The sequence below is a fragment of the Hemitrygon akajei genome, chromosome 8, assembly GCF_048418815.1.
Source record: "Hemitrygon akajei chromosome 8, sHemAka1.3, whole genome shotgun sequence".
Classification (NCBI taxonomy): Eukaryota; Metazoa; Chordata; class Chondrichthyes; order Myliobatiformes; family Dasyatidae; genus Hemitrygon; species Hemitrygon akajei.
In genome coordinates this window covers 30,426,557-30,570,735 of record NC_133131.1, presented here as the reverse complement: position 1 = coordinate 30,570,735, position 144,179 = coordinate 30,426,557, and positions in this window count along the sequence as shown.

Below are 144,179 nucleotides of genomic sequence, written 5' to 3'. Positions count from 1 at the left end.
GTGAAGTTATCTACTCTGGTTCAAGAGCCCTGACAGTTGAGGAGAAATAATCTGGGTCCTGAGGCTCCTGTACCTCCTTCTTGATGGCAGCAGTGAGAAGAAAGCAGGGCCAGGATGGTGGGGACACTTGATGAAGGATACTACTTTCCTGCAACAGCACTTTTTATAGATGTGCTCAGTCTTGGGGAAGGCTCTACCCGTGATGGACTGGGCTGTATCCATTACTTTTTGTAGGATTTTCCACTCCTGGGAATTGGTATTTCCATATCAGGCAACCAGTCAGGATACATTCTACCATTTGTCAAAGTTCTAGATGACATGCCAAATCTTCGTAAACTTCTAAGAAAGGAAAAGCTGCTGACTTTCTTGCCTGATCCCCATGTGTAAATATATATATATATTTATTTATTTGTTTGTTTGTTTCCATGGGATCCAAATATCTGTTGATCTCAACCTCAAATATACTAAGTGACTGAGCTATCACAGAATTTTGAGATTAAGAATTCCTAAGACTTACAGTGTTCTGCATAAAGAAATTTCTCCTCAAGTCAATCAAAATTATGGAGATAAGAGTTACAGACAGAACTTCAGTTGTCTGGGACATTATCAGAAATGTGTGTAACCTAAATAAGTCTTCCTTGCTTTTACATTCCACTACATTTCATCTTATCTCCTCCCCTATCCCCATTACAAGTTTGCATGCTGCTTGCCTTCCTAATAGTTTGTGGACCTAATATTTTACTGTAATTATGTATACTCTTTGGATGAAGGATTAACTTCAGCTGAAGCAGAGGGGCCCAGCATCAACAGTGAGGAGAAGGCCAAGGTTTGACCGATTTAAGTGCTGAGCCAAATTGGAAAGATTGGCTCTGGGCCTGAACTAGGTAATGGGTCCCAGGACCAAAAGCACATCAAAGGGGCAGGGCCGAGCCCAAGAGAAAGGAACAACCCACAGTTTGACCAATTTAAGCACCAGGCCAGATTGAAAAAGTCAGGGTGTCAGGACCGTAGGCAAGGGACGGGCTGGTTCAGCTCACTGATCCGTGAGGTTTCCTCAACCCTGTGCTGAACTGAGGCTGCAGCCTGCAAGTAATGAGCTCCTGGATTGGCTGTAGTGATAACTGGCTTTGTGGCTGTGGATCCAACTTCAGTCCTCAATGGTATTTGCTTACTTTTATCGGGTACATGACTTGTTTTTTTTTTCTGGCTATTGAGAGTTTGATGGTCTCCTTTTTTAAATGAGTTCTATTGGATTTCTTTGTTTTGTGGCTGCTTGTAAGGAGATGAATCTCAAAGTTGTATATAGTGTACTTTGATAGTAAATGCACCTTGAACTCTTTTTCATTATTTTTCCCTGACCTGCTGAGTGTTTATAACATTTGCTGGTTTTATTGCCGAATTTCAATTGGCGATTCCTTTATTTTCATGTATAATTGTATTTCTTGCTTTTGACTGAACCAACTTACCCAGATCCATTTGTGCACCAGCATTTACTAGTCTCTCACTGTTTAAAATATAAGGATTTTTTTATTCTTCTTACCAAAGTTCATAACTTCAGATGTCTGCGCCCTCCCCTCCCCCAGCTGATCTCCATCTGCCATTTTCTTTCCCACTTACTTAACTCAAATCAATCTTCTTTTTGCAAACTCTTTGCATTCTTCTCACAACTCATTTTCCCACCTTACGTGACACCATTAGCAAACCTGGATTTGTGATACTGCCTGTTCATGCAAGCCATTGGTATAATCTGTGAATATCTGAAGACCCACTAGAGATCCCTAATGGTAAAGCTTTAGTCCTGAGGCATACACACTCATTCAGACTCACCTTTCTATTCATTAACCAACCCTACTATTTTCACAAATCCTCACTGAATAACAGTTCCCTGTGCAACAATATGAAAGTCCTGTTGAAAATCCATATACAATCTCCCTACTGGTTCCCCGTCATCTGCCCGATTAATTACACCTTTAAAAAGCTTTTAGATTTGTCAGGCATGATCTTTCCTTCATCAAATCACATTTCCTCTACTTAATAATATTGTGATTTTCTCAAGTATGATGTTGCTACATCCTTAATGATGGACTTCATTTTTTCAGCAACTACAGACATCAGGCTAACTGGTCTATAGCTTTTTTTTCTCTCTCTCCATCCTAAGTGATGCAATACATTTACTATCTTTCAATCTGCTGGAACTGCTTTAGAATTGAATGACATATAGAATGGCTCAAAGTAGAAGCCAAACTATATTGAGCAGAATGAACAAACACGAGGAAATCCGCAGATGCTGGAAATTCAAACAACACACACAAAATGCTGGTGGAACACAGCAGGCCAGGCAGCATCTATAAGGAGAAGCACTGTCGACGTTTTGGGCCGAGACCCTTCATCAGGACTAACTGAAAGGAGAGATACTAAGAGATTTGAAAGTAGTGGGGGGAGGGGGAAATGTGAAATGATAGGAGAAGACCGGAGGGGGTGGGATGAAGCTAAGAGCTGGAAAGGTGATTGGCGAAAATGATACAGAGCTGGAGAAGGGAAAGGATCATGGGATGGGAGAAAGAAAGGGGGAGGGGGGAGCACCAGAGGGAGATGGAGAACAGGCAGAGTGATGGGCAGAGAGAGAGAGAAAAAACAAACAACTAAATATGTCAGGGATGGGGTAAGAAGGGGCATTAACGGAAGTTAGAGAAGTCAATGTTTATGCCATCAGGTTGGAGGCTACCCAGCCGGTATATAAGGTGTTGTTCCTCCAACCTGAGTTTGGATTCATTTTGACAGTAGAGGAGGCCATGGATAGGCATATCAGAATGGGAATGGGACGTGGAATTAAAATGTGTGGCAGAATGAAGTTGTTTTTAGACATGGGTGATCCACTAGGCCTCATTTGGAGAAATGAGCATGACTGGGGAATGAAGATTCATCATCTTGAGCAAGAAGTTTTGCTCACTTGTAGAGATGAACAAAGATTTGGCATTCAGCAGAAGAAGTCCATGAGTATAAAGAAGCAGGGTTTAGTACAAACAGGAGAAAATCTGCAGATGCCGGAAATGAAGATAACACACACAAAATGCTGGAGGAACTCAGCAGGCCAGGTAGCATCTATAGAAAGGAGTAAACAGTCGATGTTTCAGGCAGAGACCTTCATTAGGATTGGAAAAAAGAGATAAGAAGATGGGGGGAGGGGGAGGAGGAAGTACAAGGTGGTGGGTGATAGGTGGAATGGGAGGGGGGAAGGGTGAAGTAAAGAGCTGGGAAGTTGATTGGTGAAAGAGATAAAAAGCTGCAGAAGGAGGAATCTGATAGGAGAGGACAGAAGGCCAAAGAAGAAAAAGAGGTGGAGGAGCGCCAGAGGGAGTTGGCAGGCAGGTAAGGAGATAGGGTGAGAGGGGGAAATGGGAATGGGGAGTGGTGAAGGAGAAGGAGGTCAATTACCAGAAGTTCAAGGAATCGATGTTCATGCCATCAGGTTGGAGGCCACCCAGATGAAACATAAGGTGTTGTTCCTCCAACCTGAGTGTGGCCTCGTCACGACAGTAGAGGAGGCCATGGACTGACATGTTGGAATAGGAATGCGAAGTGGAATTAAAATGGCTGGCCACTAGGAAATCCTCTGTTCCTGGGGGATGGAGCGTAGGTGCTCAGCAAAGTGTTCTCCCGATCTATGTCGAGTCTCACCGATATACAGGAGGCCACACCGGGAGCACCGGACACAGTAACTGACCCCAACAGACTCGCAGGTGAAGTGTCGTCTCACCTGCAAGGACTGTTTGGAGCCCTGAATGGTAGTGAGGGAGGAGGTGCAGGGGCAGGTGTGGCATTTGTTCCACTTGCAAAGTTAAATACCAGGAGGCAGATCAGTGGGGAGGGACGAGTGGACAAGGGAGTCACATAGGGAGTGATCCCTGTGGAAAGTGGGAAGGGGGGGCGGGAGAGAAAGATGTATTTTGGGGTGGGATCCCATCAGAAATGGTGTAAGTTACACAAATCAGAGCTTGTCCACAGTTACATTGTGGGAGCCAACAGGTGATGATTACATTGCTGGAGCAGTGTTCTGAAATCACAAATCACCAACAGCCATTTGGCACAGTGAAGGACATCCACATAATTTGAGTTGTCAGCTCACCGCTGTGGTTTCAGCATCCAACCAGCATCAACCGTGCTGTTGTCACATCACCACCAGGCCCAATACGGTGAGCAACTGGGTCAATTCAAAGCGTCAAAGTGCATTTATTGTCAAAGAATGTATAAATTACACAGCCTTGAGAGTTGTTTGCTTACAGGCAGTCGCAAAGCAGGGAATCCGAAAGAACCCAATCTAAAAAAAATAAGACCAACCCCCAGTGCCCACATAGAAAGAGAAAGGAAACACAAAACAATCATATATACAATAGAAGCGAGCAAGAACAACAGCATTCCGAACCGAATTGAGTCCTGAGATCCAAATTCCCAGAGTAGATAAAACGCTCAGTATTCAGCTCATCATGTTAGCAAGGCAACTCGCCGCAAAGTTCGCAGAGGTGAAGCACAGCAGCCGGGGCCGTCTCACAACCATAGCATCATGGTGAGGGAAGCCATGACTACCTGGGCCGGCATTTAAATTGCCTGAACCTCGCACTAGGACCCAGGGCCTCTCGCCAGTGAATCGCTCCGGGCCTAGATTTCACCGCCGAAGGAGCCGTTCTCGACCGCTCCAAATCGGCTCAGCGCCCAGACTGATTCAGACTCGCCCGACTCTTGACACCCTGCCTTTCCAGTCCGTATGGGCTGGCATTTAGGTTCTCCAACAGTGGATAGTACCTCACGTTAGGACCCAGGCCTCGCTGCTGAGAGTTGCTCTGGGCCTTAAACACACTGTCCATCAATTCGCCTCAAACCTGGACTTAGCTGCCAAAGAAGCCATTCTTGACCTCTCCAATTCGGCTCGACATTTAGAGTGATCCACCCTCGTACCCAGGTTAGTTGGTCAGGCATCGGAAGTCCTCCGTCCTGCCTTTTCCCCTCTGAGTCGTTCACTCCAACCAGCATGGCTCCAACTCCAAGTGCATCAGTTTTGCAGTGCACCAACAGGGCACATCCCAGGCAATCTGGGGCCAGGTAATGCTGGCCATCTCCATGCCTCATCTAGGGCAGATGTTATGATGCTAGAAATGGTTATGGTAAAAAAAAAACAGAGATCTTTGCAGCTTGCTGGTGGAACATGGGCGGGAACAAGAATGGGAACAAGGGCCCAGGTTCTATGAAATAACATAGGTGACCTGAACATATATGACACCAAGAAGGAGGAAGATGGAAGGGACCTCAGAAGTGATAGAACTGTATTGATCAATGCCAGGAGTGCAGTGCCTGAGGAGGTAGATGCAGCATCTTAAAAAGTTCAAAGTACAATCAAAGTCAGTATACAAACCTTCAGATCAAATCTCCTTCCCCACTAATGGTGAACTAGCATCACACATTCTACCATGCGCCTTCCCCACCCAACTACTCCCTCCACATCAAAAGGGGGGTTCCATGGCAACAATTGCTTAGCCACTCAAATCCCTCTCTCAGTAAGGGAGAGGCTACATATGACAATGTGTGGCCTGTTATAGAAAAAGTATGATTAAATATGATCACGTACTCAATCCTAATCAGAGACCGCACAATGAATGATTCAGAAACAGCTTCTTCCCCTGCACCATCAGATTTCTGAAAGGTCCAGAATCTCATTGTTCCTTACAATTCATTTTCATAAATTAGAGTAATTTTAAGTATTTACACTGTACTGCTACCACAAAATAAACTCATCAGAAAGACTGGATCCGTCCTTGGCTACAACCCCGACTCTTTTGAGTTAGTGGTGGAGAGAAGGTCACTAAACAAACTGTTATCCATCATGGACAATCAGGCACATCCTCTCCATGACCTACTGAATAAACAGCGGAGCTCCCATTCGAACAGGCTCACTCAGCACCACTATCACAGGATTGTTACAGAAAATCTTTCACATCATAGTACAACAGTCTCTGTTTAATTATTTCATACATTATTATTGCAGATTGGTAAATTATTGTGTATATTGTTATTCTGTACTTTATTATTAGTTATTATTATTAATTATTATTATTGCTAAGTGTTTTTTGAATGTTGCTGCTGTTACAAAATAACTTCCCTCAAAATTGATCCCACTCGAGATCAATAAAGTACTTATTATTTTCATTATAACAATAAATTTCACATAATTTAAATCAGTATAATAAATCAGATTATCAAAGTGATTATGAATCCTTTTCTAACTCATCCTATAATTTCTTATGATTTACGAACCATGGATTATGTAGCTCCTTACCTCTCATGTCCCACCCTCTCTCCCCAGTTCTACCCTTGTGCATTCCTGCTTTCAGATACCCTGGAAGGCTGAGTGTAAAGATGAGACTGAATCTGAATCTGAATTTGCAACCACTCGCTCCAAGAGGTGAGGTTGGCATGTTGCAAGAGTCCTCTACTACCTCAGGAGGGCAAGAAGATATTCAAGAGGGCAGCCCACAGGAGGAAGCTAATAAATGTGCACAATTAGGTTCTTGATGTATTGCTACACCAGCAAACAGCATGAATCTCATTTCAAAGGGTATAGAGGCATTCAGATCCAAACCCACACAGCCTTTGCATAGAGCTTGAAAGTTAGCCCTTCCAATGTGAAACTAATGACCTGTTCCATTTTAATACTTGCATTTTGTTCTAACTTATTACTGACAACTTATTCATCCTTTCAATCAAGTAATGCTTCCTTTGCCCTGTAGGGTCCTAGTGAGACGTATTTTAAGATGCCTTTTTTATTTTTCACGCACCTATAATGTAACAATACTTCATTTTGGCAAACTTCTGAACCCCAACCCTGAAATGTTTGATGTGCTAATTCTCTTACCATCATGCAGAATTTGATGGCCAAAATCTCAGGTGCTAACAAACAGTGCTGCGGAAGTTTAGGTGTCCATCGTGCAAGCTCCCACTGTTGCCGTCATCCTCCAACAAGTCACTGGGATTGCTGGCCCAGATGAGTGGCCGTAGCTCCATTGTGCGTGAATCCGCTGTCCTCACCATTGCTATTCTTGTCAGCCAGCTCAGCTTGCTGGCTTCCTGACCTGAGCACTCTAATTCAGTGGAGTCCAGAGGAGGCAACAGCCTGGAAGTGATGTGCAAAAATAGCAGGGCTGGAACAATGGAAGAGGAATGATATAAATGAGAGAAGAACATCTTCAATATTAGATTTTTTACCTTGGCTTCAAACAAAGTGTAGAAGTGGTGCATCAGTATGATCAAACAAGGAAGCATTCATTGAAGGGGCTGGAGTCAGGTCCTGTAAAAAATATATATTTCTGTCAAGGTCATGTTAATTGTAACACGTGGTTTACTGTTACCAGACCCCCCCAGGAATAGACTGACCGACAGTACTCAAGTATTTTGTTTCCTGAATCAGCTGAAAATGTTTAACCTTGTCAAGTTTTTTTCCAAAGGTGTGTAGATATGTAAGCACTGTTGTCTGCGAATGTTAGAAATATTATCTGAGAGACTGCATCAAATTACACCGGCCCAGACAATTTATAAATGTCAACTCAAACATTGTAGGAATGCATTATTAAGTCAATCTCAAAGCATATCGGAACTGCAGCAGCAAAAATGTGTCCTGCTGCTGGAACAACCAAATGGTGTATGTGTTACGGACGTTACTCGATTACTCAAATAGCACAAGTCATGCCTTTCAGGGATTTTTAACAATGCAAACATATACAGTGCATAGAAGATTGATTCATTAAAAGTAAGCTGCCTTATCCAAGTAACTACTGAATTAAACATCTTCTCATCTTTGATTGTACCGGTTAATTTGTGTTAATAGATTTTTTGGCAAAATAATGTCAAGTTTTATTTGAATGTCATTATTTTTGTACAATAAAACCTCAACAATATAATACAAAGAGGAGATACCCCATGAGCTGCGGACCAACAGTGTTGCTGAAGGAGTTGCTTCATTACCTGCCTCTTGTAAACTCACCTGCTGATTCCCTGTCAGCAGTTTTGCACGGTAACAAGTTGTACTTCTGGACATCCATTAGCACAGCAAAACATTCCAAGGTATCTCATGGAGAGGTAGCTAAGTGAATATAGCTCTGAGTTCAGAGGATGTTATCTAACAAAAATTAGCACTGGGACACACAAGGAGATATTAGGACGGAGAGATGGGTATTAAGGAGAGTCTTATATAATGTTAGAGTCATGTAGGTTTACTGGGGAGTTCCAAAGTTTGTGGATTTGGAAGATGAAGGCATGGCTGCCAGTGTTGCATCTGAAACTGGAGGTTTAGAAAGGGGTAGATATTGTCAAGGTAGACACAGTGGAGTGAATCCATGTAGAGATTTGAAAATAAAAAGGATGAGAATTTTAAAATGGGGACATATTTCAACCCTGGTAACCAATGGATGTCAGTCAGCCCAGGGAGACAGGTAAATGAGTAAAGTGTGTCCCAATGCAGGGTCTCATTCCCAAAATGTCAACACATCCTTTTGCCTCCGCAGATGCTGCTTAACTCACTGACCTCTTCTAGAGGTTTACGTTGTGCTTCAAATTCCAGTATCTGCCATCTCTTGTCTTTCCAGACAGATGAATGAGAGCTGGTACAAGTTAGGATACAGACGCCAGAGGTATGGATGGCCTCGAACTTACAGAGTGTGAGAGAGAAGGGGGAGTGCAGTCAAAAGGATATTAGAATAGTCAAGTCTGGTGTTAAACAAGGCAGTGATTGAAGGAAATATCAATAGATCGCGAAAAAAGTTCAACAAGCAATGAACAGTCTCGTATTTAGGGTGATAGTAGTAAGTTAAAATGGAATGGAACTCATTCCCCATATTGGTCTGCTGACAAATGTACATCTGACTTCACTTTTCTGAATTTACTGTTGCTGAATCCCAATCCTAAATGGTGCGTGTGTGTGTGTGTGTGTGTGTGTGTGTGTGTGTGTGTGTGTGTGTGTGTGTGTGTGTGTGTGTGTGTGTGTGTGTGTGTGTGTGTGTGTGTGTGTGCGTGTGTGTGTGTGTGCGTGCGCGTGCGCACGCGCGCGCAGGCATGCACGCATCTATGGACCTCACATAACATAATGTATCAAATGAGGTGGTGTGGAGAAGCCCCACTTACAAAATAGCTTTAAAACATAGACAACTGACTAAGTCAAAACAAAGTTTTAACCCGCTGTGTAAACTGAATTCTTCAAAAAGACACAGATACTCATAAACATGTAAAGACAATAAGCAATCAAAATAAATGAAATACTTCAAACAAATTAGAAAAATAAAATCATTTACAACATGTTGTAAACTATTAAGACCATAGAAACACTCAATTAATGCAGAAGAATATAAATTATTTTAACTTTATCCTTGTCCCTCTTTGTCAATATTCAGCACCCAGATAAAAGAGCTCACTGTTCATGAGGTAGGTCTCACATAGAACAGTCTAGCATAGGAATAGGTCCTACAGCCTACAATGTGATACTGAACTAATTAATCGAGCAATTAAATTCCTAACTAAGCTAATCTCTTATGCCTATACAATGTCCTTATCCCTCTATTCAATGCATATCTATATGCCCATCTAAGAAACTCCCGAATACCTCAATCATATTTGTCTCCACTACCACTGTTGGCAAGACCAGCTCAGTGCTCACAATCCCCCATGCAACCACCAGGAAAGTGCTACAAATTACTATCTGCAATATTAAGACCATAAGGCATAAGAGTAGAATTAGGTCTGCTCAACCACTCAAACATAGCTGATTTATTATTCCTCTCAATCCCATTCTCCTGCCTTTTCCCCATAACCTTTGACAACCTTACTAATAAAGAACCAATCAACCTCTAAATATACCCAATGACTTGGCCTCCACAGCCATCCACAGCAATGAATTCCACAGATTCACCATCCTCTGGCTAAAGAAATTAGTCCTCATCTCTGTTCTAAAAGGACATCTTTGTATTCTGAATCTGTGCCCTCTGGTCCTAGACTCACACATCCTCTCCATTTCCAATTTCCACTCTATCTCGGGCTACATCCACACTAGATCGGATAATTTTGAAAACACCAGTTTCGTGTAAAAACGATAGGCGTCCACACTATGCGTTTTTGAAAATATCTCTATCCACACTGAAACGGAGATTTCAGCAAATCTCCTCCTCCTGCGCATGCACAGGACACATCTACCGAAAACAAGCAATATGTTTGCTGTCAAATTTTGCCGTAAAAGTGCTCATTTGTGTAGTTACAGACTAGAAAAACTTAAAAAACGACAGACAGCTGTTGGCTTTCATGCAGGAGAACTTAAAACACAAATACTAGAGCGTACGGAGGTAACCGACAGGGAATTCACGGACTGTATGACCCAGCTGACGACGAACATTGAAAAACTGACTAACTCTGTTGCATTAATAAAGCACCTTGTTAAATGTATAAAACATGTCTGCATCAGTGTTATCTTGTATTTCCATACAATGTTACATTAGGCTGTTATACATCTATTGTCAGAGAAGTACTTGCATAAATAGGTAAACCACCTTCATACGAGAAAGGACAGAAAACAGGGCAAAGTGAGTATACTTATTTATTCAGTAAGTTATGGGTCAAAGTATTTGGTGAGTACATTTCTAACTCTTCTGGCTTCAGTCTCTTTGCCATCTGTTCTGAAATTGTTAGGTTGCGTTCAAGAAAACAATGAAAAAGCGCGCTGCCGTCTGACAGCGTTTTCAGATTTCTCCGGTTACCCTGTCCACACTGATCTGCACGAGCAGCATTTTCAAAAATACCCACCCTGGAAAGCATTTCTGAAAAGCTCCAGTTTCGGGGGATGAAAATACCGTTTTAGTGTGGACAGAGGGTAAAAACGAAGAGAAAAAGCTTCGGCTACGGATTTATCCGGCGTAGTGTGGACGTAGCCTAGGTCTCTCAATATTCAGAAGGTTTCAATTAGGTCACACCCCATTACAATGCAATCTGAGAATTATCACCCAATAGCAATAAAGTTAGGCTACGTCCACACTACACTGGATAAATCCGTAACCGAAGCTTTTTCTCTTCATTTTTACCCTTCATCCACACTAAAACAACGTTTTCATCCCCGAAACTGGAGCTTTTCAGAAACGCTCTCCAAAGTGTGTATTTTTGAAAACGCCGGATTGGCCGGATCAGTGTGGACGGGGTAACCGGAGAAATCTGAAAACGCTGTCAGATGGCAGCACGCCATTTCATTGTTTTCTTGAACGCAACTTAACAATTTCAGAACAGACAGCAACAAAACTGACGCCAGAAGAGTTAGAAATGTACTCACCAAATACTTTGACCCATAACTTACTGAATAAATAAGTATACTCACTTTGCCGTTTTCTGTCCTTGCTCGTATGAAGGTGGTTTACCTATTTATGCAAGTACTTCTCTGACAATAGATGTGCAACAGCCTAATGTAACATTGTATGGAAATACAAGGTAACACTGATGCAGACATGTTTTATACATTTAACAAAGTGCTTTATTAATGTAACAGAGTTAGTCAGTTTTTCAATGTTCGTCGTCAGCCAGGTCAATCTGTCCGTGAACTCCCTGTCTCCCTGCCTCTGTATGCTCCAGTATTTGTTTTTTTTAGTTTTAAGTTCTCCTGCGTGAGAGCCAACAGCTGTCCGTCATTTTAACTTTTTCTAATCTGTAACTACACAAACGTGCACTTTCACGGCGAAATTCGCTAGTGGCTTGTTTTCGGTAGATGTGTCCTGCGCATGCGCAGTAGGAGGGGATTCGCCGAAATCTCTGTTTCAATGTGGATAGAGATATCTTTAAAAACACATAGTGTGGACACCTATTGTTTTTACATGAAACCGGCGTTTTCAAAATTACCCGGTCTAGTGTGGACGTAGCCTTAGGGACTTCTGTGCTTCAGTACAATTGACACATTTCTCAGTAAGGCTACGTCCACACTAGAGCAGATAATTTTGAAAATGCCGGTTTTGTGTAAAAACAATAGGTGTCCACACTATGCGTTTTTAAAAGTATCTCTGTCCACATTGAAACGGAGATTTCGGCGAATTTACTCCTCCTGCGCATGCACAGGACACATCTACCGAAAACAAGCGACATGTTTGGTGTCGAATCTCGCCATAAAAGTGTGTGTTTGTGTAGTTACAGACTAGAAAAACTTAAAATGATGGACAGCTGTTGGCTTTCGTGCAGGAGAACTTAAAAGTAAAATAAAAACAAATACTGGAGCGTACGGAGGCAACCGACAGGGAGTTCACGGGCAGTATGACCCGACTGACGACGAACATTGAAATACTGACTAACTCTGTTGCATTAATAAAGCACCTTGTTAAATGTATAAAACATGTCTGCATCAGTGTTATCTTGTATTTCCATACAATGTTACATTAGGCTGTTATACATCTATTGTCAGAGAAGTACTTGCATAAATAGGTAAACCACCTTCATACGAGAAAGGACAGAAAACAGGGCAAAGTGAGTATACTTATTTATTCAGTAAGTTATGGGTCAAAGTATTTGGTGAGTACATTTCTAACTCTTCTGGCTTCAGTCTCTTTGCCATCTGTTCTGAAATTGTTAGGTTGCATTCAAGAAAACAATGAAATTCCGTGCTGCTGTCACCACCTGTTCCGGCACGTCATGACAGCTTTTTTCAGATTTCTCCCGTTATCCCATCCACACTGCTCCGACCAAGCAGCGTTTTCAAAATTACACACTCTGGAGGGCGTTTCAGAAAATTTCCATTTTTGGGGACATTTTATTGTGGACAGAGGGTAAAAACGAAGAGAAAAAGCTTCAGTTACAGATTTATCCAGTGTAGTGTGGATGTAGCCTAAGATTTAGTCAAAGTTTCAACATGGGGCAAATACAGGAACCTCAATAGCTCAGAGGGTTAATATATTTTCCATTAATATTGCCATGAGTGGAAATCTTAAAGGTGTGATGCATCAGTATCACATAACTGATCTCAATCTGACAATACATATGAAGTAGACAAGAAAAAAAAGTATTCTGTTAATGTTGGGAATACTGGATGTACTATTGCTGATTTTATCTTGATATAGGACTGATATCCCCAAGAGCGAGTTCTGGCAGGAGTCCTGGCTTAGTTGCTAGGATGAGTGCAGCATTTTGAGTGAATTGGACTCAGTCAGTGTGGTGGTCAGTAAGGAAGAGAAAGGCCAACGTTCCTACTGTGTGTTAATCATTAATAAATCAGAGTCGTTCATTTTACTAAGCCCAATCAAGCCCTGCTCCTCCTTGTTGTCAGAGTTCACTGGTTACCTGAATTAATGTATTCCTGCAGATTCCATCACGTAACCTCTTTCCTCCGACAGACCACCTACCAGTCAGCATGATTTACAACAAATAAAGCCTTCAGAGATAAGTAGATGAAGCTTCTGAATGTCCTGTGGATTTCTCCCAGGTAGTCCCTCCTGCATCCATGATATAATGTTATAATTCTTGGATGCTCTGGGACAACGCACCAACAATTGGGAGCTAAAATCACACTGGGCCGCAGCCTACAGACTGTTTATGTCACCTGACACCCATCACCTTCTGGCTATCCTTCCCCTCCCCTGACCTTTTTGTTCTGGTGCCCTCCCCCTTCCCTTTCAGTCCTGAAGAAGGGTCTCAGCCCGAAACGTCAACTGTTTATTCATTTCCACAGACGCTGCCTGACCTGCTGGGTTCCTCCAGCATTTTGTGAGTGTTGCTCTGGATTCCCAGCGGAATTTTTCATGTTTATGAGACCGATTTTGTTGTTAGTTACTGCGAAGCAGGTTGTAAAAAGGCACATAAAGACTGATCTCTTCTGTCGCGCAGTTTACAGAACATTTTCAGCAGGTTTTCCCATTGAACTCATACATGCTCAGGTTCAAGCTTCAGTTTATTGTACGTATCCAAGATAGAAGCACCATGAAAATTTGTTTTAAGCAGCAGCACAGTACATCATAAACATGATTAACATAAGTCAACATGAACAAATTAGCATAAATTATACATAACTTGCACAACAAAATCCTCATAGCAACATTAGTAAAATTTGAGAGAAGAAAGAAATGCAGTTTAGTTGCTGCAATGTAACACGGTAGGTGCTGTCTCTGAAAGGGATGTTTCACTCCCCCAGTCACAAAGAGGTATACCAGTCATTGAATGGAAACAGGGTGGGAGGCTGCTCCAGTGGGGTTTGTACAGGCCAGAGAAGACTAATGCATGCTATTTGTGCATGGCTGGAGAGGAGCAGTAGTAATGTGGTCACTCGAGTCGAGTATGATGTTCTCCTAAGGAGTTGAGGGAAGGAGTCCCCTCATGGAGTTCGCCCGTGTGCACAGGCAGCCACCTCATGGTCCATGACAGATCAGGTCAATGAGATTGCGAGCAAGGAGAGGCTGATGATAGGGCAAATTTGCAGCCAGTGGGATGAGCTGCAATGTAAAAAGGGGGACGAAATCGAAAAGGGTGATGAATACAGGACTCAAGGTGTGTGTTTGAATGCACACAGTATACAGAATAAGGTAGATGAACTTATAGCACAGTTACATATTGACATGTATGATATTGTGGGCATCACACAATCGTGGCTGAAAGAAGATTACAGCTGGGAGCTTGATGTCCAAGGATACACATTGTATTAAAAGGATGGGCAGGTAGGCAGAGGGAGAGGGGTGGCCCTGTTTATGAAATGAAATCAAATCATTAGAAATCTATCTAAATGGAGTCAAGTTAGGAAAAGGGGAAGTACAACGAGATCTAGGTGTTCTTGTATATCAGTCAATGAAAGCAAGCAGGCAGTGAAGAAAGCTAATGGCATGCCGGCCTTTATAACAAGAGGAATTGAGTATAGGAGTAAAGAGGTCCTTCTGCAGCTGTACAGGGCCCTGGTGAGACCCCACCTGGAGTATTGTGTGCAGTTTTGGTCTCCAAATTTGAGGAAGGACATTCTTGCTATTGAGGGAGTGCAGCGTAGGTTCACAAGGTTAATTCCCGGAATGGCGGGACTGTCATATGTTGAAAGATTGGAGCGACTGGGCTTGTATACACTGGAATTTAGAAGGATGAGAGGGGATCTGATTGAAACATATAAGATTATTAAGGGATTGGACACACTGGAGGTAGGAAGCATGTTCCCGCTGATGGGTGAGTCCAGAACTAGAGGCCACAGTTTAAGAATAAGGGGTAGGCCATTTAGAACAGAGATGCGGAAAAACTTTTTCACCCAGAGAGTGGTGGATATGTGGAATGCTCTGCCCCAGAAGGCAGTGGAGGACAAGTCTCTGGATGCATTCAAGAGAGAGTTAGATACAGCTCTTATAGATAGCGGGGTCAAGGGATATGGGGAGAGGGCAGGAACGGGGTACTGATTGTGTATGATCAGACATGATCACAGTGAATGGCCGTGCTGGCTAGAAGGGCCGAATGGCCTACTCCTGCACCTACTGTCTATTGTCTATTGAAAGAGGTGACTTAGGATTGGAAGGTGTAGAATCGTTGTGGGTGGAGCTAAGAAACTGCAAGTGTAAAAAGACCCTGATGAGAGTTATATTCAAACTGCCGAACAATAGCCTGAGTAGATATCAGAGCACTGGAAAATGATGTCAGAGCGGTAGTAATGGGGAACAAGGAAGTGACGGATGAACTTAGGAAGCATCTTGCATCAGTCTTTGCTGTGGAAGACACCAGCAGTATGCCAGAAGTTTGACAGCGTCGGGGGCAGAAGTGAGTGAAGTTGCCGTTACTAGGGAGAAAGTGCTGGGGAAATTGAAAGGGCTGAAGGTAGATAAGTCCAGATGGTATACATCCCAGGGTTCTGAAAGAGGTAGCTGAGAGGATTGTGGAGGTAACTAACTTTCAAGAATCAATAGATTGCGGCATGGTTCTGAAGGATGGGAAAATTTCAAATGTCACCTCACTCTTCTAGAAGGGAGAGAGAGACAGAAGAAAGGGAATTATAGGCCTATTAGTCTGACTTCAGTGGTTGGGAAGATGTTGGGGTTGATTGTTAAAGATGTGGATGTGGGATACTTGGAAGCTAATGATAAAATAGGCCAAAGTCAGCATGGTTTCCTAAAGGAAATATCTCTCCTTACAAAGCTGTTGGAATTCTTCGAAGGAATAACAAGAAGCAGAGATAAAGGATAATCAGTGGATGTTGTGTACTTGGATTTTCAGAAGACTTTGACTGGGGTCACCAACCTTTTTTGCACCGCGGAGCGGTTTAATATTGACAATATTCTTGTGGACCAGCCGGTGGGGGCGGTGGGGGGTGAGGATGTTAATTATGACCGGAATATAGGTGATAAGTCAACTATAAGTCACTTATAAGTGCCTAATACACTCAATTTCTTTTCTAAAAGGGTTTATCTAACGAATTTAATATTAAACACACAGCACATATCTTCCTCACATGAATATAGTGATAAGTCAATTATAACTCACTTATAAGTAAATAGCATCATAACATTTTAAGTAACGTTTGGATATTAAACACACAGCGCATATTTTCCTCGTATGAACATATAAAATCATTGCAACACACCAGTGAGAGGACAAGGTAAGGGCCGGAGGTCCCCGTACCGGGGCCGCGGTGGTCGCAGTCCGGAGAGAGCGACCGACCGACCGAGGAGTGCGACAGGATGCATGCCCGCCCCCTTGTAGGTAGGTAGGATCTATCGACTGACAAAAGTTTGGCTCGAGGGATGACTTTCAGTAGATCGCAGCGAGGCAGCTGCTCTGCTACTTACGAAACCCTGAGCCCGAATTAGGTAGTCTGCGAATATTTTAGCACCAGGTTCCCCACGAACACTTGGTGTGCTAAACAGGTTCAGAGGCAGCACCCATCTGTCCGCACTCCAGGCCAGTAGCATCGGCACTTCCCGCCGGCCATGTGAGGCGGCCGGTTACCCGAGGCCAACCTGTGATCCCTGTGGCGAGGGTATCACTGCATTTAGGCGACTGAGGACCTCACATGGGTAATGACTTTGCGTGCGTAATGACCTCGCGTGCGTTCAAATTCAACAGTGGGCATGACAGGGAATGAGGAAAGGTGCATCTGACTCATATCATTTCATATTGCCAAATCATATTATTCCCTCGCAGCCTGGTAGCACATGCTTTATGGCCCGGTACTGGTCCACGGCCCGGTGGTTGGGGACCTCTGGCTTTGACAAGGGGCCACACATGAGATTGTTTAACAAGTTAAGAGCCCATGGTATTACAGGAAAGATTCTAGCATGGATAGAGTGTTGGCTGATCAGCAAGAGACAAAGATTGGGAAGAAAAGAGCCTTTACTGGTTGGCTGCCAGTGTTGGGATCACTTTTTAAGTTAACTGTCAATGATCTGGATGACAGAATTGATGGTTTTGTGGCCAGGTTTGCAGACTGTACAAAGATAGGTAGAGAAACAAGTAGCATTAAGGAAGTAGAGAGGCTACAGAAGGTCAAAGGAGACTGGACAAAAAATGGCAGATGGAATACAGTGTCGGGAACTGTATGGTCATGCACTTTAGAAGAAATGAAAGTGCAGACTATTTTCAAAATATTTGAGGTGCAAAGGGACTTTGGAGTCCTGGTGCAGGATTCCCTAAAGGTTAATTTGCAGGTTGAGTCGGTGGTGGGAAATGCAAGTGTGATGTTAGCATTTATTTTGAGAGGACTAGAATATAAAAGCAATGTTGTAACATTGAGGCTTTAAAAGGAACTGCTGAGGCCTCACTTGGAGTATAGTGAGCAGTTTTGGGACCCTTATCGAAGAAAAGATGGATGAAGAGGGTTCAAATAAGGTTCATGAAAATGATTCTAGCATTACATGGCTTATCATATGAGGAGTGTTTGATGGCTCAGGGCCTGTACTCACTGGAATTTTGAAGGAGGTGGGACCTCATTGAAACCTATCTAATGTTGAAAGGCCTCTATAGAATAGATGTGGAGAGGATGTTTCCTATAGTGGGGAGTCTTAGACTAGAGGGACATCGATTTCGAAAGGCAACGAGGAGGAATTTCTTCAGTCAGAGAATGGTGAGTCTGTGGAATTTGTAGTCACAGATGGCTCTGGAGGCCAAGTCATCGGGTATATTTAAGGTAGAGGTTGATTAGTCAGGGCATGAAGTGATATGGGGAGGAGATTGGGGCTAAGAGGGAAGTGGATCTGTCATGATGAAATGGCAGAGCAGACTCAATGGGCCAAATAGCCTAATTCTGGTCCTATATCTTATCATCTCAAGGTCCAGTGACATAGAACGTAAGATATCTGGGACCCTTCACTCCTGCAGTGCTCCATCCCCTTCACTGCTGTTGAGATGTGCCATCCTCTTCTACCAGCTCCACCATTGAGGTTTTGGTTGGATTGCTGTTTGTGGTGGACCTGAGGAGGGCTAAGGCATCGGTGACCCCTGTTTCCATCCAAGGGGTTAGTGTGGACATGGTGGAGGATGACAAATACCTGGGGATACGAATTGACAATAAACTGGACTGGTCAAAGAACACTGACCACAAGAAGGATCTACAAGAGCCGTCTCTACTTCCTGAGGAGACTGAGGTCCTTTAACATCTTCCGGAGGATGCTGAGGATGTTCTACGAGTCTGTGGTGGCCAGTGCTGTCATGTTTGCTGTTGTGTGCTGGGGCAGCAGGCTGAGGGTAGCCGACACCAACTGAATCAACAAACTCATTCATAAGGCCAGTGATGTTGTGGGGGTGGAACTGGACTCTCTGACAGTGGTGTCTGAAAAGAGGATGCTGTCCAAGTTGCATGACATCTTGGACAATGACTCCCATCCACTCCATAATGTACAGGTTAGGCACAGGAGTACGTTCAGCCAGAGACTCATTCCAACGAGATGCAACACTGAGCGTCATAGGAAGTCATTCCTGCCTGTGGCCATCAAACTTTACAACTCCTCCCTTGGAGTGTCAGACACCCTAAGCCAATAGGCTGGTCCTGGACTTATTTCCACTTGGAATAATTTACTTATTATTATTTAATTATTTATGGTTTTCTATTTCTATATTTCTACACTATTCTTGGTTGGTGCGACTGTAACAAAACCCAATTTCCCTCGGGATCAATAAAGTACGTCTGTCTGTATCTGCTACCTCCAACTTGACCTTACCACATGGGTGACCCTACCAGGGGCTAAATGCCAGATGGCTAAAGTCTAGACAGCATCGCTCATTGGATATCAGGAACTCACAAAAGCCTCTCCACACAAGGTGATGGTCCTCGGAGAAGGAAGAGTCATGAGACCTGACATGTCTCCTGCTTGGAGGTTGCTAGAGTTGCAGTCTATCTATACAGTTCTGAGCTTGGGGGAGCTGGTAAGCAAGAACAACCTGCGCTGACCCTGACCACTCCAATAAAATGTCAGATGAAGCCTCCTTCAGAATGGAGTTTGGATGAGAAGTAAACCTTGAGATGAGGCAGAGATCAGCAGCTGGCTGGAATGATTCTGAGGGCAGGAAGCTAACAGAGGCCATGACCATGAGCACAGTAGTCAAGGCACATGGTTAAGGCTGGATACCGCAGAGATGTAAAAGAATGTGCCTGGAGAGCCAGCACTTTACATATTGTGGTTTTTGGTGGGTTAGAGTTAGAGAAACCTGGATGTTGTGTGATGAAATAAGAACTGTCATTTTCAGACCAGTGAGATTGACTGTCTTATTTCAGATGAACTTTGCTTATTGCACAACTGTTAACATCGTTTGAGGGAGTTTTACACCTAAAGAAGTTGCTGGAGAGAATGAAAGCCCTTTCGAAAAGTTAGGATTGAAATTACACCATGGGTGATAAGGCACTGCTTTTATCGGAGTTGTGTGAATGAACGTTTAACCTTTCGGTTTTCAATGCCCACTGCCTACAATTACCATCTCCGAAGCTGCAGGTAAACAGCTTATTAACAGCAAACAACAGCAAATCCTTCGGGTCCTGAGGGATGGGTAAATGGCAACGGTGAAAATAAGTCAGCACTAGTACAGTGTATGGGCAATCAGTACAAATGTGTTAAATTATGAATGTTAGCAATACAATAATGATAAGAACATTGTGTTTGTGCCAGACATTTTTTGGACACCGTTGCTTGAGATTGGACGAGTTAAATCAGGACGTTTTAGTCTACACAAGGCCCAGTCACAGTGAAAGAAAAAAACATTCTTAAACACTGTTTGCCACTTCATACAGCATGATGAGAAACAGGGTCAAAATTTTTGTAAGATTAGCGCATTTTAGCAGGGATGAATAAAATATTTGACTTATAAATAATGAAAACTGGTGCTGGAATGTTATTTAAAGGCTGAATATTTTATTGAAGTATATATACTAAACTGTCGGAGAATTTTTTTTAGACACCAACCATCCACAAAATCAACCTATTAATAAAACATTTACATTCAAATCTATTCATTAATTATTAAATACCTCTAAAAACAAACATGTGTGGGATATAAATTAAGCACATGAATTGGGAATTGTGACTTATCTAAAGTAACACTTTGACATTGGGCTGTGTAAGTCACTGGTGGACGGGCTGCATGCTTCTGAAGTGCCGCAGTGATTTCGCTTTCAGTAACCTGACGCTACTTGTAGCTGTATGAGAAAGTCTAATTATGTTTGTTTGCTTTGTTTTGCACTCCACACGGCACATTGCTGCCCTGAAATGCTCCCACACAGCTTCTTCTTTTTTATAATTGCTCGAGGTAAATCTTTATTCAGTCGGATGATCATTCTGTGCTCAGATCTCCCATGTCTATCACACCTCTTTATTTATCATTAATTTCCGGTTGCATTCCTCAAGACATCAGCTCCTAAACGCACCACGTATGCCTTTATTACTCTCAACCTGAATATTCCAGTGCATTCTATGCCATAGAACAGAAAACAGTACAGAACAGGAACAGACCCTAATCCCACAACATCTGTGCCAAGCTTGATGCCAAATTAAGCTAATTCCCTCTGCCAGAACATGATCCATATCTTCCGTCCCTGTATATTTAATGCCTATACAAAAGCCTCTTGAATGCTACTATTGTGTCTGCTTCCTCTACCACCCCAGCAGCAAGTTTCAGGCATCTACCTTCAGTGTAAAACACTTGCTCCGCATATTCCCTTTAAACTTGCCCCTTCTCACATTTCTACCCTGGGAAAAAATATTCTGGATGAAGATCTCTATGCTTCTCATAACTTTGTAAACTCCTATCAGTTCTCTCCAAAGCCTCCAATGCTCCAGGGGAAACAGCCCAATTTTGTCCAATCTCAATGTTAAATCAAGCTCGATTTCAATATTTCAGAGGAATTTAGACAGCTACATAGGTAGGGGTATGGAAGGTCATGGTCCGAGTGCAGGTCCATGGGAGTAGGCAGTTTAAATGGCTCAGAATGGACTAGATGGGCCAAAGGGCCTGTTTCTCCACTGTGCTTTTCTATGATCCCTTATAGCTAATATCTTCTAATCCAGGCAGCATCTGGTAAACTTCTGAACCCACTACAAAGCCTAGCAACCTTCCCGTCATTGGGCAATCAGATCTGCACTCAATACTCAAGCGCAGCCTAAGCAAAGTTTTATGCAACTGTAACATAATTTCTTAACATTTATAGTCTTTGTCCCTAATGATGAAGGCAAGCATGTCATATGCCTTCTTCATCGCTCTACCTACTTTCACTGCCATTTTCAGGGAGATATTGAAACCCAAGGTCTGTAAATTGATGTTGTAGAGGTGCTGCTATTAACTATCAGTACATTCCCCTTACATTTCATTGCAGAGGGTTGTCGATTCAACCAGCTCCATTATAGACACAAGCCTTCCCACCATCGAGGACATCTTTAAAAGGTGGTGCCTCCAGAAGACAGTAATGACCCTCACCACCCAGGTACTCTTCTCATTACTATCATCAGGTATTAGATCCTAAAGATCATAACTCAATGTTTTCGGAACTGCTTCTTCCCCTCCATCATCAGATTTCTTAAAGGTCCGTGAACCCCTTACACTACTTCAGTATCCCTCTTTGGCACTATTTATTTATTATATTCTTACTGTAACATAGAGTATTTTTTATGTCTTATATTGTACTGTTGCCACAAAACAACAAATTTCATAACATACTGTATGTGACTAATAATAAATTCTGATTCTGTTTCTGATTCAGATTCAAATTGCCACACATCACACTTCCCTGGATTAAACTCTGTCTACCATTTCTCCACCTTTTTTTGCAACTGATCTATATCCTGTTGTATCCTTTGAAGACCTTGTTCACTGAACATAATTCCACCAATATATTTATCATCTGCAAGCTTCCTAACCAATCCATCTACATTTCTGTCTGAATCAGTCACATATATCATAGCACTGATCCTTGTAGAACTTGTCACAGATCTCCAAACAGAATTACATGCTGCCTACTTTCCAGATTCTTCAAACTTAAGCTTACTTAAAACCCTCCTGCTTGTATTCCAATCTGTGACAAGTATCATTCATCTATCCCCACTGTTTATCTAGCAACTATCCAGTATCAAAACTCTCATCCTTGCTCTTAAACATTTCCTTGGAGCTCTTGAAAGAGATCAAACCTGTTGGGATACTCGAAGAGAAAACTGTCCTCAGTAGATATTTGAATGCAGTACTAAGTCAGTAATAGGTTCAGTTAATATCCAAGTCTTCTCACTGTCTCTTTGACATCTCTGACTTGGTCTGTACCTGAAACACTCCTCTATTCTTTGAAATCTCCCAGAATGGAATCTCACTGACCTCCGTTCTGAAACCCTATAACACCATTCTGACCTTGTATGAAGCTCAATTTTAATTATTCCACCATTGACTGGACTGTTTTCACTACCCAAATCCTAAAGACCACAACATTCCTCTATACTACTCTTTTCTCTCCAGTTTTGGTCAAGGTTTTGATCATAATACAAAATTACCTTAAAGCAGGGGTGTCAAACTCATTTTAGGTCACGGGCCGGATTGAGCAAAATGCAGCTTCAAGCGGGCCGGATCAGTCCGACGCGTGCGAACGCAGCTTTCGTTGCCTCCGTTTTTTCAGCCTGCTCTCATGTGTCTCAGTCTCTGCTATAACTACAAAGTGTTTCACTTTACAAATTCTGTTTCTTATGAAGAAGACTGCCAAATAAACACTAAAAACCCTGAAAACCTGGTACCTGAATAAACTCAGCATTAGCCATATCATACGCCATAGGTGCTTCGATTACTGGGGCCAGCTTTAATAGTAATTAGATATTATCTCGCGGGCCAAAGATAATTCCACCGTGGGCCGGATTTGGCCCGCGGGCCTTGAGTTTGACATATATGCCTTAAGGCATAGGAACAGAATTATGCCATTTGGCCTGTTGAGTTTGCTCCACCATTTCATCTTGGTTGATTGATTTTCCCTCTCAGCCCCAGCCTCTGCCTTTTCCCCTTTCCCTTCATGCCCTGACTAATCAAGAATCTATGAACCTCTGGCTTAAATATACCCATTCACTTGGGCAATGATTTCCACAGATTCACTGTTCTCTGGCTAAATAAATTCCTCCTTATCTCCATTCTAAAAGGACACCACTCTATTCTGAGGCTGTGTCCTCTGGTCATAGAATGCCCCATCATAGGAAATATCTGATCACCATGATAATTATATGGTTCAATGAGAAATTTTGTTTGTGAAAATGCAGTGAAGTACCTTGAATCATTTTATTTGGTATGAAGTGAAGTTGTGGTTGTTTATTTATTGTGACTACAGGAAATATTCCTTATGTTGATCTTCCATCTCTTTCTCTCCCTGTGTAGCCATATTTCACCTCTTTTACAGAACTGCTCTTCGCCTAATCCCTTCCTCTTATTGACTCATTTCTCTTCTGTAAGCTATCACGTTTTTGTCTATGAATGTGAACACTGACCCTGTAACCAGCCCATTACACTTCTTGCATTCAGAGAAGCTCCTCAGAGCACTTCAAAGGATCAGAGAAATGTGGTGCAGAGAGGAACTCAGTGGGTCAAGCAGCATCTATCGAGAGAAATGGCCAGTCGACGTTTTGGGTTGATGCCCTTCAGATATTCAGAAGAAGGTGAAAACTGAGCAGAGAGAGAGAGCAGAGCATATTCGAGGGGCTCATGGAGGGTATAGATGAGGTGCTATTGTTTAGAGAGGTAGTTTAGAGAGCTCCTCCTGAAGCTAACAAAGAGAAGACAGATTACAGGTCAGTCCAATCTAAGACTGGAGAATTTCAAAAGTAAAACAGAAAGTCAAACTTAAGAACACAAATCTTTTACATGATTTGTTTGTACCTGAAGACCTCTGGTGACTAATGGAGGATATTCTACCATTGCTGTTCTTTGTATTTTTAAACTGGCAAAAGATCACAGACTGATGCCTGATGTAATGAACATTTCCAGTTATATTATACTTAGCAGAATCTCTAAGCAATTCCATTTGCTGTATAGTGATTTCATCGCACGGGATTGCCTGATTCTTCTAGGATATCAATGTATTTTCTGATGACACAACATCTGGAGGGTTGTCAGTGATTACAGCTGGACATCAATAGGATGCATAACTGGGCTGAGAAGTGGCAGATGGACTTCAACCCAGGTAGGTGTGAAATGGTTCAGTTTGGTAGGTCAAATTTGAAGACAGGATATAATATTAATGGTATGATTCTCAGCAGAGTGGAGGATCTGAGAAATCTTGGGGTCCGTGTCGATAGAACATCTGAAGTTGACAGTGGTGTTAAGAAAGCATATGATATGTTGGCACTCATCAACCGTGAGATTGAGTTCAAGAGCCATGAGGTAATGTTGCAGCTATATAAAGACCTTGGTTAGACCCCACTTGGAGTATTGTGCTGAGTTCTGGTCACCTCACTACAGGAAGGATGTGGAGAGAGTGCAGAGGAGATGTACAAGGATGTTGCCTTGATTGGAGGGCGTACCTTATGAGAATAGGTTGAGTGAATTTGGCCTTTTCTCCTGGAAGTGACGGAGGATGAGAGGTGACCTGATGGAGGTGTATATGATGATGAGGGGTATTGATCGTGTGGATAGTCAGAGGCTTTATTCCAGGGCTGAAATGGCTAACATGAAGGGGCATAGTTTTAAGGTGCTTGGAAATAGGTACCGAGGTGATGTCAGGGGTAAGTTTTTCACACAGAGAGTGGTGGGTGCGTGGAATGCACTGCCAGCGACGGTGGTGGAAGGGGATACAATAGGGTCTTTTAAGAGCCTCTTAGACAGGTACATGGAGCTTAGAAAAATAGAGGGCTATGCACTAGGGAAATTCTAGGCAGTCTCTAGAGTAGGTTACATGGCTGGCACAACATTGTGGGCTGAAGGGCCTGTAATGTGCTGTAAATTTCTATGTTCTATGTGTGGCACTGGGAGCCTAACAGAGTTTTGATGTCTATTGTTCTACCCATAGGTTTGACTGCAAGCACAAATAAAGCTGTTGCATGTTTTTACTGTTTACCCACATGCCTTCAGTTACACACAAATTCAAGCTTACTTCCTCTTACAATCACATTGTCAAAAAATTAAGGTGCAAAACTATTGCAACCCTGTCTATCAGCTGAAAGCCTGACCATTAAGATTTCATTGTACTGTATTTAGAGAGAACTTCCAGTGTAGAGAAAGCCAGTTTCTTAATCACAGGCCAAGAAATCAAGGCAAAATAACCTGTGGGTTGATGCAGGGCATTGGCCGGAAATGTTGGGTGTTTATTCCTCTCCACAAATCCTGCCTGACCTGCTGAGTTCCTCCAGCACATTGTGCGTGTTCCTCAGAATTTCCAGCGTCTGCAGAACATCTTGTGTTTTTAACTTTTCGACTCATTTGTTGTTTGCTGATTTCAATTAAATATTGAAGTTTATTATAACCTTAGTCATTCCAATAGAGGTAGCACTATTGAGGTGAACCATCTGTCATTCTAGAGTATCCAAGAATTTTCTCGCACGGCTTGACCATGGTTGACCCAAAGATCCACATCGAACTGGATTATACACTGGAATACTTTGGAAGAACTTTCAAAATCATTGCTGCCTGGTTAATATTCGCCAGCACCTGCCGACAGCTCTGATCATCTTGGCAGGGACTGATAAAAAACATCCTCTCTTTCAACACTGCTCTTCACTTCCACCACTGCACTTCCACTGACCCCACGATTCAGCCCCTTGACCTTCAGGTATCCCCACCACGCCCGACAATTGTGAGCCAACAGGCAGTTTATGAAGAAACAAAGTTAACGAGCTGCATTGAACTTCATACGAGTATCACTGCACATAAAGGAGACTACAGCTTATAGTCAGTGAGGTACTTCATTTCATCTTATAGGTCCTCCGGAAAGTCACAGTCAGTTTTAATGCAGTGCTGATCCACTTATGTGGACCTAAAGCAAGCTTTACTGATACCCCAGTGTCTATTCCTCATTTGTACTGCCAACCATAGCCACGAGAAAATATATCCAGCTCAGCTCACTTACTCTCATTTAATTGATTTTCTACTCAGTCCATTTAGAATATTTCACAGGCTAATGAACTGCATGACTTGCATCACCTAGGGAAGTAAGATGGTTGGTTTAATTCATTCATCTCCATTGGTGCCCTCATTTTCTTTAGATGGACTTAATATTCGATTTTTATGTTCTTACAGAGTTGCTCTTTTTGCTTCTCCAAGTATTCCAGTTCTCCTTAGGATATAATGCTAATTGATTGTTTACCTTTTAAAATCTTCTTCCCTCTGCAGGCAAAGAGGCTACTTCTGCTCAACCCCAATTTAATATTCTAACAATTTATTATTCATCTTTAATTCTTTTAAGTACACTTAGTGGCCACTTTATTGTACATCTGTGCACCTGCTCATTTATGCAAATGTTAAATCAGCCAATCGTCAGGCAGCAACTCAATGCATAAAAGCATACAGACATGGTCAAGAGGTTCAGTTGTTGGTCAGACCAAACATCAGAATGGTGAAGAAATGTGATCGAGGTGACTTTGGCCGTGGAGTGAATGTTGGGCTCAGGTGGGTGGTATGAGTATCTCGGAAACTGCAGGTCTCCTGATGCTTTCATGCACTACTCTCTAGAGTTTACAGGCAATGGTACGAAAAGCAAAAAACATGTCACCAACAGCAGTTCTGTGGGTGAAAAATGCCATGTTAGTGAGAAAGGTCAGAGGAGAATACCTAGACTGGTACAAGCTGACAGGAAGGTGACAGTAACTCAAATAACCACACATTATAATATTGGTGCGCAGAAGAGCATCTCTAAAAGCACAAACCTTGAAGTGGGTGAGCTACAGCATCAAACAACCACAAACATACACTCGGTAGCCTCTTTATTAGGTAACAAAGGTATCTAACAAAGTGGCCACTGTGTCTATGTATGTGTTACAAACTTATTCCAATTTTGTTTGAAGACATTTTTGCTTTTTTGGGGAGGTGCCTGAATTTATCTAATAAAAATGTGCAATCTCCCCATATATACTTTCCCATTTCACTTTGCTTAGCTTAATCATCTCACTTTTTTGTGAACACAGCTACTGTAATCGTCGATTTTCTTAACTGATAGGTTTACACTGTTTGAATTTTTTTATGAATGGTATCTGAGAAATACTAATTTTGGAGGGATATAGACCATGTACAGGCAGATGGATTCATTTAATTCGGCACCATGGCCAGCACAGACATTGTGGGCCTAAGAACCTGCTCCCATTTTGTACTGCGGTCTATTTTTGATTTAATACTGAGAAAATGGTTCTCCTAGACCCTATATCACTTCCTATTCAAACTTTATTGTGAGACCTTATAATGCACAAAACATAAACACAAGAAATTCTGTAGATGCTGGAAGTCCAGAGCAAATGTTGCAGGAAATCAGCAGGTCAGGTGTTATCTATGGAAATGAATAAACAGTCGATGTTTTGAGCCACAACCCTTCTTCAGGACTGGAATAGAAGGGGGGAGATGTCGAATAAAAAGGTGGGAGGGAGGGGAAAGAGGATAGCTAGAAGGTGACAGGTGAAGCCAGGTGGGCGGAAAGGTAAGGGGCTGGAGAGGAGGGAATCTGATAGAAAAGAAGAGTGGACTGTAGGAGAAAGGGAAGGAGGAAGCGACTTGGAGAGATAATAGGCAGGTGAGGTGGTCAGAGGCCAGAGTGGGGAATCGAAGAAGAGGGAAGGGGGAGGAACAAAAAGCTACCAGAAGGAGAAATTGATATTCATGCCATCAGGTTGGAGGCTACCCAGATGGAATATAGGGTGTTACTCCTCGACCCTGAGGATAGTCTCATTGTAGCACAAGAGGAGGCCATGGACTGACATGTCAGAATGGGAATGGGAATGGGAATTCAGATGTTTGGCTTCAGGGAACTTTCACTTTTGGCAGATGAAGTGGAGGTGCATGATGACGCAGTACCCCAATTTATGACAGGTCTCACCAACGTAGAGCAGGCTGCATCAGGAGCACTGGACACAATAGATGACTCCAGCAACTTCACAGGTAAAGTGCTTCCTCACCTGGAAGGATGATTTGGAGCCTTGAATGGAGGTGAGGGAGGAGGTAAGTGGACAGATTATAGAACTTGGTCTGTTTGCAGGTATAAGTGCCGGAAGGGAAATTAGTGGGGAGGGATGATTGGACAAGGGAATTACAGAGGGAGCGATCCGTGCAGAAAGTGGAGAGAGGTGGGGAGGTAAAGATATATTTGGTGGTAAGATCCCTTTGGAGATGGCAGAAGTTGCGGAGAATAACGTGTTGGATGCAGAGAGTCATGGGTGGTAGTTAAGGACAAGAGGAACTCTATCACTGTTAAGGCAGTGGGACGTGGGTAAGCACAGATATTTGGGAAATGGAAGAGATGCGGCTGAGGGCAGTATCAATGGTGGATGAAGGGAAACCCTGTTCTTTGAAGAAGGAGGACATCTTTGATGTCCTGGAATGGAAAGCCACGACCTGGAAATAGATGCAGTGGAGATAAAGGAGCTGGGGAAAGGGAATGACATTTTGACAGGAGACAGTGTGGGAAGAAGTATGATCAAGGTAACCATGGAAATTGGTGGGTTTATAAAAGATGCCGGTTGAAAGTTTGTATCCAGAGATTGAGCAGAGAGAGCGAGAAAGAGGAGGGAGGTGTCAGAAAAGCATTGAGGAAGATTGAGACATCAAGGCGATTACGGAAGGTGAACAAGAGTTCAGTACCGACTGCCTTCCTTTTGATCGCTGCTGGAGGAGGAATCTGTGAGCGGCCTGTTGCTGTGACAGGCAGGTAGGCCTCTCTGCCTTGCGTGGTATCTCTCTCCTTGATGAAAGTCAGTGATATCAGAGGATGGTATTTGACTATTGCGTTTATGGACTGTGGAATTTTTCAGACTTAACGTTTTTAAATTCTGTGTTTTTAACGCCCGTTCCTTTTCCACTTTGTTGTGCGAGGGGAAGGTATTTGGTGGCTGATGTCCTGTTAGTTTTTTGTGTGGGGGAACGGTTGTTTTCGGGGGCTGATGTTTGGGATGCTGTTCATTGTTGTGCAGGGTGGGGTGGGTTTCATGTTCCTCTCTGAACGATTTTCGTGTTCTTTCTTTGTTTTGTGGCTATCTGGAGAAGACAAATTTCAGAGTTGTCTATGGATACAGGCTTTGACAATAAATGAACCTTTGAAATGGCATGAAAGGTGAAGGTGGTGTGAGAAATAGTGAGAAAGGAGAGGGAGGTGGCAGAAATGACAAGAAAAGGGAGGAGGGTGTTGTTTATTGCCCACTTAATTCTCCTCCCCCATGCATAAGAACTCCTAGTCCTGTGTATTGCAGCTGGAATCTTTCCTTTTTCTCAAGTAGCATATTTCACCATCTGTCTGTAATTATTATACTATCAGAAACTGTACACTTCACACTTCATCTAGTCTTCCAAACTGAAGAATTGAGACCACAATACATCCTTGGATGACTAAATACAGCATATGTAATAACTTAATATGTAGAAATATGACATACAAAATGCAGTCAGCTTGATTAATGGAAAAGCAATCTTTTCCAAGGTTATGAGGATTGCCAATGCATTTTTGACAAAAATATATGCTGTTTTAAATTGGGCAGACAGTACCATCTACTGGTAACTTTTTATATACTGGTAAGAGGATGGGAGATGACAAGCAATGAATGTTTAACATTGCAGTAATGGGGTTCTGTTAAAATTTTATTGGCAAACTATGTTCTCTGCCAGTTATAATATGGACAATTGGCCATTTACTGTTATTCAGAAACACACACTAAAAGCCACATATGTCAACCCATCACTTAGATCGTGGCATTCAAAATTGAAAGAGTAACTAGACACAAACAAAACCAGCAGCTAAAATAACTGTGTCTAGCATTTGTGTGCCAAGTATAACATGCCAACACTACAAGGAATATCTGGCAATTACAGCAAAGAGCTCTGTCCTCAACAATCTAAATCCCTAAGGCAGCTGTGTTCAATAAGATGCAATCAGTACGGGCTGAAAGCTATGCAACGAATTTCAGCTACATTTAGGGTATCTGTTTCCAACAGCATTCATTGCACATCAAATCTATCCACAAATCTCCTCAAACAGATGAAAATACTTGAAAACATTAATGAATCAATCTAAATAAAAGCATAGATATTACAAGGCATCTGGATTAATTTGCCTAGAAATAGGTTCATTGATCTTATCAATCGTTCTAATAATCAAAATCCTTCCAAAATCTCAGACAGAAGTATAGAGTAATAATTTTAATGTTATCTGGATGAATTTTAATAATGAAAATCGATTACTATAGCAATTTACATTTGAAAGTTTAACATGTTTTAACAATGGAAGACTAAAATATTTGTTCCTTCGCATTGGCAGATAATTTATTGTGTGTCTGAAGTCCATTTAGGAATTATTACTATCATTTTCTACTGATCTGCTCAATCAATATAATTGACACATATTAAGATGATTAAACTGGAAAAGATCAATGGAAAGTGCTTAAGACAAAAAAGATGTTGTAAATCTTGGTTTCTCCTGACCAATCAAGATTGGTGAAGGCATCCCACCTTCACCCTCTTAACCATCCCAATGAAGGAGGGAAGTTCCTAACCTCTGCTCAGTGGGCTCAACAGCGTTTCCATTCACTGGTAAGTTCATTCACAGATAAATTTAAAATACCCAAAGGTGCTTTAGGAATATCATAAGTATTTTAATATCCTACAAGATGGATCAATGAAACAATGTCGATCTTCATTCTTTATTTAGAATCATAAAGTCAATTCTTATTGAACCTATATAGGCATGCAGTAATAGGGTGTGAAAGGTTACAAAGAAACGCTCAAATCTTTCACAGAATGATAAAAGGGATCTCGTGTTATTGTTGAAAATATTGAGCCAGATTTGTGTAAAACAATTCGCTCCTCATCTTCTAGAAGAGAGGCAACAAATATCTCCTGAAAAAAAAATCAACAAATGTCAGCACATTGGATGTTATTGAACAGCTTGTTATGCGAAGTACAGTGGGGATTTGAGGAGAAATGTCATCTTTATTTTTGCAGAAAACAGGTGAACATAGGAGATCAAAGAAATTTGTTCCCTTATGTTCCTTCAGTGCTGAAAGATAAATAACATTTTAGAGAAATTTGATGTAAAGCAAAATAATCTGTTCTTGTCAGGTGACAATCTGTTCCAGTAATACAAAGGAACATAGAAAGGACAACATAAGAAATTTTTTTAGAAGTACATTTTTTTCTTTAAAGTACCTCTCTAATTTACAAAGAAAGATAATTGGTAGTTAAGTAGCACGCAGCTAGAAGTGCACTGCTTTGCAGTTCTTGAATTTGGTCTGATCCTAATGTCTGCTGCTGCCTGTGTGGAGCTTGACTATTTTTCCCATAACCACATGGGTCCATCCCTCACCTCCCCACGCCCCACTAAGTGCTCTGGTTTCCTGCAACATTCCAATGATGGATGTAGGTTGGTAGGTTTATCGGCGACTGCAAAATCACCTCTAGTCTTTCAGTGAGATAAAGATAAAAGATTCTTAGTTCATCACATGTATACCGAAACATCCTAACACACAGTGGAAGGCTTCATTTACGTCAAATCAAATCAGCGAGGATTGCGTTGGGTAGCCCACAAATGTCGCTACAATATAGTATGCCCACAACTCACTAACCCTATTCCCTACATCTCTGAAATGATGGGATGAAGGCAGAGCACCTGAAGGAAACCTATGCATTTCTGGGAGAACATACAAACTCATTAGTCAGTGGCAAAAATCACACCCTGATCTTACAGTTGGTGCCATAAAGCAATGCGCTAACCTCTACAGTACCATGCCATCCCACACAGAGTGGTTGAATCTGAGGATAGATGATGGAGGATAAAGTGGAATTAGTTTGAATGTGTACTTGGTTATCAAAGAAGACTTGTTTCTGTGCTATTTAATTCCATGACTCCATACCAATTAACCCATTGACAATTTCCTTAAGATCTTTAAAGAATGCCAATTTTTCTTGTTCCTTTTTGCCAATGGAAAAGCTGAGGGGCTTTAAGAAAGAACACTACTGGATGAATATTTTCAATATCAACCCTCAGAATGTGAGTATTACCAGCTGGGCCATTGTCCCTAAATGAAAGTTTTATTATGGTGAGAGACTGGATAGCCTGGGTTTGTCTTGTCTGAAGCTGAGAAGGCCAAGGGGAGACCCGATTGACGTAAATAATATGATGAGCTGTAATGAGCTCTTCAGATCTGTGCAGGAAGACAGATGGCATTGGGCTTTGCAGATTTTAAGAGCACCTGAGTTGGTTTATTGTTGTTTAACAAGAGTCGTTAATCATTTAGAATTCCTTGTTTTTCTTTCTTGAGCAACTCCCTCTTCGTAATGCGGTCACCTGGTGCTTTCTGTTTAAGCTTGTTAAGTTTATTTTGATAGGATTGGGGATTGTATTACTCAAGCAGATGGCGATTAGTGGTAATCACATGTACTAGTTTTAAGAATGTTACGTCTTGTGGGTGTCACTCAGCCGAGCCACTGATTTCCTGTTGAAATTCCAATGAATGAACTTTAGTCACCATCCCTACATTGGAGTCTATCTTCTCTCCTCACTTGGGTTCTGACTTTGCCAGTAGACATCGTGACAGGGATATGTTTACAGTAAACAATGAGAAACATTAACTCATAGAAGAAAGTGTGGACATTGTGGACCAAAGACCACCATGACATCATGACTAATTCCCTATAAATGACCTTGAAAGGGTTGCACCTTTTTGAACCACTGTAATGATGAAGGTACTTCCAAATGAAAAGGGAGATTTAAGATTTAGATGCAATGCAGGAACACTGATGTACTTCCAAGTCCTGACAGTGTATGACTTGAAGGGGAAGATGTTGGTAATGGTATTCTTATGCATCTGCTCACTGACAGAGGTTGTGGTTTTGGGAGGTGCTGTCAATACTGCCATTCTGGTACACCAAAAAACACAATCTATGTTGGAAAATCTGCAGAAGTTTATACATGCCATCACCCTTCACCAGTCCTACATAAACGAATAGTCGGTTTATACACAAGGACTGGACAAAAGGACAACTATGGAAAAGCTGTTACCCCATCTGAACTTACCAAGTGTGTATGAAAAATGGTAGATAATGCTCAAATGTCAAAAAGTATTTGAAACTTTTGGAATATAGCTGATAATAATTCCAACAGTGTAAGTTGCTAGTCAGTTCCATACCATATTAAGCAGGTTGCAGAGGTGAGTGGTGGCAGGTCCCTCTACCTGAAAAAATACTGAATTAGTTTGATTTTATATCAATCGCAGATTTATCATCATGATTTTTTTTCCTCTTGAGATTATATTTTCAATTTGGTTCTGATGCTAACCATGATATGATAAGTTTCACAGCCACCGTGTTACTGGTCTACCACACTACCCATAAATACAACATCAGTGGTTATGCAGCTACAAATATCCTCATGATTTACACCGAAGATTTATCAGATCAACAAATTTCAGATAATTTCTCATTGATTCCTTTCGGGAATAAAAGATGGATAGATTTGTTGGTTTGGATGTACTATGGCTTGAAAATCACTAAACAGCTCACGAATTCACAGCAGGCTTTCTGTTTCAGCACAGCAGTAATTAAAATGGACAGGCTATAAAATAATTCCATTAACCTTTAATCTCCTACATTTTGATTGAAATTTGGAGAGATTTATTGGTCAAATCAAAACACAATTTGAAATCATGCTGCAGAATCAAAACTAAATGCTGTGAACAAAGGGGAAAAAAATCAGAGGATGAAGTTTTTTAAATCGCAGATGATGGAAATCTGAAATAAAAGCAGAAAATGACAAATGCTCCGCAGGTCAGCCAACATCTATAGTGGAAGAAGCAGAGTTAAAGCTTCTGATACACAACCCCTGATCAGAACAGGAAAGAGATGAAACAACTTAAAGAAAAAGAAGATGAGCCCAGATTAGTGGAAATAAAGCTAAAACAACAGATATGAGGAAATCTGCAGATGCTGGAAATTCAAGCAACACACACAAAATGCTGGTGGAACTCAGCAGGCCAGGCAGCATCTATAAGGAGAAGCACTGTCGACGTTTCGGGCCGAGACCCTTCGTCAGGACTGCGTCCTGACGAAGATGCTGCCTGGCCTGCTGCATTCCACCAGCATTTTGTGTGTGTTGTCTAAAACAACAGATAGTTATTTGCCATCCTTGAGGTTTTGAGTACCTGACTTATGGACATCTCTACATGCAAATGAGTTCCCATAATATGTTTAAATTCAGAAATCCCATATACATTTGTTGGTTTCTCTGAATGACAGAACTAGTCTTCATCTCTCCCCCTCTCTCCCTCCCCTCCCCTCCCTCCTTCTCTCTCTCCCTCCATTTTTAATCATTTCTATCTCATGAAAAACTCATGGTTTTGAAGCCATTCGTTACAATGTTGTGAAGGTATGGTTACCACAGAATGATATTTGTGTATTTTCCAACTTGTGTACAAACTCAACTTACAAATGTCCTTAAAAACGGAATCTATTTTTTAACGTGGGACAGCCTGTAGTTACAATATGTTGAGCAGAAAGTGCCTTGTACACTTGATTTTAAATTGAGATTTTATCAGATGTTATTAGCATTTTAATGATGGCTGGTTCTTCGCTTGGGAAGATCAAGAGGGAAGAAGAGCACTCAGGAGTGACGTCACGATCCTTGTTGACGGTAGAGGCCAATTCTGGATCTGCAGACTCCGGAGCATGCGGACAAGGGGACAAGGGAGCATGCGGCTGAGGGCACTTGTGTAGCAGGATCCTTCCTCTGACTCCTCTTCAGCAGTCGCTCTTCTGGATTCCTCAAGATTCTTGACTGCTTCGTGGATCAGCGTCCTCCAGCTGTCTGTCACAAGCCAGCGACTGCCTCTTGCTCACCTCCATACTTGCCTGAGAGAGCTGCTGCTCAAGTTGGTCTTTGTACCTCTTGCACCTTGAATTAACATGGTCTAGCAATAGCATTCCCGCTAATAAAGCAAGCTGGGATTTCCGAAAAAGATGTTTATCGTGTATAAAGTCAGTGTATAAGCTGAATGTCTATATCATTGCAATGAAGTCATGGAGAGGTCAGCAGAAACAAGATAAATGATTTAATAAGTGAAATATTTTTCAAAAAAGTACACATTGAAGCTATTTCTGAGATGAGGTGAATGATAACTATTTATTTAGTTTGTAGCCTAGTCAAGGAATATTTTGATTTGCTCCTTGTTCATTATTACAAGGAAATCTAAGGAGAAATGCAAATTTTTTTGAAAGCCTGGAGTTTTCTCTGAAGTTTGATTATTAGTGCATATCAACCTTATCGAAAATCATGCATTCGCTAGACATTTACCATTCAAAAGCTTCATGGGTATGTTCTTTTACTAATATTGAACATTATATACAAATAACAAACAAGTAATATTATATAATCAGGAGATTGCAGTTGATAATCACCCACCAGTGGTAGTGGCACATCATGTTACTGAACTCTACTCCACTCACTGACACACTAGGTTGCTCAAGGCATACCCCACTCCCCTGCCTTTATCCCACAAACTACCAGAAGGCTTTTGACTTAATCATCTCTTCAATAAATCGACAGAGTACTATCTCTTCATTGCTATGTTTCTGTATTAACACTGCCAACATATATTTCACACTGGAAGCCGACGATTTCTTGAGATCTATCTGCTCCATCAGACTTACTCAATACTTTTAGGCTCCATGAATTCCATTCCTGAAAATCTCCGATCCAGACTTTGATGCCAACTGCATTAAACTTTGGCTTAATATTTCTTCAAATCCCAATTGGACTATGGCTATGAAGGCCTGCCTCATTAAATACTATCCTCCACTGGGACCCTGTTTGCTTGCTGCTACTTTTGTGAAACGATGTACTGGTACTATTAAAATTCATACCTAAAGCTCTTCTTATGACCTGCTTTTCTGTCATACATTCAAACAGCAAATCCATTTATCAACATTGACATAACTAGAAAATCTGATCTGTCACCCATGTTATGATTATGACATGCTTACCAATAGGATGGCACAGCAGTGCAATGGTTAGCACAATGCTTTACAGTACTGGTGACCTGGGTTCAGTTCCCACTGCTGCCTGTAAGGACTTCGCATGTTCTCCCCGTGACCACTTGAGTATCCTCTGGGTGCGCCGGTTTCCTCCCTGAGTCCAAAGACGCAAAGACATTGGTCAATGATCATCGTAAGTTGTACCGTGATTAGGCTAGGATTAAATCAGGTAATTGCTCGGCAGTACAGCTCAAAGGGCCGGAAGGGCCTATCCCGTGCTGGATCACAATAAATAAATAAATACCTGATAAATTTCTAATTTTTTCCCCACATTATTTTGTCGCAATGGAGCATGGCAAATGAGGTGAAACGAAATGCAGGACACAGGTATGGAGACTGAATTAGGATGTTTACATGGGCGTAAATGCCAAACAGCAAGAGGAGGGATTTTGACACGGAGCCTTGACTCAGAGAGACAGAGTCTCAAGGATAATCCTTGAAATTGGAGCTGAATTTAGAACAATCGGTTCTAAGCGGTCAGGTACCATTAGTTCTCACACAGGAAAAGGCCAATGCTCTGGCAACTAGGGTTTGTGACACCAGAGTTCTTATACTGAAGGTCTTGATGGAAACCGGGTGTGCCATCATCAGAGCGAATTAGCAGCAAATAGAAAATTAATGGTTGGAACCATGGCACAATCAAAGGCAATTAGGAGCAAGATAGGGATTTAACGATCGGGACCGTGACAGGTCTCTAATTTACAAGGTTTCTGGAAAAATGGAAATCACTGTCAAATTCAGGCTTTCCCCACCCAATCACCAAATTATTGACTCCAGCTTCAGTCTGGACAACAAGCAACACCCCAGTAACCAGCAGGTGATGATATGTTAACCACGGACATTTCCAAAAGCACATGCCATTGTCCATTGAGAAGTTCGGTGCTATCTGTGTAAAATGCATGCCTTTCCAGACTTAAAAGGACCTCTCCAGGAAGTTTTCAAGGAACACCCCATAGTTCACAGTAAGAGTGCAGTAACTCCTGTTAGCCTACAAAACTAAATTAACTACAGTTGGCGACAGAAGTGATTAAATCTGATCAAAGTTTATAGTTTTTACACAACACTACTATAGCTTTGAGAACCATGCTGTATTATAAATACATCTGCAAGCCCCCGCGAACAGGAATGTGTGTTCTTCACAAAGAGAAACTTGCAGTGTTGAAGGATTAGAACAAGGTACCACCATGGGAAATGGAAATGTTGAATTTTCAGATTGTGATTTAAATATCAAGACAGCACAGGTGCCTTCTGCAGTAACTTTTTCTTCAAATGGTGTGTCTAATAGAAAATCGATGACAAAGACAACCCAGGAGGATTTGAGCAAAGCGTCATTGAAATAGTTCAATCAAAAAAGGTAAAGTGGACGGTCGGGAGCTGTGTAGCCTCAGTCACAGCAAGGACGGGGCCTCAAGGTGTGATGACACCTTTTTACAGCTGCCCAGGAGAGAGGTGACGGAGTCAGTGCCCTGTACTGGAGGCAGTGCAGCATGGCTTCGAAGCTGGAGTCAGTGCTGCCCCAAGTTTGCTCTCGGTAGGAGACCAGCCATATTGTGTTTGATTGCAAACTACTACACTGCATACTGCTCAGGGTCTCGGACTATAGTTTTACTGTTGATACTGTGTGTTGCACCTTGATCCTGGAGTCACATTGCTCCATTTGGCTGTATACCTGGGTATTCATGTATACTCGAATGACAAGTAAACTTGAACTTGAACTAGTGTTTGGCCTACCTCATGCTAAACAAATTATTTGTTTTTGACACGCCGGTAAATATAGGAAGATACTTTATCTACCTGACATCTACTTTGGGTGGAAGAATGATAAAGCAAAGTAATAGTTAAATGGCATGAGACGAGAAAATGTTGCTGCATAAAAGACAATCTGGAAGTCTTATAACTAAAACACGAAAGCTTAGCAAACAGGCACAGTGCAGTAATTAGGAAGACTAATAAAATGTTCATTTTCATCACAGGAGATATGGAGTATAGAAGTCAGGAAGTTTTGGCAGAAATTTATAGGGCTCTGGTGAGGCAATACCTGGAGTACAGCATAAAGTATTGGTCTCCATATTTAAGGAATGGTATACTTGCCCTTTAAGCAATTTATTCCTTCAGCTGATACACAAAGAGAAGTAAGAATGTTGGGCCAAAACTCATGGAGTTTAACAAAATGGGAAGTGACCTTGTTAAAATGTATAAAATACTCAGAGGGATAGACAAGGAGAAAGGACATTTCCCCTACAGTGGATATCCAGACTTGTTTAATATTCATATTCCAAATCTGAGAGTTGCCGGAATGTTTTGTCCACTCCTAACGACCCTTGAGAAGGTGATGGTGTCACCTTCCTTGATTGCTACAGTCCTTTACTGAAGGCACGTGTACAGCGCTATTGAGTTCCAGGATTTAGATTTGGTGACAATGAAGGGCTGGCATTCTATAGAGTCACAGGGCTACACAGCACAGAATCAGGCCCTTCAGTTCCCTTAACTAGCACCTAATCCCAGTTACCAGCACTTATTCCATTGTCTTCTCTAGCCAGACCTCTTAACCCTTAGCCTAGTTCTATTTCCTCAACCTTTAGGCACCCATCATTCGAAAAAAGTTTCCTACTATCTACCCTGTGTCAGAGTTCTTCTTATTTTGTGTGGCTCTTTGCGATTCCTGCTCAGCCTCTTCCATTCCAAATCAGAAACAGAATCAGGTTTATTATCACTAACGTAAGTCATGTAACGTGTTGCTCGGTGGCAGCAGGGCAGCGCGAAATGCAAAAATTCCTCCAAAATGAAGTGTAAGAAACGATTAATGAAGTGGTGTTCATAGGTTCATGGACCTTTCAGAAATTAGATGGGAGAAGGGAAGAAGCTGTTCCTAAAAGGTTTTCAACATAGTGGGTGGAAAATTTGCTTTTTATTCTTCAATGAAAACCTGGGTCACAAGCAGTGCAGCAGCCTGTCCACAGCAAGTTGGATTCAGAATAAAAATCTGAATCAAGTTTATTATCATTGTCATATGTTGTGAAATTTGTTTTGGGGCAGCAGTACACTGCAAGACAGAAGAATTACTATAATTTACTATAAATAAATAGTGTAAAGGAGGAATAATGAGGCCATGATAATGGACTGTTCAGAAATCTGATGGTGGAGGGGAATAAGCTGTTGTTAAAAGACTGGATGTGGGTCTTCAGATCCCTGTACCTCCCCCGATGATAAAAATGAGAAGAGTGCACGTCCTGGATGGTGAGGATCCTTAATGATGTATGCCGCCTTGCTGAGGCACTGCCTTTTGAAGATTTGCTTGTTGCTGGGGAGGCTTGTGCCCATGATGGACCTGCCTGATCCTACAAACTTCTGCAACCTCTTCTGATCCTCTATATTGGAACCTCCAAACTAGGCAGTGATGCAATAAGTCAGAATGTTCTCTCCCACAAATCTATAGAAATTTGTCAGATTCTTCGGAGATATACTCCTCAAATTTCTAATGAAGTAGAGCAGCTGGTGTACCTTTTTTTGTGATTGCATCAATGTGTTGAGCTCAGAATAGATGCTCCAAGGTGAAGACTCCCGAAAACGCGAAGCTTATCACTCTTTCCACTGCTGACCCCTCAATAAGGATTGATGTTCTCCCAGCCTCCCTGTCCTTAAGTCCACAATCAATTCCTTCGTCTTGCTGACATTGATCGCAAGGCTGTTGTTGCTACACGACTCATCAACCAATCTATCTCACTTCTGTAAGCCTCCTTATTACCATTTAAATTCTGCCAGCAACAGTCATCAATCCAAGGAAAACAAAGCCAGTCTCTCCTCTTAACTTAATACTCCACCCCAGACAATATTTTGATGGCTTTTCTATCAATGCAACCATGTTCCTCCTATCATGTGGTGAGCCAAAATGCTCACATTATTCCAGTAGTGGCCAAACCAATATTTTACAAAATTGTGCCATCCACTGCTGTTACTTTCTATGTCCCAGCTAATGAAGGCTGGTACCACTTATGGCTATGACCTTCTTCTCCATCTTATCTGGCTGTCTTGCCACCTTCAGGGATCGACTGAGTTTTCTCAATCTCAGTCCTCCCTCAGGTTCTACTATCTCAGGATAGTCAATCACCTCCTAATATTTATCTGGTTGGTCCAGTTGAGTTTCTGATCATGGTAACCTCTATGATATTGATGCTGCAAAATTCAGCAATGGCAATGCTATTGAAATTAGGTGATTAGATTTGCTTTTGTTGTAGATGGTCATGATTTGGCTCATGAATGTTACCAGCCACTTGTCAGCCCATTATTGAATGTTGGTGAATCAAGCTGAATGCAGAGATGGGCTGAACGGTGTGAATGGAAGTGTGCCTACATTGAGCAGTCATTAGCAAGTGTGCCTGGCCTTATGTGGGAATAAATATCGTTCATTAAGCAAGTGAAGATGGTGGGGCTTATGACTCAGTACTCAGGAACACCTTCTACATTGTCCTGATGCTAGAATGATTGGTTCTGACAACCACAACCATCTTCATCTTGCTAAGTATGACTCCGTGCTTTGGAGTGTTTTCCGGAATGCCCATTAAGTCCAATTTTGTCAGGATGGCTTGATCCTGCACCCAATGCTGTCTCAATATCAGGGGCACTCATTCTCACCTCTTCCTCTTTTCAAGGGTTCCAGAAAAAGGGATCATTCACTTTGGACGGAAATGAGGAGGAGCTTCTTCTCTCAGAAGATTCTGAATCCATGGAACGTTCTGCTCCAGGAGGTCAGCTAGGTGGAGTCATTGAGTATATCCAAGAAGGAGACTGGTGTTGAACAACAAGGAGATCAAGGGTGCTGGGGGAAAGCAGGGGAGTGGTGTTAAAGCCAAGAATCTATCAGGCAGGATTTAAAGAATAGTGGAGCAGGCTCAAGATGCTGACTGACCTACTCCTGACCCTCTTTCTTGTGGTCATCTGTACAGCTAACTCTGTTAAATACAACATGCAGCAGACAGAGGTGCATTCAAAGGGAAAACTCTTAACTTCTCAGTTTATCTCACAGTTCAAAGTGCATTTACTAACAATGTATGTATACGTAATATAATCTTGAGATTCGTCTCCTTACAGGCAGCCACAAAACAAAGAAACCCAAGAGAACTCATTAAAAAAGACAATTGTCAACAACCCAATGTGCAGAGAGAAAATATAGTGCAAACAATAAAAGCAAGCAAATAGCGTTCAGAACTGAAGCCCTCGAAAGAGTCCGTCAACAGACATGAAGCTCAGTCTCAGTTCAGAGCAGACCCAAGTAAATATCGTGGAGCAGGGTGCTGAACCGGCCCCAACGCCCTGACCTTTTCAATCTGGCCTGGCACTTAAATCATATTCCGAACATCAGGGTCTATCGCTTCGATGCGCTCTGGGGCCTGGACCCCGCCGCCTCAGTTGGGCCTGTATCTGATCTTTCCAGTTTGTCCCGGTGCTTAAATCAATTGAACCTCGAGTCTGTCTTTGCTCTTTGGCGATGGGCCTGCTGCCTCTCCTTGTCTCCACATGCCTTGACTTGATTCAGCTACATCGAATCACCTCCAGGTCCAAAGGGAAGTTACAGGCTATTGTTTGCAGTGAGCATTTACCAGAGAAAGTGTTACTAATAAACTATTTAGTTGTTTCCTTTGTTTTGTTTGCCGCTGATAAGCAGTCACCAATGCCATCTTAAACTAGAAGCTGATCTCATCATAAACCGGAAGCAAGTTTCATCATGGCCCTTGCGCCTGATTTGTCTTCCTGCACTGCACTTTCTCGGTCACTGTCACTCTGCATTCTGTTGTTTTCCTTTTGTACCACCTCAATGTACTTTTGTATAAAATAATCTGTCTGGTTGCCCCACAAACAAAAGCTTTTCACTGTATTTCAGTACATGTGGCAATGATAAAGCAATTACCATTTATCAAGTTCCATGTGGACATCTCAGCAGCTGAAAGTTTCTGAGAGGTTTGATAGCATCCATTGAAGAAGGGTCACATCCAGAAGATGAAACCTGCTTTCACAATAAGTGCTCACCAACAAAGACCTCAGCTTTCAAGGACATTTGACACTCCAGGTCACCAGTGTGGTGAAGAGAGGACACTTGCGCTGAGCAAATGCAACGGCCTCGTATAAACTCAAGCTCTGCCTGATCGTCAAAGCAGGAAAACAATATTCATCTAAACAAGCTGAAGTTACACTTGTGCCACGTGATTATTTCAATCAGAGGTCCACATGGTCAGATCAGAGGGCACGGCCTCAGAATAGAAGGATGGAGAGATGAGGAGGAATTTCTTTAGAGGGCTGTGGAAGCCAAGTCATTGGGTATATTTAAAACTGAGTTTGATAAGTTCTTGATTAGTAAAGGCATCAAAGGTTATGGGAGGAAAGCAAGAGAATGGGGCTGAGAAGGATAATAAATCAGCCATGATTGGATGGCAGAGCAGACTCGATGGGCCGAATGGCCCAATTCTGCTCCTATGTCTTATGGTCTTGTGACAGTGAAGTTATCAAAGAGCATTCTACTCAAGCAGAACACAATGATCAAAGCACTTGCTCATGAAGGCTGCCCTGATGGTAACTAATGCCTTTCCCCCTCTTAACAACGATTCATCATGTTAGAAGTCGACAAAGGCTTTCTCAAAGTTTACAGTCTAACATTTTGAGTCCTATATCTAAGAAGGGATATGCTGGCATTGGAGAGAGTCCGGAAGAGGTTTACAAGAAAACCTGGAATGAAATAATTGACATATGAGGAACATCTGATGGCTCTGGGCCTGTATTTGCTGCAGTTCTGGAGAATTTGGGGGGGGGGGTGGTATCTCAATCTTACAATATTGAATATTGTGAGGCAGGATGTGGAAAGGATGTTTCCATTAGTGTGAGATTCTAGGAACAAAGGGCACAGTCTCAGAATAGAAACAAATACCTTTAGAACAGAGCTGAGAAGGTATTTCCTTAGTCACAGGATGGAATTCATTGCCACAGATGGCTGCTAAAGACAAGTCATTTGGGTATATTTAAAACAGAGTTGATAAGTTCCTGATGAGTAAGGGCATTAAAAAAAAGTCAGGAGAAAGGGGCTGAGAGGGATAATAAATCAGCCATAATTGAAGGGCAGAGCAGACCCAACGGACGAAATGGCCTAATTCTGCTCCAGTGTCTTACATGGTCTTTTGATGTCCTCTGGATACCAAGCATTGGGCAGGGGAATGACTGCATGTGTTAAAAGGAATTATTGACCTGGGCTGTTACAGAAGCACGTTACCCAACGACAGATTTGATATCCTTCTGGAAAAAGATGAGCATTGTAAGTGGAATCTACTGAGTGGCCAGAGACTACAGTACAGAGAACCCAATCATATTGATCATACTGGGGCCAACATCTTCCCAGGAGGTAACAGTTTGGAGAATGAGGAATGTCCAAAAGCAATTGTGTGCAGCAAACAATTGGGATGGTAACCTTGACTGGGAAAATATTGAGGAGTGTCCAGCCAGGATGAAAGCTACTTTACAACGATGGCTCTGTGCAACATATATGTGGACAGACCTTAGTGTTGAGTGAGAGCAAAAGGGAAGAGGCAGAGCTTGCTGCACACTTGTGGGTTTCTCACTGTTCAATTACGCAGGGCACCAGGATGCTCTCTGCTCACGAATTAAACCACTACTGCAAGCTCTTCAGACAAGCACCAGCAGACAAGCAAGCCAATCAATGAAGCAAACAAACATGACTGAGTACCTTATTAAACAATAAAGAAAGCATTCTGCAATACTTTTGATGTTGCTTAATGTGTTTTGCAACGTCCGTCATGTTGTCTGTGGTTTACCCATGGTGGTGTGCCCATTTATTATCCTGGATAAGCCACAGTTGATTTATACCCTTTCAGTATGCAGCACGTTGATTTATTAGTGTGTCTCCTGTGCCGACCAATTCTCCTTAAAATCGCGATAAATCACGAAAGGTCTTAACATTCTGCTTATATTGTTAAAAGAAACAAAGTGCTAGTTTAATTAAACACGATGAAATGATGTTACTTAAAAACACCACTTAACATATCTGTTAATCCTTGTTTAAGTGTTAAACTTGCAAATGCCTCTCTCCTGCTGTATTATGTCATACATGTAACTTGAGGGTGCTCCATGGAAGCTTGCTGGAACACCATTAACTTCTATTTATTTGTTTTTCAATACAGAGATCATCTTCTTCAGCCCAAAAAAAAACTTAACAGTTATTATGACAAGAAAGACATAATAAAATAATAACACCATGCTGGGAATAAGCCGAGTTACACTTATTAACTGCTTTATACAACATGAATATCAATTGCCCTTCCTGAAATGCTGTTGGATTGATTTTATTTAAATTAACATTCTAGGAGTTCGTAATAAGTGTTAATTAAAGCTGTGGCTTTATGTTCAGCAGAACATCTGCTTTGCAATAAAAAAAAGGTCCACACTTAAATGTGCAATCAACCTCCGGGTGTTTATAAAGAACTGCTAAGCAGATTTTACTGTCACTTGAGTACTTCAAATCATGACGAGGCAACCATATTCACCGCTATTGCTCCAAACAGCCTGTTTGATCTCCATCTGTTGTTCATCAATCTACCAAAAAAACACAAGCAGATGTTCGAGAGTGAATCTCATAGTTATGATGCCCAAAGCAGCCATTCTCTGACATCTGAACCAAGAAGAACTAGCTCTCATTTTTAAATGGCAAATGCCTTCTCTCCACTTACTTTAATATCTTGGCTGCGGTTCAAGGCAGGAAAGATAGAGAAAACCTCTGAATGTTTTAGAAGCTGGAAAGGGCAGGAAAGATTATTCAGTCATGGGGCAGGAGGGCCTGGCATATCCTTGAGGAACTAGAGGGACTGGACTGGAATACTCCACTGGAGTATTTTGGGGAAGAATGTGGCTGATGGAATTTGGTTGATTTTTGACCAAATACTTCCAGTAACTTTCTTTTTCCAGAAGATACATACTCTTTGAATTAAAACAAAAGATCTTGGTAACTTAGTTTAAATCTGTAAATTATAGAGACCCTGACCAAATTAAATACCAGTTATTGATTGATAAAGTAAAGGTAATGAAAGTAAAAGTTGAATCTTTCTGGTCAAGGTTGTATTGTTGAGCATCAGTATCAATACGCACTGATTCACAACCATGATTTCTTAGGCTGTAGCTTGGGCAGAAAGAGCATACTGAAGACTCATCTGTGATGAGATCATTTCATTAAGCCCATAATAAACTGGTAAAATGGTAAATCGATAAAGTGGTTTATTATCACATGTACTGAGGTACAGTGAAAGCTGACTTGCATGCTATTCATACAAATCAATTCATTACCACAGAGCATTGAGGTATTAAAGTGCATTGCATAACAAAATTGATTTCTCTAACTTCTGTTAATGCCCCTCTTACCCCATCCCTTATTTATTTATTATTTCCCCCCTTTATTCTCTCTTTTTCTCTCTCTGTCCCTCTCACTATCACTCCTTGCCTGCTCTCCATCTCCCTCTGGTTCTCCCCTCCCTCTTTCTTTCTCCCTAGGCCTCCCGTCCCATGATCCTCTCCCTTCTCCAGCTCTGTATCCCTTTTGCCAATCAACTTTCCAGCTCTTAGCTTCATCCCTCCCCCTCCCACTTTCAAATCTCTTACTATCTCTTCTTTCAGTTAGTCCTGATGAAGGGTCTCGGCCCGAAACATCGACTGTACTTCTCCCTATAGGTGCTGCCTGGCCTGCTGCATTCCACCAGCATTTTGTGTGTGTTGCGTAACAAAGTTGTTATGTTTTGTAACTTCAAAACATTAAACTAATTCAAAGGAAGACACGGGAGTCTGGGAATGCGGGTCTAACTTTGAGTTTACTTTAAGCGTAGCACACACATATCACATTCTAGTGTGACAATTTATGCAACTGACACACTTATACATAAAACCCATAATGAATTACTTAAACAAGAATGCTTTATATATATACACACACACACACACACACACACACACACACACACACACATACACACACACACACACACACACACACATACACACACACACACACACAAGATTACTGAAGTATTCAATACACAACAAAAGTGTTACAAAACAAGTGCAGTACAGGCGAACAACAAGGTGCAGGATCATAAAAATGTAGATCGTGAGGTGAAGAGTTCATCTTATTGGAAATAATTTGGAGGATTCATAGCTCGGGTGGTTGATGGTTGTGTTGAGTTGTTCTCCAATGCTGGCAATTTACTTGCAAACATTTCATCACCATACGAGGAGACGTCTTCAGTGCACTGTTGATTTGGATGTGTCCTCCAAATGCTTGTCTTCCCTATACTTTCCAATCAGCTGACTGAAAAGTACCTAAAGGCCAAGCATTCAGAGGACACAGCGCACTGATGATGTCTGCTCGCATAGCGATGAAACATTTGCAAGTAAGTTGCCAGCATTGGAGAGCAACTCAACCCAACTAATTCATCTTATTGTACCTGGGGCCCATTTATTACTCTTATAACAGCAGGATAGAAGCTGTCCTTGAACCTAGTGGTATGTGCTTTCAGACTTTTGTATCTTCTGCCTGATGGGAGTAGGGAAAATAAAGCATGCCCGGAATGGGTGTGATCTATGATTATGTTGGCTGCTTTACTGAGGCACCGAGAGGTATAGGGCAGAGTTCTTGGAGGGGACACTGGTTTCTGTGTCCGCAATTCTCCACAGCTTCTTGCGGTCACAAGCCACCTCTTTGCCACATTAACTTTCCATTACAATGCTAAAAGTATATTAAATGACTCCAGTATTTTTGGTTCTGCTGTCATGCTTATTCCATGCCTTTCCATGTTCAAATTTCAGTTTATAACCCTATTAAGAAGCACATCAATATTTTCATTTCCTTGACTTTGCTATCAACATAGTGATTACACTATCTAATAGAGTTTATCCTGCATCTACTTTTCACCAATGTCCACTCGTTTATTCCAATCCAACTTCCTTCCTTTATTTTGGAAAACAAGGTAAGGTCGCCCTTATTTAAATATGTTGAATGTGTGTTTTATTAAGGGCTAGTATCAGGGTTGCAAATCCCTGCTTTTCTTCATTTCATTAATCATTTAATTACAAGCATATCATTAGAACGCCTATCAGGAAAAATAATGAACAGCTGTAAAGTAGAGTTAAATGACTGAATAATTTAATTTGGAACATTAATATGAATATTCCATCAATACCAATCTGCCTGAACAACACACTTCCATATCATGGCAGTCCCTGGTGGTTGACAATGACTTTCATCCACTCAAATTCCGTGGCTTCGGAGGCCCACATGAACCCACAGACTCTACACTAGTGGGCCAGATGGCTTGGTAGATTTTCATCATTTTCTCCATTGTTTCACCAAAGGGATGTAAAGACCCTTGGTGCCATTTTTGCATGCTCCTTCTCCATTTTGAATGGCTATTGGCCAGAGAAGACTTTTTCAAGCATCCTTTCATAGCTTCCTCTCCGTTTCAAAGACCGTTAAGCACTTTTGCCTGACCTGAAAGGAACAAGTCAAATTAAGTTCTTTCTCTATCACTTTAATCAACCAGCTTGGAATAGAAAGCTTGGATCGGGTTGCAAATGACATAAGCCATATGTGTGTGTAATTAGAACCGCACTGTTGCACAGAGGGCACTAAAGTTGGTTCACTTAGCGTTGGAAGAATATTTGACCCTTTATTTGGAAAGCTATAATTCTAAAAGCTGCAGTATAATTTTGCTGTACATATACAAATTGCATTAAATTACATACAATTAGTAAACCTCATTCTATTGGACCAATATAAACACTGTTAAAAGTGTTGTCCCTGCATCAAATGGTACTGCGAAGCAAACAGAAATGTGGGCTGGTATTTCAGGGTAGTATTGAAAGAATGTTTCACCATCAGAGATGTTAACTTTCTGATGAAGTATTGAACCAAAGTACTAGCTGCTCACCCAAGTGCACAAAAAAAAGGACCTGTGGCACAATTTCAGAAATAGAACAAGAGAATTATTCTCGTGTTGTAGTCAATATTTAGCCGTCAGTCACTGTTCGCAGATCAGCTTGTCATCATCACATTGCTGTTTAAGGAGTTTGCTACTTGCACGCGGATCCCACATTATGGCTGTGACCACTCTTCCTAAGTTCCTCAAAGAGCTGCCAAGACTTTTGAAGTCACTCCAAAATGACTTGGTGTCACTATTTAAATGACTTTTTTGGTACATGCTTAGCCAGGAATTCTATTGATAAATTAAAGGGGAGTAAGAGAAAAGAGGAAGAATACTTTTTGAAAAGGACAATACTGAAGTAATAGACTGAATTGAATTGAATTGACTTTATTTCTTACATCCTTCACATACCTGAGGAGTAGAAATCTTTACGTTATATCTCCGCCTAAATGTGCAATGTGCAATCATAGTAATTTATAATAAATAGAACAGTCAATGTAGCATAGAAATACACTCAAATCAGCACGAGTTAATCAGTCTGATGGTCTGGTGGAAGAAGTTGTCTTGGATTCTGTTGGTCCTGGCTTTTATGCTGCAGTACCGTTTCCCGGATGGTAGCAGCTGGAATAGATTGTGGTTGGGGTGACTTGCACGCCCAATGATCCTTCAGATCCTTCCTTCACACCTGTCTTTCAAAGTGTCCTGAATTGTGGGAAGTTCACAACTACAGATGCGCTTGGCTCTCCATACCACTCCCTGCAGAATCCTCTGGTTAAGGGAAGTACAGTTTCCATATCAGGCAGTGATGCAGCCAGTCAGGATGCTCTCAATTGTGCCCTGTAGAAAGGTCTTAGGATATGGGGGCCCATATCAAACTTCCTCAACCGTCTGAGGTGAAAGTGGCACTGTTGTGCCTTTTTCATCACACAGCTGGTGTGTACAGATCACGTGAGGGTCTCGGTGATGTAGATGCCCAGAAACTTAAAGCTGTTTACCCTCTCAACCCCAGATCCATTGACGTCAACAGGGGTTAGCCCGTCTCCATTCCTCCTGTAGTCCACAACCAGCTCCTTTGTTTTTGCGACATTGAGGGAGAGGTTGTTTTCTTGACACCACTGTGTCAGAGAGATGACTTCTTCCCTGTAGGCCACCTCATTATTGTTTGAGTTTAGGCAAATATATGTAGTGTCATTGGCAAATTTAATTAGCAGATTAGAGCTGTGGGTGGCGATACAGTCATGGGTATACAGGGAGTAAAGGAGGGGACTCAGTACACAGCCCTGAGGGGCTTCTGTATTGAAAGTCAGAGGGTTGGATGTGAGGGAGCCCACTCCTACAACCTGCTGGCGATCTGACAGCAAGTCCAGGATTCAACTACACAAGGTAGGGTCAAGGCCAAGGTCTCTGAGATTCCTGTCAAGCCTCGGTGGAATTATGGTGTTGAATGCTGAACTGTAGTCCAAGAACAGCATTCTCACATAAGCATCCTTCTTCTCCAGATGTGTAAGGATGGTATGTAGAGCAGTGGCTATTGTGAAGTCTGTCGATCGGTTGTGTCGGTAGGTGAATTGTAGGGGGTCCAGTTCGGGTGGCAGCAAGCTGCAGATGTAATCCTTAACCAGCCTCTCACAGTATTTGCTTGTTATTGAGGTGAGTACGACAGGACACCAGTTGTTCAGGCATGTTACCTTGGTCTTTTTTGGTACAGGGACAATGGTGGATAATTTGAAGCAGGAGGGCGTTCTACACTGGTTGAGGGAGAGATTAAAAATGACTGTAAACACAACTGCCAGTTGTGCAGCGCACATCCTGAGTACTCGCCCTGGGATGCCGTCTGGTCCTGCAGCCTTTCGAACAATGGTGCCAAGTTGGGCTTTGGCAACACCAGTTTTATTGGTGCCATTTTCTGAATGTTTATTTATGACTTAGCAAAATTCAAACCTTTAAGCACTATCTTATTTCCTCTTCAATACCAATTTTAGCAAGACCATGTCCACAATAAATTAGTCCCATTATACTTGTCCAAAATGAGAATAGTTCAGGTAATGGTAAAGTTTCTTAATATGTCTTCTTTCTGTCTTTTTTGCCCCAAAAGTTTCGGTTTTGCTTTCTTGGTCACAGTTAAAGAAAATGGGTCACAGTGGCTTCAACAGCACATTGAATTCTGTGCTGAGTCTCATCATTACTGCTCACGTTTAGGGAAAACTGGGGTAGAAAACTATACCAAGCATGTTCGTTAATGGTAAATTGTGGAGAACCATTCGCAAGACAACAATGAAGCTGATAAACCACTCAGCTTTCTCCTTTTTTTTAAAGCTGGAGCCTGTGGGTTCAGTTGGATAATGCCAATCCATCGTAGGGAATTTGCTTGCAGTCATGCGGTTTTGCACAAGCTTCAGGCAAGCACATTTGATTGAGCAAAGACACGAGAGACTGCAGATGTTGGAATCTTTAGCAACAAATGATCTCAGCAGGTCAGGCGGCAACAAGAACAAAACAAACATTAAGTTCAAATTCAAGTTTAATTGTCATTCAGTCATACACATGCATACAGCTAAACAAAACCGTGCTCCCCCAGGGCAAAGGCACAAAATAAAACACATGTCACACACATGGCACATATAGCTACAAACAGTCACAAAGTAATATGAGCACAAGATCCCGAGTGGCATGGCCTGAAGATTGATTGTGCGTGGGATGTTGTTCTGGAGCCTCACTTCTGCAATGACAATCAGTCAGCCGCAGATGAAGGCAATCCAGCCTTTCCTCCCAGGATCAAACACTGGAGAGCTGGCCTATAGGGTCCAGTTTGGTGTAGGTTGCAGGGATTCGTGTTTAGGTTTTTTTGATTTACCTTTTAGCTGGTTAGGCACAACATGATGGGCCGAAGGGCCTGTTCCTGTGCTGTACTGTTTTATGTTCACCTCAGATTCCAACTCACCTGCTGTGGTGTTATTCTCTCCCACACTGCCTCCTTCCCTGGGTGACAACTCAACATGAGGGCCCGGTCCACGCTACGACCTGAGTCCACGGCCATCTGTCTCGACAATGAACTAACGAACCGGATTTGCCAATGTCCAACAGGGTCTTGCAATCACAAGAAAAGCATTTAAGGCAAACATTTGCACCTTTTGCAGAGCCAGAGGGGCCACTGTAAATAAACGCACTATCACCTGGCTGGAAATATCAGGGCATAGTCCTATAGGTTGCTCTCACAGACACGTTTGATCCACTTAGTTCCAGCAGATTATTCGTTAACTGAGGGAATCTTGGTTTCAGCTGTTTTGGCCCGAAGCAGTGACCTTTTATCCCCCTCCGTAGATATTGCGTGACTTGCTGAGTTCCTCCAGTATTTTGTGTGTATTGACCTAAGAAACGTTCCTGGTCTTCCTGCCCCTTGAAATTATTTAAAATATTGCAGAGGGCAGAAATTCTTCAAACAAAGTAGAAATGATTAGCTAATGATTGGGTACTTATCAACAAAACGTGTAACAACAGCAAACTAATGATGCTGTCACATAGAAGGTGCCAAGAGCACTTAAGAGGAGCTGAGGCAGGAGAACAGTGGGGCAACATAACAGGTGGCCCAAGCAGATGGGGCGAGATCAAACTGCAATGGAGCACATCACCACAGAAGCTGTTAGATGACTTTCTGCTTCTTTCAGCTCAAAATTCTTTCACTGGCTGATGAACCGAGGGTATTGGGTCATCCGGGACCGCGGTGAGTGACAGCTACAGATGTGTGTTTCCTTTGCTAATGAGGTTAAAAAACTGACAAAGAAACAGAGGTGCAATGGGACGGGAGAGGGAACTGTGGTGGAAAATGTAGAGCTGAACCACATTCAGGGAAGAGAAGGGACTGAAGAAAATAAATCTGGATTAACAGTATAAATGAGGCAAAGAAGAAAAGTAGGTTAAAAACTTTAAATTTTAACATTTTCTAGACCTCTAACAACGATGTACTGTTCTCCAGAATGAGTTAACACAGCTTTAATTGTTCTGTCTTAGAGCTAGAAAAGGTGGCTGGCATAGTGCTAAATTAATTTATGCTTTGACCCAAAACCTAAATTGCAGAAGAGGTTTTATTGGCAATTCCTATGCAAACCCATCAAGTAGTTAAAAATAATGATGTGATGTCATTTTTGATAAGGCAACATAAATCAGGTGGAAAGTTTTGAACGCTTGCAACTTATAATCCATCTCTTACTCCTTTGAGTTGCATGGTCAATGTGCACACAATTCAGTGCTAAACCACCGTTACTTTTCCAACAAGTTCTAATTCTTTATTTTATCAGTATTGTCTTCTTTTATTTGCACAGTTTGTCATCTATTGCACATTGGCTGTTTGTTAGTCATGTTCAGTAGTTTTTTTCATAAAAATTCTACTGCTACTTTTTCAAGTAAATGCCTGCAAGAAAATGAATCTCAAAATAGTATATTGTAACATATGCACACTTTGATTAAAAACTTACTTTGATTTTGAATTTTGAATTGGTCAACTGGGCAAGTCCACTATGCCTGGAATATGGGATGTAACTAGCCTTTAAGTAACATCATTGAAAGGATGGGCCAATCTTGCTAGTGATGCCCAAATTCTGAGAAATGAATACCGGTAAGTAACAAAAATTACACATATTAGTTGAAATAACAAATATATCTCAATAATGGAAATGTTAGAATCCCTTCCAAGGCTACTAGCATACAGGGGTTCATCAAGATTTACACTCAGTGGTCACCTGCTTGTTAATGCAAATATCTAATCAACCAATCATGTGGCAGCAACTCAATTGACAGAGAATCTCACCTGGTCCCTCAACACCAGCACCATAGCAAAGAAAGCCCAGCAGCGTCTCTACTTTTTGCAAAGGCTGAAGAAAGTCCATCTCCCACCCCCCATCCTCATCACATTCTACAGGGGTTGTGTTGAGAGCATCCTGAGCAGCTGCATCACTGCCTGGTTCGGAAATTGCACCATCTCGGATCGCAAGACCCTGCAGCGGATAGTGAGGTCAGCTGAGAAGATCATTGGGACCTCTCTTCCCGCCATTATGGACATTTACACTACACGCTGTATCCACAAAGGAAACAGCATTATGAAGGACCCCATGCACCCCTCATACAATCTCTTCTCCCTCCTGCCGTCTGGGAAAAGGCTCTGAAGCATTCGGGCTCTCACAACCAGACTATGTAACAGTTTCTTCCCCCAAGCTATCAGACTCCTCAATACCCGAAGCCTGGACTGACACCTTGCCCTACTGTCCTGTTTATTATTTATTGTAATGCCTGCACTGTTTTTGTGCACTTTATGCAGTCCAGTGTAGGTCTGTAGTCTAGTGTAGCTTTCTCTGTGTTGTTTTTTTATTAAGTATTTCAGTCTAGTTTTTTGTACTGTGTCATGTGTTACGTATCCCGTAACTGGATCACTTACCAGCAAAGATAGAGAGGTCCGCTGAAGTCTGATGGTACCATTTTTAAATGTTTTTATTTATAAAGGGGCACAAAAGTAAGGTTAATACAAACATTCAGATAACATACGTCATCAATACTCAATCTAAAGCGCAGGTATAGTAATAATCAATAAGAAATAAGCTCTATCGTTGTCTAGGGGTAACGTATATATTGTCCGCTGTATATCTAAAAGTCTCTTGCGTTCACTGCAGTTCCACCAGCTGCCGTCTTTTGGGGTGTCGCGGTGGTGCACTTTTGTTAGAGAGAGAGAGATAGAGATTGAATGAAACAGTTACCCGGCGGGTTTTTTCCAACCTTTAGGAGTTCGATCCGTCGGAGTCTCGTTGGGGGGTGGCCGTTCACTTGTGGCCTCTCCTGTAGCTAAAGACGTTCTTTCGTGGTGAGGTCGCCAATCCCAGGCAAGGAAAAGACGCACACGAACCCCCCCACCGGCTGTTGCTATTAAACGCTGTCACAGGATTTCTAGCGTGTCTTCTGGTGCGTCTGGGGGGGCCGTCTTTACAACCCCTCTTTTATCTGAGCTCACGGGGTCTCAGATGTCAATCAGGTTGGGATGATGCAATCTCTCTCCATCTCTCCACCCACGTTGCCCTGAGGGTATACACGTAGTACAGTTCCCAATTCACAAAGGTGTCTCCAAGAGACAATGACCACAGTCGCCAGCTTTTGCCTCGCCGTGAAACGAGGGACTCCGCACGTATCTTTCTCTTCTCTTGGGTCATTGACCCCCCCTTCACTAGGGCTCTGGCGATTCTCACAAAGGAGGGGGCTGGAATCATAACACATGTAACACCATGGTCCTGAAAAAACGTTGTCTCATTTTTACTATGTACTGTACCAGCAGTTATGGTCGAAATGACAACAGAAGTTGATTTGACTTGACTTGACTTGAAAGCATGCAGATATGGTCAAGAGGTTCATTTGTTCGGACCAAACATAAGAATGGGGAAGAAATGTGTGATCTAAGTGACTTTGACCATGGAATGATTGTTGCTGTCAAACAGGGTGGTTTGAGTAACTCAGAAACTTCTGATCCCCAGGGATCTCCATGCACAACAGTCTCTAAGGCTTACAGAGAATGGTGTTTAAAGTAGAAATCATCCAGGGAGAGTGGGCTGAAAGAAATGGAAAATCATCTAACAGTTGTGTGGGCAAAAATGCCTCACGAATGAGAGAGGTAAGAGGAGAATGGCCAGACTTGTTCAAGCTGACAGCAAGGTACAATAAGTCAAATAACCATGCATTACAACAGTGGTGTACAGAAGAGAATCTCTAAATGCACATTGAAGTGGATGGGCTACAGCAGCAGAAGACCACACTGGGTTCGTTGGGTATACCTAGTAAACTGACCACAGTGTTTCTTAACTACTTGATTTTGTGCTTTAGAATGTCCTGAACTTAGCAGAAAATGCACTATCTACTGCAAATGCAAGTCTGCCTTCCTTTCAAGAGACCATTTAAAGTTTGCAATTTGGTAGAGGTTATATAATGAATAACTTCATGCCAATATATCATTTAATTGGACTCTGGTCTGGTTTAAGTAAGCAGTTATATTATGCAATATCAAGATATTAATTTAAAACTACTCTATGAGACTGACAGATCTTATTTGTACTGCAGTCCCTTTGTTATTTTCACAAGTGACTTACTTCTACCATTTGTGTCATTCTTGCTGACAGATGCTGTTGTTAGAATATTGACATCAGGCCAGAGGCTTGTCACAAGGGAATGGAAGCGTTTGGCAGTATCGTCTGTCACTGTGCAAACAAGCAGTTGCTGATAGCACGAGAGTCACAGCTCTGTTCTTTAGACTGGATGTCCTTCTGGGCGCTGGGCCCCCTTTTTTTTGTCCCCATTGTCTGAAAATACAATGAAAGCAATGTGACCACATTAATATCACAAGTTCATGAATAAGCAAAATAGTGGTTATTCATTGCATGCATGCTGCAATTTGAATATAGTTCAATTTTTTACGCTGAAACCTGGATCAATTATGTAGCTGGACTAACACTGCCTTATTACTGTCACATGTACCAAGATACAGTGAAAAGCTTTGTTTGCATCCAGACAGATCATGCCATACATAATTACATCAAAGTAGCGAAAGGAAAATAGGACGCACAATATAATAGCGCAGTTTAAAAAACTGCAGTGCAGGATAGACAAAGTGCAACGTCCACAATTGTAATTTAGGATATCAGGTCAAGAAACACTCAATGGTCTCTGCTGGAAGAGATCTAAAAGGATGTGGAGTAACACGAAGGCAGGAGACACAAATTGAACTTTTAATTAATCTACAGTATTTATGCTCCAACCTTTTGTCATGATGTCCACTCTCAAGTTTACCTTCTTGAGGTGCTGTTTTCAAATAATTCAAAATCTAAACTACCAAAGTCCTTTGTCCTTTTGCACCACCTAGATTTAGAAACTGGTTTTAAACTAAAAGCACAATGCTTCACAGTACCAGTGACCCAGGTTCAATTCCCGTCGCTGCCTGTGAGGAGCTCAGACGTTCTCTCTGGGACCGCACGGGTTTCCTCTGGGTGCTCTGGTTTCCTCCCACTGTCCAAAGATGTACTGGTTGTTAGATTAATAGGTGATCGACAGTTGTCCAGTGATTAGGCAAGGGTTAAATTGGGGGACAGCTGGGCAGCATGGGCTGAAGGGTCAGAAGGGCCTTAATGCATGGATTTGACTCATAACATCTCTACCTCCTTCCCCTCCTCAAATGCTGTTCAACTCCGAGTTCCCTCAGCAAATCGTTTATTCTTTCAGTTTTGCCAAGTGCAGGACTCAAGATTGTTAAATGTCATTTCCTGAGCACAAATTTGAAAGGGTACAAGATAATTGTTACTACAGATCCGATGCAGCACAAAAAAAAACCACAAAAGATACAGAACAAAATAATAATAAAAAAACACACAATGAATACAAATACATAAGACAGCTTATATACTTAAACTGATTGTATCTCCATAAAATGATGCTAGGCACAGGAGTGTCTTTACATAAGGTGACTCACTGGAAATGATAAAATTGGGAGTGTGGATGGGTAGGTTAGTGGAAGGAGGTGTTGATCAGCCTTACTGCTTGGAGAAAGTAACTGTTTTTGAGTCTGGTGGTCCTGGCGTGGACATTACATAGACTCCTTTGAAATGGGAGTGGGACAAACAGTCCGTGAGCAGGGTGGGTGCGATCCTTCATGATTTTATTGGCCCATTTCTGGCACCTTTCTGCATATGTCATTGATGGTGGGTAGGCTGATACCGGTGATGCGTTGGGCAGTTTTGACGACCCATTGTAGAGTCTTCCTGTCCGACGCAGTGCCGCAGTCTCTTGCACCACATTTTCCTGTCATTACATTCCGCTTGCTTCACTTTTACCCATTCTACATCCATTTCCCACTGCAATTGCTTCTGGAGAAGATCCAGATCTTGATTTTGTTCCCAAACAAAACAGTCAAACCGGAAGTACAAACATGCCTGGGTCTATGGCCATTGGTCTGAAGACCTTGGCCTAAAATGAAATTATTTCTACTTTCAGCAATACCCCCTTCTCTTTAGTTTAATATGGATTAAATCATTATGAACTGGACAAACATGTTCCTTTAGAACAGGGATGAGGAGGAATTTCTTCAGCCAGAGGGTGGTGAATCTGTGGAACTCATTGCCACAGACAGCTGCGGAGGCCAAGTCATTGGGAGTATTTAAAGTGGAGCTTGATAGGTTCTTGAATAGTAATGATGTCAAAAGTTACAGGAAGAAGGCAGGAGAATAGATTTGAGAGGGATAATAAGTCATCCATGATGGAATGGTGAAACAGACTCGGTGAGCCAAATGGCCTCTGTAGTAATTGGCAGCCATCAATCCCAGGGGATCATGGGTTTGCGCCTCTGGTGGACTGTGTCCTCTCCAGGTTGCAAGCCTGGGCGGGAAGATTTGAAGAACCGGCTGTTGCCCACACAGCGGGTTCCCCCTCTCCACATCACTGATGTAGTCCATGGGAAGGGCAAGTGCTGATACAGCTTGGCACCAGTGTCATCGCAGAGGCTGCCAGAGTGAAGTTGTAAACAACATCAAACTGCCTTAGGGACCCCGGCTCCAGATTTCTTCCTGGGGATTTACTCCCAAAGCCTTGCCCATGGATGGGCATTCTTCCTATGTATTTTGGTATTAAATCACAACATTTTAAAACCTCAATTATTACAAGCCATAACTGCTCTGACACATAGTAATACACATGACCATTGTTTACCAGCATTCCACAAGGCAGCTGAGATAAAAGGAAGACAGAAAATGTTACTTAAGTAAGCATCTAACAGTACCAAATTTCATTCTTCATAGTGACAAACTGAGGATAACATTTTGATTACAATATTCAAAGGGCGTACAATTCTGACTATACCAATGCAATTTTACTGTCACATTTATGTTAAATCTTCTCACACTATACAGCTGATGTGATTATTATGTGCTCTTTCAGTTGGGTTTAAATTTATGTGGAAAATTCCTGCCATGAAAATCACCTCGTTAGTCAGATATCTTTCTCTTAGTCATAGACCACAGGCCCTTTGGCCCATCTAGTCCATGCCAGACTATTATTCTGTCTCATCCTATTGACCTGCACCTGGACCATAGCCCTCCATAGCCCTCTCATCCATATGCTAATCCGAACTTCTCTTAAAAGTTTTTCACTAATTTATAATCTGATCAATATCTCTTCTTTTGGAGGATTTCTTCTGGCATTTTCTCTATTGTAACTTACACAGATTATTTATAACCCTGCTTCTTACCACTGCCCTGAGTCCCCGTTTACCCCCATCCAACCAAATACTTATGTACTTATTGTCCATTAAACCACTGGCTTTTAGGGAAGCAATGAAGGTCATTCATCTCTGCCTGTCCTGGGCCACGCAGATATGGAAGGATTCTTCATTGTTGTTTCCATAACAGTTTTGTTTTACCAGTCAGGGTTGTTAGCCCTGAGCTGAATCCCTGAACCTGTTACATGAGCGGCTGGAGCGGACCCAAGTGCAGGACAGAGGCATGGAGAGTGGGTTAGGATTCTTACGCAGACTTGAATATTGACTGGACTCGGAGCCTGGACTTGGACTTGACTTGGACTCAGAGCCTGGACTTGGACTTGACTTGGATAACGAGCCTGGACTTGGACTTGGCCACCGAGCAACAAAAACAAACAACGACAGTCAATAGACAATAGACAATAGACAATAGGTGCAGAAGTAGACCATTTGGCCCTTCGAGCCTGCACCGCCATTCTGAGATCATGGCTGATCATCTACTATCAATACCCGGTTCCTGCCTTGTCCCCATATCCCTTGATTCCCCTATCCATAAGATACCTATCTAGCTCCTTCTTGAAAGCATCCAGAGAATTGGCCTCCGCTGGCTTCCGAGGCAGTGCATTCCAGACCCCCACAACTCTCTGGGAGAAGAAGTTCGTATCTCGACTCCAGTTAGCACATGAAGCGGCAAACGGCCGCCAAAGCTCAGCTGGACGTCAGGCTCTCGACTCAACCCAGGAACCGCGAATGGCAGGCTCTCGACTCGACCCAGGAACCGTGAATGGCAGGCTCTCGACTCGACTCGTTCTCGGCGGCTCGGAACGAGCATAGCCGCACTGCTGAGGTGACGAACCAGCAGTGAGTAGATGTAAGCTGGAGTCCTTATGCTGCTGGTTCGAATGAGGATCAGGTGTCTCAATCAAGGAGCCCGGCGGAACACAGGTAAAGGAAATTAACTGAAATGAGGAGTCAACGGACCAGACTGTGACAGAACCTGGAGGAGCGGTGGACCACTCTTTGTCTGGTGTATCTCTTTGGGATGGGTAATGCTAGCAAAAGCCAAAGCAAAAAGCCATAACTTCAGCCAACATACCTATCTCTCTCACTGAAGCATGCAAGCCTCCAAACCATGACAAGGTTGTGGTCATCTTGGAGGAAAATCTTGTATACCCACTCCTTGTGGTTTCAGTCACCCCTTCTGCCGTCGATCATTTCTACCCAACTCTTAACTCCACTTTCTTTCACACCTGGCCATTTTGCATCACTCGCCTTGACAAGCTAGCCCTGTCCAGGTTTGTAAATAATGTACCCCACCTGCCACATATAGGCAGCCTAGCTTTGAATAAAAAGAGACCGCAAGAGGTAGTTATTGAGGACATCAGATTAGGAAAGTTGTTACAACAGCTCAGACATTGAAGGGAATGTAACTGAAAGATGAGACAGGAAGAGTGACATAAGCAATTAAAAAAGAGAGCTAGACTAAGCTAAACTATAATCATAGGTTCTTATCACCTCTGCTCTGACTGTGCTTGCAGGATATGCTTGGTGCTTGAACTGATAGAAAATGCCATAATATTGTGCTTGTCAGTGTGTTGTGATTTGCAGACAGCAAAGAAGGACATGTAAACAGCTATACCTGACTTGCAGATTTTTAAGATGGCTTATTTGGCCAACAAATTTGACTCTCGCAGTTTCAGTAGTTCCTGTGCAATACACAAAAGAAGACATTCTTTCTAGCTTTCATGTAAGTGTGTTAATGAGAGCAGAAACAGCAGCATAACATGAAATCTGAATATTTCTATAGGCAAGTAACATTTTAATTCCCACTTGAAGGCTGAACTGTCTCATTTAAATGCAGCCCATGTAACGTTCAAGCTTACTTCTGGATCACTTGGAAAATCGAATGATTTGCAAATGTCAGGCTCTGGTTAGCAATTCTAATGACCAAAGAAGTAATTACTGCATTTCATGTTCAAGCATGTTATACTGCATCAAAGCTGACACAAATGCCCAGTTTTATAATGTACAACTGTGAAATAATGTCTCAGATTATATGGAAATTGATATGCAAAAGATTAATGGCCATTCTCGTATTCAAGATGGCTCATTTCTGTCAGTCTATTATTTTAAAATGTCTGTTTAATTGCATCCTTTCTTGAGGGAGAGGACTAAACTATATTATCACTTGCAGCCAATAATCAGGTCCGTCAGTAAGAAAAGGAATATTAGCAAAAAGGAACAGAACTGTAAGTAAGTCCTGAGGAAACTTCACAATGATCCTTACAGAAATCCTGCTTATTATTATATGCTTATCCTGGAAATGTAGAGGAGGCAAAGAAGCAGAGATGATTTAACAGTAAATGATATTTTTACAAATAAACTGCAAAATAGCAAGCCACAAGGGGCCACAAAACAAAATAGAATAGATACTTAACACGACAAGGCAACAAGGTAGTTGAAGGTTAGCAGCAACTGCTTGAGGCTGGCTGGTTCAATGGACAAATAAAAGCTGTGGCCCAGAACTGGGTTTAAATAGGCTGTAGGTGATGAGTTGGAAATGAGTGGCGGGTGACTTCTGTTAGCTGAGTGGAGACTGGCGGGTGCCTGGCTGAGCAAGCCAGACAGTACCCCACCTCCTATGGCTGGTACCCAACAGCCCAGGATGATCCGGATGGGTCTAGTGGAGCTCCGCAATGAGTGTTGGATCCAAGATGAAACTGGGTGCCACCCAAGACCTCTCATCTGGGCCATACAATTCCCAGTCGGTCAGGTACTGCACAAAGTGAATCCATCAACCAATGGATTGTGTTCACCGGACCAGCTTCCTCCGTCCTCTGTGCCTGAGTTGCCGGGTCAGATGGATTGAGTGGTACATGGACAATGGACTTGAGGTAGGACACGTGAAAGTGGGGGTGATCTTGAGGAATGTTGGCAGCTGGAGATGGTAGGTGACTGGGTTGATGAAATGGGTAATCTTAGAGGGAACAATAAACTGAGGCAAGAACTGGCAGGGGTTGATCGGCAGGAGCATATCTCGGGTGGACAGCCAGACATGGTCCCTAGGCCAGGGTAGTCGGGCTGAGCATTAATGGTGGCTAACCAGGTGGCCGCAGGCATGGATAGCAACTAGGATGGCCCTCTTCCAAGAATTTGGTGAATCAGAGCACTGTTGGCTCCTCCATGCGGAACAGTGGGGTTGGTATCCAAAAAGCACTTCAGAAGGTGACATACATGTTACACAAGAGGTGTGCAGATTGTGAGACAGTTGGGCCCAGAGCAGATACTTCTTCCACGTGGAAGGATTAGAAGAGGCGACATCAAAAACATCTCCACTTGCTGATAGGCTCTTCCGGATTGACCATTGCTCTGTGGATGATAGTCAGAGGACAAAATCACTGAGGTGCAGAGGAGGGAGGGGAGCAGAAGGCTCACCAAAAGCAGGAGACAAATTGTTGTCCCGGTCCTTCACAGAGCCCTTAGGGAAACCATGGAGATGAACTACAGGTTGGAGAACCAGGTCGGCCATCTCAGCAGCTGACGGAAGTTTGGGGAAGGCAATGACAGTCCACCACTGTCATGATCACTATGGACCCATCGAAGGTAGCAACCTGTGGCAATTTGGGACCACGGGTGCTAGGGAACTGCTCAGCCTTGCAGAATCCCAGAGGGCCGCTAGTTGAAGTTGATGGAATGATGGGCTGAGGGTCGACGTCCATTTCAGTTGGGTTAAGATATCGTGACAGGGCATTTGCCTGGAGTCAGGTTGGTAGGAGATGGTGAAGTTGAATTGCTCAAATAAGAGGGACCAGCGAGCCTGGTGTGGGTTGAGTTGGCAGGTCTGTTGTGTGGATACGAGGATCTGCTGGTCAGTCTAGATTAGGAAGGGCTCGGTGTTTCCCTTCATCCAAGGCCCATTTAACCACCAGTAGTTTCCTTTCTCCTGCTCCATAGCAGCACTGTGTAGAGCTGAACGTGCATTAGAAGAAAGTAGAAGGATGTGTCTTCCAGTCCAGTCCTCGCTGGAAGAGGATGGCTTCAGCACCCAGGTCAGACGTGTCCACCTCTTCCACAAAAGGTCCGGTGGGGTTTGGAGGGCAGAGAATGTGAGCGGCAGTGAAATGTCTCTTGAATTCCTCAAAAGCGTGTCTGCAACAGAAAACCAGGCTATCTGTTTCAATAGAATTCTTATCGAGAATTTAACATCAGAGAAATGTATGCAATATACATCCTGAAATTCTTTTTTCTTCGCAGACGTTCACGCAAACTGAGGAGTGCCCCAAAGAATGAATGACTGTTAAAACGTCAGAACCCCAAAGTGCCCCCCAACTCCCCCTCCCACAGTGAGGTAGGTGATTTGGTGAGAGGGGTGAGAGGAGCCGCAATTTGGCTGTAGTTTCACCTGAGCCACTGGGAGAAACTGGAGGAGCCCAAGGAGCATATTGGAGGGAGCATGTTCAGGGCCATTCGATACGGCGCGTACTTTCTCGGAGTCCATGGTAACGCAACGGTGTGAGAGGACGCAACCCGGGGAGGAAATGACTGGAGTGTGGAACTGGCATCACTCTCGTTTACAGTACAGTTGGTTTTCAAAGAGACTCAAAAGGACTGAACGCATGTGACTGCTGTGGTCTTGTGGGTCCTCGGAGAAGATGAGGATGTTGAGGCAGACGAATACATACCTGTGTAGCATGTCTCGTTGATGAAAGCTTGGAAAATGGCTGGACTGTTGTAAAGTCCAAAAGGCATCACCAAGTATTCGTAGTGGCCGGATGGATGTTAAGAACAGCCTCTTCCATGCATCCTCTAATGGATGAAGATCAGGTTGTAGCGCTCCTTGGATCCAGTTTGGTAATGATCTAGGCCCCAGTGGGTGTTTCAAATGTGCTTTCCATCAAAGGGAGAGGGTAGAGTCCACAGTAGTTATGCAGGGAAGAAGACCCCTATCTTTCTTTTCAACAAAATAAGAAAATCCTGCAGCACCTGGGTACTGGAATGGACAAATGAAGACACATTGTAGCGATTCAGAGATCTAGTCATTCATAGCTTGGGTCTCAGGAGGGGAAAGAGAGGACAGACGACCTTGGAGAAGGGTGGTGCTGGGGTTAGTTGCTCAGTCATGTGGTCTTCGAGGTGACTAAGTGCTGGCCTCCCTTTTACTGCAAGATGTGGAATACCTGTGGGAGTTAGGAGAGGTTGAGAGTTTCCTCTGCCTCCATAGTTGGAGGCAGTTGGTCCGGCAAGAACCCCAACTCAGCAGTGAGCCAGATGACCAAGCAAAGTGAGGGTCATGACTGGAGAGCCAATACAAGTTTGAGATGAGAGGATTTTTGGGCGAACTGATAAGGAGGAACTGGATGGGCTCGTGGTGCCCTCCAATGCTCCTCTGACCAGCTCAGACTCCAAAAGATGCCCATCAATGTCCGTGATGTGGAAGGGCTGCACACGCAGCATCCGGTCCAGAAAGTTGCCTGCTGTGTGCGTAGAGCCGTAGGGGTGTTGAGAAAGGAAAAGAGCATGAGTCAAGCTAAGATGCTGGAATGAGAGGTCGAAGGAAGATTCTCAGATAGAAGGATTCTCGTCTCTACCTGGTGGTCCTGTTTTCCTGAACACAGTGTGAATTTCATGCGTGGGAGACTGGTGGATCTGAGTTTGTTTCTCTACTGATGCTCAAGCTCTTCAGAGGTTAACGGAGCTCTCACTACTTGCACAAGTCCTGGAGGTATTGATGATGAGGGTCCTGCAGACTGAAATGGTTCTGGGAATGCAGCTGGTGCTCTGGCTGATGAGCTGAACTATCATTTCATAAGACACTTGTCAATTTGGAAGGCCAGAGTGATGATGTTTTCGATGTTGGTGGACATCTCCTTGGGAGACAGTTCATCTTTCACGTGCTCCGGGAGGCTGTGATAGCAATGAGTCAGCAATGTTTCTGCATTCCTGCTGCACTCTGCAGCGCAGGTTCTGAATTCCAAGGTGTAATCCAGCACTGAGCGTGTGCCTTGAACCGGGCAAAGTACCCGATGTGCTGCCCCATTCCTCTTCCTGGATGGTCAACACCTGGTGCACCTTCATGCACTGGAGAAAGAGGCTCCAGTGTCGGTTTGAGGGTCCGTTGAAGTGTTCAGATACCAGAATCCGGGGCGCCAAGGTTGACTGGCACGGGGTTGCCATATTGATATGGAGAGTTGGTTTGGAGTGGTGAACAGATGGTCAATGGGCTCCTGCTGCTTCGGGATCACGTGTGACTGTCATGGATGACTTCCTTTAGGCGAGATACTCTGCTGCGTCAATCGTGGGTTCATCCATCCTGTCAGGGAATGTTGAGGCGGCTTGACCCAAAAGCAGATCATGTGGAGACAATTTAGCAGTAAACAATATCTTACTAATAAACTGCAAAATAACAAGCCACAAGGAGCCACAAAGCAAGAGAAAACAGATACCCAGCATGACAAGGCAACCAGGTAACTGAAGGTTAAGAGCCACAGGTTGAAGATGGCTAATGCGATGGGTGATCAAAGAATTGTGGATGAAAGCTGGGTTTTAAATAGACTGCAGGCAATGAGTGGCAGGTGACTCCTTTTAGGTAGGTGGAGTCTGTGAGGTACCTGCCTGTACAGATCCAGCACATCCCAACAAACCATCACATCATCTCTCAGTGCCTGACCTCTATATCTTTAGTAGAGGTATTGGCAGCTAAAACTCACTGTGGAGAATAAACAAGGAAGTGAACTAGTCTTTGAAGGTAGAGTGATTACAGTATAGAGTACTGTGCCTCAGCTTTATATACAACAGCTGTCCTGAAGTGCCTCATTCTAAAATGACGAGCTTTTATTCGTATCTATAGATGCTGCCTGACCCGGGGAGTTCCGCCAGTATTTTGGGTGTGTTGCGCTGCATTTCCAACATCTGTGGCCTTGTGCTCCTTCGGCTTTTTCGCCTTGGCCTCTTTGTACTCCCACCACAGAAGTTTGAGGTGTTCAATCCTTTCCTGGATATTTTGAGCAATCACAAAGAAAAGATTCCCATGAGACAATGAGAATGTTACAGACTTTAGGGGCCTCAATGAACCACATCCTCTGCCTTTCTGCAAATCTCTTGTGTTACACTGGAATTTAGGATGAGAGGGGATCTGATTGAAACATATAAGATTATTAAGGGATTGGAACGCTAGAGGCAGGAAACATGTTCCCGATGTTGGGGGAGTCCAGAACCAAAGGCCACAGTTTAAGAATCAGGGGTAGGCCATTTAGAACAGAGTTGAGGAAAAGCTTTTTCACCAAGAGAGTTGTGGATCTGTGGAATGCTCTGCCTCAGAAGGCAGTGGAGGCCAATTCTCTGGATGCTTTCAAGAAAGAGTTAGATAGAGCTCTTAAAGATAGCAGAGTCAAGGGATATGGGGAGAAGGCAGGAACGGGGTACTGATTGTGGATGATCAGCCAAGATCACAGTGAATGGCAGTGCTGGCTCAAAGGGTCAAATGGCCTACTCCTGCACCTATTGTCTATTGTAACAGAACCAAACAGAAAAGTGCCTTTCTCTGGGGCTTGCTGTCACAAATATGGACAATGTAGCATATCGATCAGAGCGATTAAAACCTTGATGCTAGTGGTGTTGGTCTAGAAGATGCACTGACATTGGTCTGTTTATCCTGTAAGAAAAGACTTGGAGGACTTATGAAGACTGAATAATTGCTACCTCTCAAATCCTTTGTGCTGCCTACTATAGACTGCCCATGACTCAGAGCCATACAGGAGGTTGAGGGTGACTGTTCTTTGGTAGACCATGTACTTGGTCCTGAGTTTCAGGTCTCAATGTTTGAGCACTGCTGGAGCTCTGGATGTGATGCTGAATTTTCCATTAAAGCCTGAAAGATGGCCCCCAACATATGGAAAGCAATCTACATTTTCCAGCATCATGTCAAGAACCTCTATCATTATTTATTTCTTTGTCTTTACAAGTCTTTATTGTTAGAGAGCAGTGTTGCAGAGCAGAGTAGGTTGACACAGTACCTTCAACTCACAGATATGCATGATAGATCCATTCTCCTTTCTGTTGTTGCAGTGAATGAGTTGATGATGTGCTGGGTGCACATATACACAAGCTCTGACTCTGTTACTGCAGCTCAGTCACTAAGACTCGAGGAGTGACCTTGCTTCCGGATTGGAGGAAATGCAGGCTGAATCGCTCCCCTTGTGTCTTGTAGATTAACTCCGTTCCAGCAGAAAGTGACAAGAAGAAAACAGCAAGGGTATCCTTTTGACAATTTGTTTGACAGCGAAATGGATTAATTTCTGAACACTTACAATCCTTGACCTACCATTTCCTTGTAGGGTGCAATCTGTCATCCAGTTAATGGTGCCACGTTAAACATGGTAGTCCCTTTCAAAGTAAAGAACAGGTTGGGCCATCTCCCTAAGAATGAGTAGATGGTCTTGCCTCAGAGATTGGAAGAGAACACACTGCCGAGAATAAAACTATGTTATGATTAAGGGTTGCCAATGTGCTTTTTAAATATGGAATGTCCTTTTATTTTAAGATCACAGGCAACCATACTAAGCAGCAAAGACTGGTTACGTGCAGCAATAATAATTTTTGGATAATCAATGCATCAGTAGCCGTGAGAACATGGCTAGGAAGCCGAAACCCTCTGGTTGGCATGAGCTATAACTTGACCTTTGGGTCAAGAGGATAACACTACAGGATGCATTTAATCACCCATTCAGCTAATTATTGCTTTATTGTCAGTTTGCCTCAGCTTTTTTGCATTCTTAAAACCAAATAACTGATACTTAATCAATGACTCTTGTAAAGCAAAGGACGAGTTCGAGTGTAATTATTCAACTGACAGGAAGGGATTAGTTTCCAATGGGGTATTAATTGAAGTTAAGTGACTGTTTCGATGCATTTGCAACAGAGGAGGCACAGCAGTGCCTTATAGGAGAACGGCCGTGCGTGAATTTAATTAACGTGGGGAGGGTGATGGCTGGTCCTTGGCAGATCAGGGTCAGTGTTCAGTGGCATGGAGTGCAAGATAACTGGAGCCCTTCACTGCTGCAGCCTTCCTCTGCTTTCGCTGCCGTTTTGATATGTCATCATCTTCCACTAGTTGCAGTGTTGAGGTCTTGGTGGAATCTCTCAACTTTGAACCTACCACCATGGGTGACTTTACCAGGAGCTAAGCGCCAGACGGCTAAACTCCAGGCGACATTGCTCCCAGGCTCTCAGGGACTCCTAGCCCTCTCCACCACAACAAGGTGATGATCCTCAGAGAAGAAACTAGGCATAACGTTCAGTGGCCAATTAACCTACCAGCAGATCTTTGGGCGATGAGAGAAAATTGAAACAGAGCACCAGTCACAGGGAGAACATGAAAACACCACATGGACATCAGCTAGGGTCGGGGTCAAACCCAAGTCCCTCAAACTGCAAGGGAGTAGCATTAACTGCTGTGCTACAATGTGTAGTTAATTTTTCATGGGTTTTTACTGTGCGTTCCTGTTTGCTCTCAAGAGCAATTTGGTCTTTAGCAAGGGGAAAGATAAGATGAAATGATGTCCAAGATTGTTTAGGAAAATGGAGGGTAGATGTGAACAATGGAGACAGTCCTCTTTTGTTTGAATTAAATTATAGAGAGATGCAGCAGGCTCATGTTAACATGATAAAGGATGGTGTACTTTTGGAACAGAAACATCTGTGTGCGTCTGAGCTAACTGAATTGAGCTCTTCTCTAAATTGCCACTGGGATGTCAGAGTATCAGGAAATGTTCTTAAGCACACTGCAGGCACAACATCTTTTAAAGTGCACTTATCTCCAGTGCCAAATCATAACAATCCATTAGATAATATCATCCACTGGGACGAATTACATAATAATACAGTACCATTGTAACTCACACTAAAGTATTAGTTTATAATGTGCAAGAGATGAAACCTCTGCATTTGTAGGACTTCCTTCAGGTTGGTATGGTAACATCTTCCAGGATGCAGGAAAAGCTGAAAACTATGAAGCAGGGGACGAGTCACAGTTCGTACTTAATTTCATCCATCCCAATCAAATACATTTGTTCCTGAGAATCTGCCAAACAAAAAAAAGTGATATAAATTGTCCCAGTTCCAGCAAGATCTACTGAAAATTGCTCATGATCAATTACCAAATATGAATCACAAAATAATCAGAAAATAAGCCAGATTTAAAATTTGCAAATGAAGAAGAAACAAAGTGAGCATTTACAAACAAGAGAAAATCTGCAGATGCTGGAAATCTGAGCAACACACACAGAGTGCTGGAGGAACTCAGCAGACCAGGCAGCATCTATGGAGCATTTGCGTTAAGGAGGAAGTGTTTTGATGTGCCGGAGTGCAACCCCTTGGAGTTCTCAGAAAGGCGAGGGATGTGAAATTAGGTGAGCAGTCTCCTCCAGACCACAGCTTTGTTAGTGATGGTCCAATTTGCCCTGCCACCTCACCTCCACTGCGTCATCCATGACAAGCGCAAAAAAAATGAGCCATGGGAGAAAAGTGAAAGAGGGTGGTGGTAGGAAACATCTGTGCCTTCTTTGCAAATATATAATAACTTTATGAAATGCACACTCAGTAGCCACTTTATTACATATACATGTACACATACTCGTTAATGGAAGTATCTAATTGGCCAATCATGTGGCAGCAGCTCAATGTAGGCTATGCAGACGTGGACAAGAGGTTCAGTTGTTGTTCAGAGCAAACATCAGAATGGGGAAGAGATGTGATCTAAGTGACTTGGATCGTGGAATGATTGGTGCCAGCTGGGATGGTTTGAGAATATCTCAGAAACTGCTGATCTCCTGGGGTTTCCATGCGCAACAGTCTCTAGAGTTTACAGAGAGTGGTGCAAAACCACACGAAACATTCAGAGAGCGGCAGTTCTGTGGAAAAAATGAGAGAGTTCAGAGGAGAATGGAAAGGCTTGTTCAAGCTGACAGGAAGGCCACATAACCACGTGTTACAACAGTGGTGTGCAGAAGAGCATCTCTGAATGCACAAGACATCAAACCTTGAGGTACAGCATACGGGCTATGGCGGCAGAAGAACATGTATCAAATAAAGTTGCCACATACATGTACAAAAGCTGAATAAAATATAAATGGAAATCACTCCCTTCAGAACCCAATTAGAAAAAATACTCCTGCACGTAACATTATAAGATCATGAAAATATTACCCTTTGCAAAAGTTAATTCACGCACGATGCTCTGTTGCGGTTAGCAGCTTAGAAAACAGAAGCGTAATTAAAGATGCAAAATAAAGGTAATAATGAATGGTCTGTTGGGAAACCTGTCGAATGAAAGCTTACACAGAGTTGTTTTACCTCAGGTCCAGTTCACAGGGCTTCCAGTCCATCTCCCGAGCCGCACAAAAGCCATCTAAAGTTCTTTTAGTCACTGGGGTAATTGTGCTCAACTAAAGGCTCAGCACTCATTATTACAGTTACATTTAACCGTCTGTAAATGTTTAAATGCCAGTTATCTTAGCTTCCATATTTTAAGATTAGTACTCTTGGCTAGCTCCACAGAGGTTTGAATTCTTATGCCATTTTATCATCGTGCAGAAATATCCCAAAACACCACAGATAAAGTGAATTACTTTCAAATGCAGTCACTGTTATAACATTGTAAGGAACAGCTGACATACTGTGTAAAGCAATATGCTACAAGCAGCAATGAGAGATAGCTAGGTAATCTGTTTCTGTCGACGTGGTGGACTGACAAATAAATATCGGTTCAGACACTGAAAGAACTCTCTTCTCTACTTCAAACAGTGTACTTCGACTTTAATACACTTAAACCACAAGATCAGGCAGGCAGGATTAACTCAGTTTAACATCATATTCAAAGGACATGAATGCTTGCTATTACTGCCCTTCCTCAGCGCTTCATTACTGTGTCAGATTACATGATGAGTTCATGCTCCAAGCGTGAGGCTTAAACTATTATAATTTTAACTCAGAAATGAGATACTATCAAATGAGCCAAATTAATATAGAAGAGGTCACAGGCAGGCCTAATGGAAACTGGATGCTGTCAAAATCAGCAAGGCACACTCAGAATGAAGTGATGCTCTACAATATCCATACACAAACCTCCCTGTTTCCAATCAAAAGGAAAGGTCACAAAGGTTTAAACTTGCAGTTAGAATCCAGCCAAAGGAAAATTAATACTTTGAAGATGCTGAAAATGTCTTAATGATAAAATGAGTTAGTCAGACTCTAACTGAGAAAGAAGTCATGAAAGGAAGCTAGTTGGCCATGTTACCTGATGTACATGACCTACATTGGGCTGAGAGAAGGTGGAACACAGTGTTAATAATGTCTACATATGATCAAGAAGTGAAAAGATTTAATAACTAGTTCTGGCAAAAAGTCTTCGACCTGAAGTGTTAACTCTGTTGCTCTTTCCACAAGATCTCTGACCTGCTGAGTGTTTCCAGCATTTTCTGTCTTAATTTCTAATAATTAAAATGTCTGGTATTACAATAATAGATGGATACAGATGCTTATAAATGCAAGTGAGTCTAGTTCCCAAACAGAACAATCCACCTCAAGAACAATGCTAAAAATATGCTACAACTTCACCTATCTTCAAATAATGAATTTTTGATAAGGACAGTTAAAATTACAGTACATTAAATCTAATCTAAGTGTTCAAAATCTCTGTATCTGTGAAATAAAAATCAAGAGTAAAACATCAGTCTTGGCCCAAAACTTCAGCTGTTCATTCATCTCCTTAGATGCTGCCCGACCTGCTGAGTTCCTCCAGCATTTTGTGTGTGTTGCTTTGGATTTCCAGATCTGCAGACTTTCTCATGTTTAAATATATAGATGACTAACAATTTAACTTAATTAAAATCAAATGCTTTTAGCATTTTTCAAAATTAGATAGACTGACCAAATTTACTGTTTAGTTCCATGTATGAAAGATCATGGCCTAAAAGTTGCATTGGAACCCGTGTCTGTCGTTATATGAAATAGCCCCACCTCCCAGCAAAATATGTAATGAAACAGAACATGTTAGATATACTTGTAATGCCCTGGTTCACAGCTTCACTGTTATGCTGTAGGTATTTCATTTAGCAGCTCTGTGAGAGCTGTTTGTTCTGCTTTCAGCCCGTTTGGGTTCTTGTTGAAGATAAGGGATGATGTGGAATGTGTGTCATCCAATTAGGTGACTCCGGAGTGAAGGTTCCCGAGTTCAAATCCAAGTCGGGTTGAGCATCGAGCTAGCAACTCGGCCTCATAAAAACAAGAAAAGCTTGCTATGGAAACACCATCATGACGGTGCCCCGATAACTCCACTGCCGAGTTAAGGGCTATTCTTCTTCTTCTTTTCTTGCTGAGGGACAATAAGGTTGGGCTTGAGGTGTTTTCTGTTCAAGAGGAGATGAAAAGAGAGGACACTGGGGAGAACCGGTTGTAGCATACGATCCAGTGCGAGACCTGTTTGTTCGAGAGGGATTGTGAGTGGCGTTCGGAAGGTGGTGCGTGCTTTCACGTTGACTGAGAGCCCAGCGCACGAGTGACAAAGAATTTCAAGATGAGCTCCAACTTGTGCACATTTCACTGTTTAATTAGAATGGGCCCTTTCTTTTTTGTTATTCTCTACTAACCCTTCAGTTAAGATTCATAAATATAATTCCTTTAATCGTATGCAGTGTACTCCCTGTTATTTCATGGCATTAATTTGTAACAGGGTAGCAAATGACACAGCATCCACACAAATAGGGAGCTTTGGGGTGGGCTCGCATCTCAATCTCACACATTTGGCGGGGCCAGGGATTGTCTTCCCTAGACTGACGCAGACAAGGAAACCAGACTGTTTCATACTCAACAGGCCTGGAAGCATCTGTGGCGAGAGACAGAGTTAATGCTTCAGGCCAATTACTTTTCATACAAACTCAGCTAAAAATGTGTGACATTGAGGACTGGGTGTTTAAGTGCAGAGGGAGATGATTATGGGGAGAAAAATCCCAAGGGAAAGACATATAGGAACAGATTTGCAGTGGGTTGAGGGTATTGTGGTGGGGGAAATACATGAAGCTGTGGAGAATTTAGGTAGGAAATACTGGAAATTCACAGCAGGTCAAGCAGCATGCATGGGGAGAGAAAGTAATTTGGGGTTTTGAGTCAGGGACCTTTCTTTGGAACTGAATAAACTGAGCAAAAATCATGTGCTTTAAGTTGCAGTGAGGGAGGGAGAACAGAGTTTGGTCAAATACATATCAAAGTTGTCATAATAATTACTTTATAGACCAAAAGTTAGATGTGGAGAAGAAAAGAAGAAGAGGGTTAAATCAGAAAGATACAACTGAGTGTATGAACAGTGAGGTGGTGACATGGAATTGTTAACTTTGATGTGGAATCGAGAGGACTGTATTGTAACCAGATGAAAGATTAAGTGTTATTCTTCAAGCCTGCACTGGGTATCACTGTAGAGATGCGGGAAGCTGTGTCAGAGAGATCAGAGGAAAAGTGGGATGGTGAAAAATAGTGACAAGCAACAGGGAGCCCTTGCAAACTGAATGGAGGTTCAAAGATTCAATACTTCATTTTATTACCAAAGCATGTATGCAGAATACATCTCTGAGATTTGTCTTCTCCAGATAGCCACAAAATAAAGAAAACCATAGAAGTAGCTGAAAGAAAGACACCAATCCGCCCCCGAACATGAAAAGTAAAGGAAACAAAAACTCGCAAATCCCAAACCACCCTCAACCCCTCCCTCACACAAAAACTAGCAAATCCCCCACATGGAGAAACAACAATAACATCAAACCCAAAAATGAGAAAAAGCATAGAACTGAAAGAGACCAGTATGAACTACAAACAAGAGAATTTCTGCAGATGCAGGAAATGCAAGCAACACATACAAAATGCTGGAGGAACTCTGCAGGCTAAGCAGCATCTATGGAAGTTAGTACAGTTGATGCTCTGGACTGAGACCCTTATTCAGGAGCAATCTGAACTACAGTCCAACCTATAAATCTCAGAATTTTGTTAAAATCTCAGAGAGCATTGGGACCCAGCAATGCGTCCGATGGGTGTTTTGCAAAATAGTCACTCAATCTTGGCTTCTCCAATGGAATTCGCTAGATGTAAAGTAATGCAAGTAAATTTCTTCTTCGCCTGCAAGGTCTGTTTGGACCCCTGGACGGTGGGAAGGGAAGAGGTGAAAGAACCAGTGCTGCACCTCCCCCCTCCCATGGAAAGTGCTGAGAGAAGAGGAGGATATGGTAAAATAAGACAAGTGGACCAATAAGTCACAGAAGGGATGGTGCTATCTAAGGAGTGTTGGTGAATTGTGAGGTGCATCCTGTAGGTGATGCAGACTGCTGCCACTGTGATTTGGTGGTAGAGTGAATGTATATGATTGTGGATGGGGTGCCTGTGAAGTAAGCTGCTATGTTCTGTATTGGTGTTAAGCTTCTCAAGTGTTGTTGAAGCTGCACTTATGCAGACAAGTGAAAAATATTCCGTCAGGATGTTGAAAGTTGGGGAGGGGGGGATCCAGTAATGGCAATGCCATTGGATGCCAGGGGGTAAGAGCTGGACTTTCTTTTGTTGGATATTGTCCTTGTGTGGCACTTGTGTGGCATGATTGCTACCTGCCACCTATCAGCCCAGGTCGGATATTATCCAGACCTTGCTGTATTTGGATGTGGACTACTTCATAATTTTAAGTAATTACTAATATTCATGAACATAATGCAATCATTAATGAACATCCCTACTTCTGGCCTTATGACTGAAAGAATGTCATTGATGAAATAACCGGAGATGGTTTGCCTGAGGACACTCCCCTGAGAAATTCCTGCAGAGATGTTGATCCCGTGGCTGAGGTGATTAAACTCCAAAGATTGGAATCACCTTCCTTTGTGCTAGGTAAAATTCCAGCTAGTGGAAGGTTTTTTTTATTTCCCATGATCCTATTGACTCCAATTTTTGATATTGATAGCACTATTAGTTCATTATCGTCACATGTACCAAGATACAGTGAAAAACTTGTCTTGTGTACTGTTTTTACAGATCAAGTCATTGCACAGTGTATTGAGCTAGAATAAGGTAAAACCATAGCAACACAGAATAAAGTGTAAAAGCTGCCAAAAAAAGTGCAGTGCGGATAAAGGATAAAGTGCAAGACCATAACGAGGTAGGCTGTGAGGTCATATAATACAAGTCCGTTCAGAAGTCCGATAACAGTGGGATAGGAGTTGACCTGGTGGTAATGGTATTATGCACAATTCAGCCTGTGAAATCTGCAGGATTGATCAGTGAAGAGCAAGTGTCATGAAAATCCAGCACATGGGATTGAGCTTGCAATGACTCTCAATTAGGCACTACTCCACATGTCCAGGATCTTCATAAGCCTCGTGGCTGGAATGGAAGGGCCTGTTTCTGTGCTATATTGATCTATGGTTCTATAACCTCATACGACTTTGAGGAAAAGTCATGAACTTCATGATTTCCATTTCCATTTTATCTTACATTGGCTCCATGTGGTCCAATTCCTCATTAGCAATGCAAAAAAAATGAGAGTCATTTTTATGGTGATCGATCAAGAGAATATTTAATATAAAAATACTTGTAGTAACTATTCTCCATTAATGTTTATTAACAATGTGAAAGATATAAATTATAAATATTTCAGAATCAAATTAAACCATAATCTGATATCAAAATAATATTTTCTAGCCCATTCTTTATACAGTGGTGTAATATATCTTCCACTAATACATATATGATGTTTATAAGATCAAATTAAGAGAAGATGAATGCAAACCTGTCAGGCCTATGCATATTTTAAAATTTGGATTTTGGATATTTGTCATGTATGATTGCATTTGAAACAGTAAAACATTCAGACAGAATGGTTGAGTGGTGTCGCAGCAACAACCTTGCATTCAGTGTCAGAAGGGTAAAGGAACTGAATGTGGACTTGATGAAGTAGAAGTCAGAATAACACACATCAGACCCCGCTGAGGGGTCAGCAGTGGAAAGGGTGAGCAGCTCCAAATTCCTGAACGTCAGCATCTCAGAAGATTTCCCCTGAACCATGAAGAAGGCATGCCAGTGGCTCTACTTCATTAGGAGTTTGAGGAGATTCAGTGTGAATTGAATTGAATTGACTTTATTTCTTACATCCTTCATACACAGGGGAGTAAAAATCTTCACGTTATGCCTCTGTCGAAATGTGCAATGTGCATTTTATAGTAATTTATAATAAATAGTGCGTACAACAGGACAGTCAATTTAAAATAGAAATGCAATTGTATCAGCATGAATTAATCAGTCTGATGGCCTGGTGGAAGAAGCTGTCCCAGAGCCTGTTGGTCCTGGCTTTTATGCTGCGGTACCGTTTCCCGGATGGTAGCAGCTGGAATAGATTGTGGTTGGGGTGACTTGGGTCCCCAATGATTCTTCCGGCCCTTTTTACACACCTGTCTTTGTAAATGTCCTGAACAGTGGGAAGTTCACATCTACACACACGCTGATACAAATTCCTCCAGATGTATGGTGGAGGACATTTTGACTGGTTGCATCTCTGCCTGGTGCGAAAGCTCCAATGTACAATACTGCAGAGGATTATCGACTGGCACAACCATCCTACCATCATGGACATTTGTCGTGTATGATTGCAAGAAGCAGTGCCTCAAGAAGGCATTATCTGTCATGAAGAACTGTCTCCAACTGGGACATGGCCTCTTCTCATTCCTACATTGGGGAGGGGTTACAGGAGCCTGAGGATGCACATTCAGCGAAACAGGAATAGCTTCTTCCTATCCACCATCAAATTTCTGCACCGTCTATAAACTCATGTCTACTACCTCATTATTCCTTTATTCCACTATCTTTTATTTTTGTAATTTATAGTGTTTTTTATGTCCTTGCACAGAACTGCTGCCATGAAACAACAATTTTGCAACGTATAAGTCAGTGATAATAAATCTGATTCTGATTGTCACTAGCAATGTTTGCTCAATTCTAAGATTTGTTCTCCAGTATAAGGATATTTTTCTCCTTATAGTGAAGTACTACCCTCACATCCCTCCCCCACTTACTAAAGCCCCTACATTCTTCTTCTATTAACATCGAATCTAATGTCATAGGTCAAAAGATACGGATGTTCTAAAGTTTGGAATTCAGCGAGAAACTAGGTCTAGAAAATATTCAAAAGTCGATATTGTCTTAAAGTGTGAGTTAATAACATAAGCCTCTTTATGCCTGGAAGGAAAAGAGCCATGCTTTATTTTTACTGCAATGCTATCACAGCTGAATGTAATGAGGTTTTAGGAAAATAATAATACATTTCAGTATGACCTGTGTCTGCAGCAAAACAATTGGCAAGCACAGGGAAAATTCTGCCAAATATTTCTTCTTAAAAAATGATTTTGTCCTGGTAGGGAGGTAAAGATAAAAATAACACCTCAATAACTACATAAATTATGTCCAAGGACATTTTCATGGTCTCTGAGTATATCTTTACATGTCAAAGAAAAGCCTCTTATTAAAATTTGTTCACCATATGTAAGCTATGCTGGCAGGATGAATTTATTGTCCGTCCTCTGTTGCACTAAGAAATGGTGGTGGTTCTTTTCAAGTGCTTAGTCTTTGTCATGACAGTAACTCCCTGTAACAGCTTGGTACCAGCATCTGGATTGACTTATGAATGAGGTTTATTTGGGGCTGGTTTTCCCAATGTATCCTATTCCCTGTTAGAGGTCACAGATGGCAATAATAATCACACAGCACAGAAACAGGCCCTTCTAGCCCAGCCCATCATTGTGTCACGCTGCCTATCTATACTAATCCCATTTGCCTGCATTAGGCCCAGAATGCTCTGCATCTTCCCTGTCCCAGTAGCTGGACAAATGCATTTAAATGTTGTAGTTGTATCTGCCTCCACCACCTCCTCTGGCAGCTCATCTCCGATAACCACCACCCTAATTGTGATCAAGTTAGACCTCAGTTCTCCTTTAAATCTACGCCCTCTGGTTCGTGACTTCCCTCATATGTCCAAGGTAAATTTATTATCAAAGGATACACACATTACCATATGCCACATAGAACACGTTGTTCAGTTGTTAAGTCGAACCCGACTCTTCGTGACCTGATGGACTCCTGCACACCAAGCCTTCTCGTTGGAAACTTCCTCTCTAAGATCCACCAAGATCGTACGCATTGTCTGAGTAATATAATCTATCCACCATAGCCTCTGTCATCCTCTCCTTCTTTTACCTTCTGTTGTACCTAACATGAGAGTCTTCTCCAGGGAATCCTGTCTTCTCATGATGTGGCCAAGATATCTGAGCATAGAACGTAAAAATATGCAGCACGTTACAGGCCCTTCGGCCCACAATGTTGTGCCGACCATGTAACCAACTCTAGAAACTGCCTAGAATTACCCTACCACATAGCCCTCTATTTTACTAAGTTCCACATACCTAACTAAGAGTCTCTTAAAAGACCCTTTCGTATCCACCTCCACCACTATAACTGGCAGTGTATTCCACGCACCCACAACTCTCCGTGCGACAAACTTATCGCTGACATCCCCCTCTGTATCTATTTCCAAGCACCTTAAAAATATGCCCCTTGTGTTAGCCATTTCAGCCCTGGGGAAAAAGCCTCTGGCTATCCACTTTATACCTTGAGACTAATTTTCTTCCAGGTGTTTAGAGGAGAAAAGAGAAATACAATAACATTTTAAGAAAAAATATACATAAAAGGCAAAGACTGACAAAAAAACAAGGTGCAAAAGAAGACTTCCAATACTTTAAGGCATTTGGGCAACTCTTAGATAGGCATATGGATGACTGAGAAATGGAGGGCGATGCAGGTGGGAAGGGTTCGATTGATTGCAGAATTTAGTTAAGAAGTCACCACATCATTAGCCGAAGGACCTACATTGTATTGTATTGTTCGATTCTGTATTAAATAAAAATAATACTGAGAACCTGAGTTGTACCGACTCCTTAAAATTGTTCTGTAAGTCATAGAATCAATTCAGAGTAGTGGTGAGTGAAGTTATCCACGCCAGTTCAGGAGCCTGATGGTTGTAGAGTATTAACTGTTCCTGAACCTGGCTGTGTGGGACCTAAGGCTTCTGCACCTCTTTCCCGATGACAGTAGTGAGAAAAGGGCATGGTCTGGATGGTCAGGGACACTCTCTCTCTCTCTCTCTCTCTCTCTCTCTCTCTCTCTCTCTCTCTCTCTCTCTCTCTCTCTCTCTCTCTCTCTCTCTCTCTCTCTCTCTCTCTCATGATGGATGTTTTTTTCCTGTGTCAGACTTGGCTAGAAACAGCACTGGGGCCCCACAGGGGACTCTATTAGCTCCCTTCCTGTTTACCCTCTATACCTCAGACTTCAGATACAACACTGAGTCATGTCATCTGTAGAAACTCTCTGATGACTCCACAATAGTTGGGTGTATAAAGGGAGGACGGGAGGATGAATACAGGGCCTTGGTGGAGGACTTTGTCAAATGGTGCAAGCTGAATCATCTGCAGTTCAACATCAGTCAGGCAAAGGAGACGGTGATGGACTTTAGGAAGATCAAGCCTGCACTGCTGATGGTGAGGATGTAGATGTGGTGAGGACCTACAACTACCTGGGGGTGTACCTAGACAACAGACTTGAATGGAGCACTGACACGGAGGCTGTGTACAAGAAGGAACAGAGTCGTCTCTACTTCCTTTGGAATATGCAGGCCTCTCCTTCACATGTTCTACCAGTCTGTTGTTGCCAGTACAATCTTCTACGCGGTGGTGTGCTAGGGCAATGGCATCAACACGGGTGATGCCAACAGGCTCAATAAACTGATTAGAAAGGCTGGCTCTGTCACAGGAGTCAACCTGGACACACTGGAGGCCGTGGTAGAACAAAGGACCCTAAGGAAATTCCTGGCAATTCTGGACAATGTTTCTCACCCTCTGCATGCCACCCTGGCTGAACAGAGGAGCACTTTCAGTAATAGACTAAGACAACTGCGCTGCTCCAAAGAACACTATATGAGGTCACTCTTACCTTTGGCCTTTAGGCTCTATAATGAGTCAATCTGTCATCAAGGAAGTGATACCTCCTTCCTGTTAGACTGTTAATAACCTCTGTTTACCAGAGCTCTGTTTCAGCTCTACTTACCACCCTACTATCTCAGATACCCTGTGCAATACTACCATCACCTCATATCTGAACGGTTTGAATGTGCACCCATTACTGTATAATATTATGCTAATTCATGCACTACCATCTTATCAGTTGTGAACTTGAAAATCTTCTAAATCTCGTAATCTTTGTCTTGTAAATCTTGTACATCTTTTTTAAGGTAACTTTTTTTTATTCTTTCCTACTTCTAGAATTTTTATATCTGTGCACTTGTGATGCAACTGTGACACGATAATTTCCTTTGGGATCAATGAAGCAGCTATTGACCTATTGTTCTATCTTTCTAACCTGCCTCAATGGCTATTGTCCAGTGGCATTTACACCCACCGTGATGAAGTGCTTTGGGAGATTGGTTATGAAGCATATCAGCTCCTGCCTGAAAGGTGACTTGGATCCACTTCAGTTTGCCTGCCGTCACAACCGGAAAATGGCCGATGCTATTTCATTGGCTCTTCCCTCAGCTCTGAACATCTGGACTGTGAAAATGCATTGCCTCAGGATGCTCGTCATTGACCACAGCTCAGCTTTCAACTCCATCGTGCCCACGAAACTAATCAATAAACTCCAAGACCTAGACTTCACTACCTCCTTATGCAATTGGATCCTCGATTTCCTCACTTGCATACTCCAGGTAGTTCAGATTGGTAACAACATTTCCTCCATAATCATCACCAGCACAGGTGTACCACAAGGCTGCTCCGTTTGGTTTATGCTTATGTCTGTATGAGCTCCAAAGCCATGTTTAGTTTCGCTAATGACACCACTGTTGTTGGCAGCAACAATGGTGGAGATGAATTGGCAAATTGGAAGGAGATTGAAAATCTAGTTGAATGGTGCCAAAACACCAACAGAACCAAAGAGCTGATTATTGACTACAGGAGGAAGAAACCAGGTCTATGAGCCAGTCCTCATTAGGGGATTGGGAGTGGAGAGGTTTAGCATCTTTAAATTCCTTGGTGTTATCTTTTTGGAGATCTGTCCTGGGGCCAGCACATGTTCCATTACAAAGAAGGCACCACAGCACCTCTACTAGCTTAAAGAATTGTGCTGATTCAACACGTCATCTAAAACTTTTGACAAATGTCTATAGACATACAATGGAGAATATGGCCTGGAACATAAAAGCCTACAAAAGGTGGTAAATAACAGCTGTGTCCATCACATAAAAAGCCCTCTCTGCCACTGAGCACATCTACGAGGAGTGCTGCCACAAGAAAGAAGCAGCCATCATCAAGGACGCCCACCATCTGGGCCATGCTCTCACTGCTGCCATTGGGAAGGAGGTACAGGGGCCTTATGTCCCTCCAGGTTCAGGAATAGCTATTACCCTTCAACCCTTCAACCCTGAACCAGCATGGATAACTTTATTTTCCTCAACACTAAACTGAACACTGAACACAACCACGAGGAAATCTACAGATGCTGGAAATTCAAACAACACACACAAAATGCTGGTGGAATGCAGCAGGCCAGGCAGCACCTATAGGAAGAAGCACTGTCGACGTTTCGGGCAGAGACCCCTCGTCGGGACTAACTGCCAGTTAGGGTCTCGGCCCGAAACGTCGACACTGAACACAACCAATGGAATCACGTTCAAGGATTCTACAACTCACACTCTCAGTATTATTTATTTACTTATTTATTTATTCTTTTTTGTATTCACATGGTTTGTCTTCTTTTGAACATTGGTTACTTATCAGTCTTTCATTCATTCTATTGTATTTCTTAATTCTACTGTGAATAACTGCAAGAAAATGAATCTCAGGTAGTGTATGGTGACATATACGTGCTTTGATAATAAATTTATTTTGAATGTTGAACTTTGAACATTGGAATAAATTCCTCACAGGCCAACTTTCCAGCTGAGCTATATCCTGCTGTATCCTCAGACAACCTTCTTCACTGTCTACAATTCGAGACATCTTTGTGCTATTTACAAATATAGTAACCAGACTATCTACATTCTCATACAATATATATCTAAGGTAGGCACCACCTTCGGTACTGGCAGATACTGCCAAATCGTAGGAACTGTGTAGACAGCACACATGGTTGGCAAAGATGGATAATCTGTTAAAATACCAGGGTGCAAAGTCAATAATGTTTTTGTAATTGAAGCCAGTTTACTGGATTTCTGCAAGGAAGCAATGTGCATATACCTCCCTCCTGGTTTAGAGTGGTACATGGTAAAGAAGAGTTGGGAAATCGGGGTATCACCCATCTACCTCTCAAGAACATGGCGGTGAGATGTGTCACAATGTGCGCAGGCAATATCAGAACACAAGTGCGGAGGAAGGATAAACTCTGATGTACAGATGGTGATGAGAGTTTATTCCAAAAGAACATTAGTAAAGTGGCCAAGCTACACAGCGAGAAATAACATTCTCAAAACTATAAGACCATAAGACATAGGAACAGGATTAGGCCATTTGGCCCATTGAGTCAGCTCTGCCATTACATCATGGCTGATCCTTTTTTCTCCCCTCCTCAGCCCCACTCCCCGGCCTTCTCACCATAACCTTCGATGCTATCTCCAATCAAGAACCTATCAATCTCCACCTTAAATACACCCAACGAATTGGGCTCCACAGCTGCCTGTAGTAACAAATTCTACAAATTCACCACCCTCTGGCTAAAGAAATGTCTCTGCATCTCTGTATTAAGTGGACGCTCCTCTATTCCGAAGCTGTGCCCTCTTGTCCTAGACTCCCCCACTGTAGGAAACATCTTTTCCACATCTATTCTGCCTAGGCCTTTCAACATTCGAAAAGTTTCAATGAGATCCCCCCTCCTCCTCCTAAATTCCAGCGAGTACAGACCCAGAGCTATCAAATTTTCCTCATATGATAACCCTTTCATTCCTGGAATCATCCTTGTGAACCTCCTCTGAATCCTCTCCAATGCCAGCACATCTGTTCTTAGATGGGAGCCCAAAACTGTTCACAATACTCAAGGTGAGGCCTCACCAGTAAGGAATTGAATTCAATTGACTTTATTTCTTACATCCTTCACATAAGTGAGGTGTAAAAAATCTTCACGTTACATCTCCATCTGAATGTGCAATGTGCAATCATAGTAATCTATAATAATTTATAATAAATAGAACAGTCAATGTAATATAGAGTACACTCAAATCAGCGTGAGTTTATCGGCCTGATGGCCTGGTGGAAGAAGCTGTCCCGGAGCCTGTTGGTCCTGGCTTTTATGCTGCGATACAACTTCCTGGATGGTATCAGTGGGAATAGATTGTGGTTGGGGTGACTCGGGTCCCCAGTGATCCTACGGGCCCTTTTTACACACCTGTCCTTGCAAATGTCCTGAATCATGGGAAGTTCACAACTACAGATGTGCTGGACTGTCCGCACCACACTCTGCAGAGTCCTGTGATTGAGGGAAGTACAGTTCCCATACCAGGCAGTGATGCAGCCAGTCAGGATGCTCTCAGTTGTGCCCCTGTAGAAAGTTCTTAAGATCTGGATCCCATACCAAACATCCTCAACCGTCTGAGGTGAAAGAGGTGCTGTTGTGCCTTTTTCACCACACAGCTGGATGTACAGACCATGTGAGATCCTCGGTGATGTGGATGCCGAGGAACTTGAAGCTGTTTACCCTCTCAACCCCAGATCCATTGATGTCAATAGGGGCTAGCCCGTCTCCATTCCTCCTGTAGTCCACAACCAGCTCTGTTGTTTTTGCGACATTGAGGGAGAGGGTGTTTTCTTTACATCACTGTGTCAGAGAGATGACTTCTTCCCTGTAGACCACCTATTTATTGCTTGAGCTAGGGCCAATCAATGTGACCCCGCATCTCTAAACCTATGACCCCAAAATTTGTGCTAATCGAGTGTCCGCTTAAATAATATAAGTAACACGGAATCCTCGAGCCAATCAAAATAAACGTAACGAGCTTAGATAGGAAGCATCAGGAGACCATATTACAAACAGCGTGTTGCCCAACAAAAACACTAAGTACTCTGAATGGTTAATGACTCTCATTAAACTATAATTGAGAAGCTCTAAAAACTTTGGAGTCCTGTGCTCTCCAGTGGTCCACACAGGCCCAAAGAGCTCATTGCAGTACCCACACAACTATGGCTGACACCTGACGTCCCAAGGAGAACTGAAAACTACAAGTCCAGAGACAATTTGAAAGGCCTGGGGAACCCCGAGAGAGACTTGAGAGGCCACGAGACAGGGAGAACATTGAAAGAGCCTTGGAAACATTGATAAAACTTTGGAATCGTTGGAATAAAAATCTTGGAACATTGGAAAAATTGGAAAGTCCTTGGAAACCTTGGAGACCGATGGGAAAACTGGAGGGCCTTGAGAACCTTAAATGCATAGACCAGGAAAAGCCTTGAGACCCAGAGAAAACCTTGAGACCTGGAAACTTAAGTCCTTGAAAACATGGAACTCGAAACCAAGGGAAGGGTCTTGCTTACAATGTTTTACTCTTCACAATTTTTCCAGAAGCCTGTACTCTCAGTTTTACAGATTGAGACAGCACTGACAGGCTCTTCTTATCACTGAGCTAGCTGGCTCTCTGCAAATCTTAACAGGTTTCAATAGGTGAACTTAATGTCAGAGAAATGTACAGGTTTCCCCCGCTAACCAAAGGTAGAGCGTTCCTATGAAACCGTTTGTAAGCCGAAATGTCGTAAAGCGAAGAAGCAATTACCATTAATTTATATGGGAAAAATTTTTGAGCATTCCCAGACCCAAAAAATAACCTACAAAATCATACCAAATAACACATAAAACCTAAAATAACACGAACATTTAGTAAAAGCAGGAATGATATGATAAATATACAGCCTTTATAAAGTAGAAATATTTTATGTACAGTGTAGATTCACTTATCAAAATCGGGAAGACAGTGAGCCAAAATCGATTTGGAGAAAAAAAATCGACACGTACACGCATATGTACGTACATGCCTATGCACGTACACGCATACACACATACATGCAGGCACACACAACTGCCCGCACAAGGCTTCACAGTCATGGTAGTCTTTTCAGGGTAAACACACGTATAAAGCGGGCGTCTTTTTTTCGTAAAAGTGAACACCCTGTTTGATTAGCAAAAACAGGTACTAACGTAGGTATTTCGTAACAGCGAGCTGTCGTAAAGCGAACATTTGAAAAATGGGGGCCACCTGTGTACAATGTACATCCTGAAATTCTTTTTATTTGCAGACATGCACAAAAACAGAGAAGTGCCCCAAAAAACGAATGACAATTAAGACGTTAGAACCCCAAAGCCCCCCTTCAACTCCCCCTCCCACACACAAGCAGATGCAAGGCAACGACCCTCTGCCCCCTTCCCCACCAGCAAAAAAGTATCAGCACCCTCCACCAAGCACACCAGCGTGCAGAAAAGCATCAGTAAAGACACAGACTTGCAGAACCCCAAAAACTACTCGTTCACTCGATAATTTGACACACCACAGGCTCTCTCTCTCCCTCCCTAATAAGGGAAAAAGAAGTGTTCCCATTTCACAGTGAGAGGGGAATCATTACAAACAATTCGCTGATTTACAATGTTAAAAGTCTGTTGCGTCGCTTTGTCCGAGCTCTGCGCCCAGAGAGTCGACACCAAACGGGCACACAAACCTGGCAGCTAACCCGCTGCTCCCGATGTTCCATGTTCTCCCGCGAGGCTTCAGTCAGGGGCACCGGCCTAGAATCAGCGCGGCCCCAGAGCCACGAAATCCCGAAACCCTGAAGGCGCACTCGTCTTCCAGGCCGCATCCCTGGGATATCAAAAAGCAGCCGGCCGTGAGGCCCTGAGAACGGGTCCCATTCCCACAGAGAACCAAAGTCAGAGAGTAACTCCAGGTCAGGGTCTTCAAAAGAACCTGCCCCCCCAAACCCTGAAAAGGATCTGTTTCATTTGTTGCCTTCAAGTTCCATTTTCGCAGTCTGCACCATGACTTTCATCAGCAGGTTAAATATAAGATAGCTTACTCTTGATACAGTTACTCCAGCCAGGGATCAGCTTTTGGAGCAGGGTTCTTCAGGTTTGTAAGTTCAAATTACTGTTTCAGGAGATAATTGTACACTGGAACATTTGCTACCATTAGTATCATTCATCAGGACAGCCACATGGGAATTACATATTGTAAATGGTTAGTCCATCCCACTGCAGTTGTAGGAATGTAAGCTTATTTAAATTATTCCCAATAGTATCCTTCTGGACATTGATTTGACATTAACAAAAGGCGTACCATTACTTGCAAGGTGCAACATCAGGAAAGGGCAAACTCTTCCAAAATTTACGTTATTGACTTGAGTGCTGACTTGTTGAATCAAATGAAGTTGATCAATAAGCTCGCATGCAGTACTCAATTGTTATGCAGACCTGAGTTACAGAACTCCAAAGCTAGGAATCCCGGTACCACAACTTGAAAAGCTCAGAGCGGAGACTGGAGAAACGCAAAACGTGGACTGGAAAATCTCGGAATGTGGGCTAGAGACACTCAGAACATAAGTTCGAGAAAGTCGGAAGATGGACTTGAGAATAGATAGCAATCTCGCCTAAAGCTGACTGGTATCAAAACAGCGCTGTTCAACCTCTGATGGGTCCATTACTTGTCAGAGTCCTTAATAGATACTCAGAGATCTAATAGATACACTGTGAAGAATAACATTACCTTCTCCAGACGATAAATAGAACATGTAGGAAATACAAGGCAGTGAGTGAATCATCAGAGTGTGTGTCTCTCGGGCAGCCATAGACACAGTTACAATTCTTCCTCAGTGAAGTAGATGGCCAGATCATACTGGGTTGTTCTCAAGCAGATAACCTACATGCTCTGTGTGGTGAACTACATATACCTGTCTGGACACGCCCCCCCTCTGCTGACTGCTCCTGTGGCTCCTCCAACGGACCCCGGTATAAAGGCTCAGCCCCGGCCTCAGTCTCCAGGATGTTGTGTGGTGGTCACTTGCTGCTTGTTCTTTCTTCCAGCCAATAAAAGCCTATATCTCACCTCACATCTCCGAGAGTTATTGATGGTGCATCACTCTGACTCTGTGTTGTATATTCTAAGTATAGTGATTGTTTGCCCGTTGTATCTGGCAATGACAGTTATACTTGTGCAGTGCTTGTGCGAATAACTTTTTAGAGTGGATAGCCACTGAACTGAGGCAGCTCCATCCTCTCAACCCCAGTGGTTCACGTAGTCATCACAACTGAGGTCTTCCTTGTCGCAGCGGATGACCATGACTTTTAGAACAGAAGCAAGGAGGTTTTTTTTTAGCCAGAGAGCAGTAAATCTGTGGAATGCTCTGGCACAGACTGTGGTGGAGGCCAAGTCCTTGCGTATATTTAAGGCGGAAATTGATCGTTTCCTGATCGGTCAGGGCATCAAAGGATATGGTGAGAAGCCAGGTGTATGGAGTTGAGTGGAATCTGGGGTCAGCTGTGACTGAATGGCAGAGCAGACTCGATGGGCTGAATGGCCTAATTCTGCTCCTATGCCTTATGGTCTTATGGACGTTCTTCTGTGCCTTGCAGTGCCCTTCACTTCCCATGAAGCATTGCACAACTACCTTCCTAGCCATGGGACTTCCATTGATCTTAAAACCCAGTCCACCACAACTTCACCGGCCAGGACAGGCATGCCTATGCCCACTGGCTTCAACTCTCACCTGGTTTAGCTCACCTGCCAAAGCAGTGCCTCAGGTCATTGTCGCATGCAAACAGCTACTTAGAGACACAGGTGAGAGGTGAGTGTCCAGTGGGGACTAAAGGTAAGTAAACAGCCCTCTCGTGAGCCCTGCGGGCCTCTGCGGTTCTCTATAAAGCATTGGGATCCCAGGTTTCTCAAGAAATTGGTGTCATAACTAGAGTCGTTAAGCCCTTGTGCTTTCTGTTTAATCTTGCCAAGTTAATTGTGACTGGCATGGGTTTTCTGCATACTTCGGTTATTTAATTTGGACTATTGACTAGCGCTGACAGCAGAGTCTGTGTTTGTGGAGAACAATATGTCTTGCAATGTCGCTTGTTCATGCCCCCTATACTCTGCTGGTATTCCTATGTGTAACCCTTTGGTTCTTCCTTTGCAGGGCAGTCTGCCATTCCTCTGTACCTAGGTTGAGTCACTGCCAGCGCTCACCATGATGAAGTCTGCAGTTCCTTCACACCTGGGTTGAGTCACTGCTAGACCTCACCATGATGGAGTCTGTTGTTCCTTCACACCTGGGTTGAGTCACTGCTAGACCTCACCATGACAGAGTCTGCCATTCCTCCACACCTGGGATGAGTCATTGCTAGCGCTCACCGTGATAGAGCTTGGTGTTCCTCCATACCTGAGTCCAGTCCTGCCAATGACCACCAGACAAGTCCCTTCATTAGAGATACCCAATACTGTAAAACTCCAATATACTGGCACAATTAGAATCTGCTGTTTGTTCGGGACTATTGAACTTTATTTCTATTAACATTCCAACTAACCTCTGACACGTTTTTAAAGGATAGTGAGATAGTTACACCTAGCTGAGTGGAAAGGAATTGTGGGAACAGAGGTTTCGGGTAATGACATGGGTGACAGATGACACATCTTGTTCAGAGTAGAAACTGTTCTACATAATTCACAATCACTGTCATTGGGTAGTTATGCTCACTGGTGTCTGACGTAATGATATCAGTGTAAGGTGACTGTTTTTGGTTTGTTCATAATGGAGGGCTGTGGCTTTTGTTAAGCACAGAAAATGGCTCTCACGTGTTTTACTCACAGAAAGTCCTACATTGGTGACCCCAACACTCTTAGACAATTCCAGAGTTACCCAAGGACGTGTCGAGCAACGCAGTCACTTTGACGCTGCTTGTGTTTTGGGAGCAGCACACTACCGAGTGGTTTCCACAGGCAGAAGCCTCGTTCGCACTGCCAGAAATCATCACAGACAATACCAAATTTTACTACATCATAGCATCGCTGAGCAGTTCTACTGAAGCCAGAGTGGTGAGTCTACTAGGAGACACGCCTGCAAGTGATAAATATATCACTCTGAAAACTCACTGATGCACCATCAATAACTCTCGGAGACGTGAGTCAAGGTAGGCTTTTATTGGCTGGAAGAAAGCACCGTCAGCAGCAAGAGACCACCACACAACGTCCTGGAGACTGAGGGAGGAGCACTGCCTCCAATCGCCTTTATACAGGGGTCTGTGGGAGGAGCCACGGTCTGTGGGAGGAGCCACAGGAGCAGTCAGCGGGGGGGCGTGTCCAGACAGGTATATGTAGTTCACCACATTCACCCCCCCCCCTTTGTTTTAAAAGAGAGTCCCCAGCGGGCGAAGTTTCTTACAAGTATATTTACAGGTTAAGTCTATCAGGTGGTTGAATCTGTCGCTGCGATCTTCGTAGCACCAGCTATGATTGCACAGATGACGGTGGTGATTGCATCGGAGATGGTGGTTGTGCTGGTTCCGGCCTGACTGGACGTGTCAGCCCATTAGGCGTCAGTGAACCCTCATGTGTGTGCGAGGCACCCGGTATATGCGTGTGCGAGGCGCCCGGTATAGGAGTGTCGTGAGGAGTCTGTGTAGGGCTCGGTGTGCGCGGTGTCACCTCGGGTACAGGGTTCATAGTTACCGTGGAATGTTCAGGGTAGTGGTCTGCTGCTCCTGCGGGCGCCAGGTCGCGGACGGAGACCGTGTCCTCCCGCCCATCAGGTAAGACCACGTAGGCATACTGGGGGTTCGCATGTAGAAGGTGAACCCTCTTGACCAGCGGGGAGTATTTATTGCTCCTCACATGTTTCCGGAGCAGCACTGGCCCTGGGGACGTCAGCCAACCCGGTAGGGTGGTCCCAGTGACAGACTTCCTGGGAAAAGAAAAGAGGCGCTCGTGAGGGGTGGCATTGGTGGACGTACATAACAGAGAGCGGATGGAGTGGCACTGTGGATATAGCAGGGATATCCGAACAGAGTGAAGAGCTGGTGCAGGGCTTTTATGACGGAAGTGGCAGTGGTGTCGGGGCAGGGGATGGCAAAGGGCAACCGCGATTACTCGTCGATAATGTTGAGAAAGTAGACATTGCGGTCGGTGGAGGGAAGGGGGCCCTTAAAGTCAACACTCAGTCGCTCAAAGGGAAGGGTGGCCTTGATAAGTCACGCCTTTTCAGGACGGTAGAAGTGTGGTTTGCACTCAGCGCAGACTTGGCAGTCCCTGGTCATCGTCCTGATGTCCTCAAGGGAGTAAGGCAGGTTCCGGGCTTTCACGAAATGGTAAAATCGGGTGACCCCCGGGTGGCAAAGATCTGCATGGAGGGCGTATAGCTGGTCGAGCTGCGCGCTGGCACACGCTCCCTGGGATAGGGCATCAGGGGCTCATTGAGCCTTCCAGGCCGATACAGGATATCATAGTTGTAGGTGGAGAGTTCTATTCTGCACCGCAAAATTTTATCATTTTTGATTTTGCCCTGCTGTTGGTTGCTGAACACGAACGCAACTGAGCGCTGGTCGGTCAGCACGGTGAACCTTTTGCCAGCGAGATAGTGCCTCCAGTGCCTAATAGCTTCCACTATGGCCTGGGCTTCTTTCTCCACCGTGGAGTGCCGAATTTCAGGGCCTTGAAGGGTATGAGAAAAGAATGCTACTGGCCTGCCTTCCTGATTGAGGGTAGCAGCCAGCGCGAAATCAGAAGCGTCACTCTCTACTTGGAAGGGAATGGTCTCGTCCACCGCATGCATCGTTACTTTGGCAATGTCCCCTTTAATGCGGCTGAAGGCCGCGCGGGCCTCGGCTGAGCGGGGAAATGCGGTGGACTTGACCAGGGGGCGGGCCTTGTCTGCGTAATGAGGGACCCATTGGGCGTAATAGGAAAAGAAGCCCAGGCACCGTCTGAGGGTTCTGAGAGTGGTGGGAAGAGGAAGGTCTAACAGGGGGCACATACGGTCGGGATCAGGGCCAATGACCCCATTCTCCACGACATACCCAAGGATAGCGAGTCGGGTGGTTCCGATCACACACTTGTCCCTGTTATAAGTAAGGTTCAGAGCTTTGGCCACTTGGAAAAATCATTGGAGGTTGGTGTTGTGATCCGGCCAGTCGTGACCACAGATGGTGATGATATCCAGGTAAGGGAACATGGCCTTCAGTTGGCACTGGTCCACCATCCGGTCCATTTCCCTCTGAAAGACAGAGACACCATTCGAGACACCGAAGGGGACACGCAGGAAGTGATAGAGCCTGCCGCCCGCCTCGAAGGCGGTGTAGGGGCGGTCCTCCAGGCAGATGGGGAGCTGGTGGTAAGCGGATTTCAGATCTATGGTCGAGTACACCTTGTATTGAGCTATCTGGTTGACCATATCCGCGATGCGGGGTAGGGGGTACGCGTCAAGCTGCGTGAACCTATTGATGGTTTGACTATAGTCCACGACCATCCTATTTTTCTGCCCGGTCCGAACAACAACCACCTGGGCCCTCCAAGGACTTGTGCTTGGCTCAATGATCCCCTCCCTGAGCAGCCGCTGCACCTCTGACTGAATGAAGGCCCTGTCCCCCGCGCTGTACCTCCTGCTTTTAGTTGCCACAGGTTTACAGTCGGGGGTCAGGTTGGCGAACAGCGGTGGGGGAGGGATCTTGAGGGTGGAGAGGCTGCGAGTGGTGTCGGTAGCACAGCTGTCGGCATGGTGCTGGGTGGGATGCGCTGGTCGGTGTGTGTGCGTGGTCAGTAGCGGGGTATATGACGAAGTCCCACAAAACTGAGGATTCCTGACAGTGAGTGGTGGGAGGGGCCCGTCATATGCCATAGTCACACTTTCAAGGTGGCTCTGGAAGTCCAGCCCCAATAGCACAGGCGCGCACAGTTGAGGCATGACCAGTAGCGCAAAGTCCCGATATTCTGTGCCCTGCACCACCAATGTCGCTACACAACCCCCCCGGATGTCTGTGGAATGCGACCCAGAAGCCATGGTGACCCTCTGGCTTACCGGCTGTGTCATGAGTCCGCAGCGTTGCACCTTGTCCGGGTGAATAAAACTCTCAGTGCTGCCCGTGTCAAACAGGCAGCTAGTCCTGTGCCCCTCCACCAGGATGTCCATCATTGACCTTGCAAGCTGGTGTGGGGCGCTTTGGTCGAGGGTTACGGAGGCCAGAGTTGAATCGCCGTCTTGGTGCCCGGTAAGCACCCGTGGGTTGGAGGCGGGGCGAGATGGCGCCGACAAAGATGGCCGCCCCCATGCCTCACACGAGGCGGGCAGGCAAGATGGCGGTGACCAAGATGGCGGCCCCCATGCCTCGCAGGCGGCGCTGCTCGACCCCGCTTGTGGTTTAGACTTACAGACCTTGGCGAAATGGCCCTTCTTTCCGCAGCTGGAGCAGGTAGCTTCTCGGGCCGGGCAGCATTTTCGGGGGTGCTTTTCGAGTCTGCAGAAGTAACACTGCGTGGACTTGCGTCTGGCAGCAACTGTGGTCGATTGCAGGGAGTGCATGGACTCGCGACTGGCAGCAGCCAAGGTTGATTCGCTGGCGGGTGTCAGGGTCTGCGGCGTCCACAGGGCCAGTGGGAGATCGCACGGCTGGATAGCGTCAGCGTTGTGCAGAGCAGCCTCCAACGTGTCAGCCAGCTCGATCGCCGAGTGTAAGGTAAGATCGGCGTTTTCCAGCAGCCGCTAGCGCACGTACACTGACCTGATCCCAGTAACAAAGGCGTCTCGTACCAGGAGCTCCGCATGCTGTTCCGCCGTCAGTCCCCTGCAGTCGCAGGCCCACACGAGTGTCTGTAGGGCCCGGACAAACTCAGCGCTCGACTCTCCGGCCCGATGCCACCATGTCGCTAAATGATGTCTTGCGTAGACAGTGTTCACTGGCCGCAGGTATTGTCTTGTGAGGGCGTCCAGTGCCCTTTGGAAGGTCAGCAGGTTCCTGATAAGGGAGTATACCTTCGGACTGACTCTGGAGAGGAGGATTTTGTGCATGATAGCAGGCTCAGTCACGGGAATCTCTTCCAGGTAGGATTGGAAGCATGCAAGCCAGAGTTCAAAGGCAAGAGCTGCTTCTGGGGCTTGAGGATCAATGTCCAATTTGTCCGGATGAAAAATGCTTTCCATGTTTTAAAATTGCAGCTAATAAAATTGATGCACCATCAATAACTCTCGGAGACGTGAGTCAGGGTAGGCTTTTATTGGCTGGAAGAAAGCACCGTCAGCAGCAAGAGCCCACCACACAACATCCTGGAGACTGAGGGAGGCCTCCAACCGCCTTTATACAGGGGTCTGTGGGAGGAGCCACAGGAGCAGTCAGTGGGGGGGGGGGGGGGCATGTCCAGACAGGTATATGTAGTTCACCACACTCACCTATTGCAGACTTTTGGACTGTGAGTCTGAGCACACCAAACAGTTGCTCTCCTTGCCTAGCCTGGATAACTCTAGGCCTTCAGAACTAATGGACCACATGCTATCGCTCCTGGGCAATAACCATCTTTGTTTTAAATTCAAAGCTCTCTCTACACAAAAAATACCTGATCGAGTTCGCAGACCCCTCGCGAATGCACCCCATGAAGGACTATGGGGAGTTTGCTAAAATGGCCGACAGTCTATACTTAATGAGGTAGAGGTGCATTGTTCCTTCTTTACCCGTCTCCATGAGTCCGGTCAGCAGAGCCTCCAGCAGACCCATGCCACAGCTCTGAAACAAGCAACTCTGGGTCTATGTTTTTACCACACACGCTTCAGCATGAACACCACAAAATGCCAAGCGCCTTGCAGCTTTGGCTGTGCCAGCACATCGGGACGTCAGAGGTCTGTGAACACCATGGATTCCAGAGGCTGTGATCACTACAGACACCCCTTCAGGGTGACGCTTCCTGTGGGACACGAGCGGTTAAGAGAGTGTGCTGCCAGCGTCACCCATTGTTTATAAGGCAGAGAGCGATGGACCCTCGCTGCAGCATGCCAGTGGCAACAGATCCAGGCTTATGGGACACGGGGTTCGGACACTCTGCTTCAGTGGATGATGCTACACGTGGGATTTCATCTTGACCACTGCTCGGTGCAGATCTCCCGTGTGCCAAGGTGTAGATCTTAACACTGCCAGCTTGCGGACGCAAAGGACCTTGTGTCATTACCCCGTACCCATAGTAAGTTTCCCATGATGACACCGTCTAATGCATGTGCCACCACATGTGAATTCACTTGCCTGCCGTGCGAATTCCCAAACCCCAGCAAAAGCCACGTTTTCCACGACAGTCACAGTGCATGGGGTCGAGCATTTCCACAGCAGGCTCGCTGGTCCGTGCCTGTGTTATAGACTGGAATCAGAAAAGCTGGCCGCCACGAAGGCTGAGTTTGCTAACCTTAGAAAGGTTTGGCATTGTACGCAGGTCGGACAGTCCTTGGGCTTCACCCCTCCTCGTGGTCCCTACGCCCGTCAGTGGTTTTACCGTCCATGCGGCGATTACAGCTGCCACCCCCGATCATTACCTGGTCCCACACCTTCAAAACTTTTCACAGGTTTAGCCAGAAAAGCAATTCTTTCTAAACTACCATGAGCACTGAGGGTGTTCCCGAACCTGTTGTTATGACTCTATTTGGTCTATTTGAGTTTTTGTGCATGTCATTTAGGCTGAAAAATGCAGCACAGGTTTTCCAACAACAAATGGATCCTGTGTTAAAAGACTTCGATTTTCTTTTAGTTTAGACAACATACTTGTCAGCAGCACATCTAAAACTGAATATGTATTACATCCGCGCACACTTTTCAAGCACTTAAGCCAACACGGGCTGATTATTAATGCTGTTAAATGCCAGCTTGGATAATCTACTACTGACTTTGTCAGCCATTGCATCTCCACAGAAGGTGTGACAACCCCGCCAATAAAAGTCGCTGCAATAATGGACTTTCCATTGCCCCACACTAAAAAGCATTTTTAGGTATGGTGATTTTCTGTCGTCGTTTCATTCCACGAGCTGTTGAGCTGATGCTCCCCTTGCATAGTGAACTTAAAGGCACTGCCCCTAACCGCATGCTTGAGTGGTCAGTGGACTTGACCAGAGCATTTGACGATACCAGTCAGGCTCTTTCAAATGCCACCCTACTGGCACACCTGCTCCCCTATGCGCCCAGCCATCACTACTGACGCCTCAGACTGTGCTGTGGGCACTGGGCACGAACATCTGGTTGGAGGCGTGTGGCAGCCTTCTTCAGCCACTTCACTGAGCCAGCAACTCAACCGCCACCCTCTCCTCCCTCACCGACAGGAAGTACAGCACGTTCGACCACCAGCTTCTCGGTCTCTATCGGGCCATCCATCATTTTCATTCTCTACTGCAGGGTCAGAATTTCACAGCGTTCATTGACTTCAAGCCATTCATACAGGAAATGGCCGAAGCATCGGATCCCCGATGCCACCTAACCTACATTTCAGAATTCACAACTAACATACAGCACTTTGCAGGAAAAATAATGCTGTGGCTGATTGCCTCTCACGGCCCACCATCAATGCCATACACATTGACATTGACTTTGTCAGCATGGCAGCCAACCAAGCTACCCACCCAGAGGTCCAGGCTCACAGAATGGCAGTCATAGGCCTGCAGTCAGCTAACGTCTAGTTTGGGGACGCAACAGTTTCTCTCCTGTGGGATATCTCAACCAGTTGCCCTTGCCCATAGTGCCTGCAAACTGGAGGCATACTGTTTTTAACTCTATGCAAGGTCTTTCACAGGCAAGAAGGATTCACGGAAATTGGTTGCTTTAAAGTTTGTGTGGCACAGCCTTAAGAAGGAGATGCAAGACTGTGCTGTGTGTCAGCATGAAACTTAACCATCACTCTCGTACACCATAGGCACCATTCAAGGTCCCTGAGCAATGGTTTGACCAGGTCAACGTGGACCTGGTTTGTCCTCTCCTCACCACCACCCTCTGCAGTTCCAAGCATCTCGAAGTTCAAACTATATTTATTATCAAAGTATGCATACGTTATACAACCTTGAGATTCATCTCCTTTCAGGCAGCCACAAAACAAAAAAACCCGAAAGGACCCACAAAAAAAGACGGTCAAACACCCAATGTGCAGAGGGAAAAAGCCAAAGCATGCAAACAATAAAAGTAAGCAAATGGCACTTAGAACAACATTGAGTGCTCAGACACGAAGCCGAGAGCAGGCCACAGCCTCAGCCTCACTGCAACACAGAGCAGAGTAAAGATCATGGAGAAGTGAACAGAGCCAGCCCAAACCTTGCCTTCAGTACCAACACCCTGCCTTTTCACTCCATCTGGCCTAGTATTTAAAATGTCCAAACATCAGGTCATTCTTCGCTCTAAGACCAGGCCCAGTCACATCGATACGCACTGGGCCTGGACCCCACCGCCACATTTCAGCCTGTAACCAAGCTTTCCAAATCAACCCAGCACTTAGATCAATCAAACCTCACTCTCGGTTTAGGTGGACGGGCCTTGAACCTGTCTCTCTTCCACTCTGACTTTGCTTCGCTCTGCTAGTCTCGACTTCACCTCAAACATGTCTCAACTCTTACCCTGACTTCACCTTGTACCCACATTCTTCGACCCCAAACTCAGCCTCTCCTTTGCTCACCCCTTCATTGTTTGTGGTGAATCTTTACCCTTTTTTTTTACAGGAAAAGTGTTGTTAATAAAGTATTTAGTTGTATTGCCAGTAAGTAGTTGCTGGACTACAGAAGTGTTACTTTAAACCACATCTTCCCATGGTTGACTGTACCTCCATGTGACTAGAGTTTGTCCTTGTAGCATTGACAACGGCCGCAGATGTTTCAAGCACATCTCAACAACTGGGTTGCTCGATTTGGCACCCCCTCTGACATTTCTTCTGACCACAGTCCCCAGTTCATGTCAGGCCTCTGGGCCGCGATGGCCTGTGTGGGTGGTTTCACCATTCCTTAAAGACTGCTCTGAGGGCCGCCCTGATGGACGAATGTTGGCATGATCATCTCCCGTGGGTCCTGCTGGGACTCAGAACATCTCCAGAAGAGGACCTGCTGTCCTCCGCAGCTGAGTTGACGTACGGCCAGCCGCAGTGGGTGCCAGGTGATTTTATTCCAGATCCAGGAATTTCAGCCTCTCAGCTGCATTCTGCCCTCCAGAGTAAACTCAATCCTTCTACATTTCTTCCTAATCCCATCATGGCATACAGTACTCTTGGGTTTCAGTTGAACTTTGTTCTACCTTGTTCATTTTTGTCCACCATAATACACGTCAATGCCCCTTAAGTCCCCTTATGATAGCCTGCTCCGCGTTTTGGAACAGGGTAAAAACACTTTTAATATAGATTGAAGGATAAACCTGAAAGTATTTCTGTAGATTGCCTTAAACCAGCCCACCAAGACCAGGATGGTTCCACTACCATACCCCCTGCCTCGTGACATGACCGCATGTGTATCAGCACAACTCTTGATGAGCCAGAGGCCCGACTGTTACTCCAACCAAGGCACATAGGACCAATGTTACCCCTAATTTGTAATGACCAGTGTGTGCAAAAACTCTTGCACTGTGCAATTTTTTTGCCCAGTAACAACAACATGTGCACACTGATTTTTTAAGTGAAGCTATTCTAAGGATAATGAGCCATCCCACTTTAAATGAACTAGTGGTTCCTTTGTGCATCACACCCTTTGCTTCTTTGGAATTCGACATAGTAAATCAATAATTTCTTCAATAAAAACAGTATAAATAATCCAGTTCTAAAATCTGCAGACAAATCATAGCAAGCTCCACGTTGTCAACACCATCTGTGTCAGAAACCAGAAAAGGAAATGCAATTGTGTATGATCGTGAAATATACTTAACATGTATTGTGTGCAGTTTTGGTCACCTAGTTACAGGAAGGATGTTAATAAGGTTTACAAGGATATTGCCGGGACTTGAGAAACTGAGTTACAGAGGAAGGTTGAATAAGTTAACACTTTATTCCCTGGAGTATAGAAGAATGAGGGGAGATTTGATCGTGTTGTATAAAATTATGATGGGTATAGATAGAGTGAATGCAAGCGGGCTTTTTCCACTGAGGCTGGGGGAGAAAACAAACCAGAGGACATGGGTTAAGAGTGATGGGGGAAAAGTTTAAAGGGAACATTAGGGGGAGCTTCTTCACACAGAGAGTAGTGGGAGTGTGGAATGAGCTGCCAGTTGAAGTGGTAAATGCAGACTCGCTTTTAACATTTAAGAAAAACTTGGACAGGTACATGGATGAGAGCGGTACAGAGGGATATGGTCCAGGTGCAGGTCAGTGAGACTAGGCAGAAAAATGGTTCAGCACAGCCAAGAAGGGCCAAAAGGCCTGTTTCTGTGCTGTAATGTTCTATGGTTCTATTGTTCTATGTCAATGAGGTAGAGGGTGACAACCTTTTATGGGCACTTGGGCCACTAATAGCAAAAGATGTGTGTGTGCACAAGCACGTGCACACCTTCGAGGGAACGGTGCATAGGACCGAAGTCGGGTAGCTTGTTTGAGCTTCAGACAGGCTTACAATGTCGGTTCTGGTAAATTCTGGGAGTGGGGAGAGAGGGGGCCTGTGTAGGGTAAGGTGATTGGTGACAGGTGACACATACTGTTCATAACAGAAACTATTCTACATAATTCACTAACACCATAATTGAGTTGCTGTATTCACTTTAACAGACCGTGTCTAACATGATGACGTCAGGTGAAGGGCGAATACTTTTAGTCAACCCAGCATCTTGCTAGCAAATGTGCACTCACTGGAGAACAAAATTGAGGACCTGAGGGCAAGGCTGCTGCATCGGAGGGGAATGAGGGACTTTTGGACTCTACGTCTGAGCGAGACGCGGTTTTCCCCCAGCATGCCAGACCCAAAGGCTTCTCGAGTTACTGAATGGACCAAACCGCTAATTCAGAGAAGGCAAAAGGTGGAGGTGTGTGTTTCATGACAAGCTCTCAGTGCTGCTTCAATGTGACAGTTTTCTCAAATCCGTGTTCCCCTGACCTTGAACACCTAATGGTCAAATGCCATCTGTTCTATTTACCTGAGGAGTTCTGGTCGCAGTTTACATACCACCAGTGGCTGACTATAATCCAGTGCTTGAGATATTGTATGATGCCATCTCCAAACAAGAAACTGTCAAAACTGACACATTTCAAATCATAGTTGAGACTTCAATCAGGCTTGTTTGTAGAAATCCCTGTCAAATTACCATCAGCCTATAACCTGTAGAACCAGAGGACCCAACACACTAAACCACTGTTAAATTAAAACAAGGAGTGCCTACCATTCCACATTTTGATAAACTGGACCCCTTGGCCGTTCTTCTCTTACCTGCGTACAGGCAGAGGCTAAAGAGAAAAGATCTAGAGATTAGGAAAACAAAGGGACAGTCGCAGAAGGCAGAGGAGTGACTATGGGATTGCTTTGAGTCAATGGACTGGGACCTGTTCAAAGACAGCTGTGTATCTGAATGAATACACCATAGTTGCAAAGGACTTTATTAAAACTGTCCCCACAAAACTATTCAGAGTCTGGATGGCCCATGAGATCTGCAGTCTACTGACAGCCAGATCAGAGCCATTCAAGTTTGATGACCAAGGAAGTTACAAGAGGTCCAGGTACGATCTCCAGAAAGCCACCTCACGGGCAAAGTGGCAATCTGGACTAAACTTGGATCAACAAAGGGTACTTCACTATTGTGGCAGGGCTTGAGTACAATTACCTCTTATAAGGTTAAATCAAATGACATGGGCAAAAGGAGAGTTTTTCTCCTCAGTATATACTATGCTTGCTTTGATCGTCAGAACATTGTGAACTCCCACATCTCATGATGATTCCGTGATCTCAGTATCTGAAGCTGACATGTGGGGTGTCTTCGGGAGGGTGAATCCAAGCAAAGCATCCAGACCGGATGGGGTAGCTGGCCTGTGCTGACCAACTGACTGGTCTGTTCACTGATACCTTTAACCTCTGGCTTCGGCAGTGTGTGGTACCCACCTGCTTCAAACAGGCCTCGTACAGGTGGCCAAGAGAGTGTGGTGACCTACTGTGGTGAACTACATATACCTGCTCCTGTGGCTCCTCCCACTGACCGTGGCTCCTCCCACAGACCCCGGTATAAAGGCGATTGGGGCCTGAGCCCTGCCCTCAGTCTCCAGGATGTAGTATGATGGTCAATTGCTGCTTGTTCTTTCTTCCAGCCAATAAAAGCTGATATCTTGCCTCACATCTCTGAGAGTTATTGATGGTGCATCAATTTTATTGGCTGGAAGTTTAAACCATGGACAGCATTTTACATCCGGAAAAATTAGACCTTGATCCTCAAGGCTCCAAAGCAGCTCTTGCCTTTGAACTCTGGCTTGCATGCTTCCAATCATACTTGGAACAGATTCCAGTGACTGAGCCTGCCACAATGTACAAAATATTACTATCTAGAGTAAGTCCGAAAGTATTCTCCCTTATCAGGGACCTACTGACCTACCAAGGGGCACTGGATGCCCTCAAAAGACAGTACCTGAGGCCAGTGAACACCGTCTACGCAAAACATCGCTTAGCGACGCGGCGACAGCGGCCTGGAGAATCGAGCAGGCAGTTTCTCCAAGCCCTACAGACACTCGTGTGAACTTGCCACTGCAAAGCTCTCACGGCGGAGCAGCATTCGGAGCTCCTGGTAAGAGACGCCTTCGTTACGGGGATCAGGTCAGTGTATGTGCGCCAGCGGCTGCTGGAAAATGTCGATCTTACCTTACGCTCGGCGATCGAGACGGCCGACATGCTGGTCTGCACAACGCTGATGCTGTCCAGCTGCACAATCCCCTGCCGGTTCCGTGGTCGCTGCAGACCCCACAACCCGCGAGCGAATTCACCACCGCTGCTGCCAGTCGCGAGTCCACGAACTCCCCGAACCCGACCACAGCTGCTGCCAGTCGCGAGTCCACGAACTCCCCGAAACCGACCACAGCTGCTGCCAGTCGCAAGTCCACGCAGTGTTACTTCTGAGGACTCGAAAAGCACCCCTGAAAACACTGCCCGGCCTGAGAAGCTACCTGCTCCAGCTACGGGAAGAAGGGCCATTTTGCCAAGGTCTGTAAGTCTGAACCACGAGCGGAGTCAGGCAGTGCTGCGTGTGAGGCATGGGGGCCACCATCTTGGTCGCCGCCATCTTGCCTGCCCGCCTCGTGCGAGACATGGGGGCCGCCATCTTGCCTGCCCGCCTCGTGTGAGGCATGGGGGCAGCCAACTTTGATGGCGCCACCTCACCCCGCCCCCGACCCACGGGTGCTTACCGGGCACCAAGACGGCGGTTCAACTCTGGCCTCCGTAACCCTTGACCAAAGCGCCTCACACCAGCTTGCAAGGTCAATGATGGACATCCTGGTGGAGGGGCGCAGGACTAGCTGCCTGTTTGACACGGGCAGCACTGAGAGTTTTATTGACCCGGACACGGTGCAACGCTGCGGACTCGTGACACAGCCGGTAAGTCAGAGGATCACCTTGGCTTCTGGGTCGCATTCCACAGACATCCGGGTGGGTTGTGTAGCGACATTGATGGTGCAGGGCACAGAATATCAGAACTTTGCGCTACTGGTCATGCCTCAACTGTGCGCGCCTGTGCAATTGGGGCTGGACTTCCAGAGCCACCTCGAAAGTGTGACTATGGCATATGACGGGCCCCTCCCACCACTCACTGTCAGGAATCCTCAGTTTTGTGGGACTTTGTCATATACCCCGCTACTGACCACACACACACACCGACCCGCACATCCCACCCAGCACTATGCCAACAGCTGCGCTACTGACACCACTTGCAGCCTCTCCACCCTCAAGATCCCTCCCCCACCGCTGTTCGCCAACCTGACCCCCGACTGTAAACCTGTGGCAATTAAAAGCAGGAGGTACAGCGCGGGGGACAGGGCCTTCATTCAGTCGGAGGTGCAGCGGCTGCTCAGGGAGGGGATCATTGAGCCAAGCACAAGCCCTTGGAGGGCTCAGGTGGTTGTTGTTCAGACCGGGCAGAAAAATAGGATGGTCGTGGACAATAGTCAAACCATCAATAGGTTCATGCAGCTTGACGCGTACCCCCTACCCCGCATCACGGATATGGTCAACCAGATAGCTCAGTACAAGGTGTACTCAACAATAGATCTGAAATCCGCTTATCAACAGCTCCCCATCCGCCCAGAGGACCGCCCCTACACCGCCTTCAAGGCGGGCGGCAGGCTCTATCACTTCCTGCGTGTCCCCTTCGGTGTCACAAATGGTGTCTCTGTCTTCCAGAGGGAAATGGACCGGATGGTGGACCAGTGCCAACTGAAGGCCACATTTCCCTATCTGGATAACATCACCATCTATGGTCACGACTGGTAGGATCACAACGCCAACCTCCAACGATTTTTCCAAGTGGCCAAAGCCCTGAACCTTACTTATAACAGGGACAAGTGCATGTTCGGAACCACTCGACTCGCTATCCTTGGGTATGGCGTGCGGTGGACAAGACCATTCCCTTCCAAGTAGAGAGTGACGCCTCCGACTTCGCGCTGGCTGCTACCCTCAATCAGGCAGGCAGGCCAGTAGCATTCTTTTCTCATACCCTTTAAGGCTCTGAAATTCAGCACTCCACGGTGGAGAAAGAAGCCCAGGCCATAGTGGAAGCTATTAGGCACTGGAGGCACTATCTCGCCAGCAAAAGGTTCACCTTGCTGACCGACCAGCGCTCAGTTGTGTTCATGTTTAGCAACCAACAGCGGGGCAAAATCAAAAATGATAAAATTTTGCAGTGGAGAATAGAACTCTCCACCTACAACTATGACATCCTGTACCGGCCTGGAAGGCTCAATGAGCCCCCTGATGCCCTATCCCAGGGAGCGTGTGCCAGCGCGCAGCTCGACCAGCTATACGCCCTCCATGCACATCTTTGCTACACAGGGGTCACCCGATTTTACCATTTCGTGAAAGCCTGGAACCTGCCGTACTCCCTTGAGGACATCAGGACGATGACCAGGGACTGCCAAGTCTGCGCTGAGTGCAAACCGCACTTCTACCATCCTGAAAAGGTGCAACTTATCAAGGCCACCCCCCCCTTTGGACGACTGAGTGTTGACTTTAAGGGCCCCCTTCCCTCCACCGACCGCAATGTCTACTTTCTCAACATAATCGACGAGTACTCGCGGTTCCCCTTTGCCATCCCCTGCCCCGATACCACTGCCACGTCCGTCATAAAAGCCCTGCGCCAGCTCTTCACTCTGTTCGGATATCCCTGCTATATCCACAGTGATAGAGGGTCCTCCTTTATGAGTGACGAGCTGCGCCAGTACCTGCTGGCTAGGGGCATTGTTACTAGTAGGACCACGAGCTATAATCCCCGGGGTAATGGACAGGTGGAGAGGGAGAATGCCACAGTGCGGAAGGCCACACTTTTAGCCCTTAAGTCAAAAGGGTTGCCGGTCTCCCGATGGCAGGAGGTCCTCCCCGAGGCACTCCACTCTATCCGCCTCCTGTTATGTACGTCCACCAATGCCACCCCTCACGAGCGCCTATTTTCTTTTCCCAGGAATTCTGCCACTGGGACTACCCTACCGGATTGGCTGACGTCCCCAGGGCCAGTGCTGCTCCGGAAACATGCGAGGTAGCAATAAATACTCCCCGATGGTCGAGAGGGTTCACCTACTTCATGCGAACCCCCAGTATGCCTACGTGGTCTTACCTGATGGGCGGGGGGACACGGTCTCCGTCCGCGACCTGGCACCCGCAGGAGCAACAGACAACTACCCCGAACACTCCACGGTAACTATGAACCCTGTACCTGAGGTGACACCGCGCACACCGAGCCCTACACAGACTCCTCACGACACTCCTATACCAGGTGCCTCGCACATGCATGAGGGATCACTGACGCCTAGTGGGCTGACACCTCCAGTCAGGCCGGAACCAGCACAACCACCGTCTCCAGTGCAATCACCACCGGCACTGGTGCAATCACAGCCGGTGCTACATAGCTCGCAGCGCCAGATTCGACCACCTGATAGACTTCACCTGTAAATATACTTGTAAGAAACCTCACCCCATGGGGACTCTCTTTTAAAGCAAAGGGGGGGTGAATGTGGTGAACTACATATACCTGTCTGGACACGCCCCCGCTGACTGCTCCTGTGGCTCCTCCCACGGACCCCGGTATAAAGGCGATTGAGGCCTGAGCCTGGCCCTCATTCTCCAGGATGTAGTGTGGTGGTCAATTGCTGCTTGTTCTTTCTTCCAGCCAATAAAAGCCGATATCTCGCCTCACGTCTCGGAGAGTTATTGATGGTGCATCACCTACCTCAATAGCTATCACCCAGTAGCACTTATATCCACAGTGATGAAGTGTTTTGAGAGATTTGTCATGAAACATATCAGCTCCTGCCTAAGTGATTCAGATCCATGCCAATTTACCTACCAGAGCACAGGTCCACTGCAGATGCCATCCCATTGGCTCTGACTCAGCGCTGGAACATCTGGACAGCAAAGATGCACACCTCAGGATGCTCTTTGTCGACTGCAGATCAGACCCTCAAAATTAATCAATAAGACCTTGGCTTCAGTACCTCACTGTGCAATTAGATCCTTGATTTCCTCACTTGCAGACCCCAGTCAGTTTGGATTGGGCAACAACACCTCCTCCACAATCTCCATCAGCACAGGTGCATCACAAGACTGCGTGCTTAGCCCCCTGCTCTAATCGCTTCACGCTTTTGGCTGTGTGGGTAGACACGGCTCTGATGCCATGTTCAGGTTTGCTGAGGACACCACTGTCGTAGGCCAAGTCAAAGGTGATGATGAAACAGCATATGAGAGGGAGGTTGAAAATCCGGCTGTGGTGCCATAACAACAGCCTCTCAGCAAGACCAAGGGGATGAATATTGACTTTGGCAGAAGGAAACCAGAGGTTCATGATCCAGTCCTCATCGGCAGATCATCGGTGGAGAGAGTCAGCAGCTTTAAATTCCTTGGTGTTATTATTTCAGAGGGCTTGTCCTGGGCCCAGCATGTAAGTGTAATTATGAAGAAAGCACTGCAGTGCTTCTACTTCCTTAGAAGCTAGCAAAGATTCGGCATGACAGCTAAAACTTTGACAAACTTCTGTAGATGTGTATTGGAGAGTGTATTGACTGGCTAGATCACAGCCTGGTATGGAAACACCAATGCCCTTGAACAGAAAATCCTGCAGAACGTAGTGGATTCGGCCCAGTCCATCATGGGTAAAACCCTCCCCACCATTGAGCACATCTACATGAAACACAGTAGCAGGAGAGCCGCATTCATCATCTGGCACCCCAACCACACAGGTCATGCTCTTTTCTCACTGCTTCCATCAGGAAGAAGGTACAGGAGCCTCAGGACTCACATCAGCAGATTCAGGAACAGTTGCTACCCCTCAACCATCAGGCTCTCAAACCACAGGGGATCACTTCACTTGCCCATCATGGAAATGTTTCAACACCCAATGGATTCAATTTCAAGAACTCTTCATCTCATGTTCTCGATATTTATTGCTTATTTATTTATTATTATTATTATTTCATTCATTTTGTGTTCGCACAATTTGTTCTTTTCTGCACTCCGTTTGAACGCCCAAGTTGGGTGGCCTTTCATTGAGTCTGTAATGGTTATTATTCAATAGATTTATTGAATATGCCCACATAAAGTTCGCTGATGACACGGCCATAGTGGGGTGTGTCAGGAATGGACAGGAGGAGGAGTATAGGAAACTGATACAGGACTTTGTGATATGGTGCAACTCAAACTACCTGCGTCTCAATATCACCAAGACCAAGGAGATGGTGGTGGACTTTAGGAGATCTAGGCCTCATATGGAGCCAGTGATCATTAATGGAGAATGTGTGGAGCAGGTTAAGACCTACAAGTATCTGGGAGTACAGTTAGACGAGAAGCTAGACTGGACTGCCAACACAGATGCCTTGTGCAGGAAGGCACAGAGTCGACTGTACTTCCTTAGAAGGTTGGCGTCATTCAATGTCTGTAGTGAGATGCTGAAGATGTTCTATAGGTCAGTTGTGGAGAGCGCCCTCTTCTTCGTGGTGGCATGTTGGGGAGGAAGCATTAAGAAGAGGGACGCCTCACGTCTTAATAAGCTGGTAAGGAAGGCGGGCTCTATTGAGGGCAAAGTACTGGAGAGTTTAACATCGGTAGCTGAGCGAAGGGCGCTGAGTAGGCTACGGTCAATTATGGAAAACCCTGAACATCCTCTACATAGCACCATCCAAAGACAGAGAAACAGTTTCAGCGACAGGTTACTATCGATGCAATGCTCCTCAGACAGGATGAAGAGGTCAATACTCCCCAATGCCATTAGGCTTTACAATTCAACCGCCAGGACTTAAGAACTTTTTAAAAGCTATTATTAATGCTTTTTGAGATAGTGATTTAGATGCATATCATATTTTTTACTGAGTTAAGTATTGTATGTAATTAGTTTTGCTACAACAAGTGTATGGGACATTGGAAAAAAAGTTGAATTTCCCCATGGGGATGAATAAAGTATCTATCTATCTATCTATCTATCTATCTAAATGAATCAGGGTTGTATATGATGACATATATGTACTTTGATAATGAATTTACCCTGAACTTTGTAATAGAAGGGACACAGCTTTTGTTCAACCATAAGATGACCCTTGCATTCATAAAATGCAATTAAATCCCAGTGTGTTAGAGAGAACAAGGAAACCAGGGCCCTAGTGAGTGGAAATCAGGCAAACATTACCTGGTGAGTCAAATGCCAAACCACTGGGACAGCCAAACATCAGATAGTGAAAGATCAGAGTTTTACAGTAATGCTTTGGCCAAGTTAAATCCTGCGGTAATGTAAGCAACTCACACACACAAAATGCTGAAGGAACTTAGCAGGCCAGGCAGCATCTATGGGAAAGTGTAAACAGTTAACATTTTGGGCCGAGACCCTTCATCAGGACACTGCAGAAATCTGATGTGGGTTATTCTGCTGTCCCAGGACTTGTTAGTAGATTTCCTCTGTTTATCTCCAACTGTGCATTTCCTGGGTGTGGCGTCAAACCAGGTTTTTAAAAAAGACCAATCAGAGTCAGAACAAGAAAACGCAAGGACATTATTTAAAAGCATGGAGTTCTCATATCTTCATCAAGGTGATTTACACCCCAGACAGAAACAGATCCAATTGTCTCAGCATATGTTCAAGAGGCTAACTCATGGACAACAAAGGATGAGAAGGGGCCTGACGGCAATACCCCATCTCTTCAATGAATGAAAAGAAATCTCCCCAATGGACCCTTAAGGTATGATTCTCCCCAAATTAAGTGATTCAGTGTGCACTGTTGTTTAATTAATACTGCTTAAATAATGTAAAGAACTTCATCTAATTAACTTCTTAATTTTCCACATTTATCTTCATTACCCAAACAGGATTCCTTTTCTCTCAGTATTTTTTTTTGCATATAGCCTTAACGTCTTGTTGAAAACATCCTGTCAGTGCCTGTAGCTCTAAAACCAAACTTGAGTATAGATTTAAATCCCTCTGACAGTTCTGCCATCTGTGTCTTTGTAGCTTTCTCTCAAGGAACCATTTTAAAAAGGTATGCCTTAGGTAATTAGATGCTCTTGTTCTTCAGCCATTGGCAGTAGTTAATCTGCTTGTCAGCTGTAACTAAACCCCAAAGCTAGATTGGGTGGGAAGTAGTTTCTTTCCATGTTAATGATCATGAGCAGCGCAGAATTTCTCAATCCCCTTGTACAACTTGCTGGTGATGGATGATGAGTAATTGTTCTCTGTAGCAGGGGAGCCACAAATTATTTGGCAAACTGGATTCAGCTGAGTGACTCTCAAGGACACACAAGTCAATTAAAATAAAGTTCAGGCACAGTGGTAGATGGAACTGCATGTTAGTGCTCCAAGCATAATACATTCCATTTTGAAGCATGTTTCTATAACCGTTAAAAACGTCTCCCAGTGGGAAAAGTGTTAAGTTGTAAATGATATGGAAGCTTGAGTTTATATCATTTTGCAAGGGGAGTTTGGATGGCTGAAAGATATTTTGTTCTTTACCCAGGCTGGACCAGTTGATTGACATTATAAGTCACCTCATTAAACAGAGGCTCACACTGGTAGGCAGTAGCTGTTCTTGTGCCAAGTTTAATGGGCAATCAATGTGCCATTAAAGTGACTCAGAGAGGCTTATGAGGGGAGGTTGGGTTCAAGCTGCTGTTTTGTGAGGTTTGTCTTCCTTCCCCAAGCTGCTGGACAAGTTCCATTGTTTATTAAATTTCTCATTTTGCAGATCACTGAGTTGCACACTTGGTCAATAGGAGTCTTTCTAACAGCAGTATGTAGGTAGCAAAGAATCTTAATCGGTCCCCACTCAGGAATCATCCGTTATACCTTTCAGACACCCGTCAGAGGCGGAACATGCAAGAGTTTATATAGTAATTTAAATATTTGCACACAAAAATGTAATAAATTGTAAAGGAAGTGATCGTGAAGCTCCAGGGAAAGAGCGGGACATTAGGACTAATTGCATGCTTTGTCCAAAGTATCAGCATGAGTAAGTTAGACTGAATTGCCTTCTGCTGCCTTAAACAACGGCATCCTACAGCTCAATAATAGGGCTGATGATGGATTACTGTACAATGAAGCCATTCTGCAAAGATACAGTCAGTCAACTTCCAGTCACCAATTACTGCTCTGGATTTCCCTGGAGAGGAATTCCTTGAGATATGACCATAGAAAATCTGCAAGAAGCTCTGGTGAGAAGGAGTAAGCAATTCTCAGCTTGTAACTAAAGAAAAGAAGTGGAGTTCTCATTCTTTTGGGGCACTAGACTTGTAATGTAATAACCTTAGTGCCTCTTCAATCGCCTGCAAAATCATTGTGAACTTGGGTAAAAATCCATTTCCAGCACAGTGGAATTCTGCACACAAGTTCATGAGGTGAAGTGGAGCCCATGCGGTTCCCTGTTCGCTCAGCTGTGGCATCATTGAGGGACAAACACAGCAGGAAGAGCTCACCCCATGGTAGCCACTGTACAGCTTCAGAAAAGAAGAGGAAGGTGGGGAGAAGTGATATAGTACTCCCCAGTCTGAATATGCCATCAGACCATAAGCAGACATAGGATTAGAATTAGGCCATTCAGCCCATCGTGTCTTCTCTGCCATTCGTTCATGGCTGATTTATTTTCTCTGTCAAATTCATTCTCCTGTGTTCTCCCTGTAACCTTTGACACCCTTACTAAATAAGAATCTATCAGCCTCCACCTTAAATATACCAAATGACTTGGGCACAGAGCCACCTGTGGCAATACATTTTACAGATTCACCATCCCTGGCTTAAGGGATTCCTCCTCACTTTGTTCTAAATGGACCTCCCTCTCTTCTGAGGCTGTGCCCTCTGGTCCTAGACTCCCTCACAATTCAAAACATCTTCTCCATGTCCACTCTGTCTAGGTCTTTCAATATTCAGTCAGTTTCAATGAGATCTATCTCATTCTTCTAAATTCCTGTGAGTATAGGCCCAGAGCATCAAACTTTTCTCATACATCGACTTTTTCATTTGTGGGATCATTCTTACAAGCCTCTTTGGAACCCTCTCCAATACGAATGCATCCTTTCTCAGATATGGGGCCCAAAACTGCTCACAATATTCCAGATGTGTCTGAAATGCCTTATAAATCATCAGCATTGCATCCTTGCTCTTATACTCTAGTCCTCTCAAAATGAATGTTAACATTATATTTTCCTTCCTTACTACCAACTCAAGCTGCAGGCTAACCTTTAGAGAATCCTGCGCGAGGACACCAAAATCCCTTTGCACCTCCGATTTCTGGATTCACTCCCCAGTGGTGTATCTAAGGTATGGCAGGTATGGTACGTGCCCTGGGTGCCACTTGAAGGGGGGGCACCACTGAGCAGTTTCCATTAAAGTCAGACAAGCCATCCTCGGATAGTGAAAAAGAATTTTCTTCAGATGTATGATCTGTCTTTGATTATCATGGGTGAGAAGCACTAGGATGGCCTTATTTCAGAACATTGCGGGAATAGACCATGAAACGTTTCTTCACGAAGAAGAAGGAAAGTGGAGCTGAAGGACAGAAGAGACGAAAGTTGGAGGTGGAATGCCAAGAAGTCGAGCAAGTTCTTCATGCCCTTCTTTGAAGAGCCCGGAACAAGTACCGTAGATTCCGGACTACAGAGCGCACCTGATTTTTAGCCGCTGGCACTAATTTTAGAAATAAAATCATTTTTTTAAATGTAAAGGCCGCACCGGATTTTAGGCCGCACCGGATTTTCGGCCGCAGGTGTCCCACGTTGTAATATGAGATATTTACACAGAAAGATATTACACGTGAGGATTTTTTTAACTTTTAATTAAATCCATATGGTAACAAAAACAAATACATATTGCAAATGCTTTTTTTCGAACCGTGCCCGTACGCGGCTACTTTTAAATATACGTTGCGTATACTTCTTTACTGAACAACATTCCAATATCTCCTAACGACTGGTAAAAAATATATATACTGCAGCCTACCAGGAAAAGTTATTGATACCTTTAACTTAAAAGCAGAGTTCGCTCGGATCCAAAGCCGCTCGCGTAATGCCGCTCCCCCCCCTCCTCCTTTCCGTTTCATCGCAAACGGCATTTAAAAGCAGATTTCGCTCAGATCCAAAGCCGCTCCGCCGCTCGACCCCCTCCTTTCCGTTTCATCGCAAACGGCATTTTCCCACAAGACGCCGCGAAACCGGGTGTGTCGTCATAGCATCCCGCGATGTAGTACAGAAAACAAATATAGTTTAAACTAAGAGGGTAGGTAGCACAATGCTTCGAGTGTTTTCCATGTTGATGAGGGTGAGTACAAATGACTGATTTACAATAATTTAATTGTGAAAGTGCGCTTGATTTATCGTACAATTTCATTGGACCTCTGTGAACTACTCATCAATTTTATTGGTCTACTGTTACGAGGCAAAATGTTTACGAGGCGGCATGAAAAAAAAATGCATTAGCCGCTCCGGATTATTGGCCGCAAAGTTCAAAGCTGTTCAAAATGTGGGAAAAAAGTAGCGGCTTAAAATCCGGAATCTACGGTAGTTCAACACGTTCCATGGAGTCGTCTGCACTTGCTACAAGTTTGTTAGAATCCGAAGGTGGATCAAGTACAAATGCGTCACAAGCCAAGGAGGAAGTCAAGTCAGATAAATTTGAGTATGACGAGATTAAGACTGAGGCTGCCACAGAGAACGTGGACATGACAGGAGGGAAAGATGAAGGTGGTGGTGATGTTGAGTTTATTGATGAGATTTTACCTGACGAGATTGAACCTGACGACACTGAACCTAGTGAACTGGATGGTGTCAAAGAGCCTCGAACTGTCATACCAGAAGTGATTGAACAGCATGACATTGGACTTGTGAAGTTCGACAAGGATACTGGAAAAGCAATTCTGCCTGATGTGTTGAGAACAGAAATAATAAAGCTGGGTTCAAAGTATTTCCAGATCAGTGAGGGACCTTTCCTATCAACAAATAACCGCTCAATGAACAAAACTTGGTTCAAGAGGAAATTGGGAAATGGTCGTGGTGAGGAAGTGACTCACTCATGGCTGGTCTATTCCCCTTCTAAAAAGTCTGCATTTTGTATCTGTTGTCTTCTCTATTCCCGGTCAGACCATCAATCCTCATTGGAGTAGGAAAGCGGATTCAACCAGTGGAAACCACCTGAAAGGATTAGTGTTCATGAAAATGCCAAGATTCATCAGGAATGCTTCACACAGTGGAAAGAAATGGAAAGAAATTTAGCTGGAAACAGAGGAGTTATTGATGCAGTATTTCAGTCACAGATTGAGAAGGAAAAGCAGAAGTGGCATTATATCTTGATGAGAATCCTTCACTGCATAAAATTCCTTGCGACTCAGAACCTGGATTTGCAAGGACACTGGGAGTCACTTCAGCTAGACGATGACTCCAATGTGGGAAATTTCCTTGGCTTTCTGAAACTACTGGCCATCTTTGACCCTGTCATAAAGGAACACCTCACTCATTTGGAAAGTCATCCTGGATCGACGTCTTATCTTTCACTGGGTGTCCAGAACAAATTCATCCACATGATGGCATCCACTGTTCGCCAGAGTTTACTGAGAAACATTCGTAAAGCCAAGTACTACGGTCTCATTTTCAATTCAACTCCTGATCAGGCACATTGTGATCAGATGTCAGAAGTAGTGAGGTATGTGGAAGTTGATTTTGAGAGGAAAACAGTCCATGTTAGAGAGTCCTTCCTTGGTTTTAACCAGATAAGCCAGAAGGATGCTGAGAGCTTGGTTGAAGACATCTTGAAACAGCTAGAGAAGGATGAAATGGAGCTACTAGATTGTCGGTCACAGTGCTATGACAATGCTGCTGTGATGGCTGGACACAGAAGTGGTGTTCATCGAAGAATAAGTGAGAAAAACAACCTGGCAGTGTTTGTGAATTGCAACAATCACTCACTCAACTTGGTGGGTGTACATGCAGCCAAGCAAGATACAATGATTGTCACGTTTTTTGGAGCCATCAAAGCTCTCTACATGTTTTTCTCTCATTCAACACAGCGCTGGGAAAAACTCAAAAACGCTATGCCTGTGGTTGTTAAGTTGGAGTCCGAAACCAGGTGGAGTGCAAGGACAGAAGCAGTGAAGCCCGTCAACAAGTACCTTGAGGAGATACTTCAAGTTCTCCTGACATGATAGACAATGAAAACGAGACCAATGAAACAAGAAGTGACGCAAGGCAGCTGTACAACCATGTGTTGAGTTAAGATTTTCTGATTTTGCTAAGATTTTGGAACAAAGTACTCATTTGCATTGACCATATTCAAAAGACAATATTCTTTTTTCACTATCCGAGGAAGCTTCCACGACGCTGCCCTGGATTTGAAAGCCCTCTGAGATCATTTTTATGATGAAAGAGAAGTGTTGGTCAGTGAGTCACTCGAAGAAGGAGTAAGTCTCTGTCAAGAATGGAATTTTGAAGTTGAAAGACATCAAAGGCGAAAGAAACGAATGACTGATGAAAACTCGAGAGACGCTAGGTTAACAGCTAAGGAGTAAATGGAAAGGGTCATGAAGGGAACACTCAACCATCTTCACAGAGAAATTGATGAAAGGTTCGCTCGTTTGCACGACACTGACGCAAAGTTTGGGTTCCTTCTCGATGTCAAGGGATTGTGTTACGGCGCCGACAGTAACGACCTAAAGAACTGCAAAAATTTGGGCGAATTATACAGCTCTGATGTTGATGGACAGCAGCTATATGAAGAAATTCTGGATTGCAGAATGTTGCTATCAAGGCGGGTCAACATGAAAATAACAAGACCTGAAGAGCTTCTTGAATTATTGTTCAGTATGGAGATGAGAGTGTCTTCCCCAATCTTCACATTGCTATTCAGATTATGCTAATCATCGCAGTTTCCATCACCAGCTGTGAGAGATCATTCAGCAAGTTAAAACTAATACTTTAGTATTTGAGAGCCTCTATGGGTCAAGCCAGTCTCTGTGATCTTGCTCCTCTGCTGAGTGTAGAAAGAGAAGAAACTGACTTTGATCACATCGTAGACTAATTTCCATCAGTGAAAGCCAGGAAGGTGCAGTTATAATTTTCATGTAGTGCTATCATTTGTTAAGTAAAAGATTAACAAGCTTGACATATTTTTGAGCTGATATTATGGTAAAGTTATCTAAAAGATGGGTGTCAGATGTTTGGACAGGGGCGCAATCTCAGTGCTTGCCATAGGCGCTATTTTCTGTAGATACGCCCTTGTCATTCCCCATTTAGAAAATAATAGTGTATTCCTTTATTCCTTCCACCAAAGTATGACAATACATTTACTTACACTGTACGAAATAGCCCAACCAACTCCTGTGTTGTGAAAGACCCTCCACACCACAAAGGGTCAGCAGCTGATCAAGGTGCCAATAATGGTAATGGTGGGACACACACAATAGGAGCAGGAATAGAAAGCCAGACTCTCTAAGCCTACCCCACCTTTCAATATAATGGCTGGTCTATACTGGCATTAACAAATCTTCTGCACTAGATCCTCATAATCCTTAATTGCTCATTCTTTCTATCTCTCTCCACTTTAAATACAAATAATGACCAGCGCAGAGAATACCAAAGATTTGTGACTCTTTGAGAGAAGAAATTTCTATGCATCTTAGTGTTAAATGACTGGCTTCTTATTTTGTAACCATGTCCCCCTTGTATGTGACTCTCCCACCAATGGGAACAACTCAACATCTATTGTGTCAACCTTTGATGGTAAAAAAGACACAAAAAGGTCCCAATAGTGACATAGTGACACTCTTAAAAGTAGTTATGTGGGAATCCAGCTCAGGTAGGTATGGTGATGTGATCATTAGTGCTGCATCCTTCCAGCTCCAGGGAGCCAAGTTCTGTCCTGATGAGGAACTTGTGCATTATATGTTGTTTTCTACTGGGTACTTTTGTTTCCACCAACATTTCAAAGATACGATGTGTTCATACATCAAATATCAAAGTAATATTTTTATCAAAGTTCGTAGTGAGACCTTGAGATGCAATTTCTTGCAGATATTTACAGAGAAAAAAACAAATACAATAGAATTTATGAAGAGCTATACCAAAACAGACAAGCACTGACAAAGAGCTGATGTGCAAAAGACAACTATGCAAATAAAACAAACACTAAGAACAAGAGTTGCAAGAAGTCCTTGTAGGATCAGTTCAGAGTAGCGGTGATTGTACTATCCAGACCGATTCGGGAGCCTGACGGCCGTAGGGTAATCACTGTTCCTGAACCTGCTGATGTGGGACCTGAGACCTTCTGCCTGATGGCAAAAGCGAGAAGAGGTCACGGCCTGGCCGTTCTAAATCACCCTTAGCATAGTTAAGTGGTATAGAACCAGAGATGAGTTCATGGGCCTGTGAGAGGGGATGGGTTGTAGAGATATAGTTCAAAATAGACTGATGGGTATCTCTGCTAGGTTGAGTAGCCTCTTTCTACGCCACAACGAGTAAACCAAGAAGAAACTCTGCTGTGTGTCTCTCATTATCCCTGATGAATAGTGGGGTACAGGATGACATACCCAGGGGTAGCATCACTTATGAAGTAATCATATAGCCAATGCCTTCATGAAGTGTGGCAAGAAAAAGATTAATATAATAAACTATTATCTGATGTAAAAATCCTAAACCATAATATTAACAGAAGGACATACATTTTTATATCAATCTGATAATGAATCAAAAGCTCAAACCTAAATGATTAGTTAATTTATGTAATTATTCAGGGTCAAGTTAATTTCAATATTAACAAATTCAAACTTGTGTAGGAAATAATTACATTGTGCCTTTACAGAGAAATAATTTTGCTGTAAGCTAAGTAACAGCTCAAATGAATAATTTTTCATATAATTTATAATTCATGATGTGGCTTTGTGTGCACCACAGAGAATAATTGATTTTTGTCAATGTAACAAAAAAATGATGTCAACTGTTTCTGCACCTTTGCTCATTTATTGATCATAAAGAGCTTTTCATGGTTAATTAATGATCATAATGGAGCAATCCCAGGGATTCATTGTGTGCATCTACCACTATGCCAAGCATCCTTATTTTCTGCAAGGTATTGCTAAATTGCATTTTTAAATCTTTCTGCTACTACGAATAATTTATTACTGTTCCATACTATTTAGGAAAGGACAAATGTTCTCAGCTGGCTACCTAATGGTTTTTGATTCTATTAACATCTATCTCACAGCTGGACAATTGACTTGAGTTATCTGCAAAGTCGTACTGAGGCAAATTCCCATGGTGTAGAGAACCTGGTACTGGAAGTTCATCAAACTTCCATCTGCTATGGGGGTGGGAGGGGGGAGTGCGCAGGATTGAAAGAAACTGCAGGAAGTCAGCTCCTTCGCGGGCACTTGCCTCTGTAGCATCCGGGACATCTTCAAGGAGCAATGCCTCCATCATTAAGGGCCCCCGTCATCCAGGACGTGCCCTTTTCTCATCGCTACCATCAGGTACGGGAGGAAGTACAGGAGCTTGAAGACTGATACTCAACGATTCAGGAATGGCTTCATCCCCTGTGCCATAAGATTTCTGAATGGACATAGAACCTATGAACACTACCTCACTGCTATTTTTGACCACCTATTTAACTTAACTATTTTATATATAGATAGATACACACACACTTACAGTAATTCATAGTTAATATTATGTATTGCAATGTACTGCTGCCACATAACAACAAATTTCACAACATATGTCAGTGACATTAAACCTAATTCTGATTCTGAAACTGCCAAAGCACAATGGCCTAGACTTTTCACAGCAGAGGAGAACACACTGCTGAACTTGTAAAGGAGATTGGGCAAGTCCGAGGCTAAGGTCTGGGAAGTGGATCACCAGGAGAAGAGTATGGAGCGGAGAGGTCAGAACAAGACTCTTAAGCAAAGTAGTGTGAGGTCAGTCACTGGGGATTAGTAGATGAGGTGTTGGGCGCAGATATTGATTAGTGACTGAATTGGGAAGCTGAGTCAGAGGACTCGGCTCCAAGGGGCTCACAAAGAGAGCGTTTGGCACGTTGCCGTTCATAAATCGAAGTACTGAGTACAGGCATTGGGATGTTAAGTTGAAGATGTTGGTAGGCCTAACTTGGAGCACTTTTTGTAGTTCTTTGTCTCCTCACCCACCTATAGGAGAAATTGATACAGTACAGAGAATAAGTACAAGGATGTTGCCAGGCCTTGAGGACCTGAGTTTTAGGGAGAGGTTGAATAGGTTAGGACATGATATTGCCAATGGGAGTATCAACGGCTGAGGGTAACTGGATCCAGGCATGTTGTGGTGAAGGACGGAGACTGGATCCAGCCATGAGATGGATTTGCGACAGCTGAGGAGGGCCGAGGTGAAAGAGGCAGAAGAGCAAGTGACGAAGCAGATCGCCAACTCTGACTTATGCCCAGTGTCCTCTCTGAATCACTGGACACGGTTCACATGTACCGGGTGCAGGCGTGACCTCATAACAAGGATCTCAGCAGAAACAAGCCAGCATCTCAGAGGAGCAGAGCCAACTTCAGACTTCGCCTCACACCAACACCATGCATGTCTTTGTAATCACTGTGCTTCAAATACTTCAAGGGGGAAAAATAAGAAAATAAAATTCCTGCATTTTTCTTGTTCTGATTCTGTTTGGCCATTTTTCTAAAATCTGGTTCGATACCACACATAGGAAGTTACATAGTTCCAAATGAGTGGAGGAGATCTATCAATAACTCCTTGAACATCCTTGATCCTGCCAACAAACTTATCTTTACCTCCCCTCCCCCATGCCACTTTCCGCAGGTTCGGTCCCTCCATGATTCCCTTGTCCACTCGTCTCTCCCCGCTAACCTCCATCCCGGCATTTATTCCTGCATGTCGCCTAAGCACTACACCTGCCCATTCACCTCCTCCCTCACTGCCATTCAGATCCCCAGGTAGTCCTTCCAGGTGAGGCAAGACTTCACCTGCAAATCTGCTGTGATCATTTATTGTGTCCGACGCTCCCGGTGCAGACTCCTCTACATTAGTGAAACCCATCGTAAATTGGGGGTCTGCTTCATCGAGCACCTCTGCTCCGTCCGCCACAAACAGGACTTCCCGATGGCCAAATATTTTAATTCTGATTCCCATTCCCTTTATGACATGTCGGTCTGGGTAGCTTCTAACCTGATGGCATGAGTATTCGTTACTCCTTCCAATAACACAAATTTTCCCACCGCCCCTTCCTCTATTCCCTATTCTGACCTTTTTACTTCCTCTTGCCTTCCAATTACTTCCCCCTGGCTCCCCTCTCTCCTATGGTCCACTCTCCCCTCCTATCTTTCTCCTGCACTTGACCTTTCCCACTCACCTGGCTTCACTTATCACCTTCCAACTATCCTCCTTCCCCTCCCTCCCCCCCCCCTTTTATTCTGGCATTTTCCCCCACCCCCCACATTCTTCTCAGTCCTGAAGAAGGATCTCAGCCCAAAACATCGACTATCTTTTCATTTCCATAGATGCTGCCTGACCTGCTGGGTTTTCTCCAGCATTCTGTATGTGTTGCTTTGGATTTCCAGCATCTGCAGACTTTCTCATGTTCCTGAATAACAAAATTACCCAAACCAGTTTGCAGCAGGATTTAGTATTTGACATAGTATTGCAGTAAAATTCTGATTTTCCACTATCTGATATTTGGACATCCCAGTGGTCTGGTGTCAGAGTCACCAGGTAATGTTTGCTATGTTTTCCACTATCTGGGGCCTTGGTTCCCTTATCCTCTCCAACCCAGTTCCCACAGTACCCGTTGTCCGCTCAGCCAGGCCCTGACCCTGTGTAAAAATGCTTTAGAGATTAGTTCGAATTTTAATCGAAATAAAGTTCAATTGTCCAGAAAATCTACCAAATTCTAATGACCAGAAAACCGGGTTCAACTCACTGCTGTCTGTAAGGAGTTTGTACGTTCTCCCCATGACCACATCGGCTTCCATTGGGTGTCCCAGTTTCCTCCCACAGTCCAAAGACTTATGGGATAATTGGTTCATTGGTCACACTGGTGTAGTTGGGTGGTGCAGGCCATGGGGCCTACTCCCTTGCTATATCTCTAAAGTCTCTCCCTGCCAGTGCATAGCCTCTCCAAAAGCACGCCCTGGTGCTCGTGAACCAGATCTCCGGCTATGGGCGAGTAGCCCCACTGCCTTGTGGGCAGCCTCGGGAGAGACGAAGGCTACGGGAGTAAACCCAGACAGCAAAAACAGAAAATCCACTAAGGCAGCTGAACGTCTTTGAACATCCTCCAGCAGCTCCTGCGGCCAAGCTGGTGCCAAACGTGTTGCTCCATAAGCTTTCCTCTGGACTACACCGGTGAGGCCGAGAGGGGGATCTCAGGATCTCTGTACCTTCCACCCAGGCTTGTGATGACGATCATCCTCACGCATTGTCCTTCGAGACAGACGGATGCCAACCAGTCAAAAATAAAATAAAATCTATAGGCCGTCATTTTCTGCTCTGCCGATATATAATAAAAATATAGATATGTATATTTTGTATTTAATCGTGTATGTATATAGACACAAAAGCTAATGCAAGCCAATGTCCAGGGTAAAAGTCACCCAGTGCGGAAGGGAAAGAGAGAGAAAAAGGGAGTGGTAGTGATAGGGGACTCGATAGTGAGGGGAACAGACAGGAGATTCTGTGGAGGAGAACGGGACACCCGGATGGTATGATGCCTCCCAGGTGCCAGAGTCAGGGATGCCTCGGACTGCATCCACAACAATTTTGGAGGGGGAGGGGGAGCAGCCGGATGTCTTGGTACAAACTGGTACCAATGACTTAGGAAGGAGAGGCAATGAGGTCCTGAAAAGAGAATTTAGAGAGCTAGGTAGAAAGCTGAGAAGCAGGACCTCCAGGGTAGAAATTTCTGGATTGCTGCCTGAGCCACGTGCTAGAGAGGTTAGAAACAAATGCGTGGCTGAGAATCTGGTGCAGGGGGCAGGGATTCAGGTTCTTGAATAATTGGGATTCCTTCTGGGGAGGTATGACCTGTTGAAAAGTCACAGGTTGCACCTGAACCTGAGGGGGAGCAATATACTCACGGGCAGGTTTGTTAGAGCTGTTGGGGAGGGTTTAAACTAACTTGGCAGGGGGGTTGGGAACCAAAGTGAAGGGACTCAGGATAGGACGGATGGTAAAAAAGTATAGGAAGCGTACAGTCAGACTGTCAGGAAGGTGGGCAGGTGATGGGACTTAGTTGCAGCCAACAGTGAATATCAAATCATTAGGGACACAGAATCAGAAAGGATAGCAAATACGGTACTCAAGGTGTTGTATCTAAACGCATGTAGTGTAAGAAATAAGGTGGATGATCTTGTTGCAATATTACAGGTTGTCAGGTATGATGTTGTGGCCATCACTGAATCGTGGCTGAAGGATGATTGTAGTTGGCAGCTGAATGTCCAAGATTACACGTTATATCGGAGGGATAGGAAGGTAGGCAGAGGGGCTGATGTGGCTCAACTGGTAAAGAATGGCATCAAGTCAGTAGAAAGGTGTGACTTGAGATCGGAAGATGTTGAATCCTTGTGGGTTGAGTTAAGAAACTGCAAGGGTAAAAGGACATTGATAGCAGTTATATACAGGCCTCCCAATGGTGGCTGGGGGGTGGACCACAGATTACAACAGGAAATAGAAAAGGCAAGTCAAAAGGCCAATGTTATGGTAGTCATGGGAAATTTTAACATGCAGGTCGATTAGGAAAATTTGGTTGGTAGTCGATCTCAAGAGAGTGAGTTTGTTGAAATCCTAAGGGATAGCTTTTTAGAACAGCTTGTCCTTGAGTCTACTAAGGGAGCGGCTATACTGGATTAGGTGTTACGTAATGAACCGGAGGTGATTAGGGAGCTTAAGGCAAAAGAACCCTTAGGGAGAAAGTAAAGTCTGACGTAGCGGTATTTCAGTGGAGTAAGGGAAATTACAGTGGCATAAGAGAGGAGTTGGCCAAAGTGATTTGGAAGGAGCTGCTGGCAGGGATGTCAGCAGAGCAGCAATGGCGTGTATTTCTGGAAAAAAATGGGAAGGTGAAGCACATGTGTATTCCAAAAATGAAGAAATACTCAAATGGTAAAATAGTACAACTATGGCTGACGTGGAAAATCAAAGCTATTGTAAAAGCAAAAGAAAGGGCATACAGCAAAGCAAAAATTAGAGGGGAGATAGAGGATTGGGAAGCTTTTAAAGACCTACAGAGAGCAACTAAAAAAATCATTGGACATGACATCAAAGGTTACAGGAGAAGGCCATAAACTAGGGTTGAGGAGGGGATAGAAAACAGGATCAGCCATGATTGAATGGCGGAGCAGACTCGATGTGCCAGGTTCTGCTCCTATATCTTATGGTCTAAAAGTGATTATAATCTCATGACCATCGCACTCCTACAAAGTTGTTTTTTTTATCTTCTAATAATTCTGTTTAATAGTTGCTGTATTTTATAAACAGTAATAAAAGTGTATGCCTTTATTTCATGCGGAGACAATGAAAATCACTGAGAAAGTGAAGATGATCATATAATTCTCTCATCAACGAATTTATGCTGTCATGGTCTGGATTGATTTTACACATATAATTTGTTTATAATGATCCTTACTGTCTTGTTTTGTGGACAATTACTTTGCTTTTACTAGGGGGTGGGGTAGAATTACCGTAGGTTCTGTCAAGTTGTCTATTTTCTCTTTAAATAGAGTCAGAATAAATCGACTTTGTTTTGCTGAGGCTTAGTTATATGTTGTACCCCAGTGTAGTCACAAGCCACTGGGTGACGCAGCCTAATAGCTAGGCACTCCATTATTTAAAATCTGTAACATTTTCTGATTGTTAAAATTGGCCTTTAATTAATAAATCTCCAGTGATTATTTCAAGGCCAAATGCAGTTATCATCAGCTATGAACAGCATGAGCTACATCGCCCGTTGAGTTTCTACCTGTGTGAGCAAAATAACTGATCCAAGCAGAATAGTGGCAATGAATTTCACAAGATGTAAGGGCTACAAAAAAAATCAATACTTGTTAAGCCTGTAATCTCACTGACAAGCTCAAATGATGGTTATAAAGCTCCCGAGTATTCTCATGTGGTTATTGATGTTGTCTGAACATCTTAATCTGAACATAGACTTGAAATCATTTGTACGTACGTATCAGTTGATGTGTGCCACTCTGTAAATGAAGCCCTTTGCGTTGTGTTGTAGTACAAAAATAGCTGTGTGTGTGACAAAATTAATTTGCAAATTGAGCTGTTAGGAGCGAAGTTAAAATTTATTTTAATTTCGAGATGTAGCACGACGGCAGGCTCTTCCGGCCCAACGAGCCTGCACCAACTAAATACCCCCATGAGGCCAATTAACCTAAAACCAGCACATCTTTGGAAAGTGGGGGGAAACCGGAGCACCCGGAAAAGACTCACGTGGTGACAGAACGTGATACTCCTGACAGACATTGAACCCAGCGACCTGGCAGAATTGACCTCAGGCCGTTGGCGCTGTAACTGCAATACGCTAACCACTACACTGCCGTGCCGCGCATTAAAATCGTGTGCAAGTCCAACAAGATCATTTGTTTTGATATTGCAAAAGGCACTTACCTGGCTCATTGAACATTTGGTGGAAGTACAAAATCACTAGGAAGCTAGTCAGTAGCTGCTCGATGAACTTGAAATCTATCTTGATTCAGCCCACATGAGATCCCAAAAGCTCAATAACTTGTCCCTTATAATCTAAGTAATAAAACACAGATCCAGTTTTAATGGCTTATCGGAGACAACCTGCTATTAGTTTTCTGAATATAATTAAGTCAATGCAGCCAAGACATAAGCTATACAGCTTTGATACAATCCAGATGCCCAAGAAGACTGTGCATACACAGTAGCTATGTATTCTTCAAAAGACTATGAATCTTCCATTTCTCTGTACTCACATCAATGGATTATGTATTTACCTCAACAATGAATGGTGTAACCAATACCAAAGAAACAGCATGTTCATTTCGTTATTTGCGATGTGTGGACTCTTGCATTAAGCAATGAAATAAAGTTAAATACCTTCACCTGTCAAGACATTTCAGTTCCCCAGTGGAGGTTGGGGGTTTGATGTTATTGTCATTGTTTTTTGTTTGTGTGGAGGAGGGGGTTAGGGGTTTGATGTTTCAGCTGCCATTTTTATGGGTGGGAGTTCTGTTAGTTTTTGTGCGAGGGTGTTGGGGGCTTGGTGGTTGTGAGTTTTGTTTCTTTTTCTTTTTCATGCGGGAGGGTGGGGACTGATGTCTTTTCTTTCAATGACTTCCATGGTTTCTCTGTATTTCATGACTATCTGGAGAAGACAAATCTCAGAGTTGTATTCTACGTGCATGCTTTGATAATAAAATGAACCTTCGAAAGTCATCAACCTGCAGTCTCTTCCATTCTCCAGAAAATGGTGCGTGGCCTGACAAGAATCTATAATACACGCTTATTTTATTTCAGATTTTCAACATTCACAGGTTTGGGTTTTTTTAAACATCTGAATATGTTAATGCTCACATCACAGAAGAGTCCATATTAAATCTCTATTTGATCATAAGAAAAACATCTTACCTTTTCACATGTAGATTGCCTCCTTTATATTTCTAATACAGTTTTTGCTGTGCAATGAACCACTTCAATTCCCACTGAAAAAGTGACTCATTTCAATTGATAGTGCAGTTCTGCGTTTTAATTCACAGTTGTTTTATTCCATAATAATAAATGGAGTCATAGCTAGCCTCCGCTCAGAGGAAACGACTGTGCGCAGAGAGATGACTGCCCGGTGGCCCGTTACGTGTATCTGTGAATGTTGGAGAATCGAGTTTGTTCTGTAAGTTGGTTCATTTCTGATGCTGTTACTGACTGACGGCATACGGGTTTGAAGTCGGTGAGCGCTGCGTCGTTTTCCCGGGAGTGAAGTGGGTGTTGAGCGTACTCATTCAGCAACAGATCAGCCTGCAGGTAGTCAGCCTGACACTGAGGGAGTGGGGAGATGCTTAAGTTCATCTGCAGTTCCATCCATATTTACCGACGAGACTATTCAGGATTCTCAGTCAGTGTGTCTTTGGATCGTGTAACATTGAATCTTGACCTGGGAAGCACTATAGGGATTTTAAAACAAAAACTTCACACCATTTTAAAGTTTCTTCCACCAGGCAGTTAATCTGATTGCCCATTCTATTTAGACCTTACCCACCCCCTTTATCTGCACTGCATTGTAAACACCTTAAACTACTTTCTATAATGCTGTTTACATTGTAAATACATGCTGATATTTATGTATTTATGCACATTTTATTCCATATCCGTACCTTAACTTCTAACATTTTTAAGCAACTTGGTTTTTATTTATTTAAATTGGGTTCTTTCAGGTTCCTTGCTTTGTGACTGATTGCAAGCAAATAAATCTCAAGGTTGTATAATTTATACATTCTTTGATAATAAATGCACTTCAAATCTTTGAATCTTAGAGTTCTAGCTGTAGATTCTCCCTCACTGTCTCCCTGTTCACCTTGTTCTGACTCCTCAGTATCTAATGTGATAGCTCAAAGGTACCCATATCCATCAATGCAAATATATAACCATATAACAATTACAGCACGGAAACAGGCCATCTCGGCCCTTCTAGTCCGTGCTGAATGCTTACTCTCAGGAAATATGGCGAGGGTGTAGGTTCAGGTTTATTTTAAAATGAATTTTCCTAGTAAAATATGAGCCATATTTTTAAAATAATTTTAAGTTGAATGCTGTTGTTTTTTTTCTGTTGCATGCCCAGCCCTCACCCCACAACAGCAAGTTCCTAATACATATATGGGGCAAATAAGGCTGATTCTTGAACTTGGACCAGGCACCATCATCTTCTCCCCTTGAATTTTACATCTTGGTCTACATCTTCTCACCAGGTGTTGTGGATCGGAGTAAGTTTGTGCCATGTTCTGAGCTTGAACTGCGGTTAATAAGATTATCACAGATAATTGGCTTTCATCTTACATCAAATTTAATGGCTCTCTCATCAACTGCCAGGTATTTATTTGTCACTACAGGAGTTAAAATGAATTCTTGATCTGATAACAGTAATCTTGTAAATCTCCAACAGGGCCATTATCGCTAAAGATGAAAGAATTTAAAGTCTATTGTAGCATTAATCATTTTCTTTTGATGCGCCGGGAAATACAATGGATAAAGGAACAGTTTGGCCAATGAAGGGCGATGGATAAATAAGCTCTATTTCAGTTTAAAATCTGCATAAATACACAATGCAAACTGCATGGAAATCAAAGCATTTTTAATACCACTTCAACTGACTGTCTTACAGTGAAGTCATTTTCATTGTAAGTCATTGAAGTCACAAGCCTAGTAAAGCTCAGCTGATGATTAACTTCAGACAGGAAAGATTATTATAATTGAATGACATGCACCGTTCTTTTAACATCTTATGCATCCATTGTGTTCTCCAGTTGGCTCATATTTTACTAGGAAAATTCATTTTAAAATAAACCTGAACCTACACCCTGCCATATTTCCTGAGAGTAAGCATTCAGCACGGACTAGAAGGGCCGAGATGGCCTGTTTCCGTGCTGTAATTGTTATATGGTTATATATTTGCATTGATGGATATGGGTACCTTTGAGCTATCACATTAGATACTGAGGAGTCAGAACAGGGTGAACAGGGAGACAGTGAGGGAGAATCTACAGCTAGAACTCTAAGATTCAAAGATTTGAAGTACATTTATCAAAGAATGTATAAATTATACAACCTTGAGATTTGTTTGCTTGCAATCGGTCACAAAGCAAGGAACCCGAAAGAACCCAATTTTTAAAAATAAAGACCAGCCCCCAGTGCAAACAGAGAAAAGAAAACAAATCATGCAAACAATAGAAGTGAGCAACAAAAACGGCATTCTGAACCAGACTGAGCCCTTAGATCCAAATCCCTGGACCAGCCTGGAGTAGGCCCAAAGCCTCAGTTCAGAAAGAAGGTGTGGCCTATTTGAGACAGAAATGTGGGGATCACTTGCCCTCAAGTGCCTTTAGAGCTCTCTTCTTCAAAGCCGAGTGGAAGCAGAGCTTTGAGAACCTCAGAGAAGTAAAAAAAAAGTAGGTAAAAGGTTTAAAAAGTAAATTTGACAAGAGTTCTCCATAAACAAGGCCCCAGGAAACAGTCCTTTGATCATTTGATTCATTGGATTGTAATTGATCTCCACCCACTACTCTGGATTCCACATCCTCTCTTACTCTTGCTGAACAATCTCATTTTTGACACTGTTTCCTGGGCTTGTAGCCACAGGAGCTTTTTGTGGTATGGCTTGATTTACTCTTTATGTGCAGAATTGCTCTGACTGGCCTGGCTACAGTTGTTCTCTAATTATTTTCTAATTGTCCTGGACTCTCTCCAGCAGAGGAAATAATTCCTCTCCCGTTGCAGCGCTAATTCCTTTGATCATCTACAACCCCTCAGTTAGGTCATCACTTAACCTATATTTAAGATGTAATACCAACCTGTAGTAGCAGGTCAGTGACAGCACATTGGCACACAAACCACTCCATGTCATTCACCTACGACAGCTTCAAGTTTCAGCTGGTACGAGGACATAAGCAGGGTTGAATAACTGGTAGCAGAGGGCAATGTTCGTGATTCAGGATAGCACTGATCGTGTTTATTCACTCAGTGAATTATATGTGGTACAGGGACGTCTACAGTAGAAAAACTGGTGACTAATTTACCAATGGGGCATGGACTGGCTGGCTTGGAATGAAGGGCTTGTTTTGGCAGCTGTATTGGACTTGTGCAAGATACTTAAGCTCAGGGTCAAGCAGAATGCTGAGAGGATATATACCTTAATGGATCATGAAATGAGGCACACACAATATAGTTGGATGCCAGCCAAGGCATAGAGGGATGAACACAGCGGCAGGGCCAGCTGAAATTAATGGCGGACAAAGCTGATGGCCAGAAAGCATCCAGGTCGGTTCACTTGGGGAGCTCCTTGTGTATGTCAAAACTCAGATTCATTTATCACATCCATGGTACCTGAAAATACGACAACCAACGCATCCTAACGATACGCTGAGGGCAGCCCACAACATCGGCAGACATTCCGGTGCCGACGTGCCATGTCCCACTATGATGTGGAACACCGGCAGCAACAGCAACAAAAATAGAACCACACCAAGCAAACAACCCCCATTCCTCCCTTCCACCCACACACACAGCTACACACGGACAGTCCTGCAGACACAGCACAGGCCAATTCCAGACATCTCGCCTCCTGTGGACTTGTGGGCTCACAGACACTGGGCCTTCAACTTTCCCAGTGGACTAGCAGACTCTGTGTTCCTGGCGTTGGGCCTCGACTTCTAGACATCCAATCGACCTTGGGCTTTGATCTGTGGCATCAACTCCAGGAGCTGGAGAAGACAAAGAATGACAACCCTGAAATCCAGTCAAACGCCATTCATTCCAATGACCAAGACCCTGAACACTAAGCCTAGAACTCCAGTCTCATCGATTCATGTATCTAGGAGGTCATCCTCATTATTTCCAAGTGCCTGTTGTCAAAAGGATGGATCTTCACAACTTTAGTGATCCCAATCTAATCTGCCCACGATGTCTTTTACAAGTTGGTGTTTCCCGCATCTCCCATATATAAATAGTACATACACAAATGGAAGAATTGGCAACAAGTGCACCAGCCAAAATGACAGCCAACCTATGTGTGCAAGGGAACAGTTTGAGGTTCACAAGGACGATTCCGGGAATGAAAGGGTTATCATACGAGGAACATTTGATGGCTCTGGGTCTGTACTCACTGAATTCAGAAGGATGAAGGGGAATCTCATTGAAACCTTTCGAATGTTGAAAGGCCTAGACAGAGTAGAAGTGGAAAGGATGTTTCCCATGGTGGTGGAGTCTAGGACAAGAGGGCACAGCCTCAGGATAGACGGACATCCATTTAAAACAGAGGTGCGAAGAAATTTCTTTAGCCAGAGGATGGTGAATTTGTAGAATTTATTACCAGAGACATCTGTGGAGACCAGGTCACTGGGTGTATTTAACGCAGAGCTTGATAAGTTCTTTACTGGACATGGCATCAAAGGTTGTGGGGAGAAGGCCAGGGTGTGGGGCACAGGGGAAAAAAGGATCAGCCATGATTGAATGATGGAGCAGACTTGATGAGCCAAATGGCCTAATTCAGCTCCTACGTCTTATGGTGATATGGTCTTATGGTATGGAGATTCGTTATCCTGGCGGCAGAGTTGACACTTGAAGCTCTCCACACTTAAAGACAAAGTTTACGACAAGGTTGGATAGATTTCTGCATAGTAGGGGAATTAAGGGTTATAGGGAAAAGGCAGGTAGGTGGAGATGAGTCCATGGCCAGATCAGCCATGATCTCATTGAATGGTAGTGCAGGCTTGACGGGCCAGATGGCCTACTCCTGCTCCTATTTCTTAGGTTTTTGCGTTCTTATGCAAGATCTTCAAGGCTCTGACAACATTAGTCAGTACCTTGCTGATAGTTCAGAGCCAGCAAGATGGCCTGAACCATGAATCCTCCAACCCTTCTGCCACGGTCTCAGGACGCACTCTTCCCAAGAGAGCTCCAAACAGTTACAGGAATCCCAAACCAAAGCTGTTGGCCAGCGAGCTTCTGTGCACTTATCTGCCTTCAGTATTATGCCCCACATATCAGGGGCAATCTGCAGCCTTCTACTCTGTAATCCACACCCAAGTAAATCATTGCTTGTGACCAAAAGATACTACTTGTTATGACATCCTGGCCTTGCCGTGTGAAGCGCAAACTTCAGAGAGCACAGAGAAACGGAGCTGGCGTCGCTGCACATTATCCACTTTTATTACCCTTTCCTTCCAGTGAACTCCAAATGTGGCCAAAAAATACTTCTTCAGAAAAAATAAATAAAATGGCTATAACCGTAAAGAACAATCAATGTCCACTACAGAATTCAAAGCAATAATTCAATCTCAGCCTCTGCTTTTCTCGGCTCATATACTACACGGGCTTTGTACTTAAGATTTATGATTTCATCAAAACCAGTCCATTAAGTTACAGCGTTTTTATTTGACGTGTGGACTGGAAGATAATATTGTTGTGGGTTTGTTTCTCACTTGTACTGTTCACCATTTCTCATAGCAACAGGAACCATTTTATTTTTATTTTATTTAGAGATACAGAGCGGAGTAGGCCCTTCAAGCCATGCCACACCGCCCCAACAACCCCCGACAACCCCAATTTAACCCTGACCTAACCACAACAAAATTTACAATGACCTATTAACCCACCTGGTACATCTTCGGACCCGGGGGAAACCCATGCCTTCCGACAGGGGTTTACAGAAGACACCGGGGTTGAACTCCAAATTCCGACGCCCCGAGCTGTAATAGCGATGCGCCAACTGCTCCATTACCATGGCGCTCCAAAGCCCGGGCCTTCTTAATATTTAACTCTGCCATTATTTATATATCTGAATTAAGGGAGCGGGTGCAACAGAAACTGATTTTATTTTAACTGCACACTTTCTGCAGGACTCTGACCTCGTGGAGGGTTCCCATTAAGTGCTGCCGCACTGACGTCTATTAGCTTTAGAAGAGGTCAGTGGATGTGTGATGATCATGAACTGTGCAGTAACAAGATAAAGACAATCCTGGGCACTCAAAACCACCCATTCATTATTACAACGATCATGATCCAATACCATGTCTAATGAACTTCAGTGGGCGTGGAATAACAATCCCATTTAAGAGTGAGGTATATATATTTTTAGAGCTCACTTTTACGTCCACGAAAGTCAGCTGCCCATCTGATTGATCCCAGAGCTGTTTTTATTGATCCCAGCTGCTGGCATTAGATATGAATTCGAAACATGAACTCCTGTGACAATATTTCCAAAAGATGGGCAGATGGTTAGCAGATGTTTTATTGAGAGCTGAACAATTTTTGTTTTGAAGCTGGCTTGTTCACCAACTGTACGAGCAATATATTTGAAACGGCTGGGTGTTAAATGGATGGCCTTTCCCGGGGCAAAGTCAATATCGCCCTTTAAAAATAAGTTGGCAGATTAGATTTTTTTTTACCTCTTCCATACTTCTTTACAACATAGGAGGCTATTGAACCATTTCAGTCTCTGCTAACTCTCAGTGAAATATTGTTCCCTGTAACCCATTTTTGCTACGTTCCCTCTAGATTCACCTCTCATCTGCACTCTAGGATCAATGATAGTGGCCAATTAACCTAACAATGTCTTTGGGGACTTGGGAAGAAACTGGAACACAATTACAGAGTGTTGTGCTTTAGCTCCTTTGTCATTATTCTCTGTTTTTTGCTGCTTCCCTTTTGCAGCATCCAGAGCAATGTGATTGCAATCCCTCCGGGAGCTCCAACGACAGTTGGAGATCAAAGCAACTGAGTGCCTTCCGCGGGATATTTCCAACTAATTTTACTCATGTATTCGCCCAGAATGCCCAGTCTGGATGCGCCACCTGCCTTTGGCATATCTACCCCGCTTATGTCTAATTACTCTGAAGAGGATCAGCAGCTTTCACCCGTCCCTTCACGGCTCCCAATCACGCTCAGGCCTGATGCAGGCCCAGCAGTAACCTAGTGACAGGTCTCACTCCCAATCCTGCACCAGCCAGTCCCATTCACTCCAAAGAGCTCCCTCATCTGAGAGCCTGGGAAGGTCAGTGTTCCTTTGATTATTTTACTTGCGTGGAATTTTGCATTGATTTGTAAATGCTTATAAATGTTTCATTAACTTTACCTTTTGATCATTTTAGCTTCTGTATTTGCAATGGCTTTGATGATTGGTAAATGTCTCTGAGTGCCTGCCTTCCAGATGGGGCCAGTTAGCTAGGGAAGGCCTACAGCAGGACTGGCTGAGGATGATCTGACCCATTGCTTTCAACTGTAGCTAGTGAAATGCATATAACCCTCAGTGACCGCGGGTACTTTCTTCCTCTCTACGCTCATTTCCTGTCGAGCTTTAACAAGCATTAGCCAAGTACCATCAGCATAAAAGCCAGAGCATGTAAAAAAATGCTCTCAGCTCGCAGTCATCAGATACAGAAAATAATGTCATTATATCCCCTCTGCTGTACATTATCCCCATGATTGCGAGGTTTTCCTCCGGGAGCTCCGGTTTCCTCCCGCAGTCCAAAGACGTACCAGTTGGTAGGTTAATTGATCATTGTAAATTGATCATTGTAAATTGGTTAGGCTAGGGTTCAGTCAGGGGTTTGCTGGACAGCACAACTCGAAGGGCCAGAAGCGCCTGTTCTGTGCCGTATCTTAATAAATAAATTAATTAAAAGTAGACTATAGAGGTGGAAGTTCCCTCAGGAGATGCCAGAAGTCTATGTGTGAGTGCCAGCAAGCTTGAGGTGTGTGCTGATGATTACAACAGCTCAGAAGAACTGACTTGTTAGAAGTTTGCTGGCAATTACCAACTGAGTCCTGAAGTGGGGCAGGTAGTTACATCAAACCTTAAGACCATAAGACATAGGAGCAGAATTAGGCCATCTGGCCCATCTAGTCTGCTCCACCATTCAATCATGGCTGATCCTTTTTTCTTACCTCCTCCTCAACCCCAATTCCCAGCCTTCTTCCCATAACCTTCGACGCCAAGTCCAATCAAGAACCTATCAATCCCTGCCTTAAATACATCCAACAACCTGGCCTCCACAGCTGCATGTAGCAACGAATTCCACAAATTCACCACCCTCTGGCCAAAGAAATTTCTCCACACTTCATTGTGAAAGGGCACCCCTCTATCCCGAGGCTGTGCCCTCTTGTCCTAGACTCCCCCACCATGGGAAACAATTCAAAAGGCTTCAATGAGATCCCGCCTCATCCTTCTGAATTCCAGCGAGTACAAACCCAGAGCCATTAAACGTTCCTCTATGATAACCCTTTCATTCCTGGATCATCCCTGTGAACCTTCTCCGGATCCTCTCCAATGCCAGCACTTCTTTTCTAAGATGAGAGGCCCAAAACTGTTCACAATACTCAATATGAGGCCTCATCAGTGTCTTATAAAGCCTCAGCATCACATCCTTGCTCTTGTATTCTAGACCTCTTGAAATGAATGCTAACATGGCATTTGTCTTCCTCACCACTGACTCAACCTGCAAGTTAACCTTCAGGGTGTTCTGCACAAGGACTCCCAAGTCCCTCTGCATCTCAGATTCCTGGATTTTCTCCCTTTTTAAATCCGCACATTTATTTCTACTACCAAAGTGCATGACCATGTATTTTCCAACACTGTATTTCATTTGCCACTTTCTTGCGCATTCTTCTAATCTGTCTAAGTCCTTCTGCATCCTACCTGTTTCCTCAACACTACCTGCCCCTCCACCAATCTTCGTATCATCTGCAAACTTGGCAACAAAGCCATCTATTCCATCATCTAAATCATTTATGTACAGCATAAAAAGAAGCGGTCCCAGCACTGACCCCTGCAGAACAACACTAGTCACTGGCAGCCAGCAAGAAAAGGATCTTTTTATTCCCACTCGCTGCCTCCTACCAATCAGCCAATGCTCTAACTATGTTAGTAACTTTCCTGTAATACCATGAGCCCTTAACTTGGTAAGCAGACTTATGTGTGACACCTTGTCAAAGGCCTTCTGAAAGTCCAAATATACAACATCCATTGCATCACCTTTATCTATCCTACTTGTAATCTCCTGAAAGAATTCCAACAGGCTCGTCAAGCAGGATTTCCTTGAAGGAAACTATGCTGACTTTGTACTATCTTGTCCTGTGTCACCAAGTACTCCATCACCTCATTCTTTAACAATTGACTCTAACATCTTCCCAATCACTAAGGTCAGGCTAACTGGTCTATAATTTCCTTTCTGCTGCCTTCCTCCTTTCTTAAAGAGTGGAGTGACATTTGCAATTTCCCAGTCCTCGGGCAACATGCCAGAGTCCAGTGATTTTTAAAAGATAATTTCTAATGCCACCACTCAGGGTCTCCCAGTTCTCCAATATCCAGCACGAAGAGCACACCACAGCCATTTAAATGGGACAGTAAGAGAGGGAGAGAAAAACAAAAAGGAAACCTTAACAGACAATTTACACAGAGCCGACGCCTCTTCCAAGCAGAAGCCTCTTTTGAGTCAAAGCCTTTCACTTCTACTCTCGCCACTGGCCTACTTCCGACAATGGCCGCTCTGCTTATCCCTTCTGTACCTTTATTTATTTGATAGAACTCTGTTGACGCCACTGATAGACCATGTACAAGAGTTTATGTTGGGCAGCCTGCTCACAGAATAAGTGCCAGGGTCACCTTCTTCACTCGTTTGAACGGAGAACTATATCAGAGAGGGAATATGATGTGAGTTTTGTTCATTGTATTTGTTGATTTAAAATGATTTGGAATTATTAGAAACACTCAAAACTTTCAAAGTCACAGTACATTTATTATCAAAATACATCACTATATACTACCTTGAGATTTACTATCTTGAAAATATTTACCAGGAAAGTAAAGAAATACAATATAAGTTAGGAAAAACTATACATAAACAAAGACTGACAAATGACCTATGTGCAAAAGTAGATAGACAGATAGAGAGATAGACAGATCTGGCCCACCCTCTCCATGACCTACTGATTAAGCATCAGAGCGCCCTTTCAAGTAGACTCATTCAGCTCCGCTGTCACAAGGATCGTTACAGAAAATCTTTCCTACTAAATGCAATAAGCATATACAACAGTTCCTCTCTGTGCAACAGGAGGACACACATCATAGTACAATAGTCTCGGTTTTATTATTCCATACAATATTAGTGCACATTAGTAAATCATTACTGTGTATATTATTATTCTGTACATTATTATTAGTCAAGTCTGCACACTGCTAAGTGTGTTTTTAAATGTTGCTGTTGTAATGAAAGAATTTCCCACTCAGAGTCAATAGAGTATTTATTATTATTATTAGATAATACTGAGAACTTGACTTTGTAGAGTCTTCAAAGTGAGTCCATAGGTTGTGGAATTAGTTCAGAGTTCAGGCGAGTGAAATTATCGACGTTGGTTCAGGAGCCTGATAGTTGTAGGGTAAAAACTGTTCCTGAACCTGGTAGAGTTGGACATAAGGCTCCTGTACCATACTGCCTGAAATTTTGAGAGCTGGCTAACGTTGGGGCACTGCTCAGTTGCCTGTCAAAGTTTCCCAGCCTGTTTCTGCCTGCCCACCACCACCATTATTCCCACACAGCTGGATGATAGATTCCCAGATCCAGTAAGGATCTTGATTCCGCAGCTTCTCAGGGGAATCATGACAAAGGGTAAAGGGGTTAGGAAACGGACTCACGCAGCTCACCTCTGAGCTCACACTTACCTTTATTCCATTTCTCTTTGAGGATGTGGATGTTGCTGACAAGGCCACCATTTGTTACCCAATCCTTCAACTGAGCTGCTTGAAGGAAAGGCAGGTTTCCTCTCCAGGAGAACGTCAGTGATCCAGATGGGTTTTTAAAAGACTTTCTAATAGTATGGAAGTCATCATTATTAATGCAAGCTGGTGTTTGCTTTTCAAACTTCCAAATATTTAAGTGGATTTAAATCCCATAGTTGTCATAGGTGGGTTTGAACTTGTCTCTGAGATCATTTAACAGTTCCATCACTACTCCTCTGCAATAGACAAACAAAATAGAACAATATTAAACTTTTCCAAGACACCCACTTCATGACTGCCACAATGTCTTAGCCATTGCGGGTACTTCTCCTGTAACCAGCTCACTGTTGCCTGAACTGCCTTGAGTGGGCTCACTGACTGCCCAAAGGAAGCTTTGCTCCACTGACTAAGTAGAGGTTGCAAACCAGGAAGCGCATACCAGCATAGCCATTAATCGCGATCAATTTCCCCCCACAGACACCCTGTTTTGATTTTTATCTCTCTGCGGAGAAACTTCACTAAATGCCCTGAGATGCATGGATCTCAGTCTGAGAATTACCACGTGGTTACTTGCCGCGTCCAATGACCCAGAGTTAACCCAAAAATTTTAGAGCTCCTGTTAAAATAATTTACAGAAATCTCCAGGACGTAGCTGAAGAGTTTCCAAGTATTAATTATAAGCTGCACACTAAAAGTGTCACTTTGAGGTGCATTAAACTCACTGAGATCTATTTTCCATTTTTATTGTAGGAAAAATAAATCAACTTAAAGTAACCCAGGATGTTCTCCATATACTAAAATTCCCATTTACAGGGAACAGTGGATGACAACAATTGACAGTACAAGCCCAGCAAGTCTACTTGCCATTTTCTCAACTTGCAAAGTGATAAATTACCCCAGATGTGGAAATTTCAGCAACAAATTCCTATAGTAATAGCACATTCGGCTTTTTAATCTTTCATATCCCAAGGAATAATAAATGACCCTTCACACTGCGTCAGAACCATACTCCAAGATGTCACATTTTTCACATTGAAGCACTGAAGAATTGATCATGGGCAGCCAGGAACGTCTGGATGTTTGCACTTCATTTCTTCTCACTTATAATTACTGTTGTACCTTCAGCAATACATGTTAACCCTTTGCACGTGCAAGATGTACAGGGCGCAATCAAGGGTATGTCTACTAATGAATTCATAGTTACTGAGTACAGGTTATGCAATAAAGTACTAATAAGACAATATTTATATCACATGCTGAATAATCAATATTTTCAAATAAAAGTGTTCAACTCTTTTATAGAATAATGAACAAGATCTCATAAAAACTCCACACCAAACAATTTCCCAGATTTTAGAAACATCTTCCCCAACTAATGTGAGAATTCAACGATATAAAAGTCAAAAGATAGTCCAACTTACTAATGACTAAAATTGATTCCCTCTTTTGAACTTAATGCAATTCCCCTTAAGTAACGGCTGATTTAGAATCTTATTCAGATGCAGATTCAGATTCAGATTCAGTTTATTGTCATTTAGAAACCACAAATGCAATGCAGTTAAAAAATGAGACAATGTTCCTCCAGAATGATATCACAAAAGCACACGACAAAATAGACTACACCAGAAAATCCACATAACGGTTGGCAATCCCCAATCCAGAGTCCGGAGAGGCTGCTGCGTATTAATATCACGCTACCATCTTAGCACATTCCCCGGAAAGGAGCTCCAAATCCACCAGACAAAACAAGACCAAAAACTAAAGCTACAAGACCTGCACAAAACCACATAGTTACAACATATAGTTACAACACTGCAAACAATACCATAATTTGATTTTTTTTAAAACAGACCATGGGCACGGTAAAAATAGTCCAAAGATGTTAAAAGACTATAAGTTCGAAAGAAACCACCACACAGTTTCCACAAGTCCTCAGGGTCCCAATAGACTCATCATCCCACGCTGGCGGCAGAAGGGAATACCCCCGCTATGGACTTCCACGGCACCGCCCGACTCAGCCTCGCAGACACAGCACACACTGAAAGCGACCTGACCCCAGCGGACTCCGAGTCCGTTGAACCTCCGAGCCTCCGACCATCCCCTCCGGCACAGCTTCAATCCCATTCAGTTAAACTTCTGATATTCTACATCTTTTCCACTTCTTTTACGTTTGGTTCTCATCTTGGATGTGATTCTAGAACTGCTGGAACCAGAACTACAACAGTTCTGTGTTTTGCCCTTTAGAGATCTTTTGGGTGCTTCGGCACTCTGCAGTCTCCAAGAGGATTCTGGGTGTAGAGGCAGCGGCAGCGTGCGGGAACCTCTTGGCGGGCAGGTCCTGCACAAAAATGGGTTAAAATTCAAATTGTAGTTCCAGGTACAACACAGACAAAAAGGAAATGGAGTGCTGGGTTTTAAATGCGCCCCTACCCCTCTCCTGCTTTCTCTGCTTTCATAGGGAGCTAAAGTTCCATCCTGTATCCCACAATGCACCCTAATAGTAAGAGCAGAACCCAACTGAAAACGCCAAACCTGGTATTGGAACAATCACAAAGTGCTGGGGGAACTCAGCAGGCCAGGCAGCATCTATGGAAAAGAGTACAGTCAACGTTTCTCTAGTCCTGCTGAAAGGTCTCGGCCCAAAACTTCGACTGTTTACTCTTTTCCAGAGATGCTGCCCGGCCTGTTCCTCCAGCATTTTGTGTGTGTCGCTTGGATTTCCAGCATCCACAAATGTTCTCTTATTTGTGACTAGCAGTAATGGTAGCTGTTCTTAACATGCACATGCTTCAGGGAAGCTTGCTCTTTATTTGTTTATTTCTCCATAGCAGATACTAGGACAGTTAATCCAACATCTTTGGCAAAACTATCCACATTTTTAAATAAATGCAGGCATAAAGCAACTCTATTATTTGAAGAACAATCACCTTTTCAAAGCTTTGGTCTTTCGCTGCCTCTCATTTCAAAGAAACCATGTTCAGTGAGGTGAGAAAGTGAATACACAGTTTGTAGAACTGTATTAGCAATATCATTATAAATTTATGTGATTGCATTCGAAGCAGAGTTTAGATATCAATTGAAAGAGGAGGCAAATGTCACTGGCTGAAGCACACAAGTCAAGTATATAAGGCCACTGCTGTCAATTTCAAGAGCATTTAAGGTAATAGATTTATAGTAATTAAGTGAATAGAAGGTCACCAAAAACATTGAGGATTAACCAAGCCACTTTTCGCTCAACGTTCTGTGGAAAAATTTGGATTTATTTGGGATTGTGGCATATATCTGAAGAAGGTTTATAGATATGTGAATATTTTAGATATTTATCACTTACAAACAAATTATTGTGCATGGTATAACGAGAGAGGCTGCAGGTAGACTTTCTACTCTGCCACTGGAATCACCAATGAAGCCGGCAGGAGGAACTGATACGTGGTATGGCAGTGCCTCTACCTTCTTATAGGTCTGTGAAGATTTGGCATATCATCAAAAACTCTGACAAACTTTTGTAGATGTGAGGTGGAGAGTATATTGACTGGTTGGTGTGGAAGCAGCGGATACAGACCCAGTCCGTCACGGGTGAAGTCCGCTCTTCCTTTGAGCTCTTCTACAAGGAGCAGTGTCACAGGAGCGTATCATCCGACATCAAGGACCTCCACCACCCAGGCCATGCCCTCTTTGCACTGCTGCCATTGGAGGGAGGTACAGGAGCCGCAGGATCCACACCACCAGGTTCAGAAACAGTTTTTACCCTTCAACCAGAGGGACTAAGTAGCTCTTGAACTAGAGAGGATGGCACCACTCAACGTCACTCACCCCAACACTGAACAAGTCCCCAAAGAGTATGGACGAGGAAATCTGCAGGTGCTGGAAATTCAAACAACACACACAAAATGCTGGTGGAACACAGCAGGCCAGGCAGCATCTATAGGGAGAAGCACTGTCGACGTTTTGGGCCGAGACCCTTCGTCAGGTCTAACCGAAAGGAAAGATAGTAAGAGATTTGAAAGTAGAGGGGGGAGGGGGAAATGCGAAATGATGGGAGAAGACAGGAGGGGGTGGGATGAAGCTAAGAGCTGGAAAGATGATTGGCGAAAGTGATACAGTGCTGGAGAAGGGAAAGGATCATGGAACGGGAGGCCTCGGGAGAAAGAGGGGGGGGAACACCAGAGGGAGATGGAGAACAGGCAAACAACTAAATAAGTCAGGGATGGGGTAAAAAGGAGAGGAGGGGCATTAACGGAAGTTAGAGAAGTCAATCAGGTTGGCAACCTGATGGCATGAACATTGACTTCTCTAACTTCCGTTTAATAAAAGTACATAATTTCAAAATGTCTATGACCACTTTGTTTCTTTAAACGTGTAAAAATGTGCTAAGGACAAAGTGAGAGAGAGGCCAAATAAAGAATGAATAATCAATGTCTTTTGCAAATGACAGCTACTGGGATGCAGCGAAGAGTATATAGATGGGTGATAAAACACATCTGTAGTTTAGACCTCTGTTCTGCTCTCAAAGGCCAGCAATGTTAATGAGTGACAAAAATATCTGGAGTCAAGGCGTCCTCTCTGTGCTCGACTACTGGAGTCTAGCACTTCACATTTGAAGCCCAGGGGCATTGATTCGTGAAAAAAGGACATCTGATGTCTAGGCCTCTGCTCCACGCTGGAAGGACAGTGTCATGGGCATGTGATGAAGTGCATGTGTAGACGTTGGGCTGTCTCGTCGATGAGCTTCAGGATTAGATGTCCATGCAAGCAGTCGGCAAGCCCAGAGTTCGGGACCGGATTTTGGGATCTCATCAGCTAGTCTGGGGGGGTTGATACTGAAGATTGAGGCCTGCAGATTAATCAGAAGTTGACGCAGATGCCTGGAGACTGGGCTTGGAGGACTGTCTGTACATGTGGGTGAGTAGGAGAGAAGAAAGGGGCTTGTTTCGTTGTTTGTTGTGTTCTGTTTAATAGTGGTCTGTGTTGCTCTCTCGAGCACTGTGGGCAGTCCATGTTGGTACTGGGACGTGTAGCAACACTTGTGGGCTGCCCCCAGCATGTCCATAGATTGTGCTGGCTGCAATACAAATGATGCATTTCATTAATGTTTTGTATATGTGATAAATAAATGCATACAAATCTATATTTGAATCTGAAAATCTCTGTTTTCAATAATTTCCAGAAAATTGGAGCTTATATTTAAGACAATACAAGACAATAAGTTGCAATATTTAAGACGTTGATTCTCACAATTGATCTATATATTTTGATACTATGTAATACAAACATCATACCTCAATCTTAAATAACTAACTTTATTTTAAATGAAAGAATGATTTGCCAGAAACTTGAATATCCTCATAAGAAGAACATGAATTTCTTGTTGATGATGCTAAATAGATAAAAAAGCATTTCAAGATGTTGTAAGCCAGCAAAAGTAGTACTAAGGTGGAGCCTACAGGGAAAGCGAAGAAGGGGCAGGCCCAAAATGGTGTGGCAAAGATCTGTGGAAGCAGAACTGAAAGAAGTCGGCATGAACCGGGTAACGGTGAGCAGCAGAGCGAACGACCGGCAGAAATGGAAGACCCTTGTGCAGGCCACCCAGGCACTAAGGGTTCAGACGACCACGACGTAGAGTTAGGAAAGAGGAACTCCTTAAAACATTGAAAGAGGAAAATTCATCTGGAGCCAGAAGTAATTTAAAGACTTCTACGAATTTTTATTTAGATACTAACTCGGATTTCCGTAAGGATTCCAAATCAAAGGGTTTAAAGAGGACTTCAGTCCAGGAATGAAACATCATTATTATACCTCAGGCTCCCCAAAGAAGATTGCTCATGAAAACCTAAATTTGATTTAACACCTTGCGAGGCAGAATTTACAATCTAAAACTCGTCAGAATAATTTACAGCCAGGCTAAGATCATAAATGTGTCTTCATGAGTCTTGAGAGGAAGCAGAACAGAAAATGGCCAAAAGATTTATGGCAAAACACAGGAAAGAGCATCATTTCATTTTCATAAAATGTCATTTATCCATTGGGAGCTGGGATACCCTCAAGATACACACTCAGGCTGCAGTGGCAAGAGATATCTATTCCAGTGAATGCCATGGGTCAAACCTTAAGAGGCTGAAGAAATGTTGCAATGCATTAGGAAGGTCAATGCATTTATCTGCAACTGCCTTATCTCATCAGCTGAGAGAGTGGGCTCTCACATTACACCATGTACCACACCAGCAGCACATCCTGTTAGGTTGCTAAAATATATTTCCCATTCTGCAATCACTTAGTTTGAAGGAAATTCAAATTCTTTTTTTAAATTACTAAGGTCACACTTGCTTCTATTGTTCGATTGACAGAATTTATTTCATGTAGTAAGACTGGCCTCTAGTGGCCATTTCAATAATAACTCAAGATGTCCTCTTGAAATGCAGAAATGCAGCAGGTCATGGGAACCTGAAAAAGGATCTTCAATCTGAATAGTTAATTCAGTTTTTCTCTTTCCACAGATGCTGCCTGACCTTCTGGGTGTTTCATGCACTTTTCCTAGCAGGGAGCAAATCGATGGCGAATCCGTGGAATTTGTTGCCAAGTCATTGGGAATATTTAAGGTAGAGGTTGATAGGTTCTTGATTATTCGGGTCATGAAAGGATATGGAAAGAAGGCAAGAGATTGGGGCCGAGAGGGAAAATGGATCAGCGATGTAGAAGTAGCTGAGCAGACTCGACCAGCCAAATGGCCTAGCTACTTCTGTATCTTATGGTATCATGATCCTAACAAATTGGAAAATCACGTTCAAGCGACCTAACAACTATTCACTTTTAGGAAAAGCAAGGCACCATAATCTGTGAATTCACAGTGCTTTATAAATACTTTGCTCTTGTGGGTGACCTTTAACACAAGAGATTCAAATGTTTAATGAATCTCCTCACTGACAGCACCTGGACAAGTAGCATTCAGTTAGATTAATGAGGTTATTAAGTCCGAGGAAATCAGTTGCGCCAAGGAGGTGACAGTTGCAATACAGCAGCTGACTGAGTCCATTGTTCCCAAGAAAGGGCAGTGAAATTAGAAAGAACCTGAACAAAATAGTGGAAAGCTCAGTGCGTGATCAATGTTCCTCCAGCTCAGTGCAAGCAACATGTCAACTGTATGCCTCTTATAAGGAATTCAAGGTCCATTTATAACTACTGGTGATGTAGGATATCTGACATTAGGCCAAATGGTGCTTGACTGGAGTCTTTAACTCGACATCCCACGCATTATACTCACAGTCCCCCTAATCTTTTCCAGGCCAGGAGCTGTGATCATAAGGAGTGGGATGTAGTGAATACACACTTTATACTCAGTTTAAATTGAGCTGGCTGGCCTTCCTGCAGTGACTACCCTCTGAACTGGTGCAGCTTGGCCTCAGAAGACAGATCCTGAGATGTTGCCCTCGGGCGCAGCCTGGTATCTTCTGAGAATCTACTGCCTGTCAAAGATCATGGAACACCTTTTTTAAATGTCTCTGATCGTTTCAATTCCGTACAAATGAAGGAAGGCTAAATGCTGGCATAGAGCTGAGAAGCCAGATGGAAAGTGTCTGTATTTGGTCACTTAAGAGTGATGGAACTGCCCAGGACTCCAAGTGTCCAGAGATTAGACACACCAGCATGCTCCTAACCTCCATGTTTCAAGGAGCAGATGCAGAAGCCAGCACTGTGTTGAAATGCAGACAAAATACTGGAGGAACTCGTGTCAGGCAGCATCTATGGAGGAAAATAAATGGTCAACATTTTGGGCAAAGTCCCTTCATCATGTCTCTACCCACAAAATGCCGGAGGAGCTCAGGAAGGATCATGGCCAGAAATGTTGACTGTTTATGTCCCTCCACTGCCTGACCTGCTGAGTTCTTCCAGCATTTTGTGTGTTGCTCAAAATTTTCAGGATCTGCTAAACCTCTTGTGTAAGAGCTTCACTGATCTGTTCCCCCGGGGTTCTCTCCAGATCAATCAGACTGTAAAATCCATTTAACCCCAGTTAAAGCTTTAGACCAACTGGCTATGTAGATTATACAAAATCTGCCTAAGTCATAGTGCACTTCCTATTTCAGAGGAGATTTCCACCTCATGGGAGAGAATGCTAACTGAACAACCAGCTTATTGATATCATATGCAGTATTTCATATGAGATCAATAATCAAAAATAGTATGTCCAGATACAAATATATACAATTCTATTCTGTTAACCAATTATGCATTGTATATTCGTAAATGGAAATACACAACAATCATCGTGATTCCCAACCTTTTCAGAACTTCACCAGTTGGTTACTTTACCTTTTGCTTTGTTAGTGTATTACTCAGTATCTGCATTTGCCACCAGTCTATCCAGAGCTGTAATCCACCACTTTGCTCTCACAGCTTGCAATGTTCCCTAATTCAATATACCATATTAACAAGCCTTGATATGATCCGTTAACATGTCAGTATCTGAGTGTAATGAATCAAATGTGTAAGTTTTATTTTGGGAACAAACAATAAATATATTCCAAAGTAAAGATAATGTAAAACTGAAAATTTAATGGGTCATTATTCAGACAAGACTTGGCAGTGTTGCAATTACCTTGGGATTTGAATTAAACATTGCCATAAATTACCTCCTTAAAAAGTCTCATTGATCTTCCATGTACTCTAACTCCATTTTTCAGCTCAACTGTGGCCCAGTGCTAGAGTTTAGCTTTCTATAATTGGCACTAAAATCAGAACTTGCTGCAGATGAGGTTAAAATAGATTGGATTTATCTATCAAGTATATAAGACCATAAGACAGAGGAGCACATTAGGTCAATTGGCCCATTGAGTTTGCATTGCCATTCAATTGTGGCTGATCCATTTCACTCTCAACCCTGCTGGCCAGAAGAAACTACAGCCTAATCAAGGTTAGGGGAAGCAGACAAACCAGTTGTCTTCGCTTCCCCCCATTTTGTGGACTCTGAACTGATTCTTGCTCCGGGAAGCTGCTAAACCTGAGACCGTTCTCAGACAGGTAACTATTTGTTATGTAAAGGGCATGAACTCTGAACTGACTCTTGCTCTGGGACAGTCTGATCAGAGCAGTTGAATGTGGACATAAGGAACTTCAGGTAATGACCTGCTAAACCTGAGACCGTTCTCAGATAATGTTGAATGACAGACCCACCAAAAAAACCATCTGTAATCTCATTAGACTCTGTCCAAGTTGCCTCATTTAACTGGTTTGGACCAGTCAGTGTTGAAAGACACAAATACATAAGGCTGTGGTGGGCAGAGCCATGAAACAATGTTGGCTGCAGGCCTGTACAAGAACCAGTAAGAAGGTAAGCCAATGGGATGGAGATCCACCAGTTCAATTGATGAGGAACACTGTAAGAGTCAGGAGCACCAAACACACAGGGGCGATAACTCTACAACAACCAGAGACCAGCCATCGCGGATAAGAAGGGCCCCACGGACACATGCAGATCGGGACCACGGGGAATTCCTGGCCAGTTTAAACTCTTTTCCTGGGTAATACCTTTTCTTGTCATTGATTGTTCATGGAGGGTCAGGGATTCTAGTAGGGTGTGCACAGGTAGTTAGTTTGTGAAACCATGAGCTTTTGCTTGAGACAATAAAAGTTACTTGTCAGCAAGTACAGAGTCTCTGTGCCTCACTGATCATTATTACAAGGGGTGATTCCTGTAACAACGCCATTCTCCTGCCTGCTCCCCATAACCTTTGATGCCCTTACTAATGAAGAACCTTTTAACCTCTGCTTTAAATAGACCTAATGAGCTTGGCCTCCTCAGCCATCTGTGGCAATAAATTCCACAGATTCACCACCCTCTGATTAAAATGATGGGCAGGGCTTTCCTGCCTGTACAAGTAAACACTAAATTTATTTGGACATTGCTTGAGTTTTATTTTTGCTGTCAGAGATTCCTCTTTTCCACGGGAAGACTGAGTGAGCCTTAGAGTACATTCTTCACCAGGTGATCTTGAATCGTGAACTTCGTGCTTCCCAACCAAACAATCCCGGGAACATCCAAACAGTTCTGCAAGGATGGTTCCTTTAAGGATCTCGTTGTTGCCAGTTATTTCATCCTGAGTAATTCTAGATTTACTGACAGTAAATATGGAATC